This window comes from Alosa pseudoharengus, unplaced genomic scaffold (assembly GCF_046254945.1).
Source record: "Alosa pseudoharengus isolate Yale_2024_CS ecotype anadromous, Long Island Sound unplaced genomic scaffold, YU_APseudo_1.1 YU_APseudo_1.1_scf_13, whole genome shotgun sequence".
In the NCBI taxonomy this organism is placed as follows: Eukaryota; Metazoa; Chordata; class Actinopteri; order Clupeiformes; family Clupeidae; genus Alosa; species Alosa pseudoharengus.
The window spans coordinates 9,356,314-9,500,492 of record NW_027468598.1 but is presented as its reverse complement, the minus strand read 5'-3'; the positions used below and the strand labels follow the sequence as shown (position 1 = coordinate 9,500,492).

At 45.3% G+C, this 144,179-nt stretch overlaps 5 protein-coding genes across 12 annotated transcripts in view; 1 reads left to right on the top strand and 4 right to left on the bottom strand.

The window, feature by feature from the left end:
- fchsd2 (FCH and double SH3 domains 2) overlaps positions 1-4,715 on the bottom strand; it is a 61,289-nt gene extending 56,574 nt beyond the window's left edge. For 2 of the 4 annotated variants that reach the window (XM_076282012.1, XM_076282015.1), the window contains exons 1-2: positions 4,458-4,714; positions 1,839-1,936 (exon numbers count right to left, since the gene is read on the bottom strand). In XM_076282012.1, coding sequence (XP_076138127.1) covers positions 1,839-1,936; positions 4,458-4,478 — 119 coding nt within the window. In that variant the 5' untranslated portion in view covers positions 4,479-4,714. Of the gene's footprint in view, positions 1-1,838; positions 1,937-4,457 lie in introns of all 4 variants that reach the window. The other 2 variants (XM_076282013.1, XM_076282014.1) reach the window with 2 other exon arrangements.
- Positions 4,716-6,938: 2,223 nt separating this feature from the next.
- On the top strand, positions 6,939-12,274 carry p2ry2.1 (purinergic receptor P2Y2, tandem duplicate 1). 4 transcript variants are annotated; one of them, XM_076282008.1, is made up of 3 exons: positions 6,948-6,989; positions 7,250-7,390; positions 8,106-12,274. In XM_076282008.1, exons 2-3 carry the CDS (start codon positions 7,318-7,320, stop codon positions 9,131-9,133), a joined length of 1,101 nt encoding a protein of 366 aa, XP_076138123.1. In that variant the 5' UTR covers positions 6,948-6,989; positions 7,250-7,317; the 3' UTR covers positions 9,134-12,274. The 4 variants fall into 4 exon arrangements, with proteins under 4 accessions (XP_076138124.1, XP_076138126.1, XP_076138123.1 ...); XM_076282009.1 differs by lacking the exon at positions 7,250-7,390 and having other exon boundaries at positions 6,939-6,989; XM_076282011.1 differs by lacking the exon at positions 7,250-7,390 and having other exon boundaries at positions 6,940-6,970.
- A 14,168-nt stretch (positions 12,275-26,442) lies between these two features.
- relt (RELT TNF receptor) lies at positions 26,443-53,287 on the bottom strand. Of its 2 annotated transcripts, XM_076282005.1 has the most exons (12): positions 53,160-53,287; positions 42,277-42,351; positions 41,112-41,204; positions 40,520-40,701; positions 40,152-40,204; positions 39,695-39,967; positions 33,737-33,817; positions 33,540-33,618; positions 31,977-32,210; positions 31,466-31,631; positions 29,145-29,195; positions 26,443-28,018 (listed from the first exon to the last, which is right to left on the bottom strand). In XM_076282005.1, exons 2-11 carry the CDS (start codon positions 42,319-42,321, stop codon positions 29,148-29,150), a joined length of 1,254 nt encoding a protein of 417 aa, XP_076138120.1. In that variant the 5' UTR covers positions 42,322-42,351; positions 53,160-53,287; the 3' UTR covers positions 26,443-28,018; positions 29,145-29,147. The 2 variants fall into 2 exon arrangements, with proteins under 2 accessions (XP_076138120.1, XP_076138121.1); XM_076282006.1 differs by lacking the exon at positions 29,145-29,195.
- A 1,657-nt stretch (positions 53,288-54,944) lies between these two features.
- On the bottom strand, positions 54,945-129,537 carry arhgef17 (Rho guanine nucleotide exchange factor (GEF) 17). The gene is made up of 21 exons (XM_076282004.1): positions 124,604-129,537; positions 76,603-76,680; positions 74,319-74,501; positions 68,668-68,784; positions 67,640-67,732; positions 67,263-67,439; positions 66,921-66,971; positions 66,383-66,492; positions 65,364-65,449; positions 65,144-65,262; positions 64,788-64,995; positions 64,442-64,515; positions 64,149-64,336; positions 63,075-63,328; positions 62,631-62,871; positions 61,760-61,846; positions 61,595-61,662; positions 61,328-61,476; positions 60,547-60,721; positions 58,967-59,239; positions 54,945-58,196 (listed from the first exon to the last, which is right to left on the bottom strand). Exons 1-21 carry the CDS (start codon positions 129,077-129,079, stop codon positions 57,988-57,990), a joined length of 7,416 nt encoding a protein of 2,471 aa, XP_076138119.1. The 5' UTR covers positions 129,080-129,537; the 3' UTR covers positions 54,945-57,987.
- A 576-nt stretch (positions 129,538-130,113) lies between these two features.
- Positions 130,114-138,892, bottom strand: p2ry6 (pyrimidinergic receptor P2Y6). Its single transcript, XM_076282003.1, has 3 exons — positions 138,607-138,892; positions 133,632-133,818; positions 130,114-132,817 (listed from the first exon to the last, which is right to left on the bottom strand). Exon 3 carries the CDS (start codon positions 132,789-132,791, stop codon positions 131,733-131,735), a length of 1,059 nt encoding a protein of 352 aa, XP_076138118.1. The 5' UTR covers positions 132,792-132,817; positions 133,632-133,818; positions 138,607-138,892; the 3' UTR covers positions 130,114-131,732.
- Positions 138,893-144,179: the final 5,287 nt, after the last annotated feature.

Below are 144,179 nucleotides of genomic sequence, written 5' to 3'. Positions count from 1 at the left end.
TTCAGGAAACGTCTGACGATGAGCATGAATAACAGCTATATTTGTGAGCGAGCTGCTGGGATGTAGCGACAGCACCCCATTCCCAAGGTGATAACCTTCTTAGCGGGAGATTTGGGGAGGGCTGCGAGGTTTCAGCAGTAATGGAGCGTGCACTCAGGAGTGGATCAGGTGCCAAGGTGGGCGGGAGAGTTGTAGAAACTCCAGATTAGTCAGGATTAAGAGTGGTATAATCACACCACACACACACACACACACACACACACACACACACACACACACACACACACACACACACACACACACACACACACACACACACACACACACACACACACACACACACACACACACACACACACACACACACACACACACACACACACACACACACACACACACACACACACACACACACACACACACACACACAGGAGTTCATGACATGACAAAGACTGAAATGACCTGTGTGGCCTACATCTTTAAAGCATCACAGTGTTCTGATTGAGACTGCCAACCACAGCTCAGCCTTCTAGCTTTAACAAAGGCACCGGGATTAATTAGCCCGTAATGAGCGCAGAGCCGCTTTGTGGATTAAGAAGTTAAAATGTCCGCTGGCAGCCTGGGAAGCAGTCGCTGTTGTCCTGCGGTCTGCCCACTCTCCCTTTCTCTTGGCCCCAGGACACTGATATCTAAACCAATCTCTTCTGTGGTTCTACCACATCAAGCCTGTCACACATAAATGCCAAAGGATGTCAAGAACATAAACATAGCACTATTTAATCCCTATGGTCATAGCCAAAAAACATCAGAGGGAAACACTATGACTGTTACAGCTGTTACTATTACTACTACCATTACAGTGCCTAGAGATGGCACTGCTGGGAAAAGCATAAATATATCACATAAAAATGAATAGCAGCAATAAAAGATAAGAGCATCGGAGTCCTCTGCTGACTAGTTTCAATAGTGGCTCTGAGTGTGTAGTGTGTGTGTGTGTGTGTGTGTGTGTGTGTGAGTGTGTGAGCAGCAGGGAGCTAGCGATGCACGCTAACTGAGTGAATGTTGACCAGAGAGCATTAATAAATCATGTTTGCTGTAGTAGGACGAAAGATGTAGTGTGAGTGCGCGTCCTGACAGACGGCCCACTCTCACTATGCAGACCGCAGGGGGAGGTCTGTGATACAACTCTCCTGTACGACTTCAGCTACTCACACAGACCACCTGAGGAAAAGTAAAACACATACATACGCGAGCAGCGAGACGCACTATACAAGTCATTCACATTTGCACATAGCTAAAAACATGAACCCACATAAAAACTCACACACATGCCTTTGATAGATTTTGATAGCACTGCAATTCAATTCAGTATGAGGAACAGTCAAATGAGCCATCTTTTCTGCCTTCTGGAAATATAAACACAGAGCCTGCCTCTGGACACACAACAGTCCCTCTCCTCTAGTTCTCTGGAACATAGAGGGACATTTTAAAAACTTACAAGGAGAGAGAGAAGGAGAAATAGAGAGAGAGAGAGAGAGAGGGAGAGAAAAAGAAATGGGCGGTAAGGGAGGGGGGGGCTTTTGTGCTACGCTGGTTTCAAGTTATGACTTCCAGCTGTTGGAACGCTGGCCCCAGAGCAGGAAGTCCAGAGGAAATGCCTTCGTCACATCCCATAGTCCTGTGATCTGGGTGTTCTTCCAAAAAATGTGAATTCACTCCTCCTCCTCCTCCTCCTCCTCTTCGCCAAACTCTCCTAACATTTCTCTGACCTCCTGAGTGCTCCGCTGGCGCTTTCGCAAGAGGCTGGTTTTACTGGCTGAGGGGGCTGGAAGTCTTACCTCATGTCTTCCAGTAAGTCACATTCTGTCTGATGCTTGATGTGGAGCCTCGTCATCTGCTCAGTATGCGTGTTCTTCAGCTCCTGAGTCACCTTTACCTGCAAAACAGAGGCGAGTGCAGCTATTGTCACCGTATGTAGGGCCAAATGGACAGGGCCAAGCTTTACCCCACACATGGGGTCATGACACACACACACACACACACACACACACACACACACAGACACACCCACACACACACAACTGAAGACAAACTTTCTGGGTCACACACAAACAAATGGCAGGACTTCCAGAGAGCTCTGTGGTACACACAGGCATTCTCATCATTCCAGACTAAACAAATCATACAACAGACACAGCCCCATACGTGCATACGTGCACACACACACACACACACACACACAAAGACTATCGGTCGCAAACGCAATTTGCTTGACATGTGACACGGGGTCTCTTTCATGTGGTGGGCCTTTGAAGATAAAAAATCCAAGACCCCACCCTTTTATCACAGAAAGTCCAGCAATTCAAACCCATATCCTGTGTTTCACCTGTCCAATTACCAACTGCCTTCATGACATAATCTTCAGACAATCCAACACCCTGTGACAACCACACATCAAGCTGGGTAACTAGTTCTATGAGGCAGGTTAGTCTTACTGCCGGCCTTCAGTGGGCTCTGGCTGGCACTATTTAGCAATGCTTTGTGCAGTGTGTAACGGCTTGGGGACGTCTGCCCAGGTCGAGAGGGGACCCTTCCTATGGTTGGGTGCTATACAAAATAACAATAGGATTTAAGGCCTGATGAGTTTCTACCAGCTTCAGCTGTTGTCAATATGTGTAAATGACTTACACACACGTGCTGAGAGTGAGACACAGAGGAAATGACCCTGGACACTCATGGACCCCACAGATGAGTGCACCGTCAACATAATTTCCCACTAGAAAAAAAACTGATGCTAAAAGGTTACTGTTAATTAAAGTCTAGCCTCCGTACGGCATGAACAAATAATTGGATCCTTTCTAATTCCCACAGCCTTTACAGTCAAGGAGACCAACTCAACACACATAGCCCTACGGACCGACGGCTCATCGCTTTCGATGAGGTGGATTCAGCAGGTTCTGTTCAGTAGCATCTGTTCCACTACCAATATCGCCATCAATACTTTTTTTGGACACCTGATTTCAACATTGCTACCACATGGTCAAATATACATCACGCATGTTAAGAATAATCGTCACACTATATTAACATATGAGACTGTGGTGGTGGCAGAGGGGAGTGGACAACCAAATGTATTGTACTTCATGGGTGCAAACACAATGCGGCTTCGTCCTGTGTTCACAGCTGATGCCGCAAAACGTTATCGGTGTTGCATGTCTGTCCTGACCTCGGAGAGCAATCACTCTCGACGCACAACCACCGACACAATGCTGTAGAGGTCGAGATCATAGGTTACCGAGACGAGCCAGGCGAGATATTAGCAAGGAAACAATTCATCAGCGACTGGACAACGTACGTCTCATCATGGGGCAGCGTGCTAAATCAAGATCTGCCCAAAATGCTGAGGCAACAAAAGATGTACCAAAACCAAATGTCACAAATAACCTCCAAGATACCCACGGAGAATTACTTCTACTAAAGATGATGTACATAACAACGCATTTGACCGCGTGTCAGAATCAAAGACACAACAGCAGAGACAAAATACCCTCGGCAACTGACTGCTAATCTAGCCAAGACAAAGCTCAGTGTAACACACACCAGTATTCTTTCATTTTGCTAAAATAAGTGAACACTCGGTATAAAAAGAATTAAACATGCCGTGCACAAAAGCCCAAAACCAAAAGGTGCACGAAATATAAACTGGAGGGCCAAGGATGTCAGGTACCTCCGTTGTTCTGACAGATCAACATCAGTCCTCCTAAACAAAAATAATGACAAGACTTGTCATTTACACTTATCATGGTATTTTCTTTCATTGTGAATCTCGAACCGCTTCAGTGGGCTATAGGTTACACGAAAACAAAGGGATAAAATATGAAAGGACATTTCTTCCTTCTTGGGGTGACTGTCATCATTTCACGGTTACCGCTTTACATCCAAACGGCGAGATATCTCGGAGCTACAGGTCAGATGGTACACCACCACGCCTGTCACAGAGATGTCAACAAAGACACGCATCTCGAGCGCGAACAATGACTGAGTCGCGCAATAACAAGTTACCTAAATGAGGGAATGTGAGTTGTTTGTAGCCAACCACCTAGCAGTCCCTTGATGCCCACCATGCCTTCAAGCACGAGAACGGAGGACCGCTTACCGTTAGCTAGGGACAGCTAGTTCACTGTTCCGCTAGCTGGGTCTGAGCGCAAGGCTGTAGCGAGCGGGCTTGATAACTTTAGCGGTTGAAAGTGCATTCCACCAATATTTGCACTATCGTTTGCTACCATCATCTCAATACGGAGCTGCAGTGCAATCAGGTTGTTAAACATATCAATTCAATACATTTTCTACAATGTTCTCACAAGCAGCTTTTTGGGAACCACAAAAATCATCAGTTTTGACAAAAACACTCGTTTACTTTGCCTCTCGTGGATGAGGGTAAACTGAAAAAAACTTACCTTTCTCGGTGGTGGCTGCATTTTTGAGCATGGACATGAATGATTTATTCCTAAAGAAATCAAATAATTCCGAGAAATCTTCGACAACTCGAAACGACACAGACACTAACGCTACCACTCAAGGGAAGGGGATGGAAGGAGAGAGAAACAGTGTGTTCAGATTTGTATTCAGGCGGCCATGATACACCAATTCCACACTCCCAGACTCCTAGTCCGTCCGAGCAAACACTGCGGAGCTCAGACAAGCTGGGGGAAAATAATAGGGGAATTGCAATGGTAAAGCAGCGGGGTCTCTCGCTGAGCTGAACGAGAGCCGTGGAGCAACTCAACGGCGACACGCAGAGGCAGGTCTGAGCACATTATCTGGCTGTAGTATTTTCACCCATGAACATATCGCCCCGTAGTGGCGATGGCTTTATTCACAACTTCACCGCTTTTTAAAAAAACATTTTCGCTTAGCTGCGCGTCTTCGTCTCCTGCTCAGCAACAAGGAACCGCAGCTGATCGAGGCAAAATCGATCGAGTAAAAAAGCAGGCAGCAAGAAACAGTCGATCACAGAAATATAGATTTCCCATCCTTTTTCGCCCTTGATCCCACGCAAACATGTTTCCCTCGCAGTAGAATGCTCTGGTAGGCCTACTAAGAAAAGGCTTTTTTTTACTGGATATAGAACTTTAAATATGATTTTTGAATTCTATTATTTAAATATAATATAATTATTATTATTAGTTGTAGGCCTTGTAGTGATAGTAGGCTGTTATATTTTTTTGTCACTTAGTTTAAATTAAAAAAATGTCAACTTGAAATGTATTAGACTGATCTGTAGGATCTGATAATAGCCTAAGCCTACCTTCTTAGAGCTGTCATGCTCTGTAGCCTATAATACTGTAAAAGGATGATGATTCACAGTAACAGGATTCCAGTTTCTGTTCATAGCCTGCTGGACTCTTGGAGCAATAGCTTACTCACATGGTTTCTATTACTTGTATCATATGGGAGATTATTTACTGAGGCTATTGGTGACATTCACAGAGAAGAATGGAATGGAATGTGTGTGTGTGTGTGTATGTATGTGTGAGTTTGTCTGTGTCCATTTCCCTTTGTGCCTACTTTCTTGGTTCTTAGGTCAGCGGTTGATAGTCCATGCAGACTGTTGGCATTGAAGTGATTGGTGAGGTGGTATTGGACGTGACTGTGCAGAGAGCCTGGGGGTGCTGAGAGCACTGGTCTTATGGGTAATCATTAATACACCATTACCAGAGGCAGGTAAGACATTAATCAAACCTGTACTTTCTCATCTCTCTCTCAGTGCTCCTCTGTCATGGGCGAATAGAAGATGTCTACTTCCAGTCAGATCCTGCTCCTGTGAAGTCATCGCTTCGATTTACTCTGTTTGTTCTGTCTGGGAGTGCCTCCTCTATGTGGACTTTAGCAGCAGGTAGGAGAGAGTGTTTAATGCCCCCCAGCAAACTGACTTTATTTGCGGGTTCTTTCTTGTTGCGTGAGTGTGTAATGATAATAAGACTTCACTGTCACTCTCTCTATTCTTCCTTTCACACACACAGACACACACATATGAAATGTAAGAGACTGGTAATGCCTTCTTCGGGCTGTTATGCTCTGTTAAAATAGACATATGACACCCCCTCCCCCCAAACCTTAACCCTAACCCTAACACCCCCCCCCCCCCCCCACACACACACACACACACTTTTTCTCTTTCTCTCCCTCAATTGTGTCCTTTGTGTATGTTTCCATTTGTATGTGATGTTCAAGGGTTAACCTGGTGGCAGTGCAGTTTCGATGTAACTGTAAGAAAAATATCTGCCAAATATAAAATCCAAATGTAACCTTCAGGTCTGAGGTTTCAGGGTAGGAGGATTCCGTAGTAATATTTTAGCAGAGACATAAAGGGAGACATCATATAACGGTATTTCGTTCATGCTGTCTATGCACGTGAGGCCATCGCAAAAAACGTACAGGGTCTCCGGAAAATCCACAGACACATGATATTACTTTGGGCCAGTAAATTCCTCTCCTTCTTCCAGTCCAGTAGCTCTATTATTCATGGTCAACATACCACACTTTTTCGTAAAACTACCCTTGCTTATCTGAACATTTTGAAATGTGTCTGCTCTGACAGTGTAACCCAGACCAGCCGTTGGGCATTACCCAAGAACCACACAGTCTCCTGTTTTGAGTGCAAGTCCTGGGTGCAAGTCAAACCTCATCATTTCAGGGATCTTATTCACTAATATCCCAACTCCTGGATACACTGACAATTGATTGTGTCTTGCACGTAAAACAGAGGTGTTTGCTACATGTCATGTGGCTACATGCTATACATGACTTATTGACACCTGCACCCTCCACTTCCTGAGATCAGGCTGAGGCTTGCCAAAATGAATGTTGACGCCCACTTATGTCTTAAGAGTAGTGAGAGGCATGGGACGCACCCACTAACATGCAGGTACAGTATGGTGTGGTGACAGGCCTTTTGGTGTACTGGCTGGTAAGCAAGGCGTGCAACTGTAAGTGTAATGTGAAAGATTTGTTATTTTTTTTTATTTGATTGAATAAGTTATTTTGCTTGTGATGTGTGAAACTATGGGCTTAATTTATGGATATAGTATGCTGTGTAGATTTGGCCACCCTCAATTCTATAACTGTTTCAAGAGAAAGAGAGAAAAAACTAAGGGGTTTTCTTTCTTATCGGCAATTGTGTGGTTCAACGGTATCTTGTGCTCTAAAGTGTCTGCTGATGTTTTAAGATATGATCCTTACACCACAGTGTGGGTCTTCAGTTGTGAGGAACCCAGAGAAGAGAGTAGTGATGAGCAAACCAGCTGTGAGTTTGTCATGCCCTCAGGGCTTGGAAAAACTATTTGGAAAAGGAGAGGCTACGCAGGGTCCGGTTTTGCAACTTTTCAAGGTAAAGTTAAAAACAGTGTTCTGTTTATGGATGTAGGTGTTTTCTACATAACAGCATATGATTAGGCGCATGCTTTATCATAGGGAGATATATGGTGTTGAATAGTTTGTATGTAAAAGAAGCTTTGTTGTGTTGGTGTTCAGAATGCTCTGCTGTCCACGTCTTGAGGATTGTTTTACCTTTCAGCTTGAGCTAATGTCTGTATTGCAAAACAAGTCTTTGCCCGTCTGGGGGGGGGGATGGGTGTGCGTACCATAGCGTACCATAGCATTAATTCCTGCAGGCGCCCCTACGTCTGTTCATGTATGTATCAGGTATGACTGATAATTGTTATGATGGTTGTCAGAAAACAGTCAGAAAAATGAAAGTGAAATCCTTATACATATCAAGGAGATGTCTCTTAGGTATCTTCTTTCAGGTAAAGGTCAACTAGGTCTTGAAGTCTGCATTTGGACCATTCACTTATCCACAATGTAGTGCATTATACAGTATAGTGAATATATGCACTATTTAGTGGTTATTCATCGCTATACAGGGCACTAGAACATAGTTGTTCCAGAATCAGATGCTCTCTGTGTCTATCACAACTTCTTTATTCCCAATACTCTCACTCTTAACTGATTTCACTAACTTCAAAATCATTACTGAGAGAGATTTTTTTTACACATCTAAAGCTTGTTCCTTGTGCTCCTCTCCAAATTCTTTGTTTTTGCAGGACCCTCACAGACAAAAATGGGTGACTTCTTAAACAGCACGTTTGCCCCCAATAAGAGCCTTGGCCCTTACCGCTGCCAGTTCAACGAGGACTTCAAGTACATCCTGCTGCCGGTCAGCTACGGCCTGGTGTTCGTGGTGGGCCTGGTCCTGAACGCCGTGACCCTCTACGTCATCCTGTTCCGCACGCGGAGCTGGACGTCCAGCACCATCTACATGTTCAACCTGACGGTGTGTGACACGCTCTACATCCTCACGCTGCCCTTCCTCATCTACTACTACGCCGACGAGAACGACTGGCCGTTCGGTGAGGCCCTGTGCAAGCTGATCCGCTTCCTCTTTTACGCCAATCTCTACGGCAGCATCCTCTTCCTCTGTTGCATCAGCCTGCACCGCTTCCTGGGCATCTGGTACCCGGTCCACTCGCTGGGCTGGGTCAGCACCCGGCGGGCGCGCTTGGTGTCCGCCTGCGTCTGGCTCATCGTGGGCGTCTTCCAGGCGCCCGTGCTCTACTTCTCGCGCACGCACGACGACGGCACGGGCGTGGACCGCACGTGCTACGACACCACCAGTGAGGACCTCTTCGACGACTTCATGGTGTACACCACGGCCGTGTCGGTGCTGCTCTTCGCGCTGCCCTTCATGGTGCTCATGGTGTGCTACGGGCTCATGGTGCGGAAGCTTCTGGAGCCCACGCAGGTGGGCGAGGGCATGGGCTCGTCGCGCTGCAAGCAGAAGTCGGTGAAGATGATCATCATCGTGCTGGCCGTCTTCATGCTCTGCTTCCTGCCCTTCTTCCTGACCCGCAGCCTCTACTACAGCTTCCGCTACCTGGACGAGCAGATCAGCTGTAGCCAGCTGGAGTCCGCCAGCATCGCCTACAAGGTCACTCGGCCGTTGGCTAGTGCCAACAGCTGCCTGGACCCTGTCCTGTACTTTATGGCCGGCCAGGGCTTCCGTCGGAAAATCACCAGACGGACTAAATCCAGAACTCCGCAGAAGGTCAAGACCCTGTCCACTCCGCTGTGATGCTTTGCAAAGGCCTGCTGAAAAGGACTGAACGGAGAATGTGACAGGACAGGGTCATGGATGTATAAGACTGATGTAACTGTAAAACAATGCACGGAGAGCAGAAGCAGTTACACTTACAAATGCACAACTCAAACCATTTGGTGTCCTTTTTCAGATATTTGTCAAGTCATTTAAATGTTCTCTTTGATAGCATTTTATTTGTCACTGAACAAATGTTTATTTTCCTTCACAGACGAGACAGATTACACAGAGCTTTCAGCAGTTGCTCATGTCTGCACCTATTTGATAGGCATCCAAACAGTTTTTACGGCTGTGTGACAATGCTCTGTTCTCTGCGAGGTAAAACCATTGTGCTGCTCTCTGCATTGTATAATCTGTAAAATTATAACTTTAATGTGGGTTGTAATGTTGTTGAAAAGTCTGGAGGTTAGACCTAGCATCTTCATTTTAATGAAGGCAAGCTCAGGAGACCAACTTTGATCCAATTACCTGAAGGGTGTATAGGGGCATGGGGACTCATATTACTGTCCCTATTGTAAATCAATGGGAGAATCAATATCATTCCCTTTACTGACCAAATAGTTATTGAAAAAATATGTATTTAATGAAATATTGAAAAATGTATATATGATTTGAATACCCTGGTTATTAAAGAAATCATGCTTTTATGAGATAAATCTCATAAAAGTTTTAAGATTTTTCTTATTAGGGCGAATATGAATGCCACTAGAGGGAGTTGAAACTGCCTGTTGTTACAGTTTTTCTTAGTCGCTTTGGTACATTTCTCAGATCAGAATTGAAATTCTCAAAACTACCTGTTCAATCTTCACATCACTGTGTCACTGTGCATATCAGAAAAGCAGTTTTTCATTTCTTTGAACAAGTTGCAAATGCTTTGGTACATCCATGCAAATGATTATGTACAATTCTCTGTGGTTTCCTATACATTATCAATTGCTTATGTCATGTTGATCAACGTGTATTATGGATCTCTGTTGAATAGTCTCTCCCACAACATTTAGGCATAGCATAAGTCTTTACGTGCAAAATGGTTGAACAAGTTGTCATCAGTGTTGGGAGTAACAAGTTACAAAAGTAATGTAATTACTGTAATATATTGCTTTTTGCTGTAATGCGGTAATGTAAGGCATTACAAAAAACTATTGGGTAATATTTTACTCGGTACAAACTTCAGTAACGCGCATTACAATGCATTTTAACCTGAAATGAAGTGGTGTTATGTTTTGATACATATTCGCAAACAACTGCGCAAATAGCAGAATGTATCTCCTGTTACTGGTTGAAGATGACTGCAACTGAATGGCTGGCTGCAACTGACTCGATGGACATAAGCCTACGCTCATTATTTTCAATTTATCAGAGACAACTAGGATATGAAGAACAGTTAAGTGTACTTTGTGTGTGAAACCGAAAGATCTCTATACCTCGCGAAATAGCACAATTAATTTAATGACACATCTAGAGCGGTGCCACGCTAATCTTTTTGATTCTTAAAACATACATGCTCTTCATGTCAGCTTCGTGCTGTGAACTTGAATTAAAGAGAATGAAGGGATAGAAATGTAAAAAAGATGGGGACTTGGACTTAGGTCGCAAAAACAGTGACTTCAGACTTGACTTAATTGCGACTCCACTCAAAAGACTTCAAGACTTGACTCGGACTCGAGCTTCGAGACTCCTGAACAAGCTGTATTTCATGCAATTATTGCTTTTTTAATCTAAATTTATTCATGTATTTCTATTTTATTTTACTGCTACATATACTTTGTGAAACGTATAACGAGCGGCATGGGCCTTTTGCCATAATGTGCAATGTAACGCATGCGCTATGTGCGCATTCACAGATATAAATGCATTAACCATGGCTACAAGAAGTCCTCCCGGAGTTGTGCCTTTTATCATTACTTTCGGTTACAAAAACTGCACAGAGGAAATAAGCGAACAGCTACATACAAGGTGTGTGGCACCAGGATAAATTATGCCTATTCAACAACGTCTGATTTCATCAGGCATCTCCAAACGCACCCAGATAGGTCAGTCACTTAGGCCTAACATATATCGTCACAGGTGACAAGCTAACCATCGCAAAGTGTTGTTCTAATGCTGGGAACAGGCAGGGATGGGCAAAAATACATCAGAATGTATTTCAAAATAAAATACCTAATACCCTCATTTTGAATGTATCAAAATAAACTACAAAATACAATTACAATTCAAGGAAGTATGGAAGCACTGCAAAAAAGTTTTTTAATATCCCAAACATTTAGCCTATTAAAACTATATAGTAAAAAACAATACAATTTGGCCCGTCATACCAAATAGTATACCGTATGCAAGTTCATGTAGTGTGATCAGAAGAATAATTCAAGAATTTACATTTACATTTAGTCATCTAGCTGATGCTTATCCAAAACGACTGACAGCTTTCAATTAACCACATTATAACCAATAGGCCAAAATCACAATTGTATATCTGTGCCGAATTTCGTACTTCAAGTCCAGTGCAGAACTGAATAAGAAAATCATAAGGCTATGTATCTTGAACTTCCAGTATGTGAGAAACTTGATATGCCTTAATATATAAGTATGCAGCTAATAAGGAAATAGAATTGTTATTTAATTAAACAAGGTGAACTTGTCCCTACTGTAGAATGCAGAAATGGATGCTACAAGGAAGGGAATTCAAACACACTCAACACCTTACCATCTATTGATGTCATTGTGGTTCATTGAGATATCTGACATTTTTTCTGTTAAAGATTGGCATGGAGACAATAGGACATGGTTGCCTTTGTCGGTGTCCTTATGTGAACTTGCACAGGTCAACTTGCTCATCTTTACTTGCGTACGACTTCACACCCGTGCTTCAGACCAGAGCTGATGCTTCAACAATAGCCATCACTGAAAAGCTGTGAGTGTCTGTAAACACAGCTGTTCTCACATTAGCTGATTGCGATAAAAATAAACCATTGTTGCCTAATTACCAATTATTCATTACACCTGTGTTTTTAGTGTTTTTCACATATAGTATTTTGCAGTATTTCTAAAATACAAAAATACACACCAATAAAGTATTTTGATACAAAATACAGAGCCATTTCCTTCAACCCAATAAAATACAAATGACAAAATACTATTTTGTATTTGAAATACAAATACATATTACATGTTTCAGAAATACTACCCATCCCTGGGAACAGGCAGATTACATCTTTATAGTTGGCCATATGATGACATTTTGGCACCAAAATGGCCAGCAGCGGCACTGTGTAGCCTATCTTGACAAGTTTTGGGTTACAATAATACAGGTAGTGGGCGCTCTGTTGATTTTAATGAGTAGGCCTAAGCCTAAAGTTACATTTCTATCACAATTGACCTCGACCTTTTGTCTGCTTTTAACAAAATTCTGGCTATGATTGTTCCTTGTATTGCATCATGAGCCATCACTGCGCCTATTGCATTCTACTGTTGTTAGCCTTAAGCCTAGCTCAGTCATTATGTTATACCACATCGCCCTCCATTAGAAGTGCAATGAGCTGCATTGAGCATAATAAACTGCATTTAGAATTCCAAATCCATATTTCTAGATATTTTGGTAAAAGTAACTTAAAAGTAATACAATAGTAGTGTAATGCCTTACAATTCAGAGACAGTAATATGCACAAATTCTCAATTACCTAAATTCCTGTGGGCGTGGCTAATGGCATGTTAATACAAAAGTTGTTTGTTTTTGGGAGTTACATACACCCCCCAAATTTGGTGTGTGTATCTAAAACTATATGCCAACCACAAGTCACAGTGACATAAGGGGGCACTGGCGAGTCTCTAGGACATACCCGGGGCCAAGCTTTTTTACCTAGCTGCTTTGTGTGACACCTGATGTTTGTGTCAAATTTCAAGACTTTTCAACCATGTTAACCACCTCAAAATATATGTCAACCACGGGATCAGTCACCTAAGGGGGCGCTAGCGAGTCCCTCGGCCACGCCCGGGGTCAAGCTCTTGTACCTAACTGCGTTGCGTGACACCTGACGTGTGTGCCAAATTTCAAGAATTTTCGACCATGTTAACCACCTCAAAAACAGGAAAGCAAAAAAGTGGAATAACAATAATAATAGTGAAAAATAATAATAACTAGATGTACCGCATAGCGGTACAAAATATGACCGCCGCTCAGTCCTGTACATCCGTCCCGCGAAAATAAATCACACTTCAATTTGTCTCCATATTTTACTCCATCCCCCACTCTTGAAACTTTTGTGTATGCTTGTTTGGCATGCCAGAGTGTTTGTGCGGCTGCACAGAAAGAAGCCTACTGGTGCTGAAAAGGTGAATAGATTGTAGAATAGCCAAAGAAGATGTAGCATTGTTATAAAACCTTTAAAATCTCTAAACAATCACAAGTAGGGCAGTTCATCACAGTTCATCCATTGCAACTGGATTGATGAAAGGTCACTTACACCTGTAGGCTAGGCCTACATTGTAAAAGCAAAAGGTATCAGCATAATCTTATTTATTTATTTATTTGTTTGTTTGTTTATTTATGAACAAAAACATCTCTGTCAGTTCCATGCCGTTTTCAACAGCTATCAAAAACAAAGGTCATTTTTGGATGGATGGATTTTTTGTGAATGTTTCTTCTTCTACATAAGATTTTAGTCATCTTTAGTTCATGTAATACTTTATTGTCAATGCACAAATTAAGTAACAGTAGTCTGAAACGTTAGAAAAAAAAGGGTTGTTAGTAAGGCACTTTGTCTTGTTTTTTTCAACATGTTCATTCTTAGTATGACATCAAACTTTTTTTTTTTCTTTTTAGGCAAGCTGAGGACTGATCTTGTTGAGACTCGACTCGGACTTGAAGGACTGGAGCTCTATTTTTTTTTAATTATTTTTAAAGCTTTTGTATTTTTTTTTGTTGTATTAAACCTTTTGTATTTTTCTTTAATTAAAGCTATAGTATTTTTTTGTATTACAGCAATTGTAATTTTTACACACAAAAACAACCACACACAGGAGCAGCTTCTTTCGCACTGTTATCACTCTGTGGATAAGTACTTACTTTATCATTCCAATATACGTCTTGCACTCTACATTTGCACTATTACTTTGCACTCAACAGCCCACTCCATGTGTACTTGTATTGGTATTATGTCTTTGTATATTGTGTTGGTATCTGCCACAATGTATATTGTTGTCTATTGTACAGTGTGTCTATTTGTTGAATGTAGCACCTACCAAAGTCAAATGCCTTATGTTAATATACTTAGCTAACACTAAGTCTAATTTATATATATATATATATATATATATACATATATACAGTGAGGCCTTTTAAAATTGTTTTTTTTTGTCTTTTGATAATTTTATATTAAAGTTATAAGTTCCATCGATTTTGCCTGTTCATTCTTTCCTGCTAATATATAATAATGCATTCCTGCTCATGCTGTTTAAAGTAATTGGTATGCAAAGGTTGCAATGTTAGGGGAGGGTTCCCTAAAGGTTGCAATATTTAGGGAAGGGAACGTTCCCTAAATGTTAGGGAACGTTATGGGAACAGTTAGGGAACGTTAGGGGAAGGTTTCTAAAGTTTGCAACGGTTAGGGAACGTTTGGGGAAGGTTTTTTAAAGTTTGCAACGGTTGGGGAACGTTAGGGGAAGGTTCTCTAAAGTTTGCAACCTTTAGATAACGTTAGGGGAACGTTCAGGGAACGTTTTATATAACCAAGAACTAACGTTTCCGGAACGTTCAGCAAACTTTCCATGGGAACCAAAACTTGCTCAAAAACTAACCTTAGGGTAACGTTTGGGAACCAAAAACTAACGTTTCCGAAACCAAAAACTATGGTTCCCAGAACGTTTTGGAAACCATAAATTGTTAGCTGGGTTATTGTTAATGCACAAATTAAGTAACAGTAGTCTGAAACGAAATGCTGTTTTACATCTAACCAGTGGTGCAAATAACTGACATGTCCAAATGGGCCTTGATTAAATGCGTCGCTAGACTGTTCATACACATTTTAACGGGCCAAAGTTGAAGAGCTGTTGTCCGTTATTGTTCGTGCAAATATAGGCTGATTCATGTTCCATTGCATTGTGTAACTGAGGTCCATGTCTAGTCTGTCTTTCACCAGACCAAGCTCAATCTTTTAAGAAATCAAAAAATAAATAGCGGGCAGATCAGGCTGGGTTCACCCAGCCTAGTTCATAGGCACCCGATATTGTTTAATTTTCCGATTGAGATATCCACGCTCTGGCTATTCTAAATGCAAAAATGCATCAGGGAGTTATGACAAAACTGTAAATAACAAACTAGATCCTAATAGAAAGCTGTTAGCTTCCCTAAGCTACAGGTAGGCTTATAGGCCTATTTACAACATAAATTGGCAATAGGCTATGCTGGCGACACAAATAAAATCTCCTTTGGAAACCAATGGCTTACGCCTTACAGTATCAAGCGGACTTAAACTGCCATACCGTGGCGAAAAGTTGTAATAAAATTCACGCAGCTCCATGAGTCAAGGAAAGCGCGAATGAAGTAGCCACTTCTAAATGGGACCCACTACACAGTAGCTTAAGGTGTGTTGCTAAAGCAGCCATAATGAAATGAAGGTGTCATTGTTTGGATACTTCACACACACACGGGCTTTTTAATTTCACAGACTACAACTACCAAGCTGGAATCAAAGCACATCGATTCCCCTCTCACACCCTGCACGCACTTAAAACAAAATAAACAGCCGTCTCAGTCTTACGCATGTATAGGCAAAACTGTATCAGACCGGTGTAACGTTGGTAAATCTTCCATTGCACAGAATGATTTTTGTAGCACGTGCAACAAATTACAGTCGAAAGATACAATTACAGTGCTGCTATCAATTTGCTTGGTATAACCGCATTTATAGTTTTCTACAAATGCAATCAATCAAATTGGCCTCCATCACTCAACCAACGCTAACGGTAACACTAGGTCCTTATTGATATTATAAGATTAACGTAGGCCTACCTGCAGTAAAAACCAAGCATGTCCGATAAACATCCTCAGATTTATTTCGGCTTCAAGAAGAAATGGGAATTACATTTCATGTGAACATCATCCTATCCTTATTAGACGTTCTCTGCGGTAAACTAGTCCTTTTAGGAAGCGTCCATTGTTCCAACCCACTTTTAACTTCCAACAAAATTACGTCTCACTACAACGATGCGCCATCTAGTGGACAAACGACAACTTATCGCCAATACTGGAAATGCAGCCATGATGATGATGAATATTTATTTTGGCTTTCTTTTAATGCTACTAAATTTGTAATTATGTATTGGCCGTTCTAATACCGATAGTATGTGGGTGCCTGTGTGTGTGTGCATGTGTATATGTGTGCACCGCCATCTACAGGCCAATGAGTGTACAGTCACTAAATGTACACCAAACCTAATTTTTGAATTTTTGAACCTAATGAAATTCTACGAAACTTGGCATACCCCCAGAGAATGCCAGGTCAATCATACACATAAAATTTGGTGCAGTTCTGAACATCTTAACTGAAGATAGGGGCGATTAAAGCAGAATAATATTGCATTTTCATTTTTTACCGGGGGGGTGCAAATCACAAATGAGTGATTATGGGCCAGATTGATGTGGGCCCTTGAGACCAACATACCATAAAAGATTCTTCATCCTCAGTGCCACGGTTCAGGTAGTTATTTAGGAAAAACTGCTTTTTTTGCGGTTCAGGGGGCCCAGCACGGGGGGGGAGTGGCCCCCGGGGACGAAACAAAATTTTTCCGTAAAAGTCTAGTGGGGCTACATACCCACCAAATTTCATGTCCCCCGCTTCGCTAGCGGCGGTCATAATAATAATCCTTACAAAAACAATAGGGCCTTGCGCCCTTCGGTGCTCGGGCCCTAATAATAATCCTTACAAAAACAATAGGGCCTTGCGCCCTTCGGTGCTCGGGCCCTAATAATCCTTACAAAAACAATAGGGCCTTGCGCCCTTCGGTGCTCGGGCCCTAATAATAATAATAATAATAATAATAATCCTTTCAAAAACAATAGGGCTTCGCACCTCTCGGTCGGTGCTCGGGCCCTAATGAATGTAGCCTCTAACTGGCGCTGACTTATAATTTGTAAAAAAAGTATCAGTTTCTTGAGAACTTTAATCTTCCAATTTGAACACACGGAACCGGTTATGTGGTTGCCCTGCAACAAGTTCCCCCTAAAGCAACAAGGTTGTTCACACACACAATACACCCCCTCATATCAGCCTCAAGTTTCTTGGGAACTCTAATTATCAGTTTCTTGAGAACTATAATCATCCGTTTCTTGACAACTAAACATCCAATCATAACACATGGAACCGGTTAAACTTTAAAAAGTGAAACATTGGATTAACTTAATAAAATTGAAGTAACCATTCACAATAAAGATTTTACATTGACCTAACGTTTAGAAACCATTCAGTTCAAACTAATAACGTTAAATATCAAATTTTACTCTTGCATTGTACCTTTTTGGGCATCTCTAAATCAAGACCTTCCTCAGAAACAAGCAAGTTTATCTGTGCAAGTTCACAGCACAAAGGGCACCGACGAAGGCAACCAGTTGAGTCACACCAACATTTATACCCAGTCCTATTGTCTATGTTAATCCTTAACGGATTAAATTTTAAAGTTGTTGTGCTCTGTCCCTGTTAGGTGTCAGGTGTGTTTTAATTCCCTTCTTTGTAGCATCCTCTTCTATGCACAGTGATGAAAAATTCCCCTCGTCTAGATAAAAATTTTGTTTCCTTATTTGCTGCATACCTGAGGTTGAAGATATTTGGCACATCAGAAGGCCTAGGTGAACCAAAATGCACTGGACTTGACTTACTTGAGTCACACACACTTTAATGCCCTGCCAAACTAAGTCTCATACTCAGAGAATACTGTAAAGGTACCAACTGTGTAGTGAAGGTAGAGAACAGTGACCAAACCCGGCCTCAAACCTGGGTCTAAGGGGTGCCAAACATGACACACCAAATCCGAGGTTATGGAAAAATGTTCCCTTTCAAATAGCTTCACACAGTCCAACTGAAATGTAAGATGTAAGATAAAACTTCATGCATGCAATACTAAACTAATCAACAAACCGTTCCATCTGGCATCTTTTGTTTTGTGTTTGCTATTGTTATTTTTTATTTTTTTATACTGTATTTGTTATGTCTTGGTGTCACGGGTACGCTGGCGACTACACCGCTCCGTCCTGCAACTGTTGTTCTGTGTGTCAATGTATTTTATGTCAGGTTGCCTAGAAACGGGGACGCTGACCAGGTGTGCCGTTCCTTTTGGCCTATTTTTGTTTGTTTGTTGTTTAATTTGTTTGTTCATATGTCTGTGCTAGGCTTGGGTACGATGGCAAGTCACGCCGCTCTAGTGCAGCACATAGTTGTTTTTGTTTGATTCTTTGTTTGTATACTCGTGGCATTGCTATAAAAGAACTTAATGCTCAGTCAATTTCCCCTGAATAAACAAGGGTTGATGATGATGATGAATCAAAACAGCCCCAATAAAATACTTGGTGATTCTGTAAAGCATGGGTCGGCAACAGAAGTTTTCTTTGAGATGTTGAATTGTATATTTATAGAAGGGGGTCTGTGGCACAGCTGGCTATAGTGCCCATACCACATTCGGGTTTAGTCACTTGCTTCCTGTCACTTTCTTCGCTGTCCTTATGTGGAGGGTAAAAACAGCTCAGAGAAGGACCGCAATGCCTCACAGAGAGTGGTGCGGCTGAGCGCATCTCTAGGACTCCTCTCCCCTCCCTGCATGATGCATACATCAGCCGATGCAAAAATAGAGCCTTCAAAAAATGAAGGTTAAGTTGTTTGTGTTTTGTCTATTTGCATAGGTTTTGTTGATTTGCATGTGTTGTCATAAGTTGCACGTCATTTGCACCTGTTGACCACTGTAAAAAATAGACCCATTAAAATGATAAAGATAAAGGACTCTATACTGCCCATCCCAGTAACTGCATGCTCAGGTTGTTGAAATCGGGCAAGCGTTTCTGTAGTTTGATGGCAAAAACTGAGAGATTAAGGAACGGCCTTGCCATTTTCGGAACCAGGACAGAAAGTATAAAAACTGACCTGGGAGAAGAGGGCCCACCTGGCCAGACGAGGGTTTAGTCATTTTGCTCCCCTGATGGACTCCAGCTTGCGGTGATTGGTTAGTATGAGAAATGACTCCTGGGATCCCTCAAGCCAGTGTCTCCACTCCTCCAGGGCCAACTTCATCGCCAGGAGCTCTGTGAGGAGTGACACTGGAGCCAGGGGAGGCCTAGAAAAATAGGGTGAGCTGATTTGGCAAGCTCAAGAAAGGTAATATTATGCCCACGTTCTGTTCCAAGAGAAGAGCCTCCTCGATGAGTAGATTGCTGGTCTAAGGAGCCATGAATTTAAATTACACCCGACGTCTGTTAATTTGCGGCACAATTGAATGATATTAACCTACAGAACCACGGACCGAAAGGAAAAGAAACAAAACGTTTCCCCGATCAGGACATACTTCTTAATTTGCAACCTCTTGTAGGCCTAACAGTGGTAATATCGTAGCAAATAGCCTATGGCAATGACAGCTTTAAAAAACATTTATTTCTCTCGTCTCGCTGGAGTGATGTGGGCTGTTGTGCAAATAAATGAATGAGGGAGGGAGATTACATGCATCTCCGTTAACAAAAAGCTAAAGTTTTGCCAACATCTCCATATGCCCACCACGGGATCAGTTATCTAAGGGGGCGTAAGGGGGCGCTAGCGAGTCTCTGGGCCACGCGGGGTCAAGCTCTTGTACCTAACTGCGATGCGTGACACCTGACGTGTGTGCCAAATTTCAAAAGTTTTCGACCATGTTAACCACCTCAAAAACAGGAAAGCAAAAAAGTGGAATAACAATAATAATAGTGACAAATAATAATAATAATAATCCTTACAAAAACAATAGGGCCTTGCGCCCTTCGGTGCTCAGGCCCTAAATAGAAATACATGAATAAATTTAGATTAAAAAAGCAATAATTGCATGAAATACAGCTTGTTCAGGAGTCTCGAAGCTCGAGTCCGAGTCAAGTCTGAAGTCTTTTGAGTGGAGTCGCAAGTCAAGTCTGAAGTCACTGTTTTTGCGACCAAAGTCCAAGTCCCCATCTTTTTTACATTTCTATCCCTTCATTCTCTTTAATTCAAGTTCACAGCACGAAGCTGACATGAAGAGCATGTATGCTTTAAGAATCAAAAAGATTAGCGTGGCACCGCTCTAGATGTGTCATTAAATGAATTGTGCTATTTCGCGAGGTATAGAGATCTTTCGGTTTCACACACAAAGTACACTTAACTGTTCTTCATATCCTAGTTGTCTCTGATAAATTGAAAATAATGAGCGTAGGCTTATGTCCATCGAGTCAGTTGAAGCCAGCCACAGTCATCTTCAACCAGTAACAGGAGATACGTTCTGCTATTTGCGCAGTTGTTTGCGAATATGTATCAAAACATAACACCACTTCATTTCAGGTTAAAATGCATTGTAATGCGCGTTACTGAAGTTTGTACCGAGTAAAATATTACCCAATAGTTTTTTGTAACGCCTTACATTACCGCGTTACATGCAGCAAAAAGCAATATATTACAGTAATTACATTACTTTTGTAACTTGTTACTCCCAACACTGCCCAACACTGGTTGTCATAATATGTGAAGCAAGATAATAATCGTTGTGATGTGGATGAGAATTTGTGGCCCAACAGACAGGAATAGTACAGCGGCTAAGCACCGGAATCGTTCAGTTTTTGCAGAAAGCATGAAAGATTGTTAAGGCGGAGCAAGATACTTCATCAGGAGCCACTTCCGGGAACCCGGATCGCACGAGGGGGGGCTCAAAATCCCCCTTTATGCAGAGCAGAGGCAGCGACTGCTCCATTGAAGTCTATGGGCATAGCTCAGAATTTTACCACATATGCTAAGGTCTTAGTTCTATAGAGTTAGGAATGTGAATTTCGTGCACGTTTTCATGATCCTCAAACCCTTGTGAACATTTCAGGTACATTTGTAGCATTTTTGAGCATTCCAGTCTGGAGAAAATCGACTTTATATCAGGTGTGCGCCGGTTATTTATGCCGCTGCTGTTGGAGGTTTGCAACATACGCTCATCAATACGTCATCGACACGCCTCTTTATGCAGACAGGATTCGATCCCCATTTCGCGCCCATAGACATGAACTACGACGAAGTATCTTGCTCCGCCTTAACAATCTTTGGTTATACTACTACCCCTAGTGATCAAAAATTTAAATGGACCCCAACTCATAGTGCCCCCTAGTGGCCGCCATCTTGAATTCAAATATGGCTACCATTCTTACAGTTTTTCTCAGTCGCTTTGGTGCTTTTTTTTATTAGTTCAACCTCCACAACATTTAGTCATTTGTGCACATCATAGTAGCAAATTCTCCTTCCTCTGAACAAATTGCAAATGCTTTTGGACATGTATCAGTTGCTTTCATACAATTCTCTGCTGTTTTTTAACATTATCATTTGCTTATGTCATGTCAATCAAAATGAACTATACTTATGGATACTGAATAGTCGTTCCCTATAAAACTAATAGTCTTCATTTCATTGCTTGAGTCATTACATACAAAATTGTTGAACTAGTTATCAAATTCTGTCACAATGCTGTAGAATTGCAAAGAGCATACAGTAAAAATGTACGTATTCAGTGTCTTGTACTCACTTACTCCCCTAACAGCAATGTGTAACTTTACTTCAAATGGCTGTACAAGTACTGTATAGTGCTGTCTTGAGCATGTTCAGGTAGTGTCACCGAGTTCTGCCCTTTTTTGCATTGGAAAACACTGAGAGAACTGTCATAATGAAAACATGACAAAGCCATTTGACTATCTTGTTCATAAACGATGGTGTCGAGACTCATTTTGATGACACTGACAGTTTCATTGACATGAATACGTGCTTTTGAGGAATGGACTATCCATTTTGAGCAAGTGACATGCTTTTGCAGGTCATCCACTAGGTTTTGCAGTTTGCACTAATTGTTTTGAGAAATGCACTAACTGCTGTGCAAATGTTAATAGTGATGTGAGAATAGCACCAAAGCGACTGAGAAAAACTGTAAGTTCTAACACTCAATTTTTAGGGTCAAGGAAGCTATTGACATGATTTCCAAACAAACTTGATGTTGGCCATTTTGAAATCCAATATGGTGGATACCAAATGTGAAAATATAGACCATCTCTATTGTTATTCATGATAGACATATCATTCAAAAACAATTTCAAAGTTTGAACAATCATTTTATCACATGACAACCCTAATAATATACAAGGGATCAAGTATAATCTGGTAAGATTCCAATATGGCCACTATGTGTAAGAAAATAAGCCAATTATTCTATATTTTGGTTAATTGAAGTAACTACCTACATCATCAATAAATTATTATTCTACCTTCTTCTCTTTCTGAGCAAACCTTAACTCTTACTATACACTGCTCAAAAAATTATACACTTTAAAAAATAAAACACATCAGATCTCAATGGGGAAAAAACATCACACTGGATATCTACATTACATTACATTTGGCTGACGCATTTTTAGCCTTCTCACATCACTATTAACATTTGCACAGCAGTTACAGTAGTGCATTTCTCAAAACAATTAGTGCAAACTGCAAAACCTAGTGGATAACCTGCAAAAGCACGTCACTTGCTCAAAATGGATAGTCCATTCCTCAAAAGCACGTATTCATGTCAATGAAACTGTCAGTGTCATCAAAATGAGTCTCGACACCATCGTTTATGAACAAGATAGTCAAATGGCTTTGTCATGTTTTCATTATGACAGTTCTCTCAGTGTTTTCCAATGCAAAAAAGGGCAGAACTCGGTGACACTACCTGAACATGCTCAAGACAGCACTATACAGTACTTGTACAGCCATTTGAAGTAAAGTTACACATAGGGAGTAAGTGAGTACAAGACACTGAATACGTACATTTTTACTGTATGCTCTTTGCAATTCTACAGCATTGTGACAGAATTTGATAACTAGTTCAACAATTTTGTATGTAATGACTCAAGCAATGAAATGAAGACTATTAGTTTTATAGGGAACGACTATTCAGTATCCATAGTTCATTTTGATTGACATGACATAAGCAAATGATAATGTTAAAAAACAGCAGAGAATTGTATGAAAGCAACTGATACATGTCCAAAAGCATTTGCAATTTGTTCAGAGGAAGGAGAATTTGCTACTATGATGTGCACAAATGACTAAATGTTGTGGAGGTTGAACTAATAAAAAAAAGCACCAAAGCGACTGAGAAAAACTGTAAGAATGGTAGCCATATTTGAATTCAAGATGGCGGCCACTAGGGGGCACTATGAGTTGGGGTCCATTTAAATTTTTGATCACTAGGGGTAGTAGTATAACCAAAGATTGTTAAGGCGGAGCAAGATACTTCGTCGTAGTTCATGTCTATGGGCGCGAAATGGGGATCGAATCCTGTCTGCATAAAGAGGCGTGTCGATGACGTATTGATGAGCGTATGTTGCAAACCTCCAACAGCAGCGGCATAAATAACCGGCGCACACCTGATATAAAGTCGATTTTCTCCAGACTGGAATGCTCAAAAATGCTACAAATGTACCTGAAATGTTCACAAGGGTTTGAGGATCATGAAAACGTGCCCAAAATTCACATTCCTAACTCTATAGAACTAAGACCTTAGCATATGTGGTAAAATTCTGAGCTATGCCCATAGACTTCAATGGAGCAGTCGCTGCCTCTGCTCTGCATAAAGGGGGATTTTGAGCCCCCCCTCGTGCGATCCGGGTTCCCGGAAGTGGCTCCTGATGAAGTATCTTGCTCCGCCTTAACAATCTTTCATGCTTTCTGCAAAAACTGAACGATTCCGGTGCTTAGCCGCTGTACTATTCCTGTCTGTTGGGCCACAAATTCTCATCCACATCACAACGATTATTATCTTGCTTCACATATTATGACAACCAGTGTTGGGCAGTGTTGGGAGTAACAAGTTACAAAAGTAATGTAATTACTGTAATATATTGCTTTTTGCTGCATGTAACGCGGTAATGTAAGGCGTTACAAAAAACTATTGGGTAATATTTTACTCGGACAACTGGCAGTGTCATCGAAATGAGAAGTCTTGACACCATTGTTTATGAACAAGATCACAAATGGCTTTGTCATGTTTTCATTATGACAGTTTATTCTCTCAGTGTTTTCCAATGCAAAAAAAAGGTCAGAACTCGGTGACACTACCTGAACAAGACAGCACTATACACTACTTGTACAGCCATTTGAAAACTACAGTAAATTTACACATTGCTGTAGTTAGGGGAGTAAGTGAGTACAAGACACTGAATACGTACGTTTCACATTTTTACTGTATGTTCTTTGCAGTTCTACAGCATTGTGACAGAATTTGATAACTAGTTCAACAATTTTGTATGTAATGACTCAAGCAATGAAATTAAAACTATTAGTATTATTGGGAACGACTATTCAGCATCCATAAGTATAGTTCATTTTGACTGACATGACATAAGCAAATGATAATGTTATAAAACAGCAGAGAATTGCACGAAAGCAACTGATACATGTCCAAAAGCTTTTGCAATTTGTTCAGAGGAAGGATAGGAAGGATACTATGATGTGCACAAATGACTAAATGTTGTGGAGGTTGAACTAATAGTTATGAGAATTTTCATTCTGATCTGAGAAAAGCACCAAAGCGACTGAGAAAAACTGTAAAAGCGTAAATGTGAATCTTGTCCAGTGTCTTGCAATCAAACTCCCATATACATTAAGGTGTAGCCTACAATTTACAATAATTGTCATCATAATTTAAGCCATAGTTTACATCAGAACATCCCTCCAGAGTACACTGTTATATTGACAACATGACTAAGCAATTTGACTGTCTTATCCGTACACAATGACTTGTCATTCTGATGGTACTGACTGATTTAATTTTGAGAGATGAACTAAGGATTTTGAGCAAGAAAGTGGCTTTTGCAGGTAATCCATGGTGTTTTGCTATTTGTACGAATTGTTTTGAGAAATGCACTTACTGTTTTGCAAATGTCGAGGATGATTCGAGAAATGTACCAAAGCGACTGAGAAAAACTGTAATAAGCCTGGCCCTGAATCAAATATGGCTGAAATGTAACGGCCAGCAGGGGGCCTCATAAGCATTCCTTTGTTCAGACTTGTTTTGAATGTTGTGAATGTTGTTGTTTTTGTTCAGGAATACAAGGGGCAAAAACTCCTAGAATGTTCAGAAAACACAGAGCCATACACAGTCAGAACTATTGCCATATATTGTTTCTTTATTTAAAGAGTACAAATATTATGAATATGGAATATCATAATGTAATAAATAAAACCTACAGTTATGGAGTGATGATATTTTCTGTTTCTGTTCGTCACCACATTGGTTTTGAGATGAAAATACATAACACATAGGAGATGAGACATGGAGGTGTCCAAACAATAAATAGGGTCTGATCAAGAACCTTCTAGAACTGAATGCAAAATAAAAACAAAACAAAAACAGAAAATACAAAATACAAAATTCCACCCTATAAAATGTGCTTGTAAACAAAAGCTACACTAACATAGCCATTACTCCCACTATCTCCTTTTTCAGTTTAAATAATAATACTAATAAAAATACTTAAACATTATTGAGAGGAATGAAATGAAATGGTCAGTCTTCATTTGAGCAAAGTCAAATACCATTAAAATTCACTTAACACAAACCCTATCAAAGTCATGATTTTTCACATTTGATGTTTCAGCAATGATTGTATGTTTTCAAGGTGAACACACCCCAAAATGTACCAGGAATAAGGAGAGATCTCCATGAAAATGGTTGTGCCCCTTTGCTGTATGTGTGATGCTGAGTGTCTCTGCGTATTTGGAGAGCATAGAGAGTACTGTGCAATCCCTTTTGCATCTTTATCTGACGGTCTCTGTGAAGCTGACATGGCTACTGTTATCCTCAGATAGATGAACACCCAGATCAGGCTCACACTAAAGGGGCTCCCCACTCTGTGAGGATGCTCCGCATCATGCAGATATAACAAAAAGAAAACGTATGTGTCTCAGATATCACTCCTATGCCTAATTGTTTGAAAGGAGGTAGGTTTTGGTGACAGACTCCTGTACGACCACAGTGTCGCAGATGTGTCCCCCCCCCCCCCCCCCCCTTAATCTATTTCTCGTGTCGTTCCAACCCCTGATTACTGTTTGAGGAGAAAGAGGTCTTGTGAGGAACAACCTCCAGCTTTGTGAAGCACCTGTAAGATTAGGCCACCTGTGGGTTGCCTGATAAACAAAACTGAAGCCCAGACCGCAGGGTTGGGGCGAAAAACAGAAATCAGGAGGTGAAGTGTGAGACTTCACACACATCCTCAATGTGATGTTAGAGACATTCCCAGCGAGAGCAGCGTCACAGGTCTTCTCACCTACTAGCTCAGATGAGTAGCGTGTAGCAGCTACAGGACTGGGATCGTAGCCATCTGCCAAATGTTTTTCTAACTTCTCAAACATTTCATAGTGGGAATGTGGTAGTGTCTTGCTTAAGGAGAGGGACAGTGAGTTTCAGGGAAGACCACAGGCGACCACGAAGAACCCTGAGCAAACGAGGGGAAATGGCATCTGACTCAGTCCTTTTGGGAAAGGAGGAAGTGTTCTCATAGTGTAGAAGGGCCGTGTGTGAGAGAACACTTCCAGGAAAAAGGAAGTCCGGGCCTTCAGAACAAAGCTAAGGATACAAGTGCATTCCATTCCTATGGAAATATGAATGAATCGAACTGAATGAGAAAAGAGGCACAGCAAAAGTAATGCCACGCTGAAGTCACCCTGTTAGCTTCCGTACTCTACCACACTTCGCGCTGGTGAAAATGTATAAAATTACCCCTTCCATTTGCACCCTCATATACATATATACAATCATTCAAATAAGTGCTTTGGCATCAAAATCAGTCATTCTGATGCAAAACTGAAAAACAAATAACAAGCAGCCTTCTAGCACTGAAAGCCATTCCAAAGAGTTAAAAGCTAGAATCTAAGTTGCATCTATGACAGTAAATGTTGGCTTGTTCATGTCTGTATGGGTATCATGTTGTGAGAAGAAACCTAGAAGTAGAAGATCAGGATTGTGTTGGTGGCATCAGAGGGATCTCTGTGCTCAGCCACACCACTTGTTCTCCAAATGATTAAACAAGATAACTAAAGATTTCACCCACATACTTGTTTAGGTCTCTCCAGTAATACTTGGTGTTAACAATCCTTTGAAGAGCATAGGCCTTCGTTATGTTCATGCTCTCAATGTAGAGTTGAGTTGTAGTGTACTGTAATGCAGTGATATGTTGTTGGTCAGTGATATGTATCAGTGTGTATGTGTGTGAGTGTGTGTGTGTGTGTGTGTGTGTGTGTGTGTGTGTGTGCCACTGTTAGTTTGTACATCATGCCCTCATAATGTTGATGTGCACTGCATGGCTTGACTTCAACCAGATAAGGTGAGTCATATGGAAGCACAGTTATACAGACGAAAAATACTTTCTTTCCTTCTACCTTGTCTGCTTCTAAAAACAGAGTTGTATTGCTTTTTAAAACCAAGATAGGATAGCAAATAGTTTATGTAATAAATACACAGCTCTCCAGACTGAATCGCCATGGGGATCAATCTCCCCTCTCTTCTTCAAAGGCAGTCTGACCCGAGCTCTGTTCATCCTCTGGCGTCTGCTGATGATGTCATTATCTTCACCCAACTTCACTTTTCACTTTACACATGGACCTACAAACAGAAAGACAGAAGAGAAGCAAGTTAAAGCAGGAGATCATACAAGGATTTCACTGCATTTACTACCATCTCCCAAAAGTTAGCAATATTAGTGAAGAACCAGTAGAGGGCAGCAGAGTGCATCTCAGCAGTTCATACTGACTCAGCGATTCCTCTTCCTCTTAAGTGAGACAGGAGTCAGGAGAGGAAGCAAACCCTAAAATACATTAGGCTAGCACTTTGCCTGCACCATAGGTGATTAAGAGGAAGCTCTGAACCCCTGACTGGGAATACGGAAACATAGGAAAAAATATCCCCATGACACCTCTCTGGATTAAAGGTTAGCAGAGGTTAGCCGTGCGCTAGCAGACCTCCCCTGTGTTCTCTCTGGTCCTCAGGAGAGTTTACTCAGAAAGAGTCTCATGCCCCCTCCCTCTCCTTAGGTTATGCAATGAAGACAAATATTTCAAAAGGTTGTACATTCAGAGACACAGCGTTATAGTGACACACTCTAAATTTAGTGCACACCGTTTTGCCCCACGCCAGTGCTAGATTACAGGACAGGAGGTTCTGAATGGGAAGAATGTGCGAGGGGATGTTTGGGTGTGCATGTGCGTGTGTGACATGGATACATGCCCATTACTCTTCTGGTCAGGGGGATGGGGTATGCTAATGTAAACAGAGAATGTTAGAGAAAGACAGACCTGACAGAGGGCACAGAAAGAAAGAAAGAGAGAGAGAGAGAGAGAGAGAGAGAGAGAGAGACAAAGGTGGGGGACTGTTATGCTATTGTTTATTTGTGTGTGTATGTTGTTTGTATGTTTGTGCGTGTGTTGCCTGCTCTACACCAAACATCGCCTCCTCACAAACCCAGAACACTTGAGCTGTTGAATATTTCATCGACGCAATGCTGAACTCAGTGACTCTGTGTTCAAGCCCTGATCCCGAAAACCAAGGAGCCAACCAGCCTTGGGCCCAGAGAGACAGCTAGCGTGCCTGAATGCCACCCACCCATAGAGCCAGCCAGCCGCAGAGTGTCAGTGCTAGCAGAAGCAGAGAGTACTAGCTAATGGGTTATAATGTAAGCCTGGAGTCAGTGTTGAGACAGCGATAGCTCTTAGCGTGAAACACAAATGTTTACCTGTCACATGGCCAGGCTGCTCTCCCCGAGCCTAATGACCAGCCTCGGCTCCTGAAATTACCATCATACACCAAGTGTCAGTCAGAGGCGACATGTTCACTGGGGCACATAAGACATAAGAGTGACACCCACAGGGTGGGGAATGGAGAGAGCAGACAGAGGCATTGGGCCTTGATGACAATGGGAGGGTTTTTGGTAAACTGGTTTCATGTCGCAATACTAAAATACAGGGTTCTCAAGTTTTGAGCTCAGCTTGGGAGTGAGATTTGGGGGGGGGAGGACTCACTCACAAAAATGTTTCGCTTGTGTGTAGAATTGAATAAAGTAAGTGCATTATTTACTAAGATGAGTGCACCATTTACTAAAATAAGTGTGTAAAACTTGCGCACTATGTAGCAAAAGGTGTGCACACATGGGCGAATTATTAGATGTGAAATGGGCCCTCCACTTCAAAAGGTTGGTAACTCAGCTTAGTTAGCTCTGGGTCTGGGGGCATGCTCCCCCAGAAGAATTTTTTTTAAAAATAACCCCTTAAATAACAACTTCTGGTAAGATTTTTGGAAAGAAGCATTAACACTTTGAGACGTTGAATTTGTCATTGTATACATCCTCTTGTTTTTGTTTATTTTTCAGGACAGTCTGGGATTTGTACCTATCTTGCATAGCTTATGTCTCTTATGTCAGCCTTTATATCAAGGGGAAACCATTTGTGTTTTTATGTCATCAGGAAGCATGTCAGTAGAAATAACTTTTGATATTTAGGTGGGATAGATTGGAATTTTCAAATATAATAATCTTGACGGTGGGATATTCTATGGCTCACCAATTTACGAGATATATGTACTGAGTGAGACAAACATTTTATTTATTAGGCTAATTGCTTTATTCACTTGAGTAGTCTATTGCCACTGAACCATTGGATCAAGAATGGGCATGCCGAGACCAACTTTTTATTTTTTATATTTTATAAAGACAGCAAGTTAATTATTTTGGGTTGCTACATTATGGTGGTTGGCAGCTCATTGTCTGTAGCAGTCCTGTATCTTTAGAAAACAATGTATGTGTAGAATACTCGCTCAAATTGATAACACTCATTGATAATAAGCTAATTTCATTCATTGTTGACATGGTCCAGCCATAGAGGCTCAGACGGGTGTCCCGGGACCTGATGAACACGCCGCTAAAAAGCACAAACGAGTGCGAAAGTTGCAGCCGTGACGACAGGGAGCCACGAGAGTGATAGGTTGCATAAAATGAACGTTGCTGATGTCTGGGTTACACAAAGCTACAACGACACTTCGTTATGTTTTCTTAATGACCGACAGTTTAGTTTAGTTTATAAATAGGAAAATAATTTTGCCATAAAGTAAGCTAGGCCTACAGTGTTACAAGTGTTTGTAGAAAGGCCTGATTTACACACACTGTTAAAAGTGCCATAAGGCTGGTTTACCAAAATGACAGACAGTTGAATTTCTGAATAAAAATAATGTTGGTACAGTTTTGACATCTTAAACATGTAACCCCACATAAGCGCACAAACATAACGTGGTATCCTATTTTGGAATTTTACCCGGATACAACAATTGGTTTTTTTGATTGGAGGTAGGTGGCTATTTTTTTAATTTTATTTGGCTGGTGAGTGGTGCGCTAGTTCTGAACCCTGCGAGATATCCTCTCGTATCCCTGCGCTTCCACTAATAATTATGCAGATACCTTAACATCCCTAGTAATATTTCTGCGTGAGAAATGCACGGTGTGGCGTGTGAGCGTGTGAACTTGTTGAATTGCGTGTGTCTCATGCCCATTGCGTGAGACTTGAGAACCCTGAAAATAGCACTAGAGGCCCAACTAACCATTCATGTGTTGAATGGAGTCTCTCTCTCTCTCTCTCTCTCTCTCTCTCTCATACACACACACACACACACACAAACAATGAATTGTTCAGTTACAATCAAAACGAGACAGATTTTTTTTTTTGAAGTTCAGTACAGCCCTGAGGCCCAACGACATCTAGGATACAGACAATAGGGAGGGGCTGAATAAGAAGGGAAAGAATGGCATGAAGACAATTGAGATGCCATAAGTAGGACAGATATGAAAATATGAACACATCACAAAGTACACACTGAGACCAAAACAAACAGACACAAAAGAAAGGACGAGAGTAAAGAATGGCTACAGAGAGGGATGAATGAAAGTATTGAAGAAACAGAGCAAAAACGGCGCCACAGTTCCTGGCTCCTCACTATTTTCTCTGACTGTGTGTGTGTGTGTGTGTGTGTGTGTGTGTCCTGCATGCAGGTGCGGGCTGGTTGACTCACCTCCTGTCTGCTTCTGGAGGACACAGAGGCAGAGGACAGGCCCAGCAGGGACTTCTCGTCCGCGGGCTCCGTGTGAGACGTGTCCACCGAGTCCGTGTCACTGGACTCCACCTGGGTCGTCTCCATAGCGACTCCCTTCTGCTCCGGGATCTGAGCCACCTGGAACCTGTCCGTGAGCCAAAGAGGTCCAGTAAAAGCATACTTTTTCCAGAACGTTTTTCAGGAATTCTTCTTGAAGACTTTGGTGTTTCATGTGTTAGTTGCTACAAATGACTTGAATGGTTTACCAGCTTTAATATGGCCAGTGAACTACACTATACGCTGCAAAGTTTAATAGTATATGGACACAGTTTATTAGTATCTATGAACACAGTTTAATAGTATATATGGACACAGTTTAATAGTATATGGACACAGTTTAATAGTATCTATGGACACAGTAGTCTTCTGCTTATCTCATGCAGTGTTGCCCTGTATTACCATCACAGTGTAGGCTATAGCGCACTCTCACCTGCCCACGGAGAGGATGGTGACCTCCCTGGGCAGCGGGGTGCGGGCGGTGGGGCTGGAGGTCTTGTGAGTGTCGATGTGCATGGGCAGCAGCAGCTCGGGCCACTTCTTCTGGCTGCAGCGCGAGCAGCAGGTCCCCGAGCGCGGGGCCAGGCCGTTGATGGTGTGCAGGTGCTGGTGGGGACACAGCCGCGGGAGCGAGTGGAACTGAGCTAGATGAGGAAGGCCGGGGAACCTGAGACACAAGGAGCATAGAGGATAAGAGTGCGGCAAGAAGGGAAGCGCTATAACATTGTCTCATGTTCATAAATTATCTTAATACTTTTTCTCCTTTTCCTTCATGAAAAATAAAATTTTTATAATATAAAAAATAACAATAACAAAAGTAACAAAAATAAGAGTGCTCTTGACACTACTATGTGACAGGTAGAGATTAATAATCGGCTGATGAATTGCCGTTTCATAACCAAAGCAGTCTTCTGCAGTCACCTGCAATAGTGTATGTGATTCTTGCGACCTCCCTGAATAAAACCCCCGTCCCACCTGTAACAGCGCTATGGCACACGGTTAGATTCCTGCCGCAGATCCGCCCCCACCCCGACCCCCCTGCTCATTGTTCCATTGTGTGGGGCTGAAAGAGCCCATGGGCGCGTGTCAGCTGAATGCGGCTGCCACCCTCGCCTGCCACACAGAAAGGGCCTGGCATTAAAAGATTTCTAGAACTAAGAGCCAACGAGAGCGGGCCCTTTTGACGGGCACAGTGATGAGGGAAGCAAAAAAAAAAGTCCACATGTGCACGCGCTGGCACAGTATTTTTCCACAGTGCCACCGGAGCGCGCGTGTGTGTGTGTGATCAAGCTGCGGCATGTTTGCAATGATGCATGCTGCAGATAGGCTACTGGGTAGAAGAGAGTAAGTGTGTCAAGTGCAGTGAGAGAGAAAGTGAATCATGCTCCAGTCTGATTGATGGCTGAATCACTACTGCGTGATTACCCATGCGTAGGTCATCTAGCGCAGTACCTGTTATTTGCTTCACAAAAGTTTTTTTTTTATGAAAAGCCTTCAAGTGCAATAAAATGTTAGGAACATCCTGCGTACAGTCTGCACCAATTTGTCAGCAGTTTCCTGCCTGTCAAAGCATATCTCCTTTGATAGATGTCCTTGTCCTATTTCCTTCAATTCACTGCCTGATAAGAGGGCAGCAGAGTGCCAATACGCATCAAGAACTATCATTAGCTATGGCACAAGGCACTATTATTTTTTCTTGGACATAATTTTAGGAGGAGCCAGGTTTGTCTCTTAAAACTAGGGCACAGACAACATTTCAGGCCATTTAGGCCAGTCATTGTCTTGAATGCTTTCCATGGCTTGAAACATTAACCTCACTTATACACGTGACCTACATGCAGTTCTAGACAGATATCAGGTTACCTGACTTCACCTGCACAGAATAGCACCTCTCCTAGAGAACATGTCATACACCTCTGTGATTATGCATGTGTGTGTCAATGTGTGTGTGTGTGTGTGCGTGTGTGTGTGTGTGTGTGTGTGTGTGTGCTCTCACTTGATGGATGAGGCCTTGTTGACAGCCATCTGCTTGCTCTCATACTCCAGCAGAAGCTCCTCCAAGGCAGCAGCATTTTCTGGAAGGAGACCGAGATGAAACGGACTAATGAGATCTCAGCCAGCAGAGCACCAGACATGACAGACACCACGAGCAACAAATCAGATCCAGAGTCACCGCCAGCAGAGACACCTTACCTTTCTTCTCAGTGATGAGGCGGACCAGCACACTGATGGTGTCTTCATTAGGGTCATCTACAATATATGGGCAGGGGTTACCTGGAGATGGAGAAGGTGTAGCAGATGACGTATGAGTAAAACTGGCACAGGAAAATGATGGCATGATTAGATTTGTTTCTAATGTGTTTTCATATTTCTCAAGGTTCTAGGTCATGCTTTTGAAAGCAGTTTTGTTCTGTGAGCAAACCGTAGGGGAACATTAAATCAGTGATCATGACAGGCTAGATAATACAGCAGCATCATGAGATCAGGTTCTATGACTGCGACGCGTTCAAACGCGCCTAGAGCGGTTCCGAGACGGTTCTGCCCTGCACTATCAGGTTCTCTCTGCCTCATTGTGTGCAGGTTCACAGTACCGGATCAGAGCAGATGGGGAGCCCAAGAATAGCTCACTCAGCTCTCCGCTGCACTGAGTGCAGCCAGTGACACACACTGTGAAACGGCAGCCCTCCCTGCATTGTTATTCTAATGTGCCTGCCCTGCACCTATTGTCCCCCTTGAGACCATTTTCACGACCAAAATCAAATCTGAATGTGGGCATGAACTCACACAAGCACACCGCTGAACAGAGTCATGCGTTCACACAGTCATTATGCAACTTTGTCACATTTGGTTTTACTCTAATAAAAAAAAAATCCATATATGGCAAAAGCCTCTACTTCCTCTTTACATTGACAGTGACAGCTACACTATACTGAAACCTTTCCTTGGGGCCTTAATATTACTTGGCGGATGCAGACAACTAAGTGGGCTATAATCAATTCCAATGCCATACCATCGATCTTGGTAATGGACTTGGTAATAGCTGGCAGAACATTGCTACATTTAATACAGGCCTCTAATTAAGTTTCAGCCCAATCAATCCAAATATATCTGCCCTGAAGTAGACCGTAGTATGGCATAGGTTGCAGGGGTGGGGTGCCTGAAGACTAGCAGCATCCCTACAGTGGAGGCTGGGGTTGGGGTTTGGAGGTCTCTGCACTGATCATGCTCAAAGCCCCATCATGCATCTATGGCCCTCTTTCAGAAACCATCAGTTTGCTGATGTAAACTGATGTTGGTACAGCTCAGTTTCATACTGGCAAAAATGAGCACAGCAACATAATTCCATGCTGCGAGAGTCAGAAACAAACATTGAGACAAAAACACAGTGTTAGCCTTCGATTTCACTCTTTGCCCTACTATATTAGTATTACAATACTATACAATATCTTCAGGTATGCTCAAAACACAAGATATGCACCAAAGGGAATTGCAGGCTTTCCAGTCTAAACCAACATGCATATACTGATGATGTTGTGGTTGACTAGGCCTATGTATTGCCTCACTTTATCAGAATAGCCCCAGTTTAGAAATTTAACTTTCATGCTTTTTCTTTCATGTTTTAAAACAAATCATCCACATTGTTTTTGATCTGGGGCATATGGTCCGCTTGCCCCCTTTAAGGACAGGTTATAACACAAGTTAATCGCAAGATCCACACTAGAGCATAGAGGACACTTCTTTTTTAAGTCTGGGCCACTTTTACAATTGTGTAACTACCTCTCTGACATTTCAGAACGAGGATGTGGAAAAATGCCAGGGTAAGATGTCTCCCTTAAAACCCCTCTTAGGATAGCACCAGTGTAAGAAGTTGTCAGACTGGAACAGTTACATAAGCCCCAAAACAAGGTGCTGTGAGAAAGCTCGAGCCTCTTTCATGTGTCGGTAAAGACTGACTGCAGTACGGTAGAGCACAGGGTTCTCTCTATCCCCTCCAGGGACATGGCTGCTATGTGAGAGCTGTCAGGAGGACTGTGATCAGACTCGTCTCTCGGATGACAGGATCATAAGCAGTGTTGTGCGTGAACGAGTTCAAAAGAACGCGTTCATTGAACACGCTCATTTTTTCGTGAACGTTGAACTGAACGCAACACATTTTTTAATAAAGAACTTGAACGTGAATTAGTTCACATTATGTGCCATGAACGGCAGACATCACTGTAAATGAACGTTGGAATTTGTTTTCCATTGAAAACTGAGTGACATCTGTTTTCTCTTTTGAAACGCAACGAGAGAAAGTTCCTCCCTCCTGTATTCTCGCTGGTGCCGCTTAAATCATGTATCACCAGACAGAAATGGTTTTGACATTGTGTGCGCAATGCATTACGGGCAACGTAGTGTCCGGCTGAGAATAGTTGAATAGCATACTGGCTTCCGCACAACGTTACCCGTGATGAATTGCAGCAGAGCGGGGTAGGCATAGCAACGCCGCATAGCAGGCAACGACGAGAGCGCGGAGGGCTGGATTTCATTGCACTAAGTATAGAACTGGTCTACCTTGTCTGTACTGCTGCAAGTTTCATCACCTGGTAAGAAACCCACAATTGCAGTGTCATGAGCAAATGTCTACAATGAGCAGCTTCAAAGTATAGTATAGTATAGAGTCTATATTGTCCCATAAGGATATTCTTTTTCACACATGTCATTGTTACATTCCATGCAGGATGTACACAGCCTCATACATATAACATATAACATATAACACATAACATAACCCCCCCCACCCCCCCCAGTTCCCTCCCTCCTCAACACCATACAAGCAAAAAGGTGGACAGTGCAGACAACATAAAACACAAAAGAATAGGGGGAATGGGTTATTGTCACAGGAGTTTGTTTAGTGCAGTAATTGCTGAGGGTATAAAACTTTTCTTAAAGTGTGCTTTTTTCCAGTCCAGGACTCTGTATCTGCGGCCAGATGGGAGTAGGGTGAAGAAACGGTTCAGGGGATGGTCAGGGCTGCTTACTATGGTGCGTGCAAGGCGTGTGGTGGCTGTGTCATTTGCATCAGTGAGGCTGGGGGTGGGAAGCTGTATTATCTTGGATGCTAAGTGTGAGATTTTAATGAGTTTGTTCTTGCTGGTGACATTTAGTATGGTGAAGAAACAGGGGGAGCAGTAGAGTAGAAGGGGTTGGATGATGCTTTTGTAGAGTAGCAGAAGGAGATGGGGGGCAACATACAGTGACCTTAGTTTGCGTATTGCATACAGTCTCTGTTGTGCACGTTTCTGTGTAATGGTGACATGTTCATTGAAGTTAAGCTTATTGTCAATGGTGAGACCAAGATATTTGAAAGTGCTGACCTGTGCAACTGGTTGGCCATGTATGGTGATGTGAGTGAGTCCAGGGGGTGATTTTGATGCATGAATGACCAGTTCTTTTGTCTTGTCAATGTTGAGTTGGAGGTAGTTATCAGAGCACCACAGTGCAAAATCTGTGATGGACTGGTGGTAGGCTGTGATGGAACTGTTGTCTGTAAGTAGTCCTACTATGGCTGTGTCATCTGCATATTTGTAGTAAGTGGTGTTGGGTAGTGAACTCTGGCAGTCATTTGTGTAAAGTGTGTACAGGAAGGGACTGAGTACGCAACCTTGGGGGGTTCAAAGAACGTATAGTGATTTCTAGCTCGTAGTGTCAAAAAAGTATTTATTTGAATATCTCCCGAAAAAAGTAAAATGAACTGAACTTTGAACTAGTTCAGAATTAAAATTGTGAACTTTGAACGTGAACTGTTCACTTTGAGCATGTATGAACTGAACTTGAACTAGTTCAGAAAAGCTGTGAACTGGCACAACACTGTTCATAAGATAACAGGCATTTGCTAATGGATAATATAACAGGTGTTATGTGCTGGGTCAGGGAAAAGTCTATAGTGATGTTTGGGTCTTTTCTGCCACCCATTTGCATTCTCATTTTCCACACTTATTTGCTGTACTCCCGTCCTACAGCTCACATCCCATAATAGACTACCGTTAGACATTTCATCAGCTCTTATTTCTTGATCTCATCTTTCTCCACACGTTCTCTTCCCTCACCTCACAGCATTCTCAGTTTCTGTCTCCCCTCTCAGATCTCCTCACTTACTCTGCTGCAGCCCCCTCCATACAGAGCTCTGCACTAACCAGGGAGCACTGCAGACTCTCTCCACACGCTAACCCCAGCCCAGTCACTCTCGGAGTCCTGAGCCTCAAACCCCCAGCCCAGTCACTCTCGGAGTCCTGAGCCTCAAACCCCCAGCCCAGTCACTCTCGGAGTCCTGAGCCTCAAACCCCCAGCCCAGTCACTCTCGGAGTCCTGAGCCTCAAACCCCCAGCCCAGTCACTCCCGGAGTCCTGAGTATCCTGAGTATCCTGAGTGTCTTGAGTGTCCTGAGGGAGCTCTGTCCTCTCCATCAGCCTCAGCAGACCCCACGGGTCCTGCTCATCTGCACCGCAACAGCCTCCAAATCCACATTAGGGCATTAGAGCCTGCTATCCTGACTCCACCAAAGTCACTAGAGACATAAATATTCAAACCATGCAGCAAATCATATCAAGTCCCCCTCGCTCTGCTATCTGTGGGTTTGGCTGAGCAAGCACTGATATCTCTAGTCTAAATTAGGACTCTGCTGTTAAGTTTATCCATAGCCAGTTTGGACTGCATTGGCACCCTAGTGCTGTAGGTTTGGGGTTCTGTGTTTATTAGTGAATAGGGGATACCCTATCCCTCACAACATTGTTACAGTGTCTGATGTGGAGGCTGTGGGGTGTGAATCCAAATGCCAATGATGCATTTGGGATAGACTTTCAGTGGCATGAGATGATGCTTGGTATCGTCATAGAAACTGTCTGCATGCCAACCGTCTGACCACAGAAACCCCAGATCACAACACCTAAGCGCTGACCACACACGGCCCTACAGCCTGATTGAATTATTGATCAGAGAAAGTAGAGACGTACGGGGTGTCGGGTTGCGGACTGCGCAACGAGGGCGTAAAGGGAAGAGGAGGTGGCTGGAGTGAGAGGGGCCTACCTAGTCGCGAGGGTCTGATTTCACAACATGGCGGTTACTAAAGAGTAGGATGACTTTGGGGGTGATGAAAGCGGATGGAATGTGCCGCTACTGAATCACAGGCGTCATCATTAGATCCCAACAGATAGTGATCTGACTTGTAACACCATCACCAACAAAAACAAACATTGGCGACATACTACAGTTCAGTATAGTAAAAAGCAATCTGAAGAAATGTAGATTGTAATATATAATTTGTAAATATAATTTGACACGTATCAAATTATAAATGGGAGCTGTTTTGGTGCACGACTTGTTATTATTTTTACTTTTACATGTCAACAAGCTCACCATGATCCTAACAGCTTTACACCGTGAAGTGAAGTCAGCTGTTGCTGCTGGCAGACCTAAATGTCACCGTGGAAACACAGGATCACACAATGAGCCTCCCTCGTCTCTTGGTGACTGGCAATTTACAATGGCATTCACCTGATCCAAACTCATTGTACATGCTGTCCTACTCCCTCTGTCCAGTCACAAAGGGGAATAATATTATTCCGCAACCCAGAGGGAATCTATACCTCTTTTTCCGTGAGCCTTGTGGTTCAGACCGTGGGTGTATCAGGAAGAGACCCATCCGAGTGTAATCTCGGTTAACCACACATGGATCTATCCCACCCCTGAGGTCTAGAATTTTCTGTATGTAGAGTGGCTCTAGAGCACTGCGGCTTTGTCCCCAGACACAGACCCTGCCCTGCTTTCCCACGCAGACCCTGTCGTTCTTTGAGTTCGCCTGTTTTGGGACATGTGGGTGTATCGTTTTGGTGAACGCCTGTTGTAGGATCTGTGGGAGTGTTGTTTTTGTGAACGCCTGTTGTAGGACCTGTGAGGGGTTTAGGTTTTGGGTGCCTGTTCTGGGGCCAGTGGTGTGGTCAGTGCATATAATTAGTCCTTATTCTCACTGACAACACGCTAGAGAGAGTCCCGGATTGGAATTTTGAACAAAAGCATATATGTACGTATATGTTGTATGTATGGATCACTGTGACCCTAAGTGTGTGAGTGTGTGCATGTGTGTGCCTGTGAGTGTGCCTGCACACCGCGTACCTTCCTTCTGGGGCGTGGCCGTCTCCTCGCTGCCGGCCTCCTTGTCGGCGGTGCAGCGGTAGCCCTTCTTCTTCAGGAGGTTGCAGATGAGGATGCCCAGCAGGCCCATGATGCAGAAGATGGGCACCAGGGCGAACACGGCGTACTCCGCGCTCTTCTCCTCCGGCCCGCCGCCGCCGCGCACGTTGGTGGCGTTGGCCACCGCCAAGCCCGAGCCCCGGGGGGAGCTCTTACCCACCGTCCGAGGCACCCGCACCAGCCGCTCTCCAGACTCTGCCGGGCCGAGGACGAGGAGGGAAAGTCAGAGAGACAAACGAGAGAGAGCGGTGAGAGGCAAGCCTGACACACTATACATCATACACTATTAACTTATAGAGTGGCAAACGGGACTCCATGCCCACAGTGGAAATGAGACACTGAGTCCACACACACACACAGAGGGAAAGTTAATACTCACTCCTCACACAGGCGTACAGGGAGGAGGCCCTCTGGGCCGCGGCTGGGTGGAACCTGGAACATAAAAACCCACCCGGTATTACAAACATGCTAGGAGCACATTTCATTTCACCCACTCCCCGCTGAACCCGCTGCACTCAATCAGCCCCAGCCCCAGACACAGGCACAGGCCCATAAAGTGTAAAAAAAAAAATATGCACATTTGGGGGTGATGGGAGCAGGGTTTATGGGCACCGTAGTAAAGTGTTTTAACAATGGGCAAATGATTTCTCCCCTGATGAGTGCACATGGTCTGTAACAGCTCGTGTGAATAGTGAATGAACACACACACGCACACGCACACACACACAGGGTGAAAGTGGTTCTTACCCAGGCAGGCAGCTTCCACACACCGCGTCCGTGGCTGAGGTGCCCAGAGCCACCACTTTGCGGTGAAGGAGCTGACAGGAGCTGTGGGGGCGACACTGATTGGCATCGTGGGTGTTGGAGAAGGTGCCCGCCGGGCAGGCTTGGCACCCCACCACCTCAGCCCCCTCAACCTCCCCACAAGCCTGATAATTAGAAAAGAAAACATACTTTAGAAGACTGACATGAAATAAAAATGTAATTACACATAATAAAGACATAAAGACCAATACATCAACCTAAAGTTAACATGAGACTACAGAGTTTTCGCTACTCATTCTAAAATACCCTATTTGGTTTCATGCAATTGTACAGCATATAGACTCAGAGTAAACTAAAAGACAGCCATCCATATGAACTCCTTGCAAAACATGGACACAAGACAAATAGAGAGTGGGGTGACATTGCATAACACTGACAATACATGAAAAGAGATAGGCGTGACTGCTCAGAGAACATGGCTGGGACAATGTCAACACAGAAGTGCTATGAGTCTGTTCACTTTGGTGTGTTGAAGGAGGGGTTCTGGAGGAAGGTGGTCAGTGGTGTCTCTCACCTTGGTGGGCTGTTGTCCTGCTGGACACTGCTGACACACACAGCCCTCGCCTTCGCCACACTGTGCTGCCAGCACCCCCCATAGACCAAGCAGCTGATGGGACAACACACACACACACACACACACACACACACACACATACTCAGGGTTACCATGAATGACATTGACAGGCATCTTCAGATACATGTTCAAACATGCCACAAACCTCACAACACAACATAACAGCACACAAACTCACACACACACACTTCCAGTCACCAACACAAGCAGTCATAGACTGAAACCCATCCAAACATCACACACCACACATCCCTGAGGACTTGGGTGACGGGAAGTTGATTGGAATTGATTCTGAGCCCCCCCCCATCAGTCAGGGCAGCCCTGGAGGATGTGCTCCTGGGGCACGTCCCGTCTCAGGCCTCCACTCTTACTCACGTCTCCACTGCTGACTCATTAGACTGAGGGATGGGGTGGGGTGGGAGGCCGGGGGCGCTGAGAGGGAGAGGAGGAGGAGAGAAGATGTGGAGAGGAAAGGAGGGGGGGGGGGTGTCTGCAGCACAACGTTATCAGGATGAAAGCAGAACATTGGCTTGGCTCGGAGCCCCCGGGCCAGTCGCAGCAGCCAGCAACAGCTCCACTGCGTCAAACCCTCGCATTCGTTTCACATTCAGGCTCTTTCATCTTCCTGAACTCACACATAGCTGCAGATATTTGAGAGCAGACCACACTGTTTGCACAGTCCCTGCTTTGTGGCTTTTTTTTTAAAGGATTGGGTTGTTTCAGTGAATCTCAAGGGGTTGTGTGACACTCCTGATGGAATGACTCAAACGTAGGTTTCCGTAAAAGAGTGTAATTCAGGAAAGCTACAGTAGACTGTGGTTTCATTAGAACCTCACTACTGTTTCTAAATGAATATAAATGAGAGAGTAAGGGAGGGGGAGGGTGGCAGATAGACAGGGATGCTGCTACTGCTGTTACTGTTGTAGGGAGTGATGTGCCCCCCTGGTGCCAGAGACCTCGGCCAATCTGCAGTCCCTCATTCATCACAACTGATAATTACTCCTGTTGTAAGCACACACGCACGCGCACACGCAGACGCAGGCACACGCACACACACACACACACACACACACACACTCACAAAGACACATAGAAAGGGACTTACGATAAAAAGGAAAGGAGCTGAGCAGCAGAGGTGGTTCATCATCATCTTCAATATATTCTTCTATAAACATATGATCTGTGAAACAAAACAGCAGAGAGAGAACAGCAGAGAGAGAAAAACAGAGAGAGAGAGAGAGAGAGAGAGAGAGAAAGACAGAGACAGAGAGGGAAAGAGAAAAATATGAGGTGAGTTGAGGACACACTCAGTAATTAAAACGGGAAGGCATGATAAAACACACCACTGACTTAAGGACATAAAAGTTCTCCTTCCCCCTCTGTCCTGGCACGACTACAACCACCTCTCTGGAAAACTTCTCATCACACGCCATTACCTGACACCACTCCTGACCACAAACAGTGGGAAAACAACACAGCCAAACAGGTAAACAGCGTTTGTTGTTAATAACTGCCTGTAAATGACTGACTCCATGTTTTGTCCATGTTTTGTTGCGGTGCGGCCACAATGGTATAAAAATACCCTCTGGCTACAGCAGCTGTCGGCCAGTGGTTTTTAGAAGGATTTGTGCTCTTTGTTTGGGCACTGTTTAAGCGCCACAATAAAGCCAACATTACTGTACCAGAGTGGACAGACAGACAGATGCAGGGAATAGAAGAAATGAAAAGAAATGTGTAAAAAAGAGAAGTAGAGTAAAGCATGAAAATGTGAAGACTAGGAGCATAGAGAGGAGAGGAGAAGAATGACATCTCTTCTCTCTCCGTCTCTTTTTCCAGACCCAGAGCTTCCCAAACCCAACTCCCAACTCTATCTCACCACTCTGCCCTTCATCAAGTGTCCGCTCAGCCAAAGCCACTCTGTACAAGGCAGCAGGAGCACAGGCTATGTGCGGTCAACAGTAAGCCACTGACCTGAATTTCCACAGTTAATATCACCTCCATGACGCTGTGCTGATCACACTCTCACAGGGGAAAGAGAGAAAGAGAGAGAGAGGGAAACGGAGAGAACGAAGGAGGGGGGAGGCGCAATTGTCTCTCAGTCTCATAGAGCAAGAGGGCACAGTGAGCCTAAGGGCCAAAGCATTCCAATCTATTTCTATCCCACACATGGCTGAATAGTATTTACACCTTCGCTTCCCACTGCTCCCTCTGTCTCCTGCTCCCCCAGAGCAGCTGATTCTGGCCCACATCTGGCCCACATGCACCACACCAGACCCGCTTAACAGTCTGCTGCCCTCTCAGCTGTCATCATTTCCCTCTCTGCTCCTCTCTCAGTGTCACACACACAACAAACAAAACCTGAAGGACACATAGACAGGCCATATGCCATGGCATGGGTATAATATTCAGGATGTACATCATGATTAGAATAAGTGCAAAACCTAACTTGGATAGTTGAGCTTGTTGAAATCCAAGTTCAGTCTTTAAGATTGTTGTTAACAGATTGCTTGTTTATAATCTGAGAGCATCTGTAGAAGTTACTGATACCGTTTACAAAATGACTGATACTGATGAAATATGAGAACTGAGAATGCATGCCCAGACTCATTGGCTGTGGAAATATTAAAATGTGGCTCTGAAAAAAAAGTGTTGTTTACATCACTGGGGGAAAATCTGACCACCGCTGTGATCCTAAGGTACATGAAAATAAAGGATTCTGTAAAAGTCTATGAATATACATAAATCTATACCACATGCTGTGACATATAGCACAGTAAAAATTGACATAAAATCCCACCTGCCAGGTATTTTTGTTTTTACACTGATCAGCTCAACAGGAAGTTTTGCTGATACCATCTCCAGTGCACATGAGGATTTTGAGAGCGTGAGCAAATAATTTAAAACATGCTGTACATAAAACACAAAATCCTGCAGTATTTATAGAGCCTGCTGTAAACGGCTTCTTTGCTGCACTGCACAAAAAAACAACAACTAGAAGAGCAAGCAGAGTAATTAAACTCCAACCGCACTCTGACTCAGCTCAAGATTCATGAGATGCAAACAGAATGTAACAGGTCCAAACTGATGTGCCTCCTCGGGGCGCATTCTAAATCATGGCATTTCTCTAGCGAAGTCAGAGATGCTCTAATGACTGAGTAAGTTAAGCTCTTTCTCTCTGTTTGCAGAGTGCCCCTAGATAGGACGTGGATGAGGAAGAGATCAAGCAATCAGGTGTCACCTGAGAGCTCCACTTACCCCAGCGCGGCGTTGGATGATGACGGGGTTGCCCCGGCGACAGAGTGAGGATGCTAAGCGATGCTCCGTGACACGGAGGCAAGAGCGAGGCAGGGAGGCAGGCAGGCGATGGCTTCAGCGCGAGGAGGAGAACCGCAGTGTACCTGCCTGAGACAGCCTTGCATCCCTTATAGCACCACTCTAAACCACAGACACACCCCGTCCCTCCAGCGGGACTCTGGCCCCTCCTCTGCCCACTCGTGCACCGTCCGCTCCCAGCAGACACCCACCCGGAGATAGGGCTGGGGTGGAGCACTGGTCACTCTCTGTGCGCCCGGAGCGCAGAGCGTGTGGCTTCTCCACGCCACCACAGACCTCAGATTTTAAGTGCAGAGGACATGTTGACTGATGCATTTGGCACGAAAGCAAGGGTACATGCACACTAACGCATACAGTCACTGCACATTACAACCACTTCTCCACCCAGCTGTGGTGAAAGCAAGCATGTGAACTCTCTCACAGGCATGCAGCATGCACTAGAACAGCTGAAGATCATACACCTGAAGACCGCAATACCTGCCTTACAAGAGCCATCCACCTTTGTCTGACTGTAAAAGCGATGGCCTGGGCGGTCTGCTTGTGTGGATGGAGTCAGCGGAGCCTGTGTGCATGGCATGCATGGTGTGTTCGGGCGGTGCGCTTCTTGGCCAGGTGTCCTGTTGACCTCGGCGGAGAAGCGGGATTGGAGGCGGCGGCGGCGGCAGCAGAAGTCGGAGCAGGAGCGATGCCGGCTTCGCCCACGCCGTGTTGGGAAGACAACCGGCCGACTCGCCGTCGCACACGAGAACTCAATAACTTTATACAAGTTTGGAGGACACCCTGACACATTCCAGCTCAAATGAGAGGATTCCAGCCTCCGGAGCTGTGCGCCATGCCAGGATCAACTGGGGCAGATTGATACGTACGCACGAGCCAGCTGGACGCACTCGCTGCTGTTTCCCTCCGAGCAAATAAATAAATAACACAAACGAGCTGAAGGTTTTGGCCGACGGGCACAAAACATGCCCTCAGGCTTAAATGACAGGGCTCTGGGCAATAATGTGCACTTTGTATAATTTCAGGGAATAGAAAAATGAGAAGTGTCCACCAACCCCCCTCCTGTACGACATCCCATTGAAAAAAAATAGGCAAATGCTGCTTGGCTTGTCATTCACATTTCAGCTGCGTTTTACAGATCAGCATCTGAGAACATGTACCTCCTGTCTAGCAGGCTTGGGTTAAATCTGGCCCCTTCATTAAAATACCATAAAGAGTAATTACAGCTCAGTCAGCTCTATCTCTGAGCCGGTCAACTTTATTTTGTGGCTTTTGGAAGCCTTGGAAAAAAAGAGCATAAAATAAATAAAAAAACAAAAAAACACCCCAGAATATCCTAGAATTAAGACGGGTTATTTTGGAATCTGTCAAACAACAAATTGGAGAGGTTCTTAAGTTTCTTCAGACGTTGCCCTGGCTACACTTTTGTTACCGTGGCGTTTGGAGCCCGACTCCAAACTAAATTCCGGCTACAATCTTATCCAATTGTTGCTAAGTGGACCAAACCAGAATCAAACTGGCCTTGTCATAGGAACTATGTCATTATCGACTCATCGCCTCTAGCTGCACCGGTAAAAACACAGTCAGCCTGTAAAGTGAGCTTTTGATGGTCAAGTACTGTCAGACATATACATCTGACCAGTCCCATCACTTCTCACATGGGAAAAAAGACCAGAAAACTGAGAGACTATTTGAATATGCAAAGTTGACCGTGGAACGGAGACAGCACATATCTGCTGTGTAGTCTACTATGACTGATATGTCTCCTGTCACCAAAAAGAGAGAAACTAGAGAAGAGAAAAGAGAGAAGTTCATGTGGAACCCTTTGTTTGGGTTTTCTGGTTTGGAACTGCAGACATATCCCACACAGACTAGAAACCGCCGCACATGTGATACTCCTCCTCACACTCTCCCTCTGTAGTTCTAACACCCCCTCCATCGTCTCAACCTCTGCCAGGCTTCACAATGGCTTCTCCAAAATAGCCGGACATTTTAATAGCAGCCAGCACGTTTTGTTCTGATCTCCTCCGCAAAGCCGGATTTCTGCATCTCGCCCTCCGTCCGCCTGACTCTCCATCCCTCGTGTCTCCATCTTTCGTTCAGCTGACTGCGGTCAGCCTTTATTGCGCCTTATTCTCATTTTTCATACCCAGCGAGTGTCGAGCTCTCTGCCAAGCATGTGCCTGGTGACAGCCGTCATACTTTTGTCGTGTGGAGGGAGGAAATGCAACATTTACACCTCCCAAAAAATGCTAAATAATAAAACATAAACCCTCAACAGAGAGGGCAAATGACAGGTTGTGGTGCCTGGGTTAAGACACTGCCCCATCACAGCTCTTTTATATGTCTTACATGGACAATAGCGTCCAGAAAAGTCACATGGGAAGAAATGGTCCAAAACAAACAACAGCGATGGACATAGACATAGGCCTGCTTTGACTACTGTGTTAAGCCTTAAGCCTTTGTTTGAGGTACCAATTACACCAACTTGACCAAACACCTCTGTCTTTGTTATGACCCAAAACTATGACGGATGAAACAAACAGGGTGTATTTTTAGGGCCAGCTCACGTTTTTGTTTGCCCGTGGTCTAGTAAAAGAGGGCCTTCAAAGGCAAAAACAGAATTAAAAGCTGTGTACATCACTGGTGGCGTGTGGTTTCAGTAACACAGAGGGAAATGCTTGAGCCCAATCCACTGCGGCATCAGCTGCAGTGTCTTGAGGCCTTTATTTGAGGAGCTTGATGTCATGATTTGACAGCGCAGCGGAGCCTCCTGTGTGAGACTAACCACACAAGAAGAAAAGAGGCAGCAGCCACAGGGAGCGGAGAGGAGCAGAGCAGCAAGCCGAGTGGCACCAGCCTTTATAAGGCCCGGCTGGGACACTGGCTGGGTGAGCACACTCAGCTGCACAACACTTTGAAGGCAGGATTTTAGAGATGCTGAGCTGGCTGATTTAGATGAAATAGTTTCTCATTGCTGGTTGACACGTTTACCCGCCTAGGATTGCCTCGTGTGCTCGGCCCGCTGCAGACAACATGATGCATGGCCCTCAACAGAGACACGCCAGGCTAAATGAGACTAACCAGACACCCTGTGTGCAAGTGGAACCAGTAGCCAAAGCTAACATAGGTGTACAATTCCACTGGAAAGATTGACAGGATGACATCATTCACCTGCTTTAAACTGGATCACCACCGATAGACCAGTTTTGCATCAATGGCGTTTCGGAAAACAAAGGTGGACAGAAAGAAGAGGGACACCAGAGCCCGTGGACTCTCTGAACTCCCCTTGTGTTGGTGCACACTGTCTGGTACAGACACTGCTTCAGCCAAGTTGACCAGCTCCTTTGATGTGTTTGTGGTACCTCAAAGGCAAAATCATAAAGGTTTACGATAGAGAACATGTTTTTCAGGAACATTTGGATTCATAATGGAAACCAGGCAAAATTGGCTGATTATTAAAAGGAAGGCTGTAATGCATTATACAGAAATGTTCCAATAGCCTTCGGGTCCCAAACCTCTGCTGGAAAACCATCACTGAGTCTCTGCAACGTGCTATGCCTTCAGTAATGCCGTCATGACCAGTATGTAAAGCCTTGGATTAGATTTAGGATGAAGGCTAAATGTTAATGATAAAAACAAAATTCTGAGCAAGGCCATAAAGTGGAACTATGGAATAAAATATCCTCTCAGGGAGCGTGGAATAATCAGATCCCACTGGGGAATTCCACCTGGGTAGGATGTATGGTATGTGTAATGATAGGAATGTTAACCGTAGCCATATGTGGACTCCAAATAGACCCATTTGGTTAAACCAATCTGGCAAGGCAGATGACAAAGTAAGCTTAAAGTGAGGAGTATTTTTAATCTATATGCCTAGGTTTGTAATTTATGCCTCTGAAGTTCTTTACTCTAACAAAGGAAGCAAGCCTCTTGCTGTGTGGGTGCAAGTTATCGAACCTTTGCGTAGGAGCCAACCGTCTTGAGCGGGGGCGTGACCTTCGCCCCCTTGGATAGCCACCCAAATTCCTTGGGTTGACTTTCACTGGCCTACATCTGTAATTATCGTCTTCTGCAAGAATGCTTAATTACCCACAATGTTTTGTGCTAAATGATGGACGAGACATGCCACAAAAACTGGCCTTGTCATGTGACAAAGGAAGAAAACCAATAGCTCCAGCAGCAGTCTGTGGCTGCTGCCAGTCATATATTACAAGGAAGGACGCTGTGGGAGCCCAGCAGGACCTAAGTGGACAGAGATAATTAAATACTATGCTGCCATTGGGAATACAAAAAAAGCTATCGGTATATGATTACAGACAGAATGGACAAATAATGAACAACTATTGTTGAAAAAATAACATGCAATTTGGTGTTAATGTTACTGTTAAAGTTATCAGTGGCATGTTAAATCAACAACGGCACCGGAAAGATTCAGGTGTCTATCATAGAGACTACCTGAAAGCACAGCAGCTGGACACTTCTTAAGTATCAACCTTCCTCTACTCAGAGCAGCATGTGTGGCTGTGAGTGACCATAACAAATACTGTATCCCTTCATTTTCCTTGTGGTTATGCTCAATGTGCAAACATCTCTATTCAAAACACAGGACTTAGATGTTGTTGAGCTGTGTACCTGACTGTAATTACAGATAAGAGTCCAGGGCAACATCAGCAGCAGTGTTTTTCTCCCTGTCTGAGATCCCTGGACTGCACTGGAGCAGGAGGGTGACCCTGACAGATTCTGGACACGCAGCAGAAAGTGTGCTTTCCAACGGGTTTCTCAGAATAACTACATCAATATAAGGTTGCATGAGCTTGTTTTGGAAAGCACACAAGTAAGCACAAAAATACATGCTGCAAAGCAGACACAACATACAAATAGCCATTATATTGCCATCAATATGCCAAGGACTCCCTATCTTGGAACGTGCATGACTGTGGATGGAGCAACTATTGGATGGGGCTGCAGAGGAGAACAGGTGCCAAAGTGACACAAGTGTTCATTTACAAACACAAAAATCGACAATACAAATGTAATGTAAATATATAAAATATATACATAACAAACATCATTTGTTATTGTCTTGCAGACTTGTGCATGGTGTATGTGTTAACTATAGAACCATAGGAAAAGGGCAGATAACAGACGTTCACTTGTTGGGAGGGTTTAGGGTCAAAGATCATTATCAAAGCCAGAGGTCAGAGAGCATGTTACCAGTGTATTCTTACCACTAGGTCAACCAATGGCAACGACAAGAATATGGGAACACATAATGCCAAGCATCACAATTCTGCCCTCTGATCTTTTTCTGATTTATGAAAAGCCACAAAAGAACATTGTGTGGAAATGTTTTGGAGAGCACTCCAAAGTCATTTAGATTATTTCTTTGTGAGCTCAGAATAATCACAGCTAAATGCAATTTAAACATGTTGAACAGGAAATTGAAATGAAATCTCATGATGGCAGTGAACTTTTCATTCCTGTGTTTGTGTGATTGCTGAGAGATACCAATGGAAGCAATGGTCTGCTTGGGAATGTTAGCTAAAGCCAAAAGTGCCACAGGCATGGAGTTTGTAGTGAATTCCACAGTTTGACCCACACCAATCTAACCATGGTCAGACCTGGACAGGAGGCTTTACTGATGAGTCTCTATGTAGCCCAGATGAGTGACTCACATTAGAGCAGCGTTTCTCAAACTGTGGGGGGACATGCCAGGTGGGGCGCGAACTGACGTGAAAAACAGGAGTTTTTTTTTTTTTTTTATCTGTAGCCTAGGCCCAGGTAGCACCCGATGCGCAATGGACGCACTGTGTTATTCATAGGGAAGCGCTCATGTCAAGGCAGCTTAGTCCCGAGTCCCGACCTACATGAGATTTTGAACGTTCAAACATCAAAACCCGGCCCTTAAAAGCGCGTCTATTCTCCGCACTTTGCAAAGAGATGGTAGCAGACCAAAAGGCTGAGCTGTTTCACAGCGAGGCAAGGTGGCTTTCCCGAGGTAAAGTGCTGTCGTGCGTGTTTGAGCTCCGAGTTGTCTCTTCTTGGAGGAAGAGCGCATGTTTGAATCTGCAAGCACATTTCTTGACGAAGCTGGCCTATCTTAGCGATATATTTGATATATCTTAGCGATACATTTGAGTTAAATGTCCAGTTACAAGGCGAAGACAAGCACCTACCTCACCTAGCAAATAAGATTACTGCATTCACCAAAAAAACGTGAGGGACAGGCGCCTCGATCGCGACAGTATTATGCCTTTGAGATTTCTGAGCGAAATCGCTGAAACGTCTGATTCGGGAGCCACTCTTGTGATCCCATGTGTTAAACAGTAGGCCTACATCACATCTCTGCAAAGTTTATTTCAAAAATATTTCCCAACCAGCAGTGCTCAGTATGACTGGATTATGGATCCATTTAATGCAGCATGTTGGTATTCCATTGAATATATTGTACAATGCTGTAAAATGGCCTATGCTTCCTAATATGTTGCTGGAAAACAGAAATATGTGTGTTATTATGTATTTATTTATTTATTATTATATCTGCAGGACCAGCTGATTTTAACTCTGTTGAAGAGGATATATTTAGAACTTGTCATTATTTCAATAAATTTGACAATTTTTAGCATAGTGACAATTTATGTTGTGTAGGGCCTAATACCCTAGCGTATACTTATATAGCTTAGGAAAGCTAACAGCTTTCTATTAGGATCTAGTTTGTTAACTACCACAGTCATGAGTAGGGTCGCGATAGTCTGTCATTTTTAAAAAGTGGGTCCCCAGAAAAAAAGTTTGAGAAACACTGCATTAGAGGGCATTACTAAAAATGTTATGCTATTTTATCAGAGAAAAACAAAGGCTATGAAACATTTTTGTAAATCCAAATGATCACAATATCGGAAATAAATGTAATGTGGTCCATGGCTCCACATTGCCACCCAAAACAGGCATGGCATTACATGATATATGAGCAGCTGTGCATGTCTGCAGATTAAGGCAGGGATATTTCAAATGTAACTGAATCGTTTCTGCATACCTCTGTCTAATGACAGGAGAGAACTTTAATAACAGTGGGACTGACCAACAACCCGTTTAGAGGAAAGTGTGCATAAACTAAAGTACAAAAAGATTAGGGGTAGATCATTTCCTGCATCTCTGACTATGTTTCACCTAAACATGTCCTGTCTGTGGGATGGAAAGGAAGTCACTAAACGGTCATTTATTTTTAATGTGTTGCATTGACCACATTACAACCCATTGTTTTGACAATGAATTAAAAAGTATAAAAAGTAGTGATTCAGGAGAGGATCTACAAACAATATCCAGTGGTAGATTGGTTTGCCATGGTTGGTTTGCCATGTTGTCAAATCGTGGTTCTATTACTCTGTTCAACCAGACACTCAAACCCTGACTTGAATCATAGAGGAAGTGAAGCAGTGGTTATTGTGCTGTTCATCATGCCTTGGGTGGTTTATTAACAACGTAATAATGTTACAGCAGACCTGCTTCAGAGCATGTCGCCCTATTGAGTAGGCGATGTTTGCTCAGTATCTGAAATAAATGCAATTTCTATGCACACAATGAGCAAAGAAGGTGACGTGCTTGGTTGCGTAAACGCAACCTCCTTCGCTCGCATTTCTCACTGCAGTGCATAACTTTATAGTAAGCACAAACTGGCCACATGGGAGACATGCAGAATATTGATAACAGGTCGTTGTCGTTAACAGTCACAACAGCCAAAAACACAATGTAAATAAATACGAGATACGATACGAGTGAGAAATGCGGGAGTGATGCGCATTTAAAGTCGTCTGCATCTGCTGCAAATTGTTAATAGGCCTAAAGCTAATCTGTCAGTTTCCGTGTGTTGACACCAGGTGCACTAAAACATACCCTGCTCTATCCGAGGGAGACTAATCCTTAACAGAATGACAGACTACGTGGCAGTCGTTCTAACGTCAAATGTTGCCAACCGGTGCCAAAATGTGCCAAGGCAAATTAGTTTTGATGGTAATATGCTAAACACCACATAGCCTACTAGGACTTGATATTAATGGACAAGGACTTGTTAGATTTAGCCTACCGTTATTTCTCTTCTAGGCTACATGATGCTTTTATTACAGCAGCCGGTGTAGCGGAAGTTTCAGGAATAGACAAAGAGTGTCACATTTTAAAAACTTCATGCTCAATCCCATTCGCAAACTTCCCCATGATTTCTGCAGTCAACTATTTGTTGTCAATCTCATTAGACAAATTAAACTTAAGATATGATCAAGCATCTTCGTGTGACTTAGGAAATATATTATGGTACAGCACTATCATAAACACAATTTAGGCTACAAGTAAAGATATATTAAAGTCAGAAGAATTGGTTGCTGCCTGAAAAAGAATGCGACGCAGCGCATTTAGGCTACACCATCCTATCCAGTCTTAATATTTCGAGTCATAGTCTACAAGCATCTAAAACAACAAAAATAAGACCATATAATAATATAGAAAAGTGAGATAACTGTTTGATAGATATTTTATCGATACAGGTTAAGTATTTTCCAAATAGCCTAATGGCTAAAGGACAGACAAACCCAACTCGAGATGTCCCGAGTCTAAAACGATGCGCTAGATTAGAACGCTGTGAAACAAAACAAGTCGAAAACTTACCTGATTGGTTGATAGAAAGGGTTAAATCATTGCCTGGATATAGTCATGTTTTTTTCCTCCTAAAAATATGTTTACTATATATATAGTAAAAGAAAATCTGCCAGTAGGAAGTACCCTCGCGAGGTCCCCTCTTTGTGATCCAAAATTTAAATACAGTCAACTCAGTGGTTAGTTCAGCGCGCGCTACGTCAACAGCCTGAAACGGGAGAGGCTCGCGAGCCCTCCCCCTTTCACTCCTCGCCAGAACTCACGAGTCAATGCGGGGAAATCACCATGCGCGAGCGTTGACACTGGGCCATCCGGTGGGCCGGAATCATCCGGTCGCGTCACGGGCTTTAGTCAGCAGCTTCGAATGAAACACATGGTTTATGAATTATTAAAGATGTGCTGAAAAGACAGCTAAATAAAGTTTGTCACATAGGATGAATTCGTCCTATGTGCTTCAGTTGTCAGCAAATTCCCTTGAGGTGTCAAGATGTGTGTTTTGTCCATGTAGTGAATGTATAGTTTGGAAACTATAAACAGCTGTGGTCATGCCAGTGTTATTATCTCTCTCTCTCTCTGTTCCTCTCAACAGTCTTTCAGTGTTGCCCTTGGCAGCTGCTGGTTACAGCTGGTCTTGGGGGTCCCTCTGTGTATTCACAAGGTTGTGACGTGGAAGGGCGACTTAGCTCAGGACACAGCAGATGACATGTGTAGGATTCTGGGTAAATTCAGGACTCCTCTACAGTGTGGGCCATGCCAAAGAGAAAGCTTCTTTAGATTAGGCAGTGCGCAGCGCACGTGACCTTATCTTCATCTGACCAGTTCACTGGGTCACTCCTGTGATCCCTTTCTAAGGATGCTTGGCCTATTAGACACTGCCAGACAAATAGAGAGCATTGTGTTGACACGCAGTGATATCATTGCAACAAACAAGCTGTCAAACCAATAGGCAACTTAACTTGGATATTCCAAAACAATGTCACACATAACACACACGTTTAGACTAGTATAAATTGACAGCACATGAAAAAGGATGTTTTTTTTTTAAACTAAAGACTGAATAGAAAAGGGCTGTCCCTGGAGCTTCTCAGCCTTGGTGTTTCTCCAGCAAGCTGCATAACACTGTATCTTCAGAGGCTGCATACAGGGAATGGAAACATTCCTTACACTTACAAACACATAAATACACACCACTTGGGAACTCTGCAATGACATCACAGCACACAACAGTGTGTCACCTACTGTGATTTTTGTAATGTTTTCACAGCCATACATACTAGTAGAAGTGTTATACATGTATTATAATGGAAATGGTGGCTCAGTACTCAGACTTCCGTACATACTATATAATAATGGTGCCGAGGTGCACCAGGCTTTCCTCTAATTTACCAGCTATAACTTCAGTTCAACAACAGATATTGACCTCTGCTCCACTCTCTTGCCCACTGCTTAATACATCATACAGTGCTTATTGTGCAGACATACAGAGAACAGTTTGTTTACTGGATGTCAATCAATCACGCATTCAACGGTCACTGAGTATTCATTCAAAACTTCCCGTGACTCACATACACTTGCAAATGTAGGCGAGCCACTGAAGAAACACACAAGAGTTTGTACTACGGCGTGAAAGACTTGTTCTGTTGGGCATAAAAAAGGACAAGACATGGAGATAATGTACTCTATATACAATACATACACTGATAACTAATGGTTGTATGGCATGGGTTCTACACAAGATGAAACACAAGTGAAAGAGACAAGGAGGATGTTCTATAATAATGAAAATACAAACAAATCTATCTGGCACCAGTGAAATGTTTAATTACAAAGAACCCACAGTGACAAAATAGAACCATAACAGGTAGAGTAGTGACATAACCATGACAACTTTAACATAACCGGCCTTGCAACTTCTTTTTTTAAAATACTGTAATAGTCATAACTTAAAGGCGATGGCACACAGGCTGTGCCAAAGGGGAAAACAAAACAAAATAATAAAGAAAAAAATTAAACAAGTATATAAAAATATGCCATTAGCTTCATATCAACAATTGAGGACCGTGGGAGCACTATTTACAGAAAGAAGGCAATATATACCAATATTTACAACAAACATTAAGGACTTTGTTCACAAAAGGGTAGAAGGCTACTTACATCAAGGAGTGTATTTGAAACAGAATATGTGGAACAGATCTGGTTTTAATTCTTTTTGCCAAGTTAATGCAGTTTCGAGAGGATATCAGTGTGTTATTGGGGAATTCTACATTCACTAAATTTATCCAGTTGGGGTAATCACTACATCTATCCAACAAGTTGTAGATTTTAAGAATCTAGATTCTTAAGTCTAAAAGAATGAATTAATATCGAGGGGGTTTGGCTTTGTGAACAGTGAGACACCAAGGTCTGGACTTTCCTCATTGTAGGGGACAGTAAACATTGATGCACATTGTTTTTTATTGATGTTTATGTCCTCTAACACCACTGACATGAACCTCTAATGGAGAGCAGACATCACCAGCACTGAATTCAGAACACACCGTCCACTTACAAATTACGATCTCACCATCACTGCAAATCAAACTGCTTTCAAATGGAGTCTACATGTAAGTGTGGTGATTAAATACATTGGTCTTGATGATATTAGGTCTCTCTAGGTGTATGTGTCAGAATGTACATGCAGTGTAGCGCGAGAGAGAGAGAGAGAGAGAGAGAGAGAGAGGGAGAGAGAGAGAGAAAGAGAGAGTCTCAAGTCTCTATGTCTCATCCACAAAGGAAGCATCCTGTATAGTGTTGCAGTGTCTGAGGCCCAGGCCCAGTGCAGTCATATGCTCAGCAACTCTCATGGGCCAATCAGCTTTAAGCGACTGACATCAGAGGAGCGTAGTTGAGGCCAAGTGATCAGGGTCTTAAATTCTTCACCTCTTAAATGCTTCCCAACCTTCACGTGCACAAGCTAGCTTAGAACTACACCATCTGTTTCTATGCTAAATGTGTCTATCAGGAGTCAAGTCCTCTCTCTCTCTCGCTCTCACACACACACACACACACACACACACACACACACACACACACACACACACACACACACACACACACACACACACACACACACACACACACACACACACACACACACACACACACACAGATGCATTCTTGCAAGAATAAACCCACATTCAGAACATATGTAACAGCTACTGATTTTATCATGGCCAACATAAACATTCTTGACACCTACTGTAATGAGTAATTGATTCTCTCTCTCTCTTTCTCCATATGATTTCATCTGTCTCTCCTCACACACAGATGTTATTTTTACACATCAGAGATAATCAGCCATCGATCCATGTCAGCAGAACCTTGACATACACACATACTGTTGCCACTCACTTGTGTCACCATTGCGTGCTTGTGTACTTCAGATGCACAAAACGAGGAAAAAAAACACATTTATAAATTAAGTGCTGTAAAATGATAATCTAAAATCAAAAACATAAATACTGTACATAAAGATTACGGACACAATATCTATATGGAATGTTCTTTTTCTCGGTTTGTCTCAAACTATACTTTCATTCTATGGAATCATTTTTCTATCATTCTCTTCTTCTGCAGGAGTAGTATGATAAATGAAAAAAGTAAAGTGATTATGTGAAAACAGTTGGATGTGATTGTAAGTGACTGTGGAAAGACTGGCTGTGCCCTCACAGAAAGTGAATGTGTATACATGAATGTGTGTTTGTGTGATATCATAAGCAGGTACCCTCCCCTTATATTGCACATAGGTTACTTCTTTCGTGTTAACTCTTTATCACTTTTAAATCACGCTCCTCTTTGTCATTTGAGATTAAATTTGAGATAAAATAAAAAGGCATCTTCATGTCTGTAGACTCAAATCACAGTCTTAAATGACCAGTAGTTGACCACTCTGTTGACAGTTGAGGTGAAATGACCATCTCTTTCAGTCATTGTTTCTTTTTTTTCCCCCTGGCCCACCCGGAGTGTGAGAGCCACTCCTCTCTTCTCCTCAATGCCCAAATGTTCTTTCATGGCTTGAATCGTGCCTTTCCCTAGGCTCTCCAACAACCCACAGCAACCCACAAAATTACCCATCATCCATCTGTCACTTTGCATGGTCTGCCTGTCTGCCCCATGCATGCCTGCCTTAGTACTCAGTGTTAACCACTTGCCTCCTCACTCCGCTGTGAGAAAGAGTGGTGTAGTCCGCACAAGGAGGCCCTTCATTACATCTTCTCACAGACTTGTCTGTCCTTTCATCCTTTTTTCTTTTCATCCTTTCTTTCTTTCTTTCTTTCTTTCTTCCTTCCTTCAATCTCTCTGACCCTCACACTTTCCCTACATACTCTCAGTCCACCTCTCTTTCTCTCGTGGGATGCTTGTAGTGTCCTCGTCCTGCTCCCGAGGTTAAAGTCTGTAGAGGTCCAACACAACACGGAGCCCAATGGGGAGTGGAACGTCACGAGCAGAGCAAGATTTACTTCGTACACCAAGAGGAGCAAAAACGACAGGGAAAAATAACTAAACAAAACAACCCAAACCGTTGAGGAACAACCCAAAACGGAGGGAGATGCAAAACAAAACAACAACAATAAAAAGAAGACCTGGTTCGAAGCGACCCTTTTTGTTTCCCCACTCCAATATCTGACACATCTATGCACAGAGGAACCAGATGTGGGAGCAGAGGACATTTAGAGGAACAGGAAGTGGGAGGAGTTTTCGGGCGGGGCTGGGTGGCGTGGGGTGGGGTGGCGGGCGTGTGCGGTCCAGCGGCTGGCACTGAGCAGGAGGCTGAGCGCCTTGGGGAGAGGGACGGGGCTGCTCACACCCTCCAGAGCAGCAAGTGGTTGGTGCTGTCGTCCCTCCCCACCGTCTCGCTGCTGTTGGTCAGCCGGAAGTCCTCGTAGCCATCCCCGCCGCTGATGACCAGCAGGTTGGACTTGACGGGCAAAAGGGCGGAGGCGCGCCGGTGGGACGAGTCTCGTCGCTGCAGACTGCTGCTGCCCCCCTCTGAATTCTGAGCCGCGTTACCTAGTATACAGAGCACAGGGTCAGAGGTCAACGTGCAGACAGACAGAAAGCCATGAATAAATGACAGCTGACAAACAAAACCAGTATCTGTGACAGTCTTGTAGAGTTCAAATAGACGCTATTGTGATTGCGATTGCGATTTGTGGTATGATTTTTGAATGTCAATGAATTGAATCAGTTCAATATTCCAAATGTCTATTTAATTTGTGCCACCCCTGATTGGTGAGCACGCCCAGTGAACAAGAAGCACAGCACCCCGACCGACTGTGAAGCTTACCAATCAGAATTTCTGTGCCCCTCGCACACCCACCAACCAGGGGTGGAATAGTCCATGAAGAGGAAATGAATAAGAAGTCAGAAATGTGACAAAATGAACTGGGCACGATTATTTGTAGCTTTTGCGATTGGGTAATTGCGTTGGCTCATATTGTGATTGTGATAATAGTGCACCCTGTTGGAGTTCATTTTGCAATATAAACATACGAATATTTCAACACCAACAATGATTCTTGAAGTATTATCTTGAATTATTACCCATTAACACATTTCCCAAGTGTGGCAAATTGAATTCCCCTTGTATTGATAATGTGCCAAATTCTGATTTACACATTTGGGTATTTGTATGTATAATTTTAGCTGGATTCATTTCAAAGATCAGAAAAAAGCGATCAGAAAAAATCAGAATCTATTAGGGTAAAGCACCAATGGCCAGCAATGACAGACAATGTACACCAGAGGGCGACAGTGTGCAAGAGCACATCATCCAGTACCTGTGTCTGCCTGCGGGGGGAATTTGACGTCGAAGCCCTCGGGCAGCTCGATGGAGGTGAGGAAGCGGACGTGCCCCGTGTGGCCGTGCGCTGAGCCCATGGGCTGGAGGGGGCCGCGCAGCGAGTTGGGGCCTGTGCTGGACAAGACCGGGGGGATGGCCAGAGTCAGCACCACGCCGGCACTGGTGCCGATCCACAGCAGGTCCTTACAGGCCAGCAGCGCCGTGATCCGCAGACACGCCGCCTTGTGCTGACGGATGATGGCGTCAGAGCCTGAGCGAACAGCAATTGAGGAACAAGACTGTGTTAGGCAGGTTTCTGACCAGAGGGGTATTTCACAAAGGCAGAATTAAGACATCCAAAATAAGTGATAAAGCGAGGTTTGACATAGCGTTGTCTGGTCATCCTAGCTCAACTCGTTTCACTAATGCCAATCCAGGATGAGTAGGAGCGACTATGTCAAGCCAGGTGTAAGTAATTCAGGATGTGTGCGCGTTCTCGTTTCTGCTCCAAAGTGCCCACGGTTGGAATAAAAAAGACGCTGAAAATAGCGTGATTCACACAAAGGGAACAACGGCTTTTGACATAGACTAACAATTAAGTGAAGTTGTCCTTTTTGGTATGGGGAATCATGGCTATTTCTGTAAACCAGCAGGAGTAGGCGTGGTAGACCAACTGAATGCAAATGTACGTATGCACCCACGTGTGAGTGCTTCCTTGTCTCGGAACGCAACGTCAATAAGAAAGCGCTTGCCACTGCAAATATGCACATACCGGTATATGATATAACAATATTAATATTGTAGTTGAAAATACCTTCGAAAACTTGCCCCTCCACTCCCAATCAACTACAGTAGGCCCTAGGCTTTTCATCAAACGTCTATCAATAAAATAAGCAAACAATGAGTACCTATAACCTATGTTAATAATTATAAGGCTATCACAATTAAAATAATAACCATATGGTAGTAGGCAGACAATCTGTTTTGTTTTGCGAGCAAATACATTTAGCAAATAGTTTATAAATGGAATAAAGCTCCTTAAAAATTAGCATGGAGGTCTGATGTGAATGACAGCTAGCAGAACCAATACGACGACATAATTACCATTAGAATTAACTTAGCTTGGCTGTTAGCCTGGTCGGGACCAGGCTAGGTGCAGAGAATAAATCCCCATGGTAACTTTTGTGCCATCTCTTTTTTGAAACCAATTCAAGGCTAAATTCATCCAGGATAACCTAAAAATCCCAGCTTAATCCCTTATCTAGGTTTTGTGAAATACCCCTCAGATCAATCGCTGGGAAGCAAACAAAGACACGTTCTCTTTGCTAAAGAACAAACACAGAAGAGACACGCAGGTCCAAGTAGATATATTTTTTAGAAAAAGTGCTTGAGATTGATGTAGTGTTTTTAAAGCGAGCCACATACCGTACTGGCTGGCTGTTTCATTGCCATGTGTCAAACTAAGATTTATTTCCCTAGTTCCTAGAAGGAGTTTAGTAGACTCCAGAGAGGGCAGTGTGTTGTCATTACTCTTTCTACCGCAGACATTGCTGATGTGTTAGACGAGTGTCCACTGACCTGCCAGCATCTTGTGGACGGCGGGCGCCACATCCACCTCGGTGAGGCTCTCGTAGGTGGAGGCGTGGTACAGGCGCACCTGGGCACTGCCCTGCAGGGCCATCCACACACCCTGGCCGTAGCTCACAATGCTGGTCACACACCGGCTACTGTCCTGGCCCACCTGGAATGAGTGCTGTTGAACACACACACACACACACACACACACACACACACACACACACACACACACACACACACACACACACACACAGAGTAAAGTGGGTCAGACCCATTCTGTTCTGCTCCATCGAGATACAATGGCCCATGGTTCGGATCTAAGAAATGATCCACACAGCAGGATTAGTAGGAAAATATTTGACACAGACCAGACACAAAACCAAATTGCAAAATACCCTGAGTCTGTGACGTTTGATTAGCTGTGGCTTTCGCCTCGCACCCGTTACTGGTTGCATTAGTGGTTTGTGCATGAGCTCAAACTTGTTTGCCATGTGTTGGAGAGATCCATAAAGCCACGTCCAAATCTGGTAATTACACGGCTGTAAGTGAATAAATATGGATGCCGTGCACTTATCTCCAATAATGCTTAATGCAGACACGCTCTTGAGTAAAAGTGGACATAAATCTTTCACTGTGTCTGTCTATACTCTTGGGTTTCACAACCTGACTGCAAGAGCACAGTAAGTGGTTAGAACCCACTGGTCCTACCACTTCCCCTCTCCGCTGGGTTCTAGAACCCAACCGTGTCCCCCCTCTGCTGGGCGTTCCATCATGGTCTCACCTCCTGGACCAGTGTGCTGGTGTTGATGATCAGGACCCGGTTCTGGCAGCCGCACCACAGCTTGCCCGCCACAGGAACCATTTTGGTCACAGGGCCACCGGGGGTGCCTAAGCACAGAGTCTGGGAACTCTGAGGGTCCCAGAAACTTCCTGTGGGATGGAGAAGGGGTCAGAGCTCAGAGGACAGAAGCACTCCCAGGTCGTCGTTCACAACGCAAAATCATCCCTTCACAGTTCAGTGAAAAGCAAAGCGGAGAGCAACACCCACCTGCTTCTCTCTGATAGACAATCACCTCACCGTTGGCCAGGGAAACAAAGACTTTGTTGTCAAGATACCTGCAGGGAGGAGAGAGGGGGAGATGTTCCTTTCACATGCTCTAACTCGATGGCAGTGGTCACCATGACAACAGCTGTGCTTAGCTGAGATACTCACAGGATGCACAAAATGGACGCCGAGTGCTGCATCTTCATACTGTTCTTGCGGTTGCGAATGTTGTCTGAAGACTGATAGACATGGATGCTGTGTGAAGCAAAGGATGATAAACTGTGTCATTATATCGTGTAACTATACAGTGTGGTAATCTATGCACGTGATGACTACAAAGTCATTTAAATGTATGGACAATTTGTCTGAGAGGGCATTTGTAAACCCTTTACATAGATTGTCACAACCAGACCAATTGTTTATGTTTTACAGACTATTTGTTTTTGCTTTTAGGTCCATCAGTGGTTTAATACTGAGTAGAGGTGACACCGCACACCGTGACGTTTTGATTGATTACCATCCATAAACACAGAGATGACATATGGACCATGGGAAGAGGCTTAGTGAGTCATAAATGTCAAGCTCTGGCACGATGGATGGAGAGAAAATGAGAGAAAGAGGAAGAAAGGTGAGATTCCATGATTGAAAGGTGTACGTACACATGGCTCATGTTACGCCGTCAAGCTTTCTGGTAAGCGAGTTGTGTAACAATGAGAAATCTGTTCCAAACAGAAATTACTAATCACTGGAGACGAGTCTGCGTCAGCACAGTCACTCACAATCACTTGTGTTCTTTTCCATGATGCCGCTTTCACAACAACACACCTCAGAAAACAGCAGGATTTCATAATCGAAATGGACACATTTGTTATTCTGTTGATGTCACTGATGCCAGCAAATGGTCTGTTTTATATACAGTACACCAGGGGGCCAGGCAGGATGGACAGAGCTAATTAGAAAGCACAGCTGGTGAGGTGAAATATGCTCTGAAATGGACGAGGGCCTCGAGTGCTCCGGTGGGGGTGGACTGAGGTCTTACCAGCCGTCCTCAGTGCCCAGCCAGACGGAGCTCTGGTAGGCCTCGGGGTCGATGCTGAGCAGGTCCTCCAGGCTGGCGCGGGTGAAGGAGCCGCGGCTGGAGCGCCGCATGGCACGGCCGTCCATGGGGCTGTCGCTGCTGAGGCGCGGCGGTCCGAACGCGCTGGACACCGGGAACTCAGGCTCCTCCTCCGAGCTGGTGGTCTCTGTGGCCATGTCCTTGGAACCTGCACCCTCGTCATCTGGACAAGACACAGCCAATCACAACAGAGCTTAGGTGACTATCAAATCAGCTCATTAAAGGTAAACAAAGAAAAAAACATGTCAGATAAAAACTAAAAGGGGGAATTCATATCATATATCCTTCTACAGAACTTTTAAGCACAAAAAGTAAGCAGCTGGAACACTTGAATCATTTGAGTGACCAGATAGAGGGTCAACTGACTGCCAAAGCTGGAGGAGATGGTGGAGTGGCTGGCCTGGCTCTGCAGGGTGGACGAGGGGCTGGGCGAGTCCTCGTCGTCCGTGTCGTCACTGTCGAAGGGCACCAGCTCCTGGTTGGCTCCGGCCGGAGGCTCGCTGAGCTCCAGGGAGGAGCCGGAGATGGAGATGTGCAGCTGCTGCTGCTGGGTGGAGGGGGCGGCCGGGGCAGCATGGGACTCTGGAGCTGGAGCTGCTGGGGGGCACTCCACACGCTCCCTACTCCACACAGCACACAGGACAGTCATCAGAGCAGCGCCACACCAAGTTCATTTGAAGTGGTCAGCAGACTTTAGTCATTAAACATGCAAGGATGTAATACACTGTACTTAGCAGATATAGATATATAGATTGATACTTAATTTGTAAGGGATAATGTATAGAACGGCGGTCATTACTGGGAAGCGGAGGGGTCTTGTTCCGCCCTGAAGGGACTTATTTTCACAGTAATGACCGGCGTTCTATACATTATCCCGCTTATTATACGGCTACTTGCCAAAACGAAATAATAAACTCCCCACGATATGACTTTAGCCTACATAACCTAGCCTATTTGTTACCGTTCATCGTGGCATTTGCTGAGAAACAAATAGTTCGCAACAACACACGCTGCTTGAATCAAACATTCTTTAGAACACAGCTGATCAACCGTCTGCTTTCACGTTTGAATGAAGTTCCAGTCCTTGCGTAGTGATATGAAAGACGTATCGTAAGCACAAAACACGTTGCCATTGACAGCGGTAATTATATGTTTGCAGCGGTAATTACATGATATATCTTACCGCTAGAACTTTGGGAAATCCCATTCAAGTCAATGGAGCGTTCTACTAGCATTGTGAAGAGCCGTATAATAAAGGAATTTACTGTAATGCATTAACCAAAGTATATAAATGTTTTACATTATAAATAAATACATGAAGTCCAAGCTTTAGTAATATTGGAAATATAACAGGACAGGTGCATGCTGGGAAGGCTTAAGTGTTTGTTTGTGTTTGTGTGTGTGTGTGTGTGTGTGTGTGTGTGTGTGTGTGTGACTGACCTGCCCTTGAGGCCGGGCACAGCTGCGATGCAGATGATGCGAGCGGAGCAGACGGCGATGCAGGCCTCCACCGTGGGCTCGTCGCGGATGTTGAGCAGACACACCTGCCCCACGTAGCCGTCGCTGTTGCACACCCACACCTCGTAGGTGTTCTCAGGGCAGCTGTGGCTGGGAGACGCACAGGAGAACTGGAGGGACACAGCAGAGGGTTAGAGAGTCAGAAGTCTGGACCTACAGGGACTTGTATTGGTGGAGATCTTCTGTAGAGGTGAGCAGTGGATGGTCTGTCTCACCTGCATCCCACTGCGGGTCTTCATGATGGGGATGGCCTTCAGGAACTCTGGGTCCCACTGGTCTTTGTTCATGGCTTCACAGAGCAAACACATAAAGAACAGGGGACAGTTAGACAGCATGTATTCCCAATAAAATACTTTTTTTGGACTCAGCAACAGAAAGGAACAACGGTGTCCCTGAGTATCATATGATTTACATCTGGAAGATAAAACAAACACAAAATTGCAATTAAATTGGAATCACTAAATGGGGTGTTAAGGAGATTATGTAAACCCCAGAGTTCCTGAAATTCTCAGTTAGTATGTCTTTATTGCAATGGCCCACTGCTGGAGGTGCCTCTCTTACCCAGCTTCTTCTTGGCCTCCTCGAAGGCCTGCTCAAAGTTGCTGCGTGCCTCTGGGCTGCTGAACTCGAAGATGAAGGTGCTCTCGGCCGAGGCAGTGGTCAGCTCCACTTTGGTGGGCAGGAATGTCATGCTGAAGGCCAGAGACTGCTTCTCAGCCAGCTCCCTGTGCACTGCGGCCATCAGGTCCTTAATCACATCATCCAGATTCTACACAGAGAGACAGAAACCAGTTCAATTCACAACATAAAATGTGGACAATGGACAACAGTACTACGTGCCAGAGGGTGGTAGAGTAGGAAACTGTATGCAGGTTACCTACAGTATGTGAATTTAAAGGAGACTCTGTGTCGCTTACCTGATGAGGGAAGCTAAGTGTCTCTGATAGTTTGCTGATCTGACCCAGTGTGCTTAAGTCCTCATCCAAACGGCCAATGGTCTTCTGGATGTTCTCTCTGTTGGTGGCCTGGTTAGAACCTATGTGCAGAAGAGGAAGCCAAAGCAGAACATGAGACAACAATCTTTCTTAAACTCAATCTCCCAGAATCCTCTACTTATAACCAAGTTGCTTTTCTCACCTTTCACCATCTCCACATCCTCCAGTGGCAGCTTCCACAGGAACTTATATTTACTCGAGGTGTCGATAATGCTGGCCGCTGTATATCTGTGGGAATCCAGACAGGAGGAATACAGGTGAGTGGTCACATAACAAAGCGTTAAAAAAACCATCACATAATATATAATAAGGTAATGCTGCATGGTTGGCTTATCAAAAATCATTACACAAAATACATTATGAACTGAAACAAATTACTATGATGTATCAGAGAGTGCTATTTATGAGTTCTCTTCTAGCTCTTACGGGCAGCCGTGGCCTACTGGTTAGCGATTCGGACTTGTAACCGGAGGGTTGCCGGTTCGAACCCCGACCAGTAGGCACCTGAGCAAGGCACCTAACCCCTCACTGCTCCCTGAGCGCCGCTGTTGTTGCAGGCAGCTCACTGCGTCGGGATTAGTGTGTGCTTCACCTCACTGTGTGTTCACTGTGTGCTGAGTGTGTTTCACTAATTCACGGATTGGGATAAATGCAGAGACCACATTTCCCTCACGGGATCAAAAGAGTACTCTTCGTTTATGTGCTATTGTGAGTGTTTTGTTTAGAGATACTTCCGCTACAATCTATGTTTCCCCCTGACACAAAAAATGTAAAAAAGTCCAGTAATTACATTAACCACTCAATAATTTACTCATTACTCATTAAACATTTCTTATTTTTTACATTTAAACCTAATTGTCTATGATTATTTTTCCAGCTTTGCTAGATTGGAGGCTAAAATGGACCTCAGCATGTGAACAATAGTTCTCTAAAATTGTCGTGTTTGTCAATTAGAAGGCTTGTAAACCAGTGCTATAATAGTAGACTCACAGGGCCTACAATAACATTTCTATTAAACCTAGTGTGTGTATGAGCAACAGTGAGTGTTTGAGTTATTGTGTGTGTGAGTGTGTGAGTGTGTGTGTGTGTGTGTGCGCGTGTGTGTGCGTGTGTTTGTGTGTGTGTGTGTGTGTGTGTGTGTGTGTGTGTGTTCACACTCACAGGCTCATGGAGCTGCGGCGCAGAGAGCCAGACTTCCTCTTGAGCGTGGTGCAGATGAGCAGGTCGCTGAAGAGGAAGAGTGAGCGGTCCTTCTTCCCACCCACTGTTTTCTGCACAGTGCCAGGGGGAGGAAGCCAGAGTCACTACGGAGCCATTTTCAACCCAACCCATTCAGACCAGCGCCCAGGAAGAGTGCACTCAACCCAACCCATTCAGACCAGCGCCCAGGAAGAGTGCACTCAACCCAACCCATTCAGACCAGCGCCCAGGAAGAGTGCACTCAACCCAACCCATTCAGACCAGCACCCAGGAAGAGTGCACTCAACCCAACCCATTCAGACCAGCGCCCAGGAAGAGTGCACTCAACCCAACCCATTCAGACCAGCACCCAGGAAGAGTGCACTCAACCCAACCCATTCAGACCAGCACCCAGGAAGAGTGCACTCAACCCAACCCATTCAGACGCACAGAGCGCCCAGAAAGAGTGCATTCAAGCACCTCTGCACATATAAATGTGTGTATAAATGTGCACACTTACCGCCTCCATCACCATCTCCTGACGCAGGAACTTCCTCTGAGGGTTCATGATCTAGAGGAGAACACAGGATCACTCATATGAAGATCACCCCAGGGGGCTGACTCTGAGAACAATCAGGGTCCAATTCTGCTCTTATGGGTACAGTGATACGGCATCATACTGACTGGCACAGACACAGATATCAGTCAGGCTGTGGTATGCTAGTTATGGAAGTTTTATGTAATTAAATTCGGTGACGTAAGACTAGTCCACTTAGTTCTTTACAGCATTGATGCTCTATGTTGTGTGGTTATCATTAAATGTAATATGAGCGATGTTTTTAATGTTTAGTTGATGTCTCACATGCTCCACTCCCTCGATGTGGGCTTCGATTTCCTGCATGACGCGGGTCTCCCGCTCCACTTCCTCCGCGCTGCGCCGGCCCTTGTTGATCCGCTCTGCCAGCCGCTTGATGTTCCTCTGGGCGTCCAGCAGGAATGGGTGGTCAGGGTGGTCCTCAGGGGTGTGTTTCAACAAGTCCTGCCCCACCACACACACACACACACACACACACACACACACACACACACACACACACACACACACACACACACACACACACACACACACACACACACACACACACACACACACACACACACACAAATGTTTCAGTACAGGGAGGACGCAAGCTCTACAGTCTCTGATAACCTATGTGCCCTGATGTACAGATGACTTACCTTGACCAGCAGCTCGTAGCGAGGGATGCGCTGGACAGGTTTGATCATCAGGTCACCGAGGGCCTGCTTCTCTTTATTCTCACGCATGCTTTGCTGGATTGACATTAGAGGAGGGGGAGAAACAGATGAGAGAGGAAGAAAGAAGAGAACGACAAAAAAGAAATGGACAGAAAGGACCGCAAACAAGTATTTAAATACTTATACATCAGAACATAAGCATGTATTTAAATACTTATACATCAAAACTCAGCCAACACAGATTCTTCTGCAGAATTATAGTCAGCAGAGTTAGAGTCCTATAAGTGGGCATCATCTCCCTTATGGTGATGTTAGTGTCCCCTAGAGTAAAGCTCAATTAGTGTAATTGTAGACCACAGCCACCAGGGGGCATAGTGACTCACACTATGGCAGGAGACAGGCCAAGCAGCATAAATGGTTTTTGGAAATTCTGAGCACTTTAAGTTGATGAGAGGTCCTAGCCAAAAACACTTGTGAAATTGTTTTTATAAGTCCGGTCTTAATGCGCCTCGCTGCCTCTCTGCCCTACTGCGGCGAAACCTCCTGAGACGCAGACCAATTTAAAACGAGCCCCAGACTGTGTCATTGACAAAATGTCAGGAGGCATTTTCTACATCCAAGAAATATGAGTCCTCTGCAGGAATGTTTTTTTTAAGTCTTGATTCATACTTTGCTTGCAACTTCGCAAGTTGACAAAATCCTTCAAGAGAAATGTCTGACCCTTTAATGCCAGCTGAAACCGTAATTCACTGAACTCTCCCAAACATTCCACCTCCAGGAATCAGTGATCGATGGTCTCTTTCCATTGAACCTCACTATATATGATTGCAGAAAGCATGTACACACATCACACACACACACATTTTTACGCCCACACACACGGAGAGAGATAAATATATATATATAGAGAGAGAGAGAGAAAGAGAGAGGGAGATGGAGCTCTCATATAGAGATATAACACTCTAAACTGACCTCTCACACATGTGTACTTTAAAACACACAAAACGTACCTCCAGAAACTTTAGGAATGCAGGTTTGGCCTCCTTGGCGATCCTCACAGCATCTTTGGCATTCAGAAAGTTGTCAATGTAAGCAGAGTAAATATTGGCCAGGATCTCTTTGGAGAACTGTGTGTGTGGTGGTGGGGGGGAGAGAGAAACAGAGACAGCACAATGAAAACATGACACACACACTCTAGAGCATCATTTCTAAAGGTCAGGCTGTTATGTAACGGCCATACGATGAGGGCTGTCACGCCAAACTGCTGAGAACGCTGACCGTAATGGCCCTCAAGCTTGTGATTGGAGGCCAAGTTCATGTAGTGTGTGTTCCATCATGGCCTGTTTTCCTCTATCTGTGTACGGTCAGGAGGTGTGTGTGGTGACTGCTTTTTTGCTGTGTTTAGTCTGCGAGGAGGTCTTTAAAGAGCGGAGTGTGTCTGCGTGCTGTGATAGCCTGGCTCTTGGATGCCGGACGGCCGTTCATCACGGGAGTCGCTGACACCTTAACGCCTCTGCTGTCACTGTGAGTGGGAGGCAGTTTACACAGCAGCAGCACATCGCAGGTACAGAGACGCAGCAGGGGAGAGGGGATGAAAAGACATGAGAGAACAGAGGAGAGAGGAGGAGATAAAAGGAGGGAGCAACACCCGTAGAAGAGGCGCCAGAGAGAAGGGAGCAAAGAGACAGAAAAAAAAGACAGAGAGAAATCATGGAAACGAGAATGAAGAGGAGTCAGGGAGAACATCCAAGCCATGAGGCAGAGAGAAGAGAGCACAGAGAGACAGAGAGAGAAGACGACTACCCCAAATCAGAGAGAGAAAGTGATATACAAATCTCGTAAACCCATATTTAGCATCAAAAAGGACATAAATAACATATCAAATGTTGAAAATCAAAATGTTGACTATTTCATGGAAAATATATGTTCATTTTGAATTTGTTGCCAGCAACATGTTTCAAAAAACCTCTTCATTTAACAACATTCTGTAAATGTTTAGGAACTAAGGAGACCAGTTGGTAGAGTTTTGAGAATGAAATGTTATATAGGATGCCCGATATAGGATTTCAGTTGTGCAACAGTATGGGGTATTCTTAATCATGTTTTTCATTCCATGGTGCACCTAATTTGACAGGTCTGGACTGCAGACATGCCATTTTAGCACCTGGAGAAATACTGTAGAAGAAAATTCATTTTGGCATTGTTTTCCTGACGTATTCAAGGTCTTCCCTGGAAAATACATTGCCTGGATGGCAGTATATGTTGCTCAAAACCTGTATACATCATTCAGAATTGATTGCGCCTTGCCAGATGTGCAATATGCCCATGCTGTAGGCACTAATGCACCTCCACACCGTCATAGATGTTGGGTTTCGAACTGAGCACTAAAACAAGTTGGATAGGTTGGATACTTGGATACTTCTCTGCTTTAGCCCAGATGAGTCTAAGATTTCCAAAAATAATTGCACATTTTGATTGGTCTGACCACAGGACCTTTTTCCATGTTACCTCAATCCATTTTAAACAAGCTCAGGCCCAGATAAGATGGTGGTATTTCTGTATCATGTCTAAATACAACTCTGGCTGTTGCATGTTAAAGCTTACACTAGCTAGCATTTGTGAATTGAGTATCAAACTGTGTTCATAGACATAGAGGTTTTCATGAGCCCATACCATTTCTATAGAGAAACAGGTCTGAAGTGTTTGGGAAGTTCATCATCGACAGTACATAATATCATTAAAATATTCAGAGAATCCAGAGAAATCTCTGCAAACAAGGGATAGAGCTGAAAAACAATATTGGATGGCCGTGGTCTTTTGGACCTCAGATGGCACTTCATTAAGAATTAATGTTTTTCACCATTTGTCCACACAGGTTTCCACAGAGTAATGAATACCTCTACATCTTTACTTCTAAGAGACTGCCTCTCTGGGATGCCCCTTTTCATACCCAATCATGTTGCCAGTTACCCTAATTAGTTGTGAAACATTCCTCCTTTTGTTTTCTTTATCATTACACAACTTTTTCTAGCATTTTGCTACCCCGTCACAACTTTTTTTGAAACATGTTGCAGGCATCAAATTCAAAATGAACATATAATTTCCAAGAAATAGTCAACATTTTCATTTTCAACATTTGATATGTTGTCTCATCCCACTCTCTTTTCTCTCTGTCTCAACAACATACACATACCTGATGGAGAAGGCTGCTGCTCCACCTACTATACAGCACATGCAGCAAAGTACCCTGCAGGTCCACATGTCTACTAGTGTGTGTGTGTGTGTGTGCGTGTGTACTGGTGTTTATTTACATGAGTGTGTAAAGTACCCTGCAGGTCTACATGTCTACTAGTGTGTGGTGTGTGTGTGCGTTTGTGTACTGATGTCTATTTACATGTGTGTGTGCATTGTTAGAGAGAGAAAGAGGGCGAGGAGTGAGAGTTAGCAAGCGCAGAGGTATATACTGTAAACACACACACCACCTACATGTAGCTGGTGGATGCTGAGCTGCCCGTGAGGACAGAGATGTCCTCTCTCTCTCTCTCTCTCTCTCTCTCTCTCTCTCTCTCTCTCTCTCTCTCTCTCTCTCTCTCTCTCTCTCTCTCTCTCTCTCTCTCTCTCTCTCTCTCTCTCTCTCTCTCTCTCTCTCTCTCTCTCTCTCTCTCTCTCTCTCTCTCTCTCTCTCTCTCTCTCTCTCTCTCTCTCTCTCTCTCTCTCTCTCTCTCTCTCTCTCTCTCTCTCTCTCCATCTCTCCCTCACCCCGCCGCTCTCTGACAGGCATGTCAAAACTGTGTAGGGCCACAGGGCCTGAGCGCTCCTTCGCCACACACACACGGATTACACGGGTCAAAGGGGATTACAGACACACTCCCACTCATAAACACAAAAATGGACACACACACACACACGCACACACACATTCCACCTTTGTGGTAGTGGGGGATGAAGGAAACAGGAGTAAGAAGGCCCACATGTTAAACTACAAAAAAACACTTTCCTCTCATTCAAACTTCTTAAAAGGGAAAAAAAAAAACGGAAAATAACATTCTAGTCGCAGAATTTGAGGACTCCGATGCTTTTCACTTTCTTGTAGTTCATGATATAGGATCAATTCAGCCCAGGCAAGCAAGGTTGTTCTTCTCTCTTCTTTTCATGAAAAAGAGGAAGGGGTGATCTGAGTCTTGGCAGACTTGGCAGAAAAGGTGACACTGGCCATTCATCTCCTCCTACGCACCAACACCATCTCACACCATTTCTTTCTCTCTCTCTTTCTCTCCATCTCTTGGCTTCAACAAAGCCTCCATTGAGAAAGAGATGATGGCGAGCAGCAGGAGCTGAACTGATGTCCCCCCGCCAAAGTGGGCTTAGGAGGAGGAGGGCGGCTCACTGTCTAGATAACCGGCACTTTGGGGATATTTCAGACACCACTAGCACACACCAGGGGAGCTTCACTTATTAACCACTAGGCAGGGTTCCATGAAGCAGGCTTTCCTACACTGTGAGGACACAGAGTACAGACTACACAGGGAGGAATTTGAGACATGGCTGGGGAAGCTCAGATATACAGGTAGCCACTAGATAGGACACTAGAAACATGCCAGACGAGGGCCAGATATGGGCCACAGGCGGCTGTTCTTTGGTTCAAAACGGATGCATATATAAATCACCTGACTGTGCACCTGACCACTCGGCAGCTGTGAGGAGGGAGATGACATGCATTCATTCATTCAGCAGCAGGGCAGTGACGGTGCGCTGAGCAGGCTCCAGCCTGACCGGTGTTTTATAAGCCTGTTTCATAAGCAGCACTGGCCGCAGGGGGCTCCTGCCTCTTCCCTGGGGCACGGGGAGGTGTGGATCTGGGGTGAAACAGAGGGCTGCCTCTGGGTGGGGGGGTTGGTGGATGGGGGAGTTGGAGAGTTGCGTGAGAATGGACATAGACTCCCACACAATGTGACTCAGGAGAAAGACACAGAAGATTGGGGGGATGGAGGTGGTGGTGGGTGGTGGGTGATGGGTAATGTGCATGGCACGCACCTCCACCCTGGCAGACGGGGAGACACACAGGCGCGCCCCTCTCCCGTGTCTGACGCCTCTGCACTGCCCCTGATGCCACCCTTCCCCCACTGACCCGCTGCTGTCGGTGGGGGGAGGGGCCGGGCGCTAATTAGACGTATCGTGGGCGGCTAACGACTCTGTGACGAGGCCCACCGCTGAGTGCTGCAGCAGAGGCACCGCTCTCCCGTGTGGAGCTCACCCTGGGCTTGTGTGTCTGACTACAAGCTGTGGCACACACAGGCTGTCTGAACCTGAACAAAGCAGGCTCATAAATACAGACTGTCTCCATCACTGGCCTCCTCCCACACACAAACGACACAAAGAAAACCCCACACTGCAACAGAGTCATTTCAATGACGATTTTCACATAATTAGTAGGCGCTTTCTAGTTGTTTTGGTCTTGAGAGTGCTAAGAGACCGAATAGTTTACGTTTCACTGTGAGGTTGAGGTGACCTTGCCTTCAACCCAGTCACATTTTGGACGTGCTTTTAGAGTTTTGTACACATTGACTAAATGTTCTTCCCTGGAGAAGTGATATGATTTTACGGTGCAGGGCAGATTTATGCTTAGCTCTGCTGAGCCTGTGAATTGAATAAGGATTTGATGAGGGCAATGATGTGAGTGCAGTCTATCAAAATCACACCTCCACATTAAATGTAGGGACAAAATGTAATGCTTTCAACAGGGCTGCAACAATTAACTATACTAATAATTTCCTAGTCAGTTTTTGACATTTTTAAGGAAAATACCTCAAAATTGTCTGATTGCACCTTCATAAACTTGAATATTTTCAACTTTACATAGGCTATTCCTCTAGGACAGTACTAAACACATTTGGTGTATGGACAAAACAAGGCATTTGAGGGCATACTCTTGGGCTTTTGGAAACACTGAACAAAAATGTTCCACTGTTTTCTGACTTTAATCACACAACTAATTGATTAACTAATAAAATAATAGACAATAAAAAAAGTAAGTAAGTTGCAGCCCTAGTTTTCAATACTGTTGATTTTCTGGTGGAGCAAGCAAACTATAGCCAATATATGACAATGAAATGTTGGATGATGCTGTACAGGTCATAAATGAGTGTAATCAAGTTGAATGTATATGGTATGGCTGTAGTTTGAGCAATGTGATGTAGATAGTTCATAAAACTTTCATAGGAAAGGATAATAAATATGGATGCCTTCGTTACGGCATGAAACAGTTTCCTAAAGTGATCTTTTCAGTCCCATCTGGACATTATGCTCTGTAGAGAATGATAATAAAAACATGTAGCTGGAAGGACCGACAAACTAATAAGCTGAGAGGCAGAGGTGCTTTTTACAGCTAATCATGCCTGGCATTCTTTCCATTAAATATTACCACCTTTCCGTCTCAAACACTAAGGTGTTTCTTGTGTTTGATGGCATAAACATGTTACATATCATAGCAATAATACTGATTGGTTTCCATGGAGAAAAGGATGTTGGTCAAATAAGGGTTTAGATTCAACAGGAAGTATGTGAGTCAGCCAGCTCAAACCCAGAGCTCTCCCTCAGCAGCTTGGCGACGACCGCACACTCATCTAATCACACCTGCATGGCCAGATCAGCGGTCACTCACCGACTCGACGAGGAGGTGTCCCACGATCTGCTTGTCGTGCCAGTCGTTGACGCAGCTCACCACCTGATCCAGGAACTGCTCGTGGTGGTCCAAGATCTCGGGGATTTGGAAGAACATCTCGTCCACCAGGGAGGGGTCCACCAGCGGCGAGTTCTCCGGGTGCTTCAGCGGCCTCATGTAACCCTGTCACACAGGGTACAGAGAACACCATCTCCACAACTGACCAGCACAAGGACACGACAGCTGGACATAATCACGTCTGAGAACTTGAGACTGGGTATGTTTTCATGTGTGAAGACTACTACGCCTTCAGTCATAAAATAACGTACCGTAATGCAATAAAGGCAGTATTAGATAGTGGAAAATTACAAACATGCATACTCTACTGGAATCCTACTATATCATAAACAGGTCGTTACTGTTGTCTGGATGTGAGCTCCACATATGAAACAGGTTTCATGACCCACTCGAGTGTGTATACAGTATGCAGTATGTGTAGAGTATACATGTGTGTAGGTGATTGTGCACGTATACATATGTGTTGGTGTGTGTTTGTGTGCACGTATTTGTGTGTGGGTGTGTGTTTGTGTGTGTGTGCACGTATACATGTGTGTGGGTGTGTGTTTGTGTGTGTGTGCGTGTGTGTGCTCATACTTGTGCATACATGGGCTGCTCTGGGACAGGCTTGATGAAAGGAAATACCTCCCTCCCCCCATGGGGCCTTTACTGAGGCACATCAGGCCTAAAGTATCTGCCCTTTCATTTTTCAAAGCACAGGATATGAACTCTCTCTCTCTCTCTCTCTCTCTCTCTCTCTCTCTCTCTCTCTCTGACACACATACATGTGTAGGGAATGGGATACACTCCTTCAATTGCTCTTCCTTTTACTGCCCCATGCTCTTAAAAGCACACATTTCTCCAAAAATTCAAATCCTTCATCATCTTGGTGTGTGTGAAACAGGAGAAGCGGGGAAAGCAGATGAGCTCAGCACACCCCCACAGCCACAACCACCCTCCCTCCCCATCCTCCTCACTTCCAGCAGGCCACCACAGCAGCCACAGCAGAGGCGGCAAACTCCCCCACCCCCACCCCCACACACACACACACACGCACCCCCCCCACACACACACACACACACACCCACCCACACACACACACACACACACACACGCACTACCACAACCAGTGCCCCAGCAGCACTCATCTTCTGTGGGAGTCTCAGGCTGAACCAGCAGATGACATGGGGCTCATTGTCAGCATGCTAGCTGCTCATGCTCATGTGTGTCCCAGCATGAGAGGCACGCTGGGACCACATGACGCAGAGAAAGGGAGTCATTACCCTGCGGGTGAGCGCGGAGGCTTGTCCATTTTCTCCGAAAACAATACTGTCGCTGAGGTCAGACAATCTGGAGTTAGGAATGTAAATGAGCTCATGGTGACTGGAGCAGCTAGTCATGATGAATGACACAAAAACATGACCAATGGGCTCACAGCATGATGAGAAGAAACCGTGAGAACAACCAATAGGACTGCTTGCTAGAGGAGGTTGGATTTGAAGGCGGGGGAGGACACTGATGTGCCTCACTGCAGTCCCTGCTCACCTTGTAGCCATGGTGACAACGCGAACAGCAGCCACCACAATAGCAGCCACTTTCTGCACACGCAATCGCTAGCAACGAGCGAGTCAGCAGAGAACATCACCTTAAGGATGGATGGGAGCTCTCGCCTACACTATTCTGCTGGATCACTAGTGTCTGAAAACACTGGGAATGAAGAGGCTTGTAATGGACTACAGTACTTACACATATGCTCTAACATCACCACACACACACGAATACTCTCACACACAGACGCACACACACACAAAGCCACATTCAGTCTGCTGTTATCAAAGGTCGGCAGAAGGGCAGTGGGGTCAATCCAATCCTAAATTAAAAGGAGATGAGGCCACACATAGCACTCGATGGGGATTACAAATGTACAGAGGGCAGACCATTAAAGCGTGACCTCCAATCTTCCACTCAGATTGTGTGTGTGTACTTGTGTGTGTGTGTGTGTGTGTGTGTGTGTGTGTGTGTGTGTGTGTGTGTGTGTGTGTGTGTGTGTGTGTGTGCGCATGTGTTGTATGTGTATAGCAGACATAATTTGCTTGCATTGTGAAAGAAACCTGCTTCATATATGGAGTGTGTGTGTGTGTGTGTGTGTGTGTGTGTGTGTGTGTGTGTGTGTGTGTGTGTGTGTGTGTGTGTGTGTGTGTGTGTTACACTTGAGCCCTGCTCTCACCTGGATTAGTGTCCTCAGAGACTCCACATACGACTGTTCAGTGTCCAGTAAGGTCATCACCACATGTCTTCTCATGTCCTGCAGAGGGAGACAGCAATGTTAGGACCATGGGGAACAAACATATGGTACACCACACATATGTCTTGGGGGGGGGGGGGTTTCTTTTTTTTGCCAAAAAGAAGGAAAAAGATAAAAAGCCTATTACACAGTATACAAATCAGTTAAGGAACCAACCATTAAAAGATAGCCATCAGCATTATAAGAACCATACATGGTAATCCATTTATTCAAAACAGTAATCTATCTCTCTCTCTCTCCTACCCACCCACCCACACATACACACAAAGCACGCTGTGATGCAATTTGGCTTGGCCCTAATCAAAATAGGAGTTTCCTGTTTACTGGTTTGCATCTGCACACTGGGCCACATAACTGTGTGTTTCCTCCAAGATAAAAGCCTGTACTTTACTGCAGTGATTCTCTCTCTCTCTCTCTCTCTCACTCTCACACTCACACACACACAAATGTACACCACATGATGGAGCCATGAAGCTACACTTTGTGGTTGCATGAGGGACTGTACTGTGTCCACGGCAGGCTGTACATCAGGCGTGCCCATGGGAAGCAGAAGCAGGACTCTGTGAGTGACAGCGGTAGGGGGTGGACAGGGGTGGACGTCTTCAGCAAGCCACAAGCAGACTCAGTAATTGTGCACAACCAAGTGAATGGCAAACATTCCCTCTAACAGGCCAGCCAATGCAGCACAGTTAATTGGGAATGTCTATGGAGGCAGAGCTGGGAGCACTATTAAAGTTTTGGGAATCTCCCATTAACCACAACGGCATTCTCTGGCTTTGGGCTGCTGTTGGGAGATTGAGATGAGGCCACACGGTATTTATGCGTAAGAATCTAAAAAAGGGCCAGCGCTCGGTCAAAGGCTCGCAGGTCACACGGAGCTCTGTGGTAGGGACGCACAGAGAGTCCAGTGTGGTTTGAGGTGCCTCACTCTCCCTGCTCAGCTTACACTCTCACACACACACACACACACACCGCCCTCCTCAGACCTCTGTTGATAAGGATCGTCTGGTGCCACGGAATGAGAAGCGCAGTGACTGGAGGTTCTTTCTGGGGCTGAGAAGAGATCATCGCATCAGCACTGACTGGGAATAAAATCCTCCTCCTCATTTCTAAGTTAAGCTCCAACAGAACACTCAGTGCTCGATTTTATAGACTTCATCAGGATCAATTATAATACTCTCAGCATAGAGTACAGCAAGACGTCCTCTTAAAAACAGAATCCCCTCTTCAGTCCGCCTAATCATCATCTCAGAGAAAGACCACACTTATAGTCTTGACCACATCTATATGCAGACAGGAAAGCAGGCACAGAATCAATGCGATTTAAAATCGATGGGGAGGGCGAATGCTGGAACTTAAAAAAAGGAGTGAAAGATGAAAAGAGAGGAAGAGAGGTAGAAGTCACGACAACCCAGTGGCGCAGCAGGAGCTAAACGAGCCTAAACGGCCAGATCTGCGTGAGTCACACTGACAGAGATACCCTAGCCACTCTCTCTTCTTCCTCTTGCCTCCGGCCAGGAAAAAGAGACCGCTAACCTGGCATCTGTGTGGTGATTGGTGCCACCGTTAAAAGTGCTCTCCAGAACCGATTCCATTCCTGCCGAGCACCGGGCGGTAATTGGTGCGGCGGCCACATCGGACACGTGCTGCGCTTCACGTGTGAGAGAACCTGCTGACCCCCATCCCCCCCCACACCTCCATAAGATGATTGTCTTTTTATACCTCTTGACTTCAGTCTGACTTCACATCGCTGAGTCATCCCATTCACATGGCCAAAGCACCCACAGCCTAGCCAGGCCCATAAACAAAGCGCTGGCAGACTTCATCCGCGAAAAAGGTAATATGTACTTATTACAACACAGGGTCATACGGTTTCAATCGGGGGCACATAGGGAACAAACAGAGGTGCAATGGAGGAAAACCCTATACAGAAACAGATGGGGTGTGTGAGAGAGGGAAGAGAAAGAGAGAGTGAGAGAAGAGAGAGGGAAAATGAGGGGGGTTAGGGGTAGAAAGTTTTATTAACTGCTATGTGATCTTGGCAACACTGGAGTTACACTAAGGCAAACAGGAATAGAACTTTCCAGAACTTCATGTGGACCTGAATGAGCGTAATGGTTTACTTAAAATAAACACAGCAGATGAGGCAACACGACTGGCATGTATATCTTAAGGACCAGGTTGCAAATGAGACCAAAAAAAGTAGGGCCACCAGCGAGAAAACAACAGCCTGAGAGTCCCTGCTGATTAGTGTGCCCTTACCCATCTGGTCTGTCAAACACACTCACACACACACACACACTCACTCTCTCACACACACTCACTCACTGCTGCTTTTTGTAAATACCAATCTCCTCTGCTCCAGTGCTTTGGGCGAAGTTTTTTTGCATTCTTTCCTCCCTTGCCACCCAACAATAATAAATACTGGCCTAAAAATAACTGAAGATGACACCGAGACTCCCCTTCCAGCGCTCTGCTCTGCTATCCCAGTGGCCCCAGCAGGTGGTGGGCCGGAGACCAGAATAAACTTACTCAGGTGAGCCTCACTCAACAGCTAAAGGGCCACATTCTTCTTCAGAAAAAAAAACTCTCACACTGAGAGTACTGCATCCAGCAGCAACAACTTCTTACTACTTGCCTGAAAACATGTCTGGGACAAATAATTTGCTTTAATTTTATAAGCCAATGAGGGCCATCAAACTTGAAGCTAGCACTACTAAAACAACATGGAGTAGCATGCTTTGACTGACTGACAGCCTCTTAACTCTGGTTGTGTCGAGAGCATATGTAACATGGCATGACGGACATAGTCGCAGGCATGTGACCATTGCCCTCAGTTTCTATTAGGGGGTCCCTGTTATGACTGTTCCCTCCAAGCACCCCCCACACAATGGAATGATTATTATGACACATAATTGTAATGCAATTTAGCCTGCTCGCGGTGCAAAGCCCCACTGCCCACCCCCAGCAGTGCGACCGTGTATTAGTGAAAACACAGAGTTCACCACGGCATGAAAGAGGTCAAGTCCAGCTCCTGACAAAATATCAACACGGCCATCCACATTTCTTTGTGCTCGCTCTTACATAACCTAAAAAGGTGCTTTGTGCACGTTTATTACATATGCACATAATGGCCTGCTGTACTAAGTGGCGGCGTAATTGTAAGTACTTCATTGAACAGGAGAATATTCCTGATGGCCCTCGGAGAAAAGACGAGGTGAAATGGCACGGCTCTCTTGGGGGAGAGAGAATGGGCTTCATGCGGTGCGAATTATGGACATTTCTCTACTGCATTTGAAAGAACATGGCATTGGCTCATCGGGTGGATCGGCTCCATTTATTCCACAGATAGAGAGAGAGAGAGAGAGAGAGAGGGAGAGAGAGAGAGAGAGAGAAAGAAAAAGAGAGAGAGAGAGAGAGAGAGATGGTATAGGGGTCTAGGTGGAAAAAGAGACTGAAGTGGTAGACAGGACATTTTAGAAGTGCTTTCCAAAACAAGGCAGGATGAAGAGACCGAGTAGACATTTAAAAGCTACTGAAGCAGATGTTGTGAAATACCCTAAGAAATCTGTTGGGGCCAGATAAAAACACCAGCAACAGTAATTCCACAGAACACAAGCCGACAATATAAGATATTTATACTACAAAAACAATACACAGCTAACGAAAATGAGAATGCTTTCTACTAATAGCATGTATTACGTGTATTCAAATTGCATGGAAGAGCATACTCGGTAAAACTACTGACATTTATGGCTGTTGGCTGAATACAGAAGATGGCACTGAAGGCCTAGACGTTACTGTAAGTAAATAAACCTTTAGAGATTTTATAGACAGAATCGTAATTACACACACACTAACCTCAGCACATAGCTTAAACATATCTCCTTCGCCCTTTCCCCCATATCTCACAGAGGTGAGCTCTTGAATGCCCTATGCACTACCAGCCCGTATCCCTCAGTGTGGGCGCAAACCCGATTTCCCAATGCATAAAACATTTCTCTCTCCTCATATGCCTCCATTCTGTTGGGTCACTGAGGAATGTGGCAGTAAGGTGAGGGCAGGAGCGAGGCAGGGGGTGGGGCAAACGGCTGCTGAGTAAGGGGAAAACGAGAGGCGGTCAATCCTGCTTGGGTCCAAAGGAGATTGCGCTGAGACTAGAATCACAAGCTCAGAGCCAAACGTGAGTGTCCCCTCCCAGCTTTGGGACACTGGGTTTGGAGCAGCTATTGGGTGACCCAAAAGAAACAGAAATGCGTGGGAACTCAGAGAGGTGGGCCAAATGAACCCACGATAAAATAAAGACATGCATTTACGTGGTCTAGCACAACAGCTGGGAGTAATATGAATATCAAAGACAAAGTTGTAAGCCGTAATGAACGGGGTCCTTGAAGCAGGTCACACCACAGAACCTTCTGATGTAGCAATGTAAGTACCTATGTCAGGAATCAAACTTACAACCCTCAGACTGCCCAGGAGCAGAGAATAGTTAAGCTAAACGGTCCTAAACCGTTTCCCAATCATTCTCTATGGTAGTGCTCAGGGGCGTCACTAGACCTAGAACTGCACTGGGGCACAAGCCCCCCTAGGGAAGTCCGGGTGCATGCTCCCCCAGAAGAACATTATAGATTTTAATGTTTAAATGCATCAATCTGGTGCACTTTGGAAAGAAGAGGTTAGACTTGATTATTTTTTATATAGTATGGATATTTGTGCTGTAGCCCAAACTATTTTGTGCTTTGTCTTTATTAGTTTGTGGCCAACGCAGCTTTCAAAATGTAAACTTGATAATTAGAAGGTGAAGAAGAATCAAAACAAAACAATTGTGTTCCAGCAGCTTCTTTGCTTGGATGAATTGCTAATGAAGCAGGGAAAGTCAAATACCCAGTTCAGCAGATGCAACTGCTCTTTATTCTTTCTCTCACCAAAGCAAGGGATTGAGGAACAGATGGACTCAACGCCTCCTGGATGGAACAGATCCTTTATTAGGAAATGTCCCTTTATGGGGTGTGGTGCAGTATTAATGAGAGTCTGATGTTACAATATCCACAATGGGACTAAATAATCTAGTGGGCTGTTTTATCTATTTGTACAGACAACTAGACATTGTATGGTCTACATATCACTGAAGAGAATAACTACAGCTGTCTTTGAGCATGTCTTACTTCTCACTTTTCTGTGCAGTAGTTTGCTTGTTCGTCTCTAAAACACCAGACAAAAACATACTTTGGGCTTTGTTCTTTTGCCAACGATTTTTGGCAACCATTTAGAAATCTATGATTGATTAGTCATCCCTTACTGCTAGCTGGCCAGTGAGAACCATCTCTGGGCCTTCCCCTGCACAGCAGAACAGGGGTGGGGATGATCATGTAAATGAAGCAGTACTCTTCCCAAACACTGATTCTTGTTCTCACAATATGGACCCAAGAACTCTTATTGGATTATGTGGTCTTATTCTGAGGAAGGTCCCTTGTTTCATCACTCACCACCTAGAATGTTCAGCCTGGAATGAAGTCTGAGGCTGTTTCATCTCAGTCATGGGAACACTTAGGTAACCAAATTAGGACCAGGGACAATGGCAGATTGTGTTGTCCCCATTCCTATTTTCCCTTGCACACACAATAAAATAAACAAGAGAATAAATGTGGAACACACAAGTCTGTGAGTGGATTTTCTATGCCTTAGTTTGCTTAACTCTGCTGTATGCTATTTGAGCTAATGTGCAATTCATGCAAGTAAACATTGATACAACTCAGCCTGGGCAGATGGGTTAGACTCTGATACAACCGATGAAAAAAGACCAAGAAAGTCCGATGGCTAAATATTTTAAAACCCTGATATCTCAGCCCATCCTAGGCACCTCCACCTGTAAGGCTGGTGCATTCCTGATTGACCGCACTGGCTCGGCATGCACTGCCCTCTTGCCCAATGTAATGCAACACTCCTGCTGTGCCCAGGCCCAGCTTTCTGCTCTCCGAGCATCATTATGACACAGCGCTGGCTGCTTGGACTCGGGCTCCAGCCACTCTTGGCCAGTCCGGCGTGAAGACTAATCAGCTAGAGGGACAGGCCAGGCGGGCACGCCAGGCAGAAGTCTGGCTTCGCTCGCGCTCTCCCCTGGTTGTTGTTGGCTCCGGAACCTGAACCCAGCAGCGGCCGAACAGGAGAGGGGGCTGGGGGGGTTCGGATCGGATCCTGTTTCCCCTCTGCGGAGCAGCTGTCTGCTGGAGGCCTGCAGGACACGAGGCCGTTTAGCGCAGCTGCCAAGCTGTCTGTCTGGCTCCTGCACGGCCACTAATGCCACAGTGCTTGATTAACGACATGCGCTGGACGGAGCAGGTGGAATTTTTAGATGGGAGCGGGAAGCACATCTCAAATCCTTGACTACCTGCTCAAGTTCCTTCCCATCAGACTTAAGCCTGTAAGATGGTTTTAAGAATTTACAATCCATCTCATGGATTAAAATAGTAATTACAGAAAACAGGAAAGAGAACGGTGAATAGCTAGATCCTCACAATAATTTGCTTAAGGATACAGTAATTATCTAATCAGATGGATATTACAGGGAGACATAAAATCAACAGTAGAACAAGAATGATCAAATCATAGCACAGAGAATGGCAGTGCATGAAATGTCAATGACTGCCTGTTGTGGTGCCTTGGGCACATTGGAAACCAGAGAAAAGGTGATCTGGGAATGTGGGAAGCTAGTTGCCTAGCACCTGGGTCAGACATCACACCCCTCCCCTCTCCTTCTCCCTCTGCTCTGGTGGTGACGACGGAGTGGTTGTAGCTGCAGCCACAGCTTCTGTCTCAGCACGGACGCTAGCCTTCCATAACCTCACTTCCTCTTCCCTCTTTTCAGTCCCCATCCTCCAGCCCAGTCCACGGCATCTGGCATAGCAGACATCCAGAGACACTCATCCAGCAGCCTCCCTGAGTAGACAGGCAACCATCAGGCTCTGCTACCCTGCAGTGCCTTTCATCAGCGTTATATAACTCCGATGATGCCACAGGCTGAGACAAAGGCACACGGTGTGGGTGTGAGTGTGTGTTTGTGGGTGTGTGTGTGTGTGTGTGCCTGTGTGTGGCCTGCATATCTGTGTGTTTGTGTGGGGCAACATGTTTGGACAATAAACAGAAGCTGCCCTTGCGTATGTGTGGTCTGTAGAAATCACATTTGGTGATCAATGCTGGTCACTTGTCGCTGGCCCCAAAACAGACCATCTAGCAGGATCAATTAGGCTGGCACAGCCAGTGAGGGGGTGGGACAGGGGGGGGGATGCCCCCCTGAACAAGATGAAACGCAGAGAGGATGATCCCTCATCAAATCCCTATCACACAGAATCTGGCATCCCTGTTTTCTCATCCCACATTCCTTGGTGTGCCTGGATTTCCCGAGGTCGGACCCATTCCCAGGAGACCAAAGCAAACACTAAAAATCCCCACGGCATTCCATGCGCACATCGTGAGAGGAGGAGAATTCTGCAGGCATGCACGATCCAACCTAAGGCCTCTGCACACCTACTGTACGGGAGCAGGAAGGAAGACCCATGAGGACACATCAGGGGGAACTACCCTGTACAGTGCATCTGAGAAGCCAACACAGCTATGCACAACACGCACCAGGTTCATGACAGAAGCACTAGGCTTTGGGATCAATGAATAGAAAACTAATGTAAATAGGAAGATAATTATATAATTAATTTACAAACTAATATTTACAATTAAAAATACAATTTACAAACTACACTTATATAGAATCTCTACATTAGCTTTATTATTGCATACATTTTCTACCAATGGTTGCAACTACAATGGTTACATCAACCTGAAAACCACATGCAACTGGCCTCTTGATAAAAGACAAATGCAAATTGATTTGATCTTCCTTTTAATCTAAAACGAGAGTGAGATCCTTGCATACCATACCAATATGCCACCACTCTATGCAGGAGCACAGCAAGGCATCACAGCCTAATGGCATTTTGTCCATTTAAGTGCCCTGTTCAAACAGCAGTCACAGGACTTGCTAAACTGGCTAAACTACTATTTTTGGGTCAGCGGGGACAGACATGACGCAGGAAAGAGGCAGAAAGTCTGACAGGGAAACAACTATATGAAAGAGGCTGGACAAAAAAGTGCCACAGATAACTGCTCTGTAAAGCCTTAAAACCTCACATAAGGAAAGGTCCATTGCATATGGTTGGGGGGTTGTGGTATTAGGGATTTAACTATGATAACAAACATACGGGGTCCGACTGTTGCAAGCCCTTTTCATGGTATTAATACCCTCATTAACATGATGGGAATAACCATCTCCCTGCCCCCCATAGGGCCCTCAGCGTCATCAAGCACCACCTCTCAACACAGACAGGTAAATCCCCTCCAGAGATTATGTGTCTGTGCGCTCAGATTACATAGGCAAAGTCTGTGTGTATGTGTAGAGACAGCAGAGACACATAATCCAGGCTATTCCATACCTCCGAATAGACACCTTCACACATGTACACCACAAACATGATTAGAAAAACAGCAAGGGCAAAAAGCATGCCTCTTGTAAGCATTGGTCAAATGCACGGCTTCGCCATTGTCAATTTAACAGAATCAATAAGCCCAGTACAACCACCAATGTTTCTAACAACAACCACACAGTAAAACAGATAATGAAATTATTATGACTATAACTACAGCACACACAATAAGGGAGGCAGGCAGTTATGCAACCTCTATATATGATGGATATTACATACGGTGATGAAGGGAGGAACTAACTGAAACAAAAACTGTAGGAGGACTGGGAAAGGTACATGATGGGGATGAGAATAAAACATCAAGGTGTGGGTCTGTCTTCACAATACTCTTCACATCTCCACTCACATAAACACATATACACATAAGAGCAGGTTGCTCAGTGGGTTGTGGGACTTGAAGACAATGGAAGTAATCCTCTGATTCACCACTGGCATTTATGGTCACCTATAATTCGATTAAGGATGAGGTGGCTGAGCTGAGCTGCAACCTGGTGCCTCTGTTCGAAAAGGGGTTCAGCCATCATGCATGTTCATTCATTTGCTCCTCATACAGCATTTACAGCGTTTCTGGGGTGGGAATGAATCAGGGGCGTTTGTGGGACCAAAGGGCATACTCATAAACTAACAATTACTAAATCATTCCATTCCAATGTATACTTGGTTGACAGTATTCTTTGAAGTACAAACGTGAAGCAAATTCATCACAGCAAGGCATTATGTTCTCAGGTCTGATGATGGAAAATGAGAGACCACAAGAAGGACTAGATGACAAGTGGAAAAGCCAAGACTTGATGTAGCAGTCAACATACAATTACCTATTCCACATGTTACATAAAAGCACTTAAATACTCTAGGAAAATGAAAAGAATGTTAGGAGGCTAATCATGACGACACAACATCACAGCAACATGCCAAACACAAACACATCTACCTCACTACTTGTTTGGGAGCCTCCCGAGCCCCCGTTGGCATTCCCATTCCCGCCAGGTTCGACTCCCCTGTCCGACACCTCGTCCCCTGTCCCTCCTCCTCCTCCTCCACCGCTGTCGTCGCTGACACTCTCCCCATTCTCCTGCATCTCCTCGAGGGCGATGGTGAACTGGGCGAGGGTTCGCACCATCTGCAGCATGCGGGACGCCCGGCTGGTCTGTCTCCGCAGACGCGCGTGCCGCCCAGCCGCCCGGGACTCAACCCCCCACTGATCCGAGCAGATCCACTGCTTCCAATCACCCAAACCAGCCCTCTAAGCAGAGACTGAAAATAACAGCTTCCCCCTCCCCTCCCCCTGATCAATCCCTGACAAAAACGAGATCCACTGGGGCTTTTCTTCTGGTTGTCTCTCTGCCCACACTATGATAAGTACAGCACAAAAACAAAAATCCTTTTAAATCCACAAAGTGTCTGAGGGTGGATGTTGCTGCCTGTCTAGTCTTCCTCAGCTGCTCTCCTCCTCCCTGGCTGCTGTCTCTCTGCTGAGCTCCAGCCTCCCTGCTCTCTCTATAGCAGGTAGAGCGCTAGGGAGAGAGGAAGCGCGTTGGAGAGAGAGAGAGAGAGAGAGAGAGAGAGAGAGAGAGAGAGAGAGAGGGAGGGAGAGAGAGAGAGACTGTGAGTGTGTGTGCAACAGAGCAAGCCAAAGTGGAGAGGGAGAGCGAGTGAGAGTGTGTGAGAGAGAGAGAGGTGGAGAGAGAGAGAGAGAGGGAGAGAGAGAGAGAGAGAGATGCAGCGCTCGCCTCCTGAGTGAGTAATGAGTCGCAGAAGGCAGGGGGGGAGCGGCTGAAAGCAGCGGTCCAGCAGCTCACAACAGCAACAGCACAGAGTGATTGCAGCCCGACAGCCAGTGAACAGCCAGGCTTAACCAGTCAATGGCAGATCCAGCTCACCCACCACCATCACCACTACCGCCCACAACACTAGCCTCTTCCCTGTGCGCATCTCAGAGCAGACTGTGCTGGCTAAGGCAGAGGATATCAACACTGACCTGTAGCTTTGAGTGGAGAGAAGAATCGAGATGGCAGGGGAGACAGAAAGAGAGAGGGAGAGAGAGAGAGAGAGATAGAGAGAGAGAGAGAGAGGGAGAGAGAGAGAGAGAGAATCTCCACGGCAACAAGGAGGTGGGAACTCCAGTGATTCACTTTAAAATCCACAGGCACATGAAAGGCAAAACAAACCCACAGAGGTGGAACGGAGCAGCGGCGTGAGATCAATGGCCAATGAGTTCCATTCTCAGGCAGCCCCCCAAATCTGTATTTAATAACAGGGCACGAGTTTGATGGATGCCAAACACAAGAGCTCATTTAGTACCAGGGGCCACAGTTCAAGATAAAAAGTAGAGATGAGAGCATAGGTATCCAAGGACAACATAAAGTGCTGCTGTGGAAATGGCATCAATAACATTTCGCTACACAAAAACACTGCTGCCTACCACTCTTTCATATGGATCAATGAAACTAGGCACTAACATAGTGTCTGTAATCTGCCTCCGGTCTGCTACAAATGACATACTGTAATCAGTACCGGCACTCAACTGAACTCAACTGAAAGTTGCATTGCAATACTCTGGTGGTGGAAGTCAAACACCCTCTCTTGAACCGTTGTAGTGCTGTGTTCGTGAAGCAGACAGAAGACCATCTTCAGCGCCTTTCACGCTTCAAACCAATCTGCATTTTTCCATGTGTGACTCCGAGCGGCTATTTTTAGAGCCGCACCAGTGTGGTGGATCACATGGATGCATTATTCACACGGAGAGGGAGATGGTTTCATCCCGGCCGTTTTTTAAGAGCGCTCTGGGTGGTTGCCTTTCAAAAAACAGAGGAAAAAGGAGAGATGCTGCATTGACAACCACAGCTTGTTAGTTGTGGCAGCCCAAACACTTGACATGCTCTGGATGAATTTCGAATTCAGTGCTTCTGCTGAAGGGGAGGAGGTGTCTCAGAGCTTTACACTCTCCTCACTTTGTCAAGCTGCCATCTAATCCATCTCGGGAAAGCAAGTTGTGCATTATTAAGGAGCCTGGATGGAATCTTTAGGTTTGTTGTGAAGCTCCAAAGTGGGTCAGATTCAAGTGCTTCAAAAAGGGTCCCATTAGGAATCAGTCAATTATACATCACATGAATCATGGTGTACAGTATTATGCAACAATATTGTTTAAAATGAACTGGGGTTACATTTTAGATATCTGTCTAGCATTAGCATTAAATAGTTATACATGCATAACGGTATGGTTGAGGTAACTGACTTAAGAGATACAAAGATTCCTGTTCAAATACAGTATATTGCACTCTATTCACTTTCTCTGTCTTATCAGGCTGGAGTGCAGATTGATGATAGAGTGGTTTTTCTGTCATATGAGGGTCATCAGAGGCACCTGAAAGGTCACGCTGGGTGCGACAGCAAATGACTGCTGATGGTGTTGCTATGGAACCCAAGAGTTCTAAAAGCATCGCAGCAGAGATCAATTGGCTGCGGCATGGAAAGACACAGCAGTGTCCCTGCACCCACCCTTTAGATATCACCCACAAAGAGCATGATCATGCCCCGCTTACATCAAACAACACACCTAAGACAGACACATCAAAGTGTGTGTGTGTGTGTGTGTGTCTGGGCATCATACAAAAGAGTAGGACTTCCAATCCCATACATCATTATGGTAACCAGTAAGGTGGTTCAAAGTTTCTGTTTATCAAATTTAACGGCACATTAGAGGAGGACAGTGTAATGATGGTCAGCATGTGCTTTCTCTCTCGTTGGCAGCCACAGCTTTCTGAGTGGACTGTGTGTGTGTGTTTATTATTCCTGCACTTTGTCCCAAACAAACTTGCTGAAAGTTCATGTTTGGGCTGCCGTTTTTCTGCGGAGAATTGCTGTTGCAGAATCTCTGTACTGCAAACCAATGAATTCTCACCACAGCTGCCTTCTAAAGTAGGCCTTCCTCCATCTGATAAAGGCAAAACAAAAAAAAAGCTGGAGCAAGTGCTCTCCTGGGTAAGCTCTGCTGGGGCTCACCTCTAAGCTGCTGTGGCTGCTCTGGGGTAGCGAGAGGGCAGAGGGCCGCAGGGCTGAGGCCGACTACAGTCCCGCTCCAGAGCCACGGCCGCCCGCTGGCTTCCCTTAAATGAGAGGAGTTGCCAGGGCAGAGGAGAGCGAGAGAAAGGGGGGGGCGGCCGGGGAGAGATCAGACGACGGAGGTATGAGGGGAGGATTTCTTGGCGTCCGACGCCGTGTTTTTCATTAGTAGATCCTCCCTGATGGCACGAGAAGCGAGAGCTTAAAATAAGATAAGAGAAAAGAAAAGAGTGCTCGGGCCTGGGCGGATCGGGGGATTACTGTCAGTCACCGGGCAGGCATCCTCTCCAGCATCCTCTGGCATCCGCCTCTCCTGCACGCCAACAGCCACAGTGCCACTGGCCAAGCCTTCCCAATCATGGGCTGTGAATTCTGCCCGAGAATGCCTCCCTGCCTCACTTCAAAAGGAGTCAAGGGGGAGAGTGTCTGAATCTGAAGGGTAGTGCAGGGAGTTCTTCCTTCCCTTTTTCCCCTCAAGCAGAAACCTCCGCCCCTGACCTGAGAACTTCATAAACTAACTGCACACTCCTTGCTAGTTCTATAAAGAGCAGCAAACAAGAATTAAAGCCTCAACCAACTCTTTTGTTATCACAGTAGCTCATTACACATTTGGTTACTACCTTCTCAGCAGAAGTGCTAGGCTAGTTTAAGGTTAGTTTAAGGTTAGATACGAGGCTGGTGGTGCATGAGGTGAAGCGCGAAGCACAAGAGCGGGCTTGAGCGTGAAGTGCATGTGTATGGACTTCAAAGCCTTTCAACAGAGAGAGCAATGAGAATAAGCTTGGGTCTTGGGATTGCATAGGATTTCTCCTCTCTCTCTATGTCTTTCACTTAAGACTCCTTTTTTCATCCTCTTCCCTCTCCCCCTCCAAAGAGAAACAATGTTTTCCTGGCGGGGCCTGCTGGGGATGGTAAATCAGAAAGGTTGCGACCTGGGAAGTGCTCTTCAGAGGGTGCGGTGCTGCAAGCTGTCTCCAGGCAAAGATTTAAGAGGCCAGGAGGAGAAGGACGGGAGAGGGGATGGGAAAGAAGGGGTGAAGCAAACCACTGATGGGCCTGAGAATGAGCGAGACGCTGAGGGCAAGGAGCCTTTGGAGAGCCCAAGAAGAGAACCACTGAGCAACAGAAAAAAAGGGAAAAAAAAGAAAAAAAAGAGAGGGAGAAATAGAGTCTGCCTTTTCTGGCAGCAAGCTAGAAGCACTAAAAGTGTAGACAGCCATCAGCTGTCTACGGGTTTTAGGTATTAGCCCTCAACTCACTTCTCATCCCGACCTAATGGCTCTGATTAACCACATATCCAGCCTGTTATTCAGCTGGACCCCAGACAATGCTGGAATGAACTCCGCTGTGTAAACAGAATATGAATGGGGTGCTCGTATTGATAGAAAGCCAGTGGAGGTGGAGAAATGACAGCGGAGGCCCATGACTAAAGAAGGATCTGTCTGTCTCCAAGACTACAAAAAAGCAAAAGGTAGAAAAGTGGGGCAGAGAAATGAACTATGGGTAGAAATTGTCAGCTGCATTCTTACCAATTCATGACAATCTGATTGACCGTAAGCATGGGTCACTAAAGTTTATGGTCTTAAATGGGCATTTATCTACCGGAGATGCATTATCACTGAGTCACATCAATACCATGCAAAACACCGAACATACCAGCAGACTTTGAAGCAAATCAAATATTCCTCTGTCTACTCCATCCTATCCGGTCTCCATAGAGACCACACACACATACAAAGCGCGGCGCTCAGCCTGGGCACTTTCTTTTCATTCTCCTACACCTTCTTCCAGTCTGTCTGGCAGGAGGCACTGCCATGGCCAGGCCAGCAGCAGACACACAGATCTATTGCTGCATGTGAGATAGCAATCTGGTGACAAAACCTGACCCAGATAACAATATGACAACAATGCCTGAGGCACAAACACAAAGGCAATGGTGGCCAAAATGTCAGATTCATAGGGAAAAAAATCCACTCAATCCTCAAGTTTTCATTTTCACAGAGATTGATTTTTTTCTACCACCGTCAGACACTTCCTGTTTAGGAAGCACAGACGCGATGCAGGCTTGTGCTCATCTTCCATTACATCTTAAGACAACATTTTTTCAGACAGCCTTTTAAAAAAACAGAAAGAATTTTTTCAGTTGACAAAAACCTCTCGTCCAACCACCATAAAATGTTCAACCACACTAAAAGCAGTGGTCTCCCCAATTACCATTAATGGTGCTGGGGCTAAATGACTGGCCGTGTTGTGCTCAGCGGCGGCCGTGTGGACTGCTTTTCCTGTGGAGCTCTTTAAAGGGGCCGAGCTGCGCTCATTAAGATGGGGGCAGGAGAGCCCAGTAAACGTGGTTACGGGTTTCCTCCCCACCCAGCTCAGATATGCCTGAGGTTTCATGTGTCGCGCTCGCTGGTGCTGCGCTTGGTCATGGCTGTCTGGGGCCCGCTAGAGCAAGACTCTCCCTCTGTGAGCACTCGGCCCAGCTGCAAGCAGCACTGGCACTGCCAACACACGCCATAAACCGAAGGAAGGGGGGGGGTAGATACTGCACAAGTACACACACACACACACACACACGTGTATGTGTACATCTGTGACACGACAAGGCCCCTACAGTGCCACATGTTTCCCTGTTCTCCTGCAGGTGCAGGTGGGATGGTGGGTGTAGGCTGTTGTGGAAGTCTGAGGTCCACCCCGATGAAACACATCAGGGTGTTTGACAGGCGGCTGGAGCTATTATGGGTTAACGCACTACTGCATGGAACATTCTAGGCTTTTCTCACACAGTTTCTCTTGTACGGGACACAAAACACAATCACCTGCGTGTACACCTGCGCTGGCCCACCTGCTGGTTCTTTTTAGTCCACACGTGAGCACATGCGCGCACACACACACACACACACACACACACACACCCATACGCTTTTAGCGGGGTGTTGAGAGCAGAGAGAGTGAAAGCACAGAAAAGCAAAGAGTGAAGAAATGGGGGTGACCACTGAAGGACGAGAGTGAGGACGGGCAGAAACCCACACACGGGGCCAGGTGTGTGAGCTCCGCGGCGTGTGAGCCCATGCGTTTCCCTCACGCCACACTGACTCCTGTCAGAGCTCACGCTAAGAGAAGAGATCCTGACGGATTATTCCAGAAAGCGAGGGTAGCGAGCCGGGTGCGAGATGCTAACCTCGCTCCACCCCTGTCAACAGTCCACACAAGATTGATGATATTTCGACATCAACCTTTAGATCAAACGCACACCCACACAGATGGAGAGAGGCAGCTTGGGATTCATGGTCCCTTGTCTCAACACCAGGAGGAGCCAGTGAGCTCTGGAAGAGCCTGGGCTCTAATGGGGTGGCTCATCCCCTAATGACACTTAATATTAAAACAACAATCAAGGGCAAACCACAAACTCCTGTGTGTGTGTGTGCTGTGTGTATGTGTGTGTGTGTGTGTGTGTGTGGGGGTGGGGGGGTGTTACTGGTAAGGTTGAAGGTTGCTGGAGTGTGTGGGTGGAGGGCAGGCATTGCTGTCTCTCAGTGCAACTGCACCGCTCAGGGGAGAGGCAGGGAGGCACTCGGGACTGTTGAGACTGCTACCGTGTTGCTCCAGGTGAAAGGCTCTATTGTCACAGCAGGCTAGAGTGAGGAGAGGAGAGGAATAGAGAGAGGGAGAAAAAGAGAGAGAGAGAGAGAGAGGGAGAAAGAGAGAGAGAGAGAGAGGGAGACAGGTAGTGAGAGAGAGGGGAAAGGGGAGGAGGCTGAGGCTGAGGCAGAGGCAGCATTCCTCAAGAATGGCATGGCAGGTAACACAGGACCTGCCTTCACTGACCAAACAATCCCACCAGTTATGATCATAACTTAGGGTTGCTGAGGAGGGAAGTGTGTGTGTGTGAGTTTGTGACAGAGAAAAAGAAAGAGAGAGACAAAAAGAGAGAATGTGCTTGTGGATAAGCCATATGATACCTTGGGAAATAACCATGCCATTATTGAGTTATCTGATATGAGTTTGGCAACAAGTGGAATCTGAACAAGACTTCCTGGGGATGAGGAAAGACCCCAGTGCAGAGATGAAACCCATTAAAAACACTAGCACACAGTGAACATGGCCCTGATTAAGACACGCTGCAGATGGGACAGTGATTCTGGGCGATCCTTGAGACATCCCTGGGTAACCTCAGACATGGAGATGGGAAGCAAAGGAGACAGGGGACGTCTTCCCTTCTTCTCTTACTTTCTCTCCTACACACACATACACACACACACACACATACTACTTTACAGTACAGCCCTTTAAAACAAGCACACTCATTCAGGTAATTCCTTTCTTTTTTTTTTTTGAGGGGGGGGGGGGGCGCGGAGGGGAGTTGGGGGTCTACAGCTCCCATTGGTGCTGGCGAGTTTGACAGGCTGCCATGATCTCAGCGCTGCCGGGCACCTCCAACCCCCAGCTCTGGGCCCAACTTACGAGAAACCCACGCCAGCTCACGCCAGCGTGCCATGCCTGCTGTTGCACTCCTGCCAGGCTGAACTCCCCAAACACGGCAGTGAAATGACGGCCACGGCACTCCGATAGGAGCTTATCGATCAAAGTTAGTCGTAGTAGGCAGTTCTAAAGTTAGTCTTCAAAAGGTCAGCCTTTTATCTGATTACCTTCCAAATCTCTGGGGGGGAACATAATTGGCTAACTTATGAAAGCACAATCAGGTTGCACGCACACTGCTTTTTGTCTGGACATTGCTGCAGGAGTGTGGCTGATAAACGTATAAATGGCACTGTGTCATGTCTGCTCGGGTGAACAGGCCTGTGAATCAGAGGCTCTGGGGCCATCTCATGTGACCGGGCTCAGGCCCGATACCTATCAGCTAACAGCCAGAGAAATACTTCACTGTGCATTTAACCTAAATGCCATGCCGGAAATTCCTCCCGTCTCTCTCTCTCTCTCTCTATCCCTCCCTCTCTCTAGCTCTCTCCTCCCTTTCCCTCCTGTTTCCTTTCTTGTTCCCTCTCTTATTTTGTACTTTTTGCCCTCCATCCTTCTGTTCCTCCCTTCTTCTCCCCCCCCCCCATCTCTACCATGAGAAAACACGGAGCTATTTTTAGTGCGTGCACAAATAACAGAGACTTTGGGAGGGAATGTGTCCCAGCCGTATTCGTCTCATTTTCTTTCCACTCGGAGGGTTCTCTCTCCTCTGGTTCGTTCGCTCGGCTTTGCTGCGGAGGGCTATCTTGTCATCAGCGTGCTTCTCAGACACTCAGCACGCACACACACACACACACACACACACACACACTTCAACCCCAACCATCTCTGAGTCACCTCTCCTCCTTAGCCTTCCTGCTCCAGATTAGAGCAGGTTATACAAAGACACACACACACACACACACACACACACACACACAAATTCAAAAACACCCATGCAAACATACTCATACACACATTCACATCAACACCCACATACACAAACACACTCCCGTATGTGCAATGGAGCGTTCACAAAACAGTGAGTGAGTGAAGAATGAAGTAGGATCCGGAGTTCTTCAGCCCAAGAAATCTCATTCACAGAGTTTAAAAGATTAGCTTCTGCATTACAAACAGGGTAAATCTTCCCATTTCTACTAATTACCTCCACTAAGTCTCCGAAAGCTTTAATAAGCTCCAATAAACCCACACATGTGTCATTCTTTGATTTAGAGGAACTGTTACAATGGAAATCAGAGAACACTAACTGACAAAGACCGGTGGGAAACCGTAATGGATAAACGAGCCTTTGAAGTGCTTGTCAGCTCACCCTAAGTGAAGAGATTGGCTAAAACCAGCTCTGCCTCTCTGGCTCTCTCAACCAATCTCACTCCCTCAAATATGGTCATTTCCTGCTTTCGCTGACAGGTGATTGACAGCTATAACACACATCACACCAGTCAGGCTGGAGGTCTTGATAGCTGGTTAGGTTTTGCAGATGGATGATGTCAGACGTCTTATCTGCCTGTTTGAAGGTTTCCATGACAACCGTAGAATAGGACACAGTGAATTTCGAAGACCCTGAAAGACAGTTCACTACAAAAACACAAAGCCAAGTCTGACTCAACACATTGTTATATCATTTGTACCATGTATTTTCCCATTACAGCTTATTAAAATGAAAAAACAAAAAGACTGAGACCACCACTTAGTCATTCTTTAATGGAAAAAGGATTCTACCCAATCCATCACTGACAACAGACCACTCATTCAAGTTGCATTGAAAGGCAAGGAGGCATTCAGGACTGACCACAATGACATCATGGAGCTCGTCCGCCCTGACGTTGGAGCTGGTGGCAATGGTAATTACGCATGAAGAGGTGCCGCCGACATGTCCGTTCGCCAGTGGTCGTCAGGGATACGCCGCAGAACTCCGTGAAGCCACTGGGCTGGGCCCGCCGCAAGCAAGCCCACATAAGATGTTTCCCATTCTTCAGCATAGGGAGGGTGGCACACAAACGGTGCCATACAAATCTATACCATCTCAGAACATGTTCAATAGGAATGGGCCTTTTCCGTTTCAGAGTCATGCCCCTAGACATAAACGGTGGGCAGCCAAAGGTGAGCCCCTCAGCCCCTCTCCCCACCAACACAGACCGATGACCAAACCTCGCCTGGGAGAGGAGAGTGGTAAGTAACAGTCTCTCTAACACCACTCATCATTATGTCTGACTGCCCCTCCCCTCTCCTCCATCTTTCTGACACACACACACACACACACACACACACACACATACACACATACACACATACACACACACACACACACACACACACACACATCCAAGTCCAAGGGAAGTGACCATCAGTATAAGATGACGAACTAAGGCAGAAGAAAAGCCCAGGGATAAAAGGCAGAGTCATTTTTCTGCACTCACGGCCATGTAGTGGTTTGCCGTCAAGGGGGGTGGGGGGTGTTGGGGGGACAATAAATCTTAGAGTGACATAACCCAGCCGAGGAGAACAAAGCACAGCCTTATAAAGGCCTCTCTTAAAGAAGGCATTTGACTTAGATTGGAATGGAGGGAGAGAACGAATGGAGGGAGAGAACGAAGGAGAGAGAAGAGATCAAAGAGGTGGTTTGGAAGTGAGGTGCACTGCGATGTATGAGGACAGCTGACCAGCTATGCAAGCAGAAGTATATTACTACTCACATGCAAGCCTGCACGAACACACACACACACACACACACAGAGACACACGTGCATAATACACACACACACACACACACACACACACACGCATAAAATCAATAGCTGCAAGGGGTCTAGGTACCGGGTCAGTAAAAAGGGCAGAGACGCAGCACCAGATGGAACAGGAGAGAGAAACAAGGCTGCATCACATCATCTCTCTCTATATATACACACATGAGCACATGACCATGTATATAATCTGAGATTTGGCATGACGATTAACACTCCAGGTGTGTGTGTGTGTGGGGAGGGGGGGGGGGGTGCACATCTGTGCATGCTCAATGGATCAATGAAGCAGGTTTGCAAAGCAAACTCTACTCCTAATAACTACTAGTAGCCCTTGTGTGTGTGTGTGTGTGTGTGTCTGTGTGTGTGTGTGAGACAGAGAGAGACTGTGTATGACTGCTGCTGTACAGTCTAGATGTAATGGAAGTGCCATGTGAAAATAATGAGTGTGGTAGGTAGTAATGAGCTGCTCTGAAAGAACAGGACAAAATGTTTTTGCTGAGACGTGTGAGCAGAGATCATCTCACGACTTACACCTCAGGGATTATAAACACAGCAAATGGAAAAGACAGAATCAGAGAGAGAATCAGAGAACAGTGGAAAGTGGTTGGGAGACACTAGACTGAGAGAAAGCATGAGTGTGTGTGTGTGTGTATATATATATATATATATATATATATATATATATATATATATATATATATATATATATACATATATATATATACATATATATATATATATATATATATATATATATATATATACACATACATATAGACACACACACACATACATATATATAAATAAATTTATATATATAATATATATATATATATATAATATATATATATACACACACAACACACACATATGTGTGTGTGTGTGTCTGTCTCTGTCAGAGAGAATTACTGTATTACTGTATTGTATGCACTGGTGAGGCACTTCTCTAAACAACCTCAGTTTCTGTTATTAAAACACCACAATTAGTCTCCCTTTGAAGACTGACAGTGCAAAGTCTGCAGAACAGAGGAAGAGGAAAGGAAAGGGGTGGAGGGGTGGAGAGAAAGAGAGAGAGAGAGAGAGAGAGAGAGTAAAAGAGAACAAGAATGAGAGAGAGAAAGACGGAGAGATAGAGAGTAACCTCCAAGGTTAAGGTTCACTGGCCGTGTTTCTCTCACTCCTTGCATTCCATAGCCACTCAGTCCGAGGCGCAGCCCTCCAACATTCAACGCGTGCCGCCATTGGAGGGCCTGTTGCTATGGGACATCAGTTGCCACAGAAACATCTTAATGGAATTCAGTCAAACTACGCGTGGAAAGTGGGCTCGAAAACATAGCACAGGGATCTCGGGTGTGTTCATAATGTTTGTGTATTTGATATGTGTGTGTGTGTCTGTGTGTGTGTGTGCCTATGAGTTTAATGTGCTTTCTGCGTAGGAGGGGGACTTTAGGAGTGTATGGAATTTTTATGTTTTACAGTATATATGTGTGTGTATGTGTGTGTGTGTGTGTTGGTATGTGTCTGGGCTCATTTATGGGTAGACAGTGTGTGTGTGTGTGTGTGTGTGTGTGTGTGTGTGTGTGTGTGTGTGTGTGTGTGTGTGTGTGTGTGTGTGTGTAGAGTGAACTCATGAATGTTTTGTGTGTCCTTTTTCATTTCGTGCTCCCTGAGCTCTAACCATTTCCAGAATGCCAACAAGAGGAATGGAATGACTCATACCTGCACTGATTACTTTGCCCTGTAACCTCGTGTCTCTCTCTCCCTCTTGGTGCCCCCAAATATATGTGTGTGCACACACACACACACACGCACACACACACACACACACCACCTTCAGTCGGTCACTCACTCACTTATACTCAGACGTTCAGACACACACACACCAGACGAGAAGGGAGAAGGGTTGCATTATTTTTTCCACAAATAACTAAATAACTAAATAAGGTCAATATCAGGTGAAGGATGTCTCACCACTTACTCCTTCCCCACACTGCAGACCTGGGGCCAATTAAACGATGCAGGTGCGCTCCTCTCCAACTCCTTCAGCACAGTGAGCTCAACAGGGCCCAATTTAAAGGTGTGAATGTGGGCAAATAGAAGTATGTATTATGCAAACTGTAGAAGTGTGATTTGCTGTGGTGCGTGTGTGTGTGTGCTTGTGCAAGTCTGAGTGTTTCTGTTTCAGTGGTGTGTGTGTATGTGTGTGTGTGTATGTGTTTCTGCGTATCTGCATAGTGTATAAATCTGTGTGTGTGTGTGTGTGTGTGTGTGTGTATGTGTGTGTGCGTACCCTAAAATGCAGAGGGGCTGGCGGTGGGTCAGCCTTCACCCCAAAGCGCGGGCACCGGGCAGTGTGTGCCTGCGGTTGAGAAACCAGATCTGTAATGACATTACATGCCTTTTAGCTTATTTCATTAGTGGACATCTGAGCCAGTGGGAGCTGAAGGGCCCGCGGTGCGCTCTGCCCGGCCCGCTTTCTCCGCTCTCCCTCGACCATGAAACTGGTTCCAGTCTCGCAAATGAATAACTCCAGAATTAGTGTGGGTAGCTTGGTCAAAGGAGTGGGAGGAATGCACCACACCTGAAAGGGAGGTAGATCGTGTGTGTGTGTGTGTGTGTGTGTGTGTGTGTGTGTGTGTGTGTGTGTGTGAGAGAGAGAGAGAGAGGGGAGGGCTGTAGGGGGGCGTAAGTAATGCCCCCTAGTGTGTTATGCTTGGAGAGACAGGAAGACGAAGGAAGAGAACGGTAAAGACCTTTCAAATTGTTTGAGACGAAACAAAATGAGGAAACCCAAGTCAAAAAGCACTGTGGAGTTCGCTCAGTGTGATGGTCCACAAGCACACTGATAAGCCTAGTATGTGCAACCCAGGAGAAAAACAGAAGATTACACCACGAGAGAGAGAGAGAAAAACAGAGAGGAGAAAAAAAAATAGAAAAGTGACGCTGTCCAGAGAGTTGGCTGACGACGGGAAGGAAGCTGAAAAAAGTGCTGCTCCTGCACCTGCAGCAGGAGATCCATGTAAACACGAGGCCCAAGACCACAATATCCTCCTGCACTGCACTGCCCTGCTCCACTGCACTCTCATCTGCACTCAGCAGCACAGCCCAGCAGCTCAAGTTCACAACTCCCCACACTCTGTCCGCCCCACTACTCCACATCTACACACACACACACACAATTCACACACACACACACACACACACACACACACACACACACATACTGTACACTCCCTCTGTCACACAAAAACACACACATGCACACACTAACACACACACAGACACACATCCACGCTGAGAAGTCATGCGTTGCCATGGCTAACTTGGCACTCTGACACTTACAGTAGTTTCTTTTGGATACCTCTGCACTGATCGGGTCCCAATGGCTGGGTTTTAAGCACAGGCGTCTTTCACGGGAGAAGCTCTCATAAAAATTTTCCCTTCAGAAAGCCTCTCCCCTTAAAACCAGACCACAGGCCCGTCAGCAGATATTCACACTCACTCACTCACACACACCACACACACAAACACACAGAGGACACAAAAAGCAGGCCCATCAGCAGAGCTTTGTGTGCTTTTAGACCGCATGTTTCCCTTCAATGAAGGTTGACGCGGCTAGAAAAGCACTCCACCTGAAGCTCCCGTCCTCCAGAGCTCTCCCATTATAAGCACTAGCTACTCAAATACTGCAATACTTTCACATTTTCTCTGCTCCTTTTATGATGTGATTGATGTTCTTGTAGCACCCACCTTCCTGTCCAAGTGCAGTGTTTTAGAGAGATAGAGAGAGATGGAGAGAGTGGGCGTGGGAGAAAGAGAATGCATTGTGAAGAAATTACTTTTATGTGAATTCAAAAAGAACCTTCCAAAACTTAGTCCTTGACTAAAAAAACAACAAAGGCACTCCAAAGCAAAGTACATTTCATTTCACAATAACCTGAGACAATAACCTGAAATAACACTAGTTCAACCTAAATAAGTTCATTTCATGCTTCTATACATACAAACCAGTACACAACATATTTTCAATACATCACATTGTTTTTTCTGCAATATGTATGTTCATTTTATGTATATGTAGACTTAGGTCTATTTAGGTCGTTTAGACAATTTAGAGTTCCTGTTCCTTGTATCACTTATCCTTTCGATATCTCTTTCCCTTATGACTGCTTTGACAATACAAATGCCTTATTTTGCATGCCAATAAGGCACCTTGAAAGGAATTGAATTAAACTGAATTAAATTGAAAGAGGGAGAGTTTGAGGAGGAATGGCATTGGGGGGGGGGTAGTCTACTGTTTTTGCTTCCGTGTGGTGTGTGGGGCGTTATCTCCTTTGACCTTTTCACTTTTGACCCCAGGCCTTTACGGCAACTCCCCACCTCCTCTCCCAACACTCCCCTGACAGGCCCTCACTCTCACTCCACCCTACATGGAGGAACAAGCTGACGCCCAGATGGAAATACGCCCCTGTTAGAACATTGTCAGTCTCTGTAGTCACACACTCACTTGCCTCTTACCTGTCCTAGAAATGGATCACAATTTTAAGGTTGGTTCAGGTCAAGGTGGATTGCAGCTATTTCTTGAACAATGTGATTGACAGTTCATCCCTGTATGCCTAAACATGGTCTGTGAAGTTGCATGGTCATCTTATCACACACAGCACAATGGAGGCTGGCCCCTGAACACATGCTGACAGAAAGTAATAATAATAATAAATAGAACTGCAGTGTGTTTGTGTGTGTGTGTGTGTCTGCAGGCAAAAGAGAGCTTACTTTTTCATTAGCTTGCCACTCTATCATTTGTTACTATGTTAGTTTGGCATAAACATTCAGATAGTGTTTCTGCTGTGCCAGTGTTCCTGCCAATGCAACTCCCTGAAAGACATGATCCAGTGAGGCCAAGAGGAGAGAATGCACAGCAAAGCAATGAAACTGTTCAACTTAAATACCACACAGCACATGCAGAATGTAGGGCAACTAGAATACTCTGGCAAAGACCAACTTTCATAATGACCTGTCTCTCATCCTTCATCATGGATGAAGAACATACCACTCGGCCTCACGACATGTCATCCATTTCACATAAAACATTATGCTTTCGCTCAAATAAAACTAATGACTCAAAAACATATTTTGCTGCTTACCAAATATCCTTTTGGGTCAGCATTTATCACCGGCGTAAATCTAGCGAGGACACCGAACCCTTGGCAGGCCCACGCTGCTTGGTTTGTATAAACAAGCTGATTTACGAGCGCAATCCCGGTCCGACCGCCGTGCCTCCGTCTCACTCCAGGCCCAGCACGCATGCCATCGGCCTGCAGGCCTACGCTGCGGAGCAGGGGCCTGTTCTGGGTCTCCGCTCTGGGGGCTCTGCGGTCACCTCAGAGCCCTGTGTGGTCCCCATGCCCTCCTGCTCCCCTGACCTGCGCTGCTCACCTCTGCCAGAGCCTAAGGTCTTGTTCGGACACCCAAGGGTCACTTTCCAAAACAGTTGTTTTCTAATTTCCCATGCAATCATTTGCAAGCGTAAGGATGACCTATACAGTAAGAGAGAGCTGGAGAGCTTAATCATGGAGTTGTATGGATGGCTTTTACTCATCTGGTTTACCTGTTTTATGTGTTTTGGGGTGTTCATGAGTAGGTGATTTTATTCCTGTCCTTTTCTGTCTTCGGTCCTTGCGAGCTCATTAAGAGAAATCCTAATCAACCGTGTTGATATGGCAATAAAGTATTGAATCTTAAATCAAGCTTTGACCAGACCAGGTGTTGGGGAGGGTGGGTATGTGTGTGGTGAGGTCCGACAAAACTAGGCCATCGATTCACAGCCTCGCCTCCAGGCCTGCCCTGAATAACAGCAGCCCCATTACAGCAATGTGGAAAAAAACCTCATTCACATTTCATACTCCATTTTCTGAGAAGTGGGTTCAGGATAGGCAGGTGTGAATCATAAGAAATGAGGCACCTCGTTAGTGTGGCTGACAGGTTGATTCATCACCTCCGTCAGCAGCTTGTGAGGGGAGGGTGGGTGGAGGAGAGGAGAGGAGGGGAGGGGAGGGGAGGAGAGGAGGGGAGGGGAGGAGAGGAGGGGAGGGGAGGGGAGGGGAGGAGAGGAGGGGAGGGGAGGGGAGGAGAGGAGGGGAGGGGGGGGGGCAGTGGAATGACTGATGGATGGCCTGGTATGTTATCTCTGCGGGTTATCCAGGAGCATGGAATGATTTCCGTCCTTAGAGGTCTGTGTCAATAATAGGGATGACTTGGGGCACACTCAACTGAGGGAACAACCCCTCCTCTGCCAGCTAGCCAATGGCAGGAATCCTTCTGTCATTCCTACACAGGGAGGATCTTTCAGGATGACACCAATCATCCTGGGTTTAGGGGATTAGCCACACCCAAGGCCTGCACCCTGCATGTAGGATGTGATTAAAAAGTTAGATTTAACCTAATTAAAGAATTTCTGTGCAAAGGCCATCACATCTATGACTAGTGAGTCAAAATCTTTGGCACAGAATGGGCAACAGTACATTGAGTCAAGAAAGACATAAACCAGAGACCCGGGCTGATAAAGGGGGAGCAAAGAGTGCAAGCCAATAAATTCAGTGCTGTAATACAATATCAGTCCGCTCGCGAGGCAGCATAGCGTTAGCTCAGGTCTTAAACATTTCTGGAACGTTCTCAAACAGCCTGAAAAAAAAGCAGCCATGGCTCCGTCTGAGAGCCCTGTCGGTAAGAGGCTTGGCTCCGCTTCTGCTAGGTTACTGTGCCGAGGCCACGGCTAATGAAATGACTGCCAGCCGAAGAGACAGACAAAAGTTTTTTTTAAAAAAGGGAGGGGATTTAAAATCGCTTTAGAAGAAAAAGAAGGGGAAAAAAAATATCGATGAACCAACACAGGGTTGTGAAACGGCTCATGTAATCCTTTCGGAGCCTGCCTGTGTCGCTCTGACTGTAGGTGTCTTATGAGATCATCCGCACCTCGGAACATCCACCCCTTGAGGCCAGGGCAGAGGCAGGCTCCTTCAGGAGGTGGGGTGGGGGAGTGGGGAAGCTGGATGAGTGTGGAGCCAGAGTGGGTATTTAAATACCGTGTGACTTTGGAAATAAAACAGCTCAACTAAAGCATAACCGTGTGCCTTTAAATCATCCATCAAGCATGGCAGAGGAAAGAGATTTTTTCACATTAAGAATGAATTGTTCTCTTTGTCTTTCGCTCACGTTCACATATACACACACACATAAACTTGACTGAATGCCTAAATCTGCATTTATACACACGCATGCACAGACACAGACACACACACACACACACACACACACACACACACACACACACACACACACTACAATATCATACAGTGGTGGATATGCAGTTAACGAAGGACGGATACCTACATTTCATTACATTGACAGTCACAGATACTGAAGAAGGCTCCACTGACATGAACAAATTCTCAGCACTATCTTCGATCTTGACTAGGAGCTCGGGGGTGGGAGTGGGGGGGGGGGTGGGGGGGAGGACCCGATAGAGAGCATGTGGCGGATGGGAGCAGAGCGTGTGACATGAGGCACAGCAAACTAAAAAAAGGGAAATGCTGCCTTTTCAGCCAGGCCTCGCATGGACACCGGATACTCTCAAGCAAGCAGATTCCCACATTTCCACCCAAATGCAGCACACACACACACACACACACACACACACACACACACACACACACACATTCCGTCCAGCAGAGAAAGGAAAGAGGGGACAGGATCCTCCTGTCAGAGTCAAGAGGCTCTACTTTAAGACAGTTTGGAAGTCTATTTAAAGAAGGTGATGTTGAAGGAGGGGGAGGAACAAAATGAAAGTAGGTGAGGGATAATAAAGAAGACATGGAGAGGACCGGAGAAGAGACTGTGCACCATTGAAAGTTTTGAAAGTAAAGGAGGTGAGGTCACAGCACCTTATCAGATGCCCGTTTCTCAATCTCCCTCTCTTTAACACACACAAGCACACACACAAACCCCTACACACACACACACAAACTCCTGCACACACACAAGTATACACAAGCCTGTAATAGGGGACTCGTAACTACTGAATTTTACTAGTTGACCATTTTTTCTAATAGTTGTCGTTTAGTCGTTATGTGCTGATAGTAATACAGTACTGAAGTATTTCCATACGTAGAAATGTCTAGCCTGTTTAGCCTTTAGCCTTTTTGCCTACAGCACCAACTAGTGATTTTAATATTCCACTAATCAACTAACTAGCTGATTTTAATATTCCACTAATCAACTAACTAGCTAACCCTAGGAAACCCCTCATCTGCACATGCAGTACACACACACACACACACACACACACACACACACACACACACACACACACACACACACACACAAGCAATGGCAACACTCACACAATGTGTTTAATGCGATGAAGGACTGCCTTTTTTGTTATGGTGTGCACCAGAAATAACCGCTGACCTCTATATTTGGTTTTGAAGCCTCATCTGAAAATAGAGTGTTTGGCAGCAGAGAGTGTGCTAAAGTCTGGAGCCTTAAGTCTGAAGGGCCACTGGAAGGAGGTGTGTGTGTGTGTGCGTGCGTGTGTGTGTGTGCGTGCGTGTGTGTGTGTGTGTGTGTCTGTGTGTGTCTGTGTGTGTGCGTGCGTGTGTGTGTGTGTGCGTGCGTGTGTGCGTGTGTGTGTGTGGTGTGTGTGTGTGTGTGTGTGTGCGTGTGTGTGTGTGTGTGTGCGTGTGTGCGTGACAGGGTGTTGCAAGGCCTTTGGATGGGGAGGCTGAGGGAACCATGCAGCAGCATGCGAGCATAAACGAACTTGAGAATGAGAGGACGAGGGGAAAGCAAGAAATAAAGAAAGAAAGAGCGAAGGAAGGAAAGAAAGAAGGAAGGAAAGAAAGAAGGGAGGAAAGAAAGAAGGGAGGAAAGAAAGAGCGAAGGAAGGAAAGAAAGAAGGGAGGAAAGAAAGAAGGGAGGAAAGAAAGAGCGAAGGAAGGAAAGAAAGAAGGGAGGAAAGAAAGAAGGGAGGAAAGAAAGAAGGGAGGAAAGAAAGAAGGAAATAAAGCAGCGTAGGCCAGTAATCTTGTGACTGGGCGGTTAGCCTTGTTTGTAAATACGCTGTATTCCATGAATGGACCACACTAATCGCTTTCCACTGCAGGGTTAGAACCTGGGTGTTAAAACAGAGAAAAAATATGGGGTTGTAAGTACAGTGCAGTAATGCCACACTGACACATGCCACCAGAATTGGCAGACCTTAAAATCTGCCCCCGGAAGGAAATCAATTAATACAATTAAAGCTCTCGGACATTAGAACTTTAAGCCTCGTGGAATGGATGAGGGAATGCAAGTTGTAAGGAAGGGAGGGAGAAGGAAAGAGAGGGAGAAAAAGAAACGGCAAAAAAGTTGAGGAGGGCCTTGCCAGTGAGTCACTAAAAAAGGGAAATGGGAGTGATTCAGTGAATGAGACCTGAGATGAAAGAATGAGTGAGACCGAGAGAGAAAGAGAAAGAGAGAAAGAGAAAAAGAGAGAAAGAGGGAGGAGGAGGAGGGTGGGGGGTTGAGAGAGGTGGCAGGGTGGGGGAGATGAGGTAGAGAGTGAGAAAAAGTTAAATGGAGACAAAGATAAAAAGGAGCCTCTCTCTCCTCCTTCCTCCTTCCCTCTCTCTGCCCCTCTCTCTCTCCCTCTGTCCTAATATGGAAGGTTTGTGCAGGAGTTGGAGCCATGTGGGCTTTGGCCCGCACTCTGCTCCTTGTGTGTGATTAGATCAGGGCCCCTCCTCTTCCCACTCCTCCCCTCTCTCTCTCTCTCTCTCTCTCTCTTTTTCGCTCCCCCTGCCCAGACCCCTCTACCCCTCCACAGTCCTTCCAAACCCCACCAGCCAATAGAGTCCCACCCCCCCACCCCCCCCCCCCGCCACTGCCACCACCACCCCTATCCCCTCCAAACCTGCCCACGCCACTCCTCTCCATACACCTCCACCCTTCACAGAACCACACCCAACACTGACGAGAGAGAGAGAGAGTGAGAGAGAGAGAGAGAGAGAGAGAGAGAGAGAGGGGGAATGAGGGAGAGATAGAGAGAAAGAAAGAAAGAAAGAGAGGGGAGTGATGTGTGAGAGAGGGAATGAGGGAGAGAGATTTTATGATGTACAGACCACATCTAAACAAGAAAGAGGAGGAGGGCCAAGAGGCTATATCAAACTGGGCTTGTTTATACAGATACGGAGAGTCACAGGGGACAAAAATAAACTGGTGTGCTCACAATGGAGTGGGTCTGGGGGAGTAAATGTTAGAAGGGGGGCAGACTCCAGCATTTCCGTCACAACGCTCCTCTCTTCCTGACTCACTCTTCTTCCCTGAACAGTTCTGGCTCAACTCCCAAAGAGCAGAGATGAAATGCAGGAATCCAGCTGGTATTGAACACACACACACACACACACACACACACAAAAGTACAAAAGAATGTAGAAATGAGAAAGACAGAGTATAGATAGATAGCAAAGAAGAGGAAAGAGAGAGAACATTCTAGAGGTGTGGCACTCAGCTGCTGGTTAACAGCTGCACTGTTTCACTGACGTCTGCTGCAGCCACACCCTCAGCATTTTAACGCTCAGTCTGTGCGGTTGAGTGCTCAGATCTCCATACCCATAGCTGGGGAAGTGTGCATCTTTGTGTGTTGCATTGGCCACTCTTCTTGCTTGGTTGTGCGTTCCTCGAGAGCGCTGAGATTTCGTCCAACTGGCCTGTCCAGCGCTCTGCTCCATATGAGCAGGCCAGAGCGCAGCTGCAGTAGCCTACAGCTAAACAAGGCAAATAAAGGATAGAGATTTATAGCTCCACTGATGCCATTACTCCTCTCTGGCTCCCCCTCTCTCTGTGCTTGTGTGAGCGTTTCTCCCAGGCCTGGAGAAGCTGAAGTTTGTTTTTGCCTTGGGACTGAGCAGTATTCCCATGGCCGTACCACTCGGACGCCTATTTATAGTGCTGCTGGCTGGGGCCTCCTATAACAGCCTGTTCCCTCCAAACCTCTCTCTGCCCACCGTCACCACGGCAACCGGGGAATAAACAGGAGAGGACCACAACCACTATCTTCATATCAGATCCCCCAATTTCTCTCCCTCTCTCGATCTCTGAGACACACGCATGCACGCACGCACGGACGGACGGACGGACGGACGCACGCACGCACGCAGGCACGCACGCACGCACGCACACACAGATATGGGGGGTCACAAAACTTCCATGCAAAAGACGGGGGAACTCCATGAGCCTAACCTTAAAAACAATGAAGCATCTCGAGGCCATGTATGCACTTGGCTAATGTTTGTCTAAGGGGCTCTTAAAAAGGCAGAAACACAGCCAACAGGAGGAGCAACACAGAGCGACTGCTGAGTGTGTGTGTCCGTGCATGTGTCTGTATTTGTGTGTGTTTGTGTGTGTGTGTGTGTGTGTGTGTGTGTGTGTGTGTGTGTTTCCACTGTGAGTTCCCGTCAGCGCATGTAGGTTGCACATGTTTGTTTGTTTGTAAGCATTAACTGTGGCATTTAAAGCTGTGGCTGTTGAAAGCCCCTGAGCAGGCTGGATTAGTCTGGGCGCCGGGGGTGACTGTGGAGGTGTGGGGCAGGAGGCAGGTGGAGGTGAGAGGTACTGTACGAGGGGGGCCTGGTCTTCCCCCACTGACACCACTTCAGCGCTCTGGGCACTGCACAGGGGTCAGGCAGAGAGCTCCACAGGCCTGGGGTCAGCAGTACACACACAAGGTGTGCTGTCACATATATATCACACACACACAAACACACACACACACACACACACACACACACACACACACACACACACACAAGCAAACATATACGGGAACAGAAGAAGCAGGGGATGGAGCATGCACACACACACACACCTGGTGTCCAACCTGGGAGATCAACTCCAGCACTGGCCGGTGCTAAAGCATTAGGACATGAGCGGTAACCTTTAGACCACTGCGGTGCTGGGAAGTGGAGCCCCCCCACGTGGAGTTACTCTTTAACAGGCCTCTTAAACCTCCACCATCAGAGCGCACCAACACACACACACACACACACACACACTCCCTCTTGCTCTCCTGCTAGACAGCACTCTGTCTAGACTGCTGCCGTCATAGCAAAGCCCAGTTAGCTGCCAGACAACCGCAGTCTGACCCGCCTTGAAGAAAATCACACACACACACACACACACACACATACACACACACACACACTACACCTGTCCTACTCATGGACATCTATCACCTGACATCTCCTATATTATGAGTTGTTTGATGCTGTCAGGGTTAAAATGTGAGGTGTGGGTGGGGCTAAATGTTGAATGTTAAATGTCTAAGGACAGGAGAATCATTTAGCCATGTCAGATCAGAGTTGGGTACAAATCCCAAACAGAGGGTACATCTCTATCTAGAATAGCAGCCAGATCTCTCTCTCCTTTTCACGTGATGACGTGGACAGTAGTTTACTTTCAGAGCTGCAGTCAGGACTCCAAGGGCACCTGACAGATAAAAAACATTGTCTGTCCTCCTACAGACTGTGCCAGTTCAGCAAAAGTGCACGTACACCAACAAATGCAAACACCCACAATCACACACACACACACACACACACACACACACACACACACACACACACAAAGGTGATGAGTCAAAGAGCGCAGGGGTCGGTGGCCTCCACACTCAATCCACACCTAATCAGTTGCCCCTTCACGCAGGGCAGTAAATACCCACCTGTGGTAGCCACAGGGGAGAGGGAGGGGTCAGAGGGCGCTGGGGAGGAGCTCCCTTTCTGACCACACACACACACACAGTCACAGTCACAGTCACTGATTTGTGTGTGTGTGCGCGTATGTTTGTGCATGAGTGTGTCTAAGTGAGTGAGACAATTCTAGTCAGGTGATTACTGAGGGGGGCTGCAGGCCCCAACAACTACTTACAGCCAGTTGACACAGTGTAGCCTTTCTGTGCAGTTCTCTCTCTCACACACACACACACACACAAACACACACACACAGGCAGCAAGGTCCTTCTACAACACAGATGTCAGTTAGTACGCAAGCAAGGCTATTTTTACACAGCAGGACCTCGACCCTGAGCCCGACAACAATCCATGCTCAAGGATAAGAGTGTGTGAGAGCCTTGGCTTCACTAAAAGCATTAAGGGTGAATTATGCTGCCCGCAGTGCAAACAGGGAGAAACAGCTCACTAGCATTTTACAAAAGGTCCGTTAAGGGAATTTACACACACACAAAAACAAAATCCACATGCATACACACACACTCATCTACATAGAAGTTAAGGGAATTATAGCATGCATCTATGCATGTCTATGTGTGCGTGTGTGTGTGCGTGTGTGTGCATGCGTGTATGTGTGTCCTAGGTTACTGTGTGAGTGTGTGTGTTTGAGAGAGGAGTGCAGGAGAGAAGGAGGTTATATTTTCATATCGACAGCGTTGTTCTTTCTCTCCCTGCTAAGTGCAACTTTGTCTTTTATGGAATGGCTGCCATGACCGTGAATGAGATCCAGATGTGAGCTCCAGGACAAAGAAGAATTCAGGGGATATAAATAGGCCCTGATTAATGGTCAGGATGGGCCCACTGATGTGGGGAGACCGTTTTCCTGGGGAGAATTGTACACTCTACCCCCCTGGGTCACCTCCGTGCATCCCCCAAAAACCTCAGCGTGCATCCCGCTGTAGGGCCCCGTTCCCTGGGCATGGGTGTCTGGTGTGTGCCCCCCCACACACACACACAGAAACATACACACAAACACAAAGTCAACACCAATACAAACACACATGGTAAGTTTACACACATGCACAAACCCAGATTCAGTGAGTCTCTGAGGCAGTTACCAGATAGATCCAGAGAGCCCTGAGGGGCCAAAAGGTCAAAACCCTGACCACCCCTAACCCTTCCACCCTGACCACCCCTAACCCTTCCATCCTGACCCCCAGACTGACCCAGAATCACATCTGATGCACATGTGGCCAGACCACTCTACTGTTCTATTCAGTGACCATTTGAGACAGTATGCACAGCACACACTTGACACCTGATTATGGGGTTAGCGCTGAGATCAGCGGGAGACTTGTTAAAGCAGGGGTTAGATGGGAGACTGCTTAACACCCAGAGGTCCAAACCATCACCACCCCTTTAAATGACTCCAGGCTGAGGCCTCCCCTTTAAAAGCACACACACACACACACACACACACACACACACACACACACACACACACACACACAAACTTGGGGGTGTGGGGGCATAAATGAAAAAGCAGCCGAGGAACTCTTGTTATTTCAGCTGCATCTGCTTTACTATTTCTGACTTCAGCACTGTACCAAACCCCTCTTTTTCCCTCTCTCTCCCTCCCTCCCTCCCTCCCTTCTCTCTCTCTCTCTCTCTCTCTCTCTCTCTCTCTCTCTCTCTCTCTCTCTCTCAAAGCTGGATCAAAGAACGTTGGGCGTGGACAAGAAGTGAGAAAGTGGGAGGGAAAAGGGAGGGAGAGAGAGAAAGTTAAGTCTCCACTGAAAGGACAGCGTGAAGCTGATCTGGCGGTGACGTAGAAGGGACATGGCTCCCCGATGACCTGGCCAAAAGGCCCGCTCTCTCTCTCTCTCTCTCTCTCCCTCTTTCTCTGTCTCTCTCTCTCTCTCTCTCTCCCTCCCTCTCCCACTGGGCCAAAGATGAGCGGCATGACTGCTAAAGCCCAAAGCAAGCGGGATTATGTGAAAATATGATAGCAAAGCGTTCCCAGTGAAACATGAAAAGATTGCACACACACACAAAGCGACCGCATGAGAGGCACCGAGCCAGCAGAGGAGCTCCAGGGAACTGGTCCTGGCAGAGGCGGCCGTTTGCGGCCCTTCTTTAGGACAACATACATGACCGTGCTGTGCTGTCCTGTGATGAGTTATGATAGGAAAATGTCAAAATATGGGGAGATGGGTAATGTGCACTGGGTTTCAGAGTGCAACACAACCGTGGGACAAAGAACCAAAAGTGGCTGATAATTCCCATTTTAAAGATGTTATGTTACCTCACTTAACCTTGTCATGCAGTCGGTTTTGAACCAATGCCAGTGATTGCGGCCCCAGTGATTTCTTTCTCAGATGACCCCCTTTCTGTAATAGCAAACTATGGAGTCTTATTACAGGAGCTCTAAAACACAGGCCTCTCATTCAACCTGGGCCCATCGGAGAATAATGACACAATTTATCCACTGTCTCACAGCTGTCAAGCCGCCACAGGGGAGGGAGTGGTGGGAGTCGCTGTGTGTGTGTGTGTGTGTGTGTGTGTGTGTGTGTGTGTGAGTGAGTGTGAGAGAGAGAGAGAGAGAGAGAGAGAGAGAGAGAATATGTGTATATGGATATGTGAGTGTGATTGTGAGAGAGAGAGAGAGAGAGAGAGTGTATGTGTATATGGATATGTGTGTGTGAGTGTGAGAGAGAGAGAGAGAGAGAGAGAGAGAGAGAGAGAGAGAGAGAGAGAGAGAGAGAGAGAGAGTGTGTGTGTGTGTGTGTGTGTACTGTATGTGAGTGTGTGTGTGTGTGTACTTCCCCCAAGCCCCCCCAAGCCCTGCCTTCCCTCCTCTCTCAGCTCCCAGCACCACAGAAAACGGCAGTCATTACCATCATTCCAATCATCATTACTAACGGTAATTGCCGTTATTATGATTGGCCGGCGCGTAATCCGCAGGCCTCGACAGGGGCCCCGGACGAGTGGGTCCAGCCAGAGGACAGTGGGATTCTTCCCCTCTGTGTGAGGACACACACTTGGAAAGGAGACGCTAGCTGGGGGCCAGGACTCGACCACACATGCCCCCCCCCCCCATTTCCTCCGGTCCTTCTAACCTCCATACGGCATCAACAGTCCACCACAGCACTAACCGATCAGATCAACCCATTTCTCCGCTACGGCATTATCAGATGAGACCAGCTAATCTATTACTGTTGTGGAGAGTCAAGGACACGCACGCACTAAGACACACACACACACACACATTGACAGACACACACACACACACAACAGCAAAGACTCAAGTGAGAGCTATGTTCTCATACCCATTGGGCATGTATCTTCCCACTCCCGGCTGCAGTGGCACAGGCCGGATGTTTGCTTGGAGCTGCAATCAGTGAGGTGACCTTGATCAGCCTGAAGTGGCCAAGTGTGTGTAGCACCCAGAGTGTGTACTGTGTCCCTTATCACACTGATTGAAGGAGCACACAAGGAAAGTAGTAGGTAGGGTGGGAAAACAAACACAACCAATGCTACAGAGAAAAGAAAAGTAGGAGAGAGAGGTTGAAGTGTTGAACTATGCTCTGGGCCGAGAGAACCAGATATGGCTTACAAGACTGAACAATCTGAGAGTTGAGTAAGACTCTGAGGCTTATATGAGGATCAATTATCCCCTGGCCCACTCACAGTCCAGTCCCCAGAAGACATGCCATGGCGGGATCAATGGGCTGAGAACTCAGTCCACATTTCTGGAACGTTCCTGCGTCTGTCTACTTAACCCCCCCATTCATGTCAGAAAGCATCCAGAACCTCCCACTATGTGAGCACTGGACACCGACCAATTAAGTAGCACAAACACAACCATCTGGAAAAAAGAAACGAGGAAGAGAAGTCTCAAGAAAAAAAAAAGCAACAAAAACAACACACCGAGCTGGACGTCCATTTCCCAAGACCTCATGTGACATGGTGAACCTCCATCAACCCAGGGGCTAGCTGTTTTGGCAGCCTGGAGCTGGCCTGGGGTGGCTGGCTGGTAGTGAGAAGTTCTGCCCTGGGATGGCCCTCTCGAGGACAAAGGCCAGCAGACAGCAGACAGGGTGCCAGCTCTCCCTGGACCCGGACCACGGGCCCTGCGTCAAACGTCTTCAAAGCCCCGCCAGCAGCGGCCCTATTTGGCCTTGGGGGACTCGCCCCCCCCATCCCCCATCCCCTCAATCTGATTGAAAGACTTTCAGGCATTACAGTATATCACAGTGCCGGAGGAGGACAGCTAGTAAAAACAAACATGCCTCAAACTGAAGGGGTTGGTAAACGTCACCCCCTCGACCTGGAGGCTGGCGGCACGCCATCTTAAATGGCGGTTAGCCGTAAGGTAAGTTGGTATGAGCTCATCTGCTCCACACTGGGGTTTTGAGTTGCTTAAGGCATGACATAATGCCTGAGTCTGAGTGATGATAAAAGGCTAGAACGGCAGACAGGGCAGGCAAGTCAATCAAGACGGAACGGTAAACGGTCAGCGTAAACTATGCCGCTGACATCATCTATATAACCCACGTGTGCATGAGTCAACTCTGCTTTTGTTATACAATTAGCGATAACATGCAAGCGCAAGCGTGAAGCTGCAACTGCCAAGTACAATATTGCCATTGCAAAGGGGATGTTTTCCTGTGAGGGAATTCTTATGAAAGATAGACTTGCTCGGAATAATTTCTACAGGCCGTTACATAAAAACATCCTTTGTTCACCCCCCCAAAAAAGGGTTCCACATGAAAAAAAGCCTTTATGTTCTCGAGCCTCTGAAGAGCGGCACAGCGGGCAGGGTAGACCACTGACGCCAGATCAGCCCCTCCACTGACAGGCCGGGGTAAACACCAGCACGCCGGTCATTGCATCTGGCCTGCCCTTGTGGTTTCCAGAGGAACAGAACTCCTACTGACGGGCAGGAAAATACACTTTCTAATCTACAAAATGACTGCAGCATTCAGCATACCAGTGGAAAAATAACAATAGCCCAGGGCCCGGCATCTCAGGCATCTGTGTGACGCTTGTTCCAGGGAAGGCTTTAATAGAATACAGCGCTCAAGATAAGTGGTTATTCCCATAAACAGAGAAGAGTCCTACCCATGCTCGGCCCACTAAGTTCAAGGCCTTCTGCGGAGGAACAGAGTTCTGGTCCACAAGGGCCTTCCTGGCGTCGCTTCGGAGACGGCAGCTTGTCCTGAACCGCCGGACGGATCCCATCGAAGGAGGGGAGAGGACAAAGGTGAGGAGAAGCGACAGAGCTTGTTCCAGGAACGTCTTGGTCATTCTTGTGGCTTTGTTGCCCAGGCGCCTGACAATGAGGGGGTCGCGTTCTCTCTCTCTCTCTCTCTCTCTTTCTCTCCGGAACCCTCTCTCTCTCTCTCTGCGTGTGCACCGGCCTGCCCACGGTCAGCGTCCAGAGGCCCCGGCACCCGACCACGCGCCTAGCTATGCCGGTCTGCCACCACAGAGCTCACTTTGTGTCGGGCGAGAGGAGTGGGCACCAAGACCCGATGAGGAAACCCTGCAGGACTAAGGATGGGGTTTTATTCCCGGTGTATGGGAGCCTTGTTGCAAGACCCCTCTGCCCCCACACACCACCCCATCACACAATACATTATTCTCTTTGGCTGACAGCATGCTACTAAATGAACAGGTCAGTTGTGTCCTCAAGAAATGTGAAAATCTCAGAGGGATTTGTTGGGATGTTTTTGTACAGAGGGATGGCTTCCAAATAGCCCAATGTAACCCAACTTTTGTATAGAGGGATGGCTTCCAAATTACTGAAAGGGTCTAGCAAACATAAAAGGACCAAAAATAGGTGACTAGAGAGGGAAGGTTTGTTTTGACAAGTCGGACCGAAGGATGAGACCACATCAGAGCAACCAAGAGAGGGCTTTTCCCTTCAGATCTAAGCAGACACATATACGGACACTGCAGGACAGCGTTATGGCTGTCCTCAATGAGGTGCACTGAAAACACACATACACACGCGATACAAACACATATGAACACACACGCAATAAAAACACACATGCACACACACACACACACACATGGCAAACTGCTCGCTCGAGGAACTTCAGAAAAGTGCTGTTTCAGAGTGACTTCCCTTACATAAGCAAACACAAGGCTATAATTAGGAAGGGTGGTTCCATCATAATGAGAGAGGAGAACAGAGAGGGAGAAGGAGGACGACAGAAAGCAAGGGAAGGGAAGAGGAGAGAAAGAGCTAGAAGACAAACGGACAAGGGAAAAGGGGGACAAATGAACAGGGACAGTAAAACACACCAAGACGTCAGTTGTCCGTAAAAAGTAACTCTAGTGTGACATTTCATTTTAAACAAAGGCTTTACTCAGCCTGAGAGAAGCCGTCTGTTCTGACTGGGACAGATGTTCTCAAGAGTGTCGCTGTGAGCAGTGACATGTCAAATGGCTTTCAGTGACTTTTACTCACAACCTGGTGTCATCAGCATGGGGGTTTACTCACATCTACTGTACATTCATAACACACTTAGGCAAAACCATTTCTCCTTGCGCACAATATAATAATAAAATATTTAAATCTGGATGACTAAGGTTTATAAAACTTTCAGGTACTGTTTGAAAATTGAACCCATTCATCTATTCAGCAATGCGCATGAACAGACACAACTCTACTAAATGTTGGGTACTTCTCCTGCATGTTCCTTTGCTTGAGCTCCATTCAAACTTTCTACATTTGTTTTATCGCATAATTATGGATAAAAATAGGAGATACATTGTAAACATTTCAACACAGACAGGCAATAAAAGGGCCTAGTCCTGTGGGAGCCAATGAAGAAAGCATAGCAGAGCAGATGAAAAGGGAAAGAAAATATGTTTTAGGAAATACGCTGATAACTCCTGCTTCCTCACCAGGGACCCGGGGTTATCCAGCTGCCCAAAGAATGTCCCCATTATTTGTCCATGCCTTCACACACACACACACACACACACACACACACACACACACACACACACACACACACACACACACACACACACACACACACACACACACACACACACACACACACACACACACACACACACACACACACACACACACACACACACACACACACACACACACACACACACACACACACACACAGAAAACAGGTGTATGATATTAGTGTTCCTTGTTGCTAAAGATGGCCTGATTAGCCCACTGAGAAGCACAGCAGAGCATATGCCTTAACTCCATCTAAATGACTTGACTGACCATACAGTATATGGCAAACAAACTGATATGGCTTAAACTAGCGGATGCAGATGGATAGCTCACTTCCTGTATATGCTTAGAGCATGTGACTTTGCCTACTGTTTGTCTGTGTGTGTCCAGTGGACACTGGGATGTTCCCCAGAGGACTGGGCTCTGCTCTGGCCAGGAAGCAGGGGGAAGGGAGAAGATGGGGGCTGTGATTTGTGTGTGTGTGTGTGTGTGTGTGTGTGAGATATATTTATGTGTGTGTCACAGAGAGAGAGAGAGAAAGAGAGACAGACAGAGAGAGAGAGAGAAAGAAAGAGAGAGTGAGAGAGAAAGGGGCAGTCCCCATCAATCCCCCTTTCCAGCCCATTTCCCTCCTCTGCCTGACCCTGGGCAGGCCCACTCTGGAGTTGTGCCAGGGATGCCATGGGAAACGCTGAACCTGCCTGCCGCTGTGTCAACCCCCTCTCCCCACCCCCACCCTCACCCTGTCAACCCCCTCTCCCCACCCCCACCCTGTCAACGTCCCCCCTGTCCATCCCACTGACCCCCCCCTCCCCGCCCTCGACCCTCCTCCCCGACCCTGTTCTCATGGAGTGGTCTGTGTCACTGGGCCTGTGCTCAACCCCTGGAAAAGGACACTGAATCAGGAGACGGTCACAATGGAACAAAGACCCTCTCCTCTCCCCTCATCTCTCTCCACTGCTGACCCGGGCTACTCTAGGGAGAGTGAAGTGATTTGGGGCCATTTGAGGCTCTCGTCTTTTTCTCTTTCATGTCATAGCCAGCGCGGACCCGTCTCTCGAGCGATGTCAGCTCGTTCTTGAAAAGTTCCTGAAAGCTGCCTGCGCAATCTCTCCTCTTTATCTGGGTTATGTTTCAGACAAGAGCACTCACCGTGGATCTCAGAGTCGGCCTCGAAAACATGCACACACACGAGCTCATTATTCATACGCTCAAACGTTGGGAAAAAGTGCATAAAAGAACAAGGCTTTTAGTGTTGGCAAAATGAATACAGAATAAAAAAAAAAATGACTCGAAGCGAAATCAATAACAAGTCAAAACAACTTTGTGTTCCACTTACATGTCTGTCACTGTATGACTGGATCCATATACAGACACCACAGTAAAGGGCTTCAGCCAAGTTTATAGTGTTGAGAGACAGCCAAGACTAAGGCTGTACACTGAAACAGACCCTTTCCTCTTATAGTATGGATACAGCTTTCCAAAATGGTGAGCTTGTCAGGAGGATGTCCACAAACAAGAACACACTCTCTTGCTTTCCTCATACACTTACACTTCCACATACACCTAATCACACACACACACACACACACACAAATGTATGGTCAGTGTATGTAACACACACGCACGTTGGCTAAGCAGAGCAGCAGCAGCAGCAAAATCTGGCAGCAGGGCTCGCGGACCTAAGAATAACAGGGCTCCCCGGCCACGTATTTATATTATCTGCACGACACACAGTCTCCAAACACACCGTGAACACGCATAACCCAAACAGGACCCGCTCACAAATTAGTCAGCGCGGTGGCCACCTCCGTCCACCCCTGCCTGCCTGCCCGCCGAGGAGCAACCTCCACCCGCTGGCTTCTCTCTCTCCTCTCTCTCTCCTCTCTCCTTCTCTCTCTCTCTCCTTCTCTTTCTCTCTCCTCCACCTCCACCAGGCCCTGGCTCTCCGACAGACAATGCACTTCCCCCTGAAGAGAGGGAGCGCTGGCCCGCCGCTGCTCTGTACATTCCCAGTGACCTCAGCAGAGAGGGAGCACAGGGCCTCGCCATCAGCGGCATATAGGGTTTCAGAGCCCGGGAACAGAAAACATTACTGGCTCTCCGCGCACCGCGCCATTAGCAGACCGTCGGCACAAAGCGGCTAAAGGTTAACTAAAGGGAAGATATTTTAAAAGTTGGGGGACTGGAGAGGGGGTTACGGAGAGGGCTGGTAAAGAAAATAAGGCCAAATGGAACATGGAATGGGGGGAGAGAGAGAGAGTGTGTGGGAGAGAGAGAGAGAGAGGAGAAAAAGTGGTGTGTTCCTATGGAGGCTTTCTGGGCCCGTTCCTCGCGGGTGGTCTGATTAATGAAATAAATAATATGGGCTGCAGTGTAAACAGAGAGCTCTCTGCCCAGAGCTACATAAACCGCCTCCATCAGGGCCTCAGACACGCCTCAATCTGCCCCCTCCCTCTCTCTCTCTCTCTCTCTCTCTCTCTCCACCAGCTCTCACCCCATCCTTCTTCTCCTGTTGCACCCCCATACACAACTTCAGTGCCAAACACCTTTCAGACTAAAAGCCCCACTCCATTCTGGAGCTGCCACTGGCGTCCAACAGCACCCCACACACAGCCCAGCTGAGGGCTCTGGTCAGGCTTTTACAATGTTAACATTCATGAATATGAACACACCACTGGTGGATGGCCAGGACAGCTCTATCCAAAACTTCTGCACTTACAGTATTGAAATTGGTCTTATTATTTTATACAGTGAGGTCAACAATCTTTCAATGAATATATTCATGCATATGTTTGTATGTGTGTGTGTGTGTGTGTGTAATGAATACCAGAGCACCCCCCCTGCACCTCCTCAGGCTCAGTGTGAGAGGAAGAGGAAGAGGAAGAGAAAACAGCACTCTGACACACTGCAGAAGAGCGGCACTCTGTCAAACCCCACGTTGTATTTGTTCCAGCTAAAGGCAGCCCATCACCATGACAGAAGCCATGTCATGTCATCGGAGCTCTAAATTTAAACCTCTTCGCGCCAGTGATGGCCGACCCAGCGGCGGCGGAGGAGCCCTCTCCCCCTCAAAGACACCCGTCCTTCTGGGCCGGCCTCAGCCATTATGCAACAGCACACAAGGGAAGATAGGGCACATTCCTCCTGCCTGTTTAAGTGAGAACAACATGGAACGAGTGAGAGAGCTCTTTCCCACTCGCCGCCTCTCCCCGTGGTCTTCCAGTTCATCAGCCCCGGGTTCGTCATTTTGCCCCTCTGCTTCCCGTCAATGATGCCAGACGGTCCTCTCGAGCTGTGGAATGTTCTACCTTTCCTAGTTCTTTTCTCTCAGTTGGCCAATCTCTCTGAGGTCTCTCCTCCTGACATATTCTCCCTTTTTTTCTTTCTCTCTCTCTCTCCCCCTCTCCCTCTCTCTCTTTCTCCCCCTTGTTGCTGTACCTGATATCTGGGATGAATCTCATTTTAAGAAGCATGAAGGCAATGACCTCATCTCCCTGCAATGCTTCCTGTTCGGAACGATCCTCAAAAAAAAAAAGAGAGTCATTTGAGAGAAGTGAGGGAGTTTTAGAAGCATGTCCTTTGAGTGGAAAAGGAGTGTGAAAAACGTAATGGATGGTATCGGAGGGGAGAAGTGGGGGGGGGGGCAGAGAGAGTAAGAGAGAATGGGGGAAGGGGGGGGGGGGGGGTCAAGTAAGAAAGCTCTTCTCCACAAAAGGGAAAGAAGCTCTTGTTCTGTTTAGCTCTACCCAGGAATAGTGCACTTCCACCAAGACTGCAGAGCTGCCCTTCTTATACAAAGTCTCTAGGTTCTACTAGTCCATCTAAAATAAAATCGAATTTCTTTTCTCAAATGAAAGTTCGGAAACAAACAAAACATTGGATACTTTATGAACAGATGTTCTGAGATGCCTGTAAGACATTAACATGCAGAGCCGTGTGAGAGACACAGAGAAGCAAAAGGAGGGCAGGAGAGAAGGACATAATAGCACAAGGTGCTGGGGGACGTCCCTCTGTAGAAAGGGACACTTTCAAACGGCTGGCACCTGATACATGCTGACAGGTATCAGATTTTGCCCGTTCTCTCCCATATGTGCACGCAAACACACACACACACACAGAGTCACACACACACACACAGAAAACAGGTGTATGATATTAGTGTTCCTTCCAGACAGAGTCACACACACACAGACACACAGACACACACACACACACAATCAAACAGACACACTCATACTGTACGTCAGGCGATGTTCCAAAAGAGACAGACATGGCTGGTCCCTCTCAGCAGCAGCCCTCCAAACATGAGTGGACAGTGGACACATGTCCTCATTTAGACTAAGACTTTAATCCTCACCCTAACACAACACAGCAACGCCAGGCACAGCAGCATCAAAGCATCCGTCTGGCATTCCCAAACACAGACTGAAATATCAAACACACACGCACCCACACACACACACACACACACACACACACACACACACACACACGCACACACACACACACACTAACAGACTGGACCGATCCAGTCTAGGACCACCAGAGGGCCTGTGGTGCTCTCTGGGACTCAATTAAGGGCTTGTGTTTGGCCATGGAGCTCGGAGATTGGCACTGCTGGCCAGGCCTGGCCTGTTTAAGCCTGGCCCAAAACACAGCTTGCGGGCCAGCGGAGCGGTCCACGGCGCGCTGGCTATTATCAGACGCATTAGTAACCACAACAACTTCCTGTTCCTGCGCCCGGCGCTTCCTGTCTGCACAGGATCAGACGGCGCTGTCAGAGCGTGCACGCCAGGCTGCAGTTGGACAGTCTGCAGGGCTGCACGCCCCTCCGTCATGCACCTACACAGCATTCACTCACAGAGGCAGTGTGTGTGTGTGTGTGTGTGTGTGTGTGTGTGTGTGTGTGTGTGTGTGTGTGTGTGTGTTTGGTCCAGTGTGTGCATGTTTGCTTTGGTTTTGGACAGTGCACACAAACACATTCAAACAAACATATTCAACAAGGCATCCCTGTGATCCCACTTCTACACTAGACTTCATGTCCAAAAGAAGCCTTGTTTGAAACGGCCATTTGAAATGGTACTAAATGTTTGGCACGAAGGACATGAATGCAGGAGCGGAAAACAAACTGGTCACCGACCAGTAGCATAACTGTTGCCATTTCCTCTGCCGTCTTCTGTCCAAGTACACACGTTCTGTAACAGTTCCTTCCCAAGTGGAATACAGACTTTAAAAAAAAAACTAAAAACGAACCAGAAAAAAAATGAGCCGGAAAAAAGCAATTAGCAAAAGCGAGTAGCAATGTTTAACAAACTATTAGCCGAAAAGCTGCGGGCAGTTCTGTTATGAATAGGGTGCAAATTCCACACTGTCTGAACCTCAAAAATGTGCTGTCAGAAGGAGTTGAATTGGCCAGATTTTGTGTTTTTAGCTACCTCAACCAAACCTGCGAGAGCAGGTGATCGCTGAGGCAGATAGAGCAAGTGCATGCCCTCTGAGAGTGTACATAAAGACATGCATGATTGGAAAATACTCAGATAAGCATGCACTACTGAAAATGCAGAAAGTAACACAGCTGAAAATTAGCTACAGAAAGCATAAGCTGCACGCACACACACTGAAATCACTCACACACACACACACACACACACACACACACACACACACACACACAGTGTTATATTAATCCTGGATGCTCTTTCACCACCACACCATTATAACGGGCATGTGGTGCTCTGGGACCATTCCCCCATGTGGAGCGCTTTGTTCCCCAAAACCCCACTAAACACTGGGCTCATTCCTGGGGCTTTTCACCCACTAATAGAGAGGAACACCCCCACCCCCTCACCCTTGGCCTCTTGTACACATAGCTACACACAGACACACATACACACAAATACGTGGACACAGACACAGTCCTCAGAGTTATAATTAGGGTTCATCTAAGGATATTGGATAAGCAGTCCCAACTGAATTCATACTGTTGTTGGTGTACATACAAGTTGTTAAAGGTGAGTAAGTGTACGTGTAAACTGTGTGTGTGTGTGTGTGTGTGTGTACATTGGGGTATGTCCACTTGAGGCCCCAATTCCACCAGCTGAGATATCCCTCTCTCACATAAGTAGCTGAAGAGAAGTATTGTGCAACTCTAATTCATAAAAGGCCATCATCCCCTTGTTGCTCCCACTCCAGTCCTTGTATGTGCATCAGTGTGTGTGTGTGTGTGTGTGTGTGTGTGTGTGTGTGTGTGTGTGTGTGTGTGATGTGTGTGTACTCCTGGGTGTATTAACTTGGGTGTGTACACAGCTCTGGCAGCAGATCCTTGTGCGCTTCTTTCACAAGCCCTGGAAAGTGCTAAACCAGCAGCTTGTCATCTACGCCTAAACAGTACACAGGCTGAGGAGCGCAGCTGAAAACAAAGCAGTTCTGGTGGTAGGCAGGCCCTGGCTTAGCACACCCCGGCGTTAGCTTAAATGAGGGGGTGATAAAACAGCCAGCTCATCCTGCTAGCTTAACACCAAAACACTCATTAAGTCCTTCAAGGGAGAGAGTTTTCTCTGGAGAGGTTAAGTCATATTACCGTAATCACTACTATTCACCAGGACACCATCTGTCATCACCTGTCATCTGTCACTAAGAGCAGGGGAGTCTAGCCTTTCACTCATTCTGTCAGCATGCAGGTAAAAGCAGCCCCCAAGAGCACAGATCACAAATCACAGTTTGTGTAGCACCGGGTGACACTGTAGCAGCTAATAGTAAAAAGAAACATAAAATTTGGTTTTATACAAGACTAACAGTTAGCCTAAACATCAAGGACAATATCAAACGCTATAAACGCTACAGTATTAGCAAAGCCTGGAAACAGATTTAATTCAGTCATCATTTGATGTTTTCTCAATGCTACAGTGGTTATGAAGGTCTGTCTCTCCCTCAAACACTCCCCTCCTTCTGTGTGTGTGTGTGTGTATGTGTGTGTGTGTGTGTGTGTGGGAAAGAGAGAGTGTGTTGTCCTGAGCACGCTGTGGATGATTTGGGGCCAGGACACGAATTAGGCTGAATTATCAGGGCTGAATGCTGAAGCAGAACAGGCATTTTTCCCTGCTGTGTGTTTCATAATGACTAAAGTCTGGAAAAAAAAAAGACCAACAAGGAATTCAAGCACTTCCAAACTGATGCCAGGCTCCTGTCAGTCAGGCCGGGCTGTCGCCACACCACAGCACTGGTATGAGCAAAATCAAAACATTTAGGCCAAAAATGGGCCTTGGATAATTATGTTCCAACAAACCCTTGGGAAAAGCACACGGAAAAGGAGCTGGAATAGGGGCTCCCGACAACCATACATAGACCTGCCTGCCAACACTGCATTATGACTTCTTGGCTCCTGCTAGGCAAACAATACATAACACAGCCTCTTTTGTCGCCATGAATACAATGCTAATCTGTGCAGTGCCAAGATGGGCTCATCGGAAATACTTATGCTACGCTATGAATGCTATGGACTCACTGTTTCAGTTCACACTGTGACGCTGTGGCATTTTTGCTAATTTTGAGCTTGGAGAGAAATTTTGGGCTGAGCCTTTTGAGAATGGGAGGCCTTCAACGCATCCATGGGTGTGTAAGTGGCACGCAGCAAGAGGCACACGGCCCTAGGAAAGCCTTACTAATAGGTAAAGCTGCAGAAAGCAGAGAGAATGTGGAGAGAAAAAAAGAGTGGTACAGAGCCAACCACTGTCTCTTATTTTCTCAGCAGCAGAAGCAGATACACTCAGTGACCACGTTCAGACAAAAACAAGAGCCTCCAGGCCGTAAATTCACCTCCCTGGAATCCTGGGTTGCCATGTGTCACAGACAAGACTGGTGTAAACACTCACACACCCTTAGTCACACACACACACAGTCATTTGGGCCGGCGCCCACATTTTAGTACTTGGGGTCTTGGCTCTGTCGAAAATCGGCTGATGTTTTCCCCTAAAATGATTCATCAAAATGCCCCTTCAGTTCAAGCCATTTTGGCACATCATAAAACCAGTGTATGTGCAATGAAATGAACACGAGGACTAAACCATATGCAAAAAAAGCAGTTCTGAATTTCATCCCCAATTTAGAAACCTCAGCTTGACAACTAAGCCTGCATGTCTGTTTCCATTTAAACATCTCCACAAGCATTACTTTTCCCCCAAGACACTGCAACCTCAGAATCATATACTGTAAGACTGAGGAGTACAAAGACAGAACACACACACTGAAATCACACACACACACACGCATGCACGCACGCACGCACGCACGCACCATGACCATTAACAGACAAGAGATGGATGAAGCAATAAGGATTTCACTCACCACTCGAGGTTTCGCCTTGAGGGGTGCAGGGCTCAGCTCCTCGCTGGTCTTCCTCTGCGGCTCCGTGGTGGTGGTCGGAGTGGCTGGAGTGGACCTAGATGCCCCTGATGAAGTCGCCGCTGGGGGCACCGGGGGAGTGTCTACGCTCCCCTCAGATGAGTTCAGGATATACTGCTTGGTCACATCCTCCAGGGATGGTGCCTCATCCCCTGTAGGCTGCTTTGGGGGCCGTAGGGGAGCTGGGGTACTAATGCCAACTCCCTGCTGCCTCTGGGAGGGAAGGGCAGCTGAGGGAACGATGGGCACGAAGGTGGCAGGCTCACTGGCATGCCGCACATGCTTGGGCCTGGCTTTGGGGAGGGGCAACTGGGGCAGGGAGGAGGCAGGGTCCCGGTTCTCCTCGGGGAGCTCGTCGTCCGCCTCGCCTTCGGCCTGCTCCTCTGGCTGCTCCTCTAGCTGCTCGGAGTCCTCGCTGAGCTGCTGCTGGGCTGTCCTGTTGCTGCGCTTCCTGGAGCTGCGACGACTCATGCGGGGTGACAGCACCTCGGCCAGCTTGGGGTCAAAGGGGAAGTCTGTTTTGGCTTCCCCATTACGGTCGAGGTGGGAGGGCAAGGCGCGTTCTGACTGGGACCGGTGCCTTCCGCCATGGCGGGATGGGCGCTGCTGCTTATCATCCAGTGCCCACAGCTCGTCCCTCTGCTCAGACAGGATTGGCTCGCTGCTGGAGGGAGGTATGGGTTGCTCGAGTTCACAGATGGGTTCACTCGGGTGGGTCTGACTCTCCGGAAGCAACATCGTAGGTTCTCCCCGCCTGCTGGGATCACTGAAACTCTTCTTCTTCACGGCTTTTCCATTGCCCTTCTCGTCAATGACCTTGTCCATGGCTCCTGGTTCGCGTACAATACTCTCGATCACTGTGCTGTAGTCCCGCAGGCTGTCACTGCAGACAGAGAGGTCACTGGCTGCACTTCCCGTGCACTCAGACAGGTCTGCCGCAGACGACTCTTGGCGGCTGCTGCCCCCCACTTTAGAGGTGAGGGACCCCAACAAATTGCTGTCAACTGAGAAGTTATTGCCGCCATCCTCGACCACGGAACGCCTGCGGTGTGGCATGGGGTCACTGAGGGAGCGATAGGCCGACTCCCCATTTGATTCTCCATTGCTGCCATTGCTAGAATCTGAGCCATTATTGCCTGCAGAGGAAAACTTTCTTCGTCTGCGAATAGCACTTGGGGTTGATGGAGCTTCCATTTGATTCTGGTTTACATTTTTAATGCAGCTGGTCTCACTGCCAATAGCTACAGCCTCATACTCTGTTCTCACATTGGGCAGTGGAGGAGACGCAATCTTCTCTTTTGTCACTTCAGGGAGATCATCCTTATACAGTGCAGACTGATTCCACACAGTCAGTGTCTGACCCAGGAGGTCTTTTCCTGATGATGGACCACCACTGGGAGCCGCTTCCGACTCCGTTACGATTCCTTCATCTGTCAAACTGGACTCATGTCCAGACAGTTCATCTACAGACTTATCATAGTAGACGTTTTCTTCAGACTGTCCTTTCTGTAGACATTTAGCACTCTCACTGCAGGTTTCCTCCCCTCTACTTTCAATGGCCTTGTTCTGTGCAACTTCACGGTGCCTCTCATTCACCACTCCATCTTCCTTTTTCATTTCACCCTCAATATTAACTTTTTCCTTACTTTTGGAATCATCACCTCCAAATCCAAAATTGTCATCATCTTCACCAGCACCCATCTGACAAATGTCCTGTATGACCTGCCGAGCTTCTTGGACGTAACGATCATGGAGAGGGCTGGGCATAGTCTCTTCATATCTATATCCTGTGCAGCAGTCATCACTTTCTACTTCCCTGTCAGACACCACAATCCTCTCTCCGTCCCCCTGGCAGTCCAGGCGCTGCTCAGAGGAACTTCTTGAGGCAGGGCTGCTGGGTGAGAAGTGCCGCCCTGCTGTCTTGTCAGAGTAGGTGAAAGACTTAGCACGCCTCAGTGTGGCAGTGAGGTCTTTTAAAGATGGCCTCCCAGAGTGTGGCCCGTGTGATCTGGAGCCCATCCTGTATACTGTGGAGGCACCTGAGACTGTCTGGAATCCAGGGCTGACTCCATCCACACCTGTCTCTGGTCCAACTCGACTCTTTTTCCCCACTTTCAGCCCTGACAAGTCTGTCTTTTTCAGGTAGCTAAGCAGAGACAACGTCTCAGAGGCAATGTCTGGATTGGACATAGACATTCTATTTTTGTCCTTCTCACTGCTAAGAGAGCGTTGCAGCACTTTGTTGTCGGGTGCTCCTGCAGCTGCATCTCCTGGGTTTAAACTGGGAACTACTCTTGGCATGACACGAACAGGGCCGCGAGAAAAATTGTCACAGTGACCAAAGCTGGGTGACCTGTACATGGTGAAATTCCCACGGTAAGTTTTACTCATCACAGAAGAGGAGGCGCTGGGGGGCTGGTCCTCCTCCTTTAGAGTCTCAGTGCTAGAGTATCGGCTGCTGCTCCTTGATCCGCCAGGACTGGAGAGAAAGGAGGGGATGTTGACCTTTGACACCCGTGACACCACAGAAACAGGAGAAGTTCCTGATGGAGAAGCAGCTCCGTCCGCTACCCCTTTGTAGAACCGCCTGAAGCCCTCTTGCTGGACAGTGGAGCCTGGTGAGGAGACACCTCGCTCCCATGCTGTGAAATTTGGCCTGGTTCTTGATCCATCAAACTTCCTGCCCGATTGCTGGGGGTCTAACGACTGCTGATAGCGTTCTAAGTGATCCATCATCATTGGCTGGTCATCACTGTCGTCTGATTCGCCATTGTCTCGACTGCAGCTGCTTTTCTTCTTTTTTCTCAGAGAGCGCCGTCGAATGTTGTCCCGACTGTGGGCTAGTGCTGCTGGGCTGTCCTCCTCGCTCCCAGATGACCTGCCGACGAGCTTGGCCCGGGAGTCATTCTTGCTGCGGGAGAAGTAGGTGCCAATACCCCCGCTGCTGCGCACGTACGGGAGAGCGTTCCTGCCTCCTCCAGTGCTGCTACTGCGCCCCTCTGAGTCGTACTCCTCCTCACCAGAGCTGAGTCTCCACCGTGCGCTGGACGGTGCCACGGAGGGGGCTGTCTGTGGTCTGGAGGAGCTATGTGAGGAATGTAAACTATCCGGTGGTTGTGGCTGATCTGCCCCCTGTCTCTGCTCCTTCAGCTGCTGCTGAGTGCAGGCCAAGGGTTGGGCCCTCAGAGGGCGAGTCACAGAACTGCTGCGAGGTGGTGGTGCTGGGGGAGAGGGTCTGGGGTCACTGTCCAGTTTCTCTGTCCAGTTTTCACCTCCTCTGCAGGGGCTCTGAACTTTGCAAACGTCAGGCAACTCTTCACTCCTCAGACAGCTGCGACCGCTGGTAAACTCAGACTCGTATGGATGTGTTGTAGTGCCAGAGACAGATTCTATTTTATATCTATCCACTTTTTTACTCAGACCAGCACTGTACCGCTCTGTGGAGGACAGGCTAATGTCATGGTCAGAGCTGCTAGTGTCTTGCCAAGCTCCTCTTGGCTGCAAGGGTGACTGTCTATCACTGCGGTCAGAATGATAGTTGGTTTCTCTGGAGCTAGAGGAATGATGCTGGTGGCCTGCAGATTTTAAGTCGTCTGCGTCAGAAGACGACCTGTGGTGTTTTCTATCTCCAAATATTTCTCTAATTTTCGTGACACTTGGCCAGTTTGATGAATCAACGTGTTTGGGATCTCCGTGGGCCGAGACAAAGCCTCTATAAGACTTACAAACTGGAGCACCGGTGATAAAAACATCGTCTTCTGCATTTATATTTTTATGATTAATATTGTCAGAGTGACGCGTGATTTGAGAATAATCTCGCTTACCTGCGCCGGAGCCATCCGCAGATTTCCGAGTTAACCGTCTCTGACTTCTGTCAGAATCCGATCCAGAGACCGATTCTTGTGTTGAATACTTTTCTTCGAGTGATTTCTCAGACAACTCCTCTTCTAAATCCTTGGTAGATGTCGATAAAACCCCTCTTTCCTCCAATAAGAAATTATGTGCGCACTCATCTTCCTTGCATTTAGTCCTTGGCAAAGTTGTACTTTTCACAGTCCCACTGCTGACAAAAGCAGAGCCGTGCGTCAGCCCTGTTTTCGCGCTGAACTTTTCTGAGAGCTGGCGAATGGAGGGTGAAATCGAATGAGGAGTGCCTTTCTTTAACTCTGCGGTCGAGAGGCTGGCTGCTGAGATTTTGGAAACTTTTCTTGACACAGTAACACTAGTACGCGTCGCCGAGGGCTGCGCTTTTTCGGCTGCTGTCTCCAGAGTTGTAGGGGGAAGGGCACCGCTCTCTAAATCTTTTGATATGTGGGGTTGATCTCCGGGTCCAGATCGAATTTTATTAGCACCCCAGCTTTCCAGCTTTTTGAAAGAGACGCTTCGGTATACTTTCCTATGAGTCTCCTTTTCTGCCATTGTGCAGATTATTTTTATTTGCCCTCCACTTCTATGTCATTGATAATGTTGACGCCACTCTTTCTTCCGTGGTCGTTTGCCCACCGAAAATTAGGCTACCACAACTCCATTAAGTTTAAGTGGCTGGCAGTACTTGTGAGAACTTATGACGAGGTGAAACTGTTTACACGACAACAATTGAATTAGCTAACGACTAACCCAAGCAAGAAAAAGTGCCCAGTCGCATTCTGACCTTTCATCATGTTTTCCACCTCGATTCCACTCAACCTCCATCCATGCACGTAGAAAGGACTCAAACTTTGGCCAGAAAAGTTCTCCCAACTTGTTCAACTCTGCAGCCTCTCCAGCAAGGATAGAAAAATGCCCATTGTCTTGAAAACTTGCCATGTCCAAAGTACTGTATATCCCACTAAACGCATCCTGGACAGTAAACACTGCCTGATGAAGTGATATTGTTATTTTGACAAAATTAAATTTTCCGTGACTTTTGTCTTTTTACATGCAAATGCTTAGCGTGGGCGGGACTAAACATGGTAAGGGTAGTCATAGCCCCTCGGGTATGGGGGAAAAAGATTTTTCTGATGTGAGAAAGCTGATACGGAGCATTAGACAGCCAGGGCTATATCTCATGCACACACATTTTCAAGGGATGTGCAGTTTCTTTTCTTAATGTAAATTAGATTCTTACACTTTCGGGCGCTGATTGACATCTGGAAATTGCAAGTTAGTCAAATAACAGGAGTTCTTTAGGGCTAGATATACTTTCCTCTTAATTTGTGTGTTAAAGCTCAACGTTTTCTCTGCGTACAAACAAGCCATCCATTGTGGGTTTTCTTTGACAGCAAAGTTTTAAGTAGCTCTTTGTTCTTGAGTTATTGCGATGTTCCTTAAGGAATGAAGTAAACAGTGCGCACTCTTGTGGATACATGCTACTGGTGGCTTGTCCTACTTTTTAGTCAAAGCTCTGGCGTTGCGTGGAGCCTTAATTTTAAAGCTTGAGTGTGAGTGAGAACAAATACACACCGACATAGACATTTTATTTTATTTTTCTTAAAATCAACACATTGATTTAATGCATTCCACAGACGTAGCCTATTAAGTGAACGGCCAGAAAGGATGGCGACCAGTTAACACGTTAATTCCGTATTATGTGTGCATTGACATAAAAAAAGTGGTGCATAGCCTACGGTATGGCTGTTATCAATATTTCTAAAAGCGATAGACATCAACACTATCTGCCATACGAGAGTTCGCCTGAATAGGCTACAGTGAGTGTAGGCTACAGTAAAAGCCACACAACGTCATGTCTAAGAAAATATTTCACAATAAAAGACTACAGGCATTATGGTGGTAACTAGCACTGGTTTCGCACACAGTTGTCACATTCTGCAACACGTTTAGAAGAATAGCATGAAATGTCCCTCAGACATTACTTAAACAAGCCATTAATGACGCACACAAAATACACACAGTTATGCACAAAAAATGGCATACCAATGCTAGCAATCAACAATTAGCTCATTCGCTGCTGCCATTGAAGTTTCTACATCACATACTCGACATATTAAATAAATATTTGTAAACAAATGACATTTTTATTGCTCTCAAGCCATGCCATCAGTTATAGCCTATAGTCATAAGCTGTCATTCCATCATTAAGATTTATGACCTGCATCTCAGTTAAATTTAACACTGATGAGTTATGGTTAGCATATGGTTATGTCGTTACATTTTGTAATCCAAGGTAGTTCTTTTTTACAACTAGATTGTGATCTACTCATTCGATTACTAAATAATGCAGTTTAAACAGAAATAAGTGCATTACTAGGGACATTCAAGTACAGACCAAGTTGCTGTGCAACAGGCACCATCTAGTGGTAAAACATTAAAAAACACACGACAAAAAAAACTGATGAGAACAAAAAACAGTATTAGTCCTAATAGGAATAGGATTATTAACAACATTAAGAAACTCCAGTTCATGAAAGAGAGGTTTCTACAGTAAAGCAAATGATGCACAACTGAATAAAACCACACATCACAGGTTCACCTGCATGCAAAATAAGTACAGATATATTACAAATACAGTTCAGGTCATCTAGGTCATTGGTTCCCAAAGACTGGGTCACGACCCACAGGTGGGTCGTAGGAGATTTTATTTGGGTCGCCAGCATAGCCTAGTGACAATTTATGTTGTGTAATACCCCTATCTTATTCCTTATATAGCTTAGGAAAGCTAACAGCATTCTATTAGGATCTAGTTTGTTAACTACCACAGTCACGAGTTGGGTAGCGATACTCTGTCATTTTTAAAAAGTGGGTCCCAGAAAAACAGTTTGGGAAACACTGATCTAGGTTATTCCAGGTAAGTTCTCTTAATACTCACAATGTGCAAACAAGCATTCATCATCAGGTGCCATTACTGGTATGACAGCATGCTATCAAGCAATGCTGAAGCCAAAGCAGTTAGAAGTTAGTCTTAAGTGCATATGGCTCAACAAATGAACAGTTTCTAGTTCTGCCCTGTTCTGTTTATCCAGTGGGATCAATAATCAGTAATCAGCTGCCCACTGTCACAATGCTGTGTCCATGGAGATGAGCCCACAGACTTCACTTCACCCTTCTCCCCCGGCTGGCACACTCTCCCCCCTCCTCACACGAACGTGCTCTTGTCACGGATCGTGGTGAACCTGAGCATGAGCGAGCGCGTGCTGCGGCGGAACTGCGGCTGCGTGAAGTAGAAGAGGATGGGGTCCAGCACGCTGTTCATGCTGGCGAAGGGCCGCGTGCACTTGTAGATGACCGAGAAGAGGTTCCTGACCTGGCAGGGTGCCTGGGGCAGAATGCGCACCAGCAGGTACATGGTCTTGGTGATGTGGAAGGGCAAGAAGCTGACCACGAACACCAGCACCACGATGACGATCATGCGCGCCGCCTTGCTCCGCTGCTCGCGGCTGGCCTCGCCGGCACTGCCGGCCCGCCGTAGGCACAGTACCCGCGCCATGAGGCAGTAGCACACCACAACGGCCAGGAAGGGCAGCAGGAAGCCCAGGCAGGTGAGGGCGATGCCATAGGGGAAGTACTGGCGCGAGCGCTCGGGCATGCTCAGGTCGTAGCAGACGGTGCGGTTGCGCTGCGTGCCTGTGGAGGCGAACTGGAACGTGGGCACGCAGAGGAGCGCCACGGCCAGCCACACGCCGGCGCACACCATCCACGCCAGCCGCCGGCCGCCCTGCTTGTGCCAGGTGGCCAGCGGGTGGCAGATGCCCAGGTAGCGCTGCAGGCTGATGCAGGTGAGGAAGAAGATGGAGCCGTGCAGGTTGCTGTAGAACTGGAAGCGCACCAGGCGGCAGGTCAGGTCGCCGAAGGGCCAGTAGTCGTGGCTGGCGTAGTTGAAGATGAGCAGCGGCAGCGAGCAGACGTATAGGAAATCGGCCACCGCTAGGTTAAGCATGTAGATCTGGCTGCGGGTCAGCGCCTTGCGCGTCCTCCAGATGCGCAGGATGACCACAAAGTTGAGCGGGAGGCCCAGCACGAACACCAGGCTGTAGACGGCAGGGAGGAGGTAGCGCTTAAAGTCTTCATTGTAGGTGCAGGAGGGCAGTTTAGTAGACGAAGAGGAGGAGGAGGAGGAGGAGAAGGGAAAAGAAGGAAAGGTTGTATTTTGGAAGAAGACCTCGTAAGTGAGGGTTTCAGCATCCCCAGCGGCCATCTGTAGAGCAGCTATGCACTCACATTCTGTAACAGAGGCACACACAAAGAATGGACATAAAGGCTGTGTGACAGTGACAGTGGGCTTTATGTCAATACATGTTCAATGAAAAGTTAAGACATTTATACATTTTTGGCTGATTGCATCAGAAATAAAACTTCTCAGTTCTCATAATATGGGAAGTGAGACTGATTGTGTCATCCTTATGCCGGCCTGCAGTCACTTTTCTGTTGATATTCACACAGGAAACATTTCATTATGCCGTATTTCTGTATTTTGCCTTTTCTAAAAGCCCAAGGAAATGTGTCAAAAAGTGTCTGATGCAATCAATTCGATTTCTGATGCAGTCACTGTGCTCAGAGAAAAGCAGTACATTTTCTCAGTGAGAAAACAAAGAGTATATTTTTCTTATCTGACCATTAATGTACTTCTGCCATATGTATATTATGAATATACTGTATATTCCTGGACAGCATGTTGACATTATCTAATCTCTAATCCCTTTGAACCATCTGCATGTTATGCCATTTGAATAACCATTTTTATTAGTAAACATACTAATATTCATAGAACAAACATTTCTAGAATATGAAGTCTTAACCTCTGTTAACAGATTTATGCCAGATGTGTAAGTGCAGTTGGTAAAGAAACAGAGGCCATTCGTCATAAAAGTAATTCACTCTCTGCAGTGCCACTGGCTGCCTATACTGTAGCTCTTATTGGCGATCAGAACCCTGAGCTCTTGAATTCAGCCTGATTTCAACTTGGCCAATTCAGACCCACAGGAGTCCAGCCAATGTGTAGATAAGGGACCCTGAGGAGGGTGTTATGGGGCCATACCCGCTTGGAAATGCCGGGAGCATGTCAGGAAGTTTCAGGACTGTTGATTGCTTCCTGAGGAGACGGCCAGAGCTCCGAGCAGGAACCCTGTCCCTTGGCAGATGACCAGAAGAAACCCTCTTAGAGGGATTGGAAAGGCAGCTATGGATTCACGGATGTCGGGCTCCACCAGAGACTGCTGACAATCCTGGGGAAGATAGCAGAGCCAACTTATCTGACAAGTTTAACACGCAAGACATGCACACCCTTCCAGAGTCAATAAAACAATCTGTCAAAGAACATATTTACTTTGAGCGAAGATGTGTGTAGTGTTCAACACTGTAACGAACAGGAACAAGGCCGGGCTTGTTGAGCAGACCTTTTTGGATGTCAAATATTAGGATTATGATACATTTTAAATATCAAAGGTTAAAGGGTTACAAAACTTTCACACCCTCAGTTGATGTTAATAATACTCAATAATTCCACAAGTTTTCTTCCAGATTTTCCAGTATGATATGGACGACCAGATGTCGTCATTCAAAGAATATTTACAATGTTCTATTAATGACATGCTGACAAATAGGTCCAGGATGCTTCTTGACCCTGACATACTAAATGAAGCCTCACACTGGAGTACACAAAGCCATGTTGTTACAACTGTGTGAGGGCGGCTGTAATTTAATTCCTCAGAGATTTCCGCCTCCCCTTTTCCATCTGTGAAACTTCAGTTTGCTCAAACATTGCAAGTCTCTAATACCTTGGATACAAGCGTCTGCTGCATACCACTGGCCCTACCTTACATTACTACAGTCGCCTTTAATCCAGAAACTGATTAACTATGATTGAGTCAGAGCTGACACACCTCCCTTTTCACAAGAATGCACTCCTTGATGTGTGTTACATGAATGTGTGTGTGTGTGCATTAGATCAATGAAATCCCTCATTCCTGACAGATCTGCAGGGGCAATGTGTCCAGGCAGGTCCATGCACAGAGGGGGAGGCTGATAGCAGTCATGAGCCGGTGGGGTTGTGAAATGCTGTCTGTGCCTTCAGCAAAATCTCACACTCTGACAGGGCTTATCCAAAGTCCTTTTAGGCAAGTCCCTCCACTCGGCGGCCATATACCAACGTTTTATGGGCACTCATCGGGCACAGTCTTTGGGTCGAACTGCGCGTGCGCAAGGCTTCACTACACCAATCTTGCTCCAGCGGCGAGATCACAACACATGATTGGCACGATGTCTTCACAACACACCATATGATTGGCTCAATGTATTCACATCACACCACATGATTGGCTCAATGTATTCACATGTCGACGTTTTGCCGAGGAAGCGGTGGGATATGTGTAGACAACGGCCATATTGGCGTGACAAACTAGCCCCATGCATTTCTATGGAGTATTTTTTGAGTGCTGTGTCTCCACATTAGAAAGTCTCTGGCTTATCCCATCAGCTTACACTAAAGTTACTAATTCATTCAGCTGCCACCAGTGTTAACACAACATAATGCTAAATTCAGTTTGAATCAGAAGCTTCACTGGCAGCCAAAATTAGACTACTGTGTATCAAGCAAACAAGCCATTGGGTAATATGTACTGAGGGTGACTAATTATATGTTTCATAGTTTCAAAGTTAACACCTATTAACACAAATCGGTTCTTGCCAGACAATCTTTCTGAATACAGTTTACTTCTCATAAAAGCAAGGTGATGTCAGCAATTAGAAATTAGAGCAATATTAAATCAAATATTTGCTAAATAAAATATTACTATTCACTATTATCTCTGCCCTAGAGCACTCATGACCATCATAATAATAATTATCATATTATACTACCGGTAATCAATAATGGAAATGAGATGTTTTAGAGTAACCATGTTAAACTTATAAGTAACAGCTAAGGTTCTGTGAAAATACAATCCGGATTACATAAATGAATGTTTTGACAACTGAGGTGACGATGTTGAGCCAAAAGCCCAGTGTGCTGAGTGTGGCATGTTGTCAAATGAACATTGTCTGGAGACAAGACACCCAACTTTGGCTTGTAAGCCAGTTGACTACTTCAAAAGACAAGAAAACAAACATCAGCTACAAAAAAAATCTAGCCCAAATTGGGGATCTTTTTTAATGGGCCCTGGCCTGTTACAAGTATGAATAGGTGGGCCTTAAAGCAGAAAAGGTTGAGAACCCCTGGCTTACACATCACCACCACACGACTAAATTGGTTAACAGGGAAGAAAATACTCTTTGGACAAAGGCGTCTGCAAAATCCCATAACCATAACCATAACCAAAACATATTCGGCTTTTGGGTGAAATTTTAGGATGAACCTAAAATCCACTATAACCTTTACAGGTGAACTTAATGTAACCTTCTCTTAACTTTTGAATGTGTATGTCCAACAGTTCAATGTTTGAGTACTTTCTGTACTGAAACATTAAATTTCACCCGAAAGCCACATATCCCTAACTTTTTGTGAGTAGTGTATCTATCTATAGACTAAGTTAAGTAGGCTGTATGCATTTTAATTCTACTGAACCCTTTACACAGCTTTGTGTAATGGCTCCTATTTCACATTTACATATACTCATATTATGATTATTTATGACTATATATAGTCCTTTGCTGATATCATTTGAGGGCACAGCATGTCCTTGAGTTGGAGTACTAAAAGTATGCATACACACGAGAAGGACTTCTTTACGATGCACACAGTCCATCTGTTTCTTACACTTGCACGACCTTTACGACCTTGCACGACATTTATCTTGCTTCTCTGGAAGCAGATACTGACAGATTAGTTAATAGGGCCTAATGTTGTGTCCATAGAGAAGAGCACAAGGAGCGCTGCACAGCTGGAGGAGGCAGAACAGATCTCTATTATGTGGCTACACAAACAGCAATCACTGTAGCCGGGCCGCCAGGCTTATCGCCGCCCAGGCCTATAAAGTGAAGTGCTAGCCAGGTTTCAATCACCATATCGGCCGGACTCTTTTTGTTTGTGTGGCCATAATTAACCACACATTGTCCTCTTGCCCAGGATGTGTGTGTGTGTGTGTGTATGTGTGTGCGTGTATGTGTGTGCCTGTGTGTGCGTGTATGTGTGTGCGTGTATGTGTGTGTGTGTGCCTGTGTGTGCGTGTGTGTGTGAGCGAGAGAGAGCAAGGCAGAGAGATAGAGAGACAGACAGACAGACAGAAACAGAGATATAGAGAATAATAGTAGTAGAGAGTGCAGTGTGTGTCCGTGTGTGTGTGTGTGTGTGTGTGTGTGTGTCCGTGTGTTTGTGTGTGTGTGTGTGTGTGTGTGTGTGTGTGTGTGTTAGAAATTATGATATTACGCATCAGAAACTGACCTGTGTGAGAATATGCTCTGCAGATCCTGAGAGGTCAAAAAGAGGTACAGAGAAAGCTCTCCTCGCGTGTGCTACTGCCCGTCAAGAGTGGGCCACATGAAACCAGGACCTTAATATAGAAACCTGCTGCCCTCCTGTCATCCGGTCCTGGCGCTCCATGATAAGTGAGGCACAGGACACCACACAGGAGAGACAGAGAGGCTACACAATACACTACAGATAAAACAGCCACAAAGACAAAATATCAACTCGATCAACCCCTTGTTGAATGTATTGTATATTCAAAGTACTTTGGATCATTTTTGAACCCTCAAAAAAGTCTGTATTTGTTTCTGTTCTTTACATGCCTCAGCAAGATCACTCATTCTCAAGACTTATCGTACTTCCTCTTGTGGCTGACTGAAAGAAACGAGGCTGGTGAAAAATCATTGTGATCATTTCCTTTTCACACATACAAGTCTTGGTGCAGTCAAATCTCTGGACCACCAGAGCAGTATCAGACTAGACAATAAAACCTGATATGAGGACATAGGAGGTGAGAGGTGATAAATTCACTTGATAATGTCTGCTTATCAATGAAAAGATGAAACTGAAATGTGTGTCTACACATGTGGCTAATAACACCCCATGATTCACTGAGGGACAAACTATTCAGTGTGCACATATGAATAATCTTCTCATTTCATAGAGAAGAGATACACAATGTATCATGCCAATAAGACATGTGTACATATCTGACAATGTGTTTGTTTGACCATGTAGAGTGCAGTTACCTAATGAACATTGTCATATGACCTATACTGTATTTTCTGTGGCTGTGCAAAGAACTGAATATCTGAAACTGAATATCTCAACTTCGCAAAAATTCACTGTGGAGACCAGTGCTGGGAAAGCCCATTAAGTCCATAGCAACCAGAGGGCATTCACAGAAGCATCACTAAGTCAGTGGAATCTTTAGAGAAAACACTGTTCATCAGAACTATCCCGAATTCCACAACCAGAGGTCCATTCTAATCAAACACAAACAAAGATTAAATGCCAGAAAATATTTCAGATGCATTCTCATCCACATGGATTGGACCAGGACAAACGTTTATCTGACACTTCCAGAAATGTGCTGTAAACAATAAGATCTCTTCTCTGACTCACTGCCTTGTAGTCAAAAGCAACAAATTAACAGTTGAGTTCACAGGTAGGCCTATTCGTCCATGCATGAACAGACAAAGCTAAACGTCAGCACTGACAACATGAGTTACAAACACTAAAGGTATGTGACCATGACTGTTGCTTTGAACATACTACATGCACATAACCAACATTTGCAACAGCAACAGTAGATGACTCAAGTAGGCTATACAGTGTTTTATGTATGAGAAAAACAAATATGTTTTTACATATTTTTGATATGTAAAATATATACGATATCAGCAAATATACAAAGAACACCTTTTTACTTTAAAGCATGCACATAATATTCATAAACAAAAACGTGTCAACTGAGCCATGTACTTAACGTGTTGTGCACTTCTCTTTATAAAGAGAAGGTGCCAGTTAGTTAGGCTGCTTGGATCTTATGTAATTTCACTACATTAAGATGGAGATTGAAATCAAGATCTCGAGCGATTTTGTTGCTTACCTTTTGGGTATTTTGAGCTGAGGTGAGAGGGATCTTCGTTTGTGTTCAGCAGACTAGTGTCGCGAAACATTCCATAACAATGTCCCTCAACAAGTGGGCTGCTCTACTGAATGTATTTACACATTAGACATTTTATGTCACGCTTCCGCAATCGAGTAGGCTACTTTACAATCACGCTGCTGTCTCTACTGCTTTTCCTTTGCCTTTGCTCGCCGAAGTCCACGTCCAATTCTTTCTCGCAACACCTCCGACTTCCACGCGGTCATCGCAGGCTTGTTTCCCCACCTCAAGAGGTCTAGGTTTACACTGCACGCAGATGCAGACTGACTATAGGCACCCAGCTTGTCATACACTGCCGAGGCAAAGATTTATTGGGACTATCAAGTTTGTTAATAATTATTATCTCCTTTTCCTTTCCTCCTAATGTAATTCCCCTTGTTTTTGCCAAGACATGTTTAGGCGTAGGCTATAAAACGTTTGTCGCCTGTTTACCTTTGAATTAGCCCATTTAATTAACTTAAGTCCGATTAATTTTCTACCTACTTTAGCTGTTAATAACACTAAGGAACCATATAGAATGAGGTCACAAAATCAAGGCAAACTCTAAAATCTTACAGATGCAATACAAGTACTAGGATACTTAGCTGGCTTAGCTGGCTTATAACTTATAGAGCCTTGGTGGCTCATCTTACCCCACAGCATTTTGAAAGAAAATGCTTCTCACAACAAACTAATATTTATGATTTTGTTTAGCCCTCACATCATAGCTTAAAAGGGCACCAATTGAGGTGTAATGCATTTGAATGTTGTTCAATTCACGTTTTCTTTAAATCTCCCTAACTCTGGACATGAATGGAATTCACTTGGAGAGCAAAACATTTTACACACACATATATATATATATAGAGGGAGAGCAGCTTCACAGAAGAGAACTTCTGACGGCAAATTTGAGGAAAAGTTGGTAAACCACCCTTGTTACCTATTTTGAGGGTGCTGATTCTGAATATTTTGTTTACCAAGCTCAATTCTGAGTTCTAAGCCACATAATCAGCATTTTAACATAAAATAGAGATTTTATTTGCTTATTTTTCCCTAAATTGGGTTGATTTCAAAAGTAATCACTAAAACCAAATAAAAGTGTTCTCTAAATACACTAAATACATGTTTGAGCATTAAAGAAACCATACTATAGTTTATTAATGTATTTAATGGGAACATGATTACAGTTAACATGTAATAAACTCGGAAATTCTAATCAAAACACAACCATATTTTTATTGCTAACATAGTGAGTCACTGATGTGGTGTTTAATGCATTTCATCACAATAACAAGTTGCACAGATAACCTTCAACTCAGAATATATCCCACAGTACATATGAACTTAGATAGCGGGAATAAGCCTAATGCAGAACTGCACCTACCGTCAGAAACAACCGACAAGTAAAAAACATTTTACTTCTAGTAACACTGGATTTATAGGCTATGTGTGCTTGCCTCCATAGTAGAGCTTGATAATGAGCTCTTCTAATATGCCACTGAGCAGCATCACTTGTTGGTGGTAGAGCCTCCGATCCTCAACATCTAGAAAACAGAGTGGCTCTGGCATAGTGTTGTCACGATACCAAAATTATGACTTCGATACAATACCTGCCATAAATATGTTGATACCCGATACTGAAACGATATCAAAATCCTAAAATATCTGGAAAAGAAAGGACGCAGGCCTCCTTCAAGTGTATTGAGTCATTTGTGTTGAATTTGGTACACTTTTGGTCAATTCTGGGTTTTAAACTTCTAAACTTCCTACATAATTATTATTTTTGTAGTCAGTAAAATAGTAGTTTGTGTGTGATTAAGTCCTTTATTGTTTGTTATAGCTCAATTATATTGTGTGGTGTTTTGGCAATAAATTACCTTTAAATAGCCAAAGTAGGCTAGATCAAGGTCAGTGTTCAAATTACTGCACGCAAATCACTTAATGCTATGCAGAAGAGCCTAATCTTTAGGCCATCTGATGTAGGCTGCCCTAGGCCTTCCCGTGTTTATGGGATTTCTTTGACAGTTGCAAAGGGAAAAAAATGAAGATAGTCTTCTACACTACTTCTTCCCAGTGTAATTTAATAAGTATGTTTCAACCACTCAGGTCATCATCAGATAGGCCTACACCATTATCTGTTGCAAAATCTATGTGCATTCCTACATTAGGTCTATTTCTTTGATAGTTAACATCATTTGCTCCCACATAACAAATACCAAATAACAATACAAAAGTTTCTTACAAACTTTCCTGCATACTTCTTAAATGTGCTGCAGTCAGATGGGTGTCCTAAAGACATAACTAGATCTTGAGCATCTATTACCAATGTTGAATGAGCAGTTTTTGCAGTGATCACTACTGGACATTCCACATTGCTAGACAGCACTTTAGTGAATATAGACTTATTTCCACTTCACAAATAACCATCGCTATCTGCAATAGTTACAGTACAGGGACATTAATCAGTTCATAGCTAAGGATTTGTCCTAGGTACACTTTCCTTTCAGCATCATATGCAGTAATGATGCACTGGAGAATGTTTCTTTTTGTTGCACTTTATAGTGATATGGATATACAGTAAAGGATATCTTGTCTACATTTCTTTGGTGTTTCCAGCTAAAACAGCTATTCCCCAACAGATTAACATGCAGCTTGACTCCTCTTCACTGACCCCAACTAGATCGGCACGTAACTTGGGCGTTGTAATTAATGACCGACTTAACTTCTCTGAGCATGCAGCTTCTATTGCAAAATCATGTCGGTTTATGGTTTACAACATTAGGAAGATCAGACCTTATCTGACACAAGATTCCACACAACTTCTTGTTCAGACCATGGTCATCTCTAAGCTGGACTATTGTAATTTACTATTAGTTGGCTTACTCGCTTGTGTAATAAGACAGCTGATTCAGAATGCTGGAGCACGCCTGGTCTTCAATCAGCCAAAGAGGACACACGTAACTCCTCTCCTAGTTACTCTCCATTGGCTCCCTATAGTAGCCAGAATTAAATTTAAATCTCTCACTTTGGCCTATAGGACACTGACTGGATCTGCTCCTAGTTATTTTAATTCAATAATCAAGGCCCAACCGCCCACTGCGGTCTTCTGATGAGTGTCTGTTATGTCGACCAGTCATAAACCCTAGGTCTAATTCAAGACACTTTTCCTCAGTGGTTCCATGTTGGTGGAATGAGTTGTCCAGTGGTCTCCGTTCATTTTAGTTTTGGGTTGTTTAAGAGGGGTCTAAAGACATTCCTGTTCAACATGCACTTAGTTCTTTTATTATTGCTATCCTCCTTATTATAGTTTGACTAACATTCTAATCTGTTCCCTGTTATATTTTAAATATTATGTTGTTTTTGTATTTGTGTGTTGCTTTGGACAAAGGCGTCTGCAAAATTCCATAACCATACATTTTTTGCAAATAATGCAATCTCCATAGCACTCTTCAGCACTCCTCAAACATGCACACTCTTCCATTTTTCTGCATGGCTGGAATTTGAATGATAGGAAAGAGCACCAGTGAGATGTTTTAACTAGGCAAGCACAGTCGCCTTTACAGTAAAAAAAATACAGTGTAAATCCTCTGTAAAGACTGACAACTGTTCATAATAGTTAGTGACAAAGTACTTTATACAGAAAAATGAGCACTATTCTATCAATTTATTATCAAGGAATCTATTTTGTTTCTAAACGTCATACTGAATTTTAGCTATTATTTTATTTTCATTTGCTTCTTGAGGGTCATTGGGGTAATTCCTGTCCTGTCCTACAACATATCTGATACATAAAGAGTATATAATTTCCTTATTTTTTGCAATTCCTATGATATCTGAAGGCAAAACCAAAAAGTATGTGAATTATGCTAATTATGCTAATTAGCAAGCTTAAAACTCAAAATTGAGTTTGGTAAACAAAATATTTGAATTCAGCACCCTCAAATTGTGTGAAATAGCCCCTTTACCGACTTTTCCTCAAATTTGCCAACAGGACTTTTTCTGAACGTTTGTTAGCTATCTGCTCTCCCTCTAATATATATATACATATTAGGGCTGTCAATCGATTAAAAAAAATAATCTAATTCATTACATACTCTGTGATTAATTAATCTAAATTAATCGCATATATGATTTTTGCTGTGAAAGTATTTTAAATATTTAAATTCAAATGAATCATTGAATAATCAGCATTAGTGACATTAAAGTTCAAAAACTTTATCACATACATTGCAGAGGACTTTAATTTAATCAACACTTTGTTTTTAGCTGTTTTTGAAATGTAAAGGTTCCAATCAATGATCTAAGCAGCACATTTTCTTCTCTCTCCTTCATTTTACAGTATAATGGTTACTGACTACAATGGCTCGGGGTCAAAGGTCATACAGAATCGATTAATCTGCGTTATTTTTTTTAATCAGTTATTTTTTCTCAAATTAATGAATCGAAATTAATCAGTTATTTTGACAGCCCTAATATATATATATATATATATATATATATATATATTTATTTTACCACATTTGCTGTACCTTTCCACATATTGTAAAGAATAATTCCCTCTTCCTTAAAATTCTGTCACATGATGTTTATGATTTTCTAGAAAAAAGGGGCTCATCTTATCCCTATGCTCAATTTACCCCGTTCTCCCCTAAATCACCTGAGGAGGATTTCACTGTGAGTGTGTGAGGCTACCTTTAGTCTGGCTCAAAGGTCTGATGCAGCTCTTACCAAAAATCAGCAGCAGTACGTAGGTTTCTCTGATTCTATTTGCAGTGACAGAGTTAACCAAATAAACACTAGCATACCTCATCACATATCTAGCTAGGAAAGGAAGTGGGGTGCCCATTCAGAGGCCTTTTGGCAGGAGAGTGTTTGTCATTGTAAATCACTGTAGCGGTGACTTATGGGTGATCGTGCGTCATTTGTCTGGGTTGTGGCCAAGCTTCAACATGCACTCTCCTTTTCATCAATTGGTTTCAATATCATCACCCATAGCTATTCTAACACATGCTGGCTTGAGCATGGAAATATGAAGGGGAGGCCACATGCAGATTTCAAATGGTAAGTACATTTATGAAAGAATATAAAGAAGGTATAGAAAGTCAGTGTAGTGAAAGCTGATACAAAAATGTGGTGCAATTAAGTGTCTACAGGATGTCATGCAAGAAGGAAATAAAAAAAACAAAAGCTGGAGGAGGAAGGGGGACCTGTCAGCATGGGGAGAGCAGGCTTCTTATCCCCATGTCAATCATAGGATCTATCACCCACCCCAGGTCCATTCACCTGCTGTAAACAGAGAGACACACAAGCAAACAAGGTGGGCAAGGCCAAGGGAGTCCTGGACAGGTCATCACACTATGAGATATAATTGGCATATAAGCCAACACATACAGTGTATACGAAAAGTATTCAGAGCGCTTCACTTTTTCCACATTTCGTTATGTTACAGCCTTATTCCAAAATGGATTCAATTATTGTTTCCCCTCAAAATTCTACACAGAATACCCCATAATAACAACATGAACTTTAAAAAA

What these genes read in the sequence shown, in the direction of transcription:
- p2ry2.1 (XM_076282007.1), top strand. Translation starts at nt 7,054, where the DNA reads ATGTGTGAAACTATGGGCTTAATTTATGGATATAGTATGCTGTGTAGA. An exon ending in CGGTTTTGCAACTTTTCAAG is followed by an intron (nt 7,391 to 8,105) that starts GTAAAGTTAAAA and finishes TTGTTTTTGCAG; the next exon opens with GACCCTCACAGACAAAAATG.
- relt (XM_076282005.1), bottom strand. Translation starts at nt 42,321, where the DNA reads ATGATGATGAACCACCTCTGCTGCTCAGCTCCTTTCCTTTTTATC. An exon ending in CAGGACAACAGCCCACCAAG is followed by an intron (nt 40,702 to 41,111) that starts GTGAGAGACACC and finishes TCTAATTATCAG; the next exon opens with GCTTGTGGGGAGGTTGAGGG. An exon ending in CCTGTACGCCTGTGTGAGGA is followed by an intron (nt 39,968 to 40,151) that starts GTGAGTATTAAC and finishes TCGGCCCGGCAG; the next exon opens with AGTCTGGAGAGCGGCTGGTG.
- arhgef17 (XM_076282004.1), bottom strand. Translation starts at nt 129,079, where the DNA reads ATGGCAGAAAAGGAGACTCATAGGAAAGTATACCGAAGCGTCTCTTTC. An exon ending in CGCCGCAGCTCCATGAGCCT is followed by an intron (nt 65,450 to 66,382) that starts GTGAGTGTGAAC and finishes GGATTCCCACAG; the next exon opens with ATATACAGCGGCCAGCATTA. An exon ending in CGTCCACAAGATGCTGGCAG is followed by an intron (nt 59,240 to 60,546) that starts GTCAGTGGACAC and finishes CTGTTCGCTCAG; the next exon opens with GCTCTGACGCCATCATCCGT.
- p2ry6 (XM_076282003.1), bottom strand. Translation starts at nt 132,791, where the DNA reads ATGGCCGCTGGGGATGCTGAAACCCTCACTTACGAGGTCTTCTTCCAA.